Raw genomic sequence first — 144,179 nt, forward strand, 5'->3', positions numbered from 1 at the left:
GCTCAGCACTGTCAGTGCAGAGCCTGATATAGGCTCAAACTCACAAGTGACCTGAGCCAAGATCAAGAGTCAGACATTTAACTGACTGGACCACACAGGCTTCTTTTAAAAAAAGTAAGAGTTTTTTGTTTGTTTGTTTTTTGGTTTTTTTTAAGCAACAATATTGACAAGTCTTCAGCTAGACTGATATTAAAAGAGAGAAGATTCACATAAATAAAGTCATAAACAAGAGACATTACTGAGGAGAAATATTAAGAGAGATACTAAGAATCATAGGAAACTACCTATAAACAATTATACAAGTTGGATAACTTACAAATACTGGATAAATTATTAGAAGCATGCAACCTACTAAACTGAATCATGAAGAAATAGAAAAGCAGAATAGACCAATTTGAATAAGGGGATTAAATCAGTAATCAAAACCTCCTGACAAAATTCCAGTATCTGATGACTTTACTGGTGAATTCTACCAAACATTGAAGAAGAACTAATGCTAATTCTTCTCAAGCTCTTACAAAAAATTGAAAAAGACAAAATACCAAAACTAATTTTACTATGTCAGCATTACCCTGATACCAAAGCTAGACAAGTACAATACAAAAAAAGAAAATTATAATCCAAAATCCTTGATGAACATAGATACAATATATTAGCAAATGAAGTCAACATCACATTAAAAGGATAATACACACAGTCTAGTGGGATTCATCCCTACGATGCAAGGATGGTTCAACATATGCAAATCAATACATCAAGAATGAAAAATAAAAATCACATGATCATTTTAATAAAAAGAAAAACTCATTTGACAAAATTCACTTTCATGTTAAAAACTCAATAAATATAAAATCAGCTGTGTTTCTATATACTAACAATAAACTATTGGAAAAAGAAAACAATTCCATTGACTACAGCATCAGAAAGAATAAAATAATTAGGAATAAATTTAACCAAGAAGGTGAAAGATGTACTCTGTAATCTATAAAACATGAAATTGAAGACAGATAAATTGACAGGTATGCCATGTTCATGGGTTGTAAGATTTAATATTGTTAAAATGTCCATACCACCCAAAGCAATCTATGTATTCAACATAATCTGTATCAATATTTTAATGGTATCACAGAAATAGAAAAAAAAAAAAACTTGAATAGCCAAAGCATTTTCAACCAAGAAGAGTAAAGGTGGAGGCATCACACTGCATTATTTTAAAACAAATTACAAAGTTCTAGTAAACAAAAGAGTATTGGCATTAAAACAGACACAGAGATCAATAGAATAGACTTGAGAGCTCGGAAATAAACATATATATGGTCAACTAATTTTTAACAAAAATGCCAAGAACACACCATGAACATAGAACAAATTTTCAAAAAAAAATTTTGTTGGGAAAACTGGATTATCTACATACAAAAGAATGAAACTGGACCTCTACCTACATATATCTTACACAGCATATAAAAATCAACTCAAAATGGATTAAATAATTGAATGTAAAACCTGAAATCATAAAACCCCTAGAAGAAAAAAAAGAAGATAAACTCTTTGACATTCGTGTTGGCAATGATTTTTTTAAATATATCACCAAAAGCCTAGGCAACAAAAGCAAAAATAGATGGAAATATGCCAAACTAAAATGTTTCTGCTTAGTAAAGGAAACCATCAACAAAATGAAAAGGCAATATATAGAATGGGAGAAAATACTTTCAACTCACATATTTGATAAGGGGTTAATATCCAAAATATATAAGAAACTAAAAGAAAAAAACAACACCTCAATAGCAAACCAAATAAGGAAAAAAAAATAACAACAACAACAAATAATCCAATAAAATAATGGCAAAGCACTCAGATAGATATGTGTCCAAAGACATATAAATAGCCAACAAATATATGAAAAGGCACTCAGTGTCACTAATCCCCAGGAAAATGCAATTCTAAACCATAATGTGATATCACTTCACACATGTTAGGATGACTATTACCAAGAAGACAAGATTTAAAGTGCTGATGAGGACAAGGGAATACTGGTACACTGTTGGGGGAAATGTCAACTGGTATAGTCACTATGCAAAAACAGTATGAGGGTTCCTCAAGAAATTAAAAATAGAACTAGCGTATGCTCTAGCAATCCTACTTCAGTGTATATATGTAACAACAGCAAAAAAAATCACTATCTCAAAGAGACATCTGTACCCATATGATGTTTGAAGCATTATTCACAATTGCCCAGATATAGAAACAACCCAAGTTCTGTTAAAAGATGATTGGATAAAACATATATGAATATGAATATTGAAAATATATATAAATAATATATACAAATATTTTCAGCCTTAGAAACGAAGGAAATCTGGCCATTTTTAATGAAATGGATGGACCTGGAAGACATCAGATAGAAAAAGACAACTACTGTATGGTATCACTTATATGTAGAATCAAAAAAAGAAGTCGAACATATAGAAACAGAGTAGAAAGGCAGTTGCAAGTGGCTGCAGTGGGTGGAGAAAATGGGGAAAGGCTGGTAAAAGGGTACAAACTTTCATTTATAAAATGAGTAAGATCCACGGGCGCCTGGGTGGCTCAGTCGGTTAAGCGGCTGACTTCGGCTCAGGTCACGATCTTGCACTCTGTGTGTTCGAGCCCCGCGTCGGGCTCTGTGCTGACAGCTCAGAGCCTGGAGCCTGTTTCAGATTCTGTGTCTCCCTCTCTCTGACCCTCCCCCGTTCATGCTCTGTCTCTCCCTGTCTCAAAAATAAATAAACGTTAAAAAAAAAATTAAAAAAAAATGAGTAAGATCTGACAATGTAATGTACAGCATGATGACTCTAGTTGACAAAATTGCATTGTGTACTTGAAATTTTTTAAGAGAGATCTTTAAGCATTTGCATCACAAACAATATAAAATAACTATGTGAGGTGATAGATGTGTTAACTTCATTGTGTGAATCCTTTCACAATGCATATGTATCAAATAATCACATTGTATTCTTTAAATCTATTACAATTTTGTTAATTACACTTCAAAAAAACCTGTGAAAATACTTGGTAGTCTCTGCTTAATTTGCCAAAACTGTCCTAATATTGAGAAACTCAGAATTTCTCTAATTATCTTCTCCACCCACACTTTAAGCTACCGCAGAAGCTCGTCCCTCTACTTAGATTACACCCACTCTGGGCCCTAACTCATGAACATCTACTTATTTATCCTTTATAACTTAGCTCAACTGCAGCCTCATCTGGAAGCCTTCCTTGCTAAGTCTCTCCTGTACTCCAGGAATATTAAAGAGACCATTTCTTTTGGGCATTATATATATGGTGTGTGTGTGTGTGTGTGTGTGTGTGTGTGTATGTGTGTGTGTGTGTGTGCATGTGCATATGTATGTGTAGAGAGGGTATCTATAGATATAGATACACACATATTTATATATTGTACATCAAACATATTATATTATCATAATTGCTTTTCTTTTTCTTCAAATGAATTGAATATTCACCATAGATTTACAAATTTCAGCATCTAGCACAGTCTCTGAAACACACTAGCCACCCAATGAATGCTTGTAGAAAGTATTTATAATTAAACCTTTTTTTTTTTTGCCTCTTCTATGAATGGGTTCCATCAATTATTATTGCTTTCTCTTAAAATTGTAGCTCCTGTTGGCTGGAGATTTCTTTTATGCTTTAAAAAAACAAACAAAACACACTTTTATTACCTTGAACTACTGTATTTCTGAAAAATAAAGAGTTTTTCATTATTGACTCTTCTGCCTTACTCCTCATTCACTCAGACCTTGAAATAAAATATTTTTATCTTATCATTTGGCTTGAATTTCTTATCTGGAAGTCACTAGTGACTCCTTAATTGTCACATATTTTTCATTTCTCACCTTGCTAGAACTTAATGTGGTGTTTGATACTTGTTTTTTCTCTTCTTGGACTTTTTATCTTGTCTTTGAGACTTTATGCTTGCCTGGTTTTCTGATTAGTTCTCTGACTTCTGTTATTCTTCCTCTATCAGCAGTAGGATATTTCCTAGCTGGTGTCTTTGCATTTATCTCAACGTTTACAACATTTGATATCATTTAGTTTCCCTATAACATGGTGGACATAAAATCTATATATCTTTATTCCATACTTGTTGCTTACGTCTTCTTGGATACACTATTGGTATCTGATGTTCAACATTTCTGAATTAAAATGTGTCATCCTCTCCTGTATTATATATAACACCTTTCCCCATTCATATTTCAATTAATGATACTGTATTATTCTCCTTACTACAACATGGATGTGGAACACAGGAATATATTGGCAGTTCTCTCTTTCATATGCATCTGATACAATCAATTTCTCATTCTTGTAAGGTTCTCTTCTACATGTTTATTATTAATCCTTGGTTTTCTACTTCCCATTTCTGTAAGCCTTAATTTATGTCCCATTTCATTTAGCTTTTATCTATTTGTAATTTATATTATCTCCTAATTTGACATTTACAAATTCTGCTTGCTCTGAATTCACATAAGACTACTCTATAAACTTACAATGTTTTATAACCCTTCGTATTTGCTTATTAATAATCTATCTGAAATGGTCTTCACTTATACTTTACCTTTACTTTAAAGTCCTAGCTCAAAGTCCATTTTCTCCGATTCCTTCACTTAGAATTTCTCCAGCATCTATGTCCCAGCAATAGCTGTCTTTTAACTCTAACAATTGACTTATGGTAAATCACTCCTGTGCCTTTCCTTATCTTAATGCCACTGATATTTGAGACCTGTCTTGTATATCTTATTCCTATCATAGCACTAAACATAATTTTCTGACTTACTGAAGTCAAGCACTGAGTTCAGTTTCTTCTAACATCTTGCCTGACACTAAATAAACATTTCCTAAATATTTATTGAATGAATTAATTTGTCATAATCACTAGAAACTAGCTCAGAAATTTGTACAAAGTTTCTATGTTCATCAGCTTGAAATACAGAGCATTACACAATATTATACCAAACCCAACATGCTTTATATTTTGTGTGGAAAAAAAGGCATGACTGGGACTGCAATGACATTGAATTTTATATCAGATTTAATGACATTTTGAAATAACTAAGATCAACATCATAATTATTGTGAATGTTATTTTAAATTGCTATAATTTATTTGGTGCTTACTAGATGTCAGGGACTATGTTAAACGTGAAACACACATAATCTCACTTTATATCACAGAAACTATAGAAAATTAGTAAACACAATGTTTTACTCATATTTTACAGAAAAAATATCTAAAGTCACACAGTGAGTATATGCTGTGGTAGGGATTTAAATATTTCTGCTTCGAAACCTCTTAACCAATGCATGCTCTGCCTTCAGCTTCCATATTGCACTCAAATGTGTTTTTATTTTTCCTGACACAAAATAAATTGAAATGCTCTTTGTGAGTCATTCATTCAAGTGCCATCAGTTGCCCTTTTCCTGATAACAACATGATTCAGAACTTTTAATAATGATTATAATTAAGCAGTGATATCATTGCCTCTCTGTTTTATGAGACAATAATCCAATTCCTAAATGGCTAAACTAGAAGGCCAAAGGCAGAGCAGTTTATCACAGCTAGAGAATCAAATTACTGCTCAGCAAAACAGAGCCTTGATATTATTATTATATAAAGCATGTTTGAGGGTTAATAGCCCTCTCTCCAACATTTTTTTAATGTTATATTGGCAAGGTTAAAGACAAAAAGGACGGACGCTGGTTCTATTGGATATGTCTGCTAAAGGTTCTTTGAAAATTAATTTTGTGAAATAGAGCACTTGACTTGGAGTCAAAGTAAATCAAAGCTATTATTATTATTATTATTATTATTTTATTTTAGAGAGAGAGCATGTGCATGAGTGGGCGAGAGGAAGAAAGAGAGTGAATCTGGAGCAAGCTCTGTGCTTAGTGTGAAGCCTGACGTGGGGCTCGATCCCATGACCATGGGATCATGACCTGAGCTAAAATCAAGAGTAAGACGCTCAACCAAATGAGGACCCAGGCGCCCCTCAAATCTTTTTTATCTGATGTGCTTAAGTAACTTGACTTGACTGAAATTCAGTTTCCATGCTTTAAAGTAAAGGATTTCTTGTTCTAATATCTAATGACTGGATAATCCAGGAAAATAAAAATCTTTGAAATCATATGTAATGTAAAAAATGCATATATTTATGGATCAGCCTTGATTTTCCTATGTACATGAACAAGTAACATAGTGTACTATATTGATATATAGTACTTGTTAGGAAAGAACACTTTTCTACCCTAAAAAGGTACAACATAATGCCTCCCATTTTCTTACATTCCACACAGTCAACTTTAAAAGGACTTCTCCACATAGGTTTCCTTCAAAGGATCTGTCACACAGAAGCTGACTGGTATGTCATAGTTGCAAAAAGATTAAAGATTCTCACGTATTTTAATCACTGCTTTATGGATTTACATCAAAACACTTTCACTTCCATAAACATCTAACAATTTTAGAGCTGACTATAGATATTTGAAACATGGCATTAGCAAGAATGTATATACAAATGCACATATTTAAAAACTGTTCTTAAAATAGAGTCCGATGTCAGATATGTATACTCTAAATCAATAAGTAAAATACTTTGTTTAAAACATGTTAGCAATGATTTGCATGGCTATAACTAATCTACCACTTTAGGGGAAAGAACAATTATTTTTTTGTGATGCAATGAATCTGGCTTTTTGAAAAACAATGGCATGAACCACAGAGAACAAATATAGTCACCGCCATATAATAAGTTCTCCCTTTTTAGAAAGTACTACACAATATATAAGGATTATTTTGATATTTAATTTCAGTTTGAAAATTCAATTAAATAATGTTAGATGATTTGTATAGAAATAAAAATCAATTGGTTTCAGATTGATAGCTAGCTTGACAAGTGTAATATGGTTTTGATTGATTTTATCACTTGACTATTTTGCAATTGTATAGATATAACCTTAAAAAATTTATAAATTTTGTCACTAACATTTTTTTTTTTAGTTTCTCATTCACTCGTTAAAGAATAGTAAGGCAGACTTTCTTCAAGGCAGGAGGGGCCATGAGGTTTTGCAGTGGGGAAAGAGATTGGGTTCAACTCTGAAAACAATAAGGAAAGTGGAAATTTATAGTCAAAGAGCAGGATGGGGATCAGTAACTAGAAAATTACTAAAAGGAAACATCTATTTAAGAGAGGATTCTGGCTAAACTGACCTAGCCAGATTTGTGCTGAAGACAGGCCAGGGTGATTAGACATCAGCTGGGGAGCGGTGGAGAATGAGAAACCCATTAGGTAAAGAAGGTAATAGATATTGAGGATGAGGAATTCCGGCTAAAGTGACTTCACAGAATTCTTGTTAAAACTGTAAAATGCAAGATGAACACAGAAGCCCAAAAGTCGAAGTCTAGCTGAAAAAGTACTCAGAAGAGTCCTATATGAGTTTGTTCAAGGAAAGAATCTTTGTCACACAGTTTATGAAAGAAAATGGCTCCTTTTATCTCTTATGGTCAGATAAGTCTGCCATGTACCACCCGTACCCAGATATTGTGTATATCTCCCTGCATATACATCACACATTTTATAATGGCATGTAAGTCCTTTTTATGATCTAGTCCAGGAGTCAGGAAACTATGACACATGGGCAAAATTTAGCCATTGCCTGTTTTTATAAACAGTTTTATTGGAATGTATCCATGCTCATTTGGTTGTGTTTTAATCTATGGCAGCTTTCTTGATAAAGTGGCAGTGTTCAGTAGTTGTGGTAGAGTCAATATGGCCATTAAAATCTAAAATATTTATTCTCTGGCCATTTCCAAAAAAAAAAAAAAAAAAAAAAAACTACTTTCTGTTCTAGGCCAAAACTTTCATTTTAATTTAATTTTTCTTTTGTCTCCTTCATATGTCTTAAAATCCTATCAAAATGGATAACTTTTTGGAGTCTAAAAGTATGCCATTTCCATATGAATTTTAGGATTGCTTGTTCTAGTTTTGAGAAGAATGCTGGTGCAATTTTGATTGGGATTGCATTGAATGTGTAGATAGCTTGGGTAGTATTGACATTTTGACAATATTTATTCTTCCAATCCATGAGCACGGAATGTCTTTCCATTTCTTTAAATCTTCTTCAATTACCTTCATAAGCTTTCTATAGTTTTCAGCATACAGATCCTTTACATCTTTGGTTAGATTTATTCCTAGGTATTTTATGCTTCTTGGTGCAATTGTGAATGGGATCAGTTTCTTTCTTTGTCTTTCTGTTGCTTCATTGTTAGTGTATAAGAATGCAACTGATTTCTGTACATTGATTTTGTATCCTGCAACTTTGCTGAATTCATGTATCAGTTCTAGCAGACTTTTGGTGGTGTCTATCGGATTTTCCTTGTATAATATCATATCATCTGCAAAAAGGGAAAGCTTGACTTCATCTTTGCCAATTTGGATGCCTTTGATTTCCTTTTGTTGTCTGATTGCTGATGCTAGAACTTCCAGCACTATGTTAAACAACAGCGGTGAGAGTGGACATCCCTGTCGTGTTCCTGATCTCAGGGAAAAAGCTCTCAGTTTTTCCCCGTTGAGGATGATGTTAGCTGTGGGCTTTTCATAAATGGCTTTTATGATCTTTAAGTATGTTCCTTCTATCCCGACTTTCTCAAGGGTTTTTATTAAGAAAGGGTGCTGGATTTTGTCAAAGGCCTTTTCTGCATCGATTGACAGGATCATATGGTTCTTCTCTTTTCTTTTGTTAATGTGATGTATCACGTTGATTGATTTGCGAATGTTGAACCAGCCCTGCATCCCAGGAATGAATCCCACTTGATCATGGTGAATAATGCATAGGGGCACTTGTACCCCAATGTTCATAGCAGCACTCTCAACAATAGCCAAATTATGGAAAGAGCCTAAATGTCCATCAACTGATGAATGGATAAAGAAATTGTAGTTTAGGGGCGCCTGGGTGGCGCAGTCGGTTAAGCGTCCGACTTCAGCCAGGTCACAATCTCGCGGTCCGTGAGTTCGAGCCCCGCGTCAGGCTCTGGGCTGATGGCTCGGAGCCTGGAGCCTGTTTCCGATTCTGTGTCTCCCTCTCTCTCTGCCCCTCCCCCGTTCATGCTCTGTCTCTCTCTGTCCCAAAAATAAATAAAAAACGTTGAAAAAAAAATTTTAAAAAAAGAAATTGTAGTTTATGTACACAATGGAATACTATGTGGCAATGAGAAAAAATGAAATATGGCCTTTTGTAGCAACGTGGATGGAACTGGAGAGTGTAATGCTAAGTGAAATAAGCCATACAGAGAAAGACAGATACCATATGGTTTCACTCTTATGTGGATCCTGAGAAACTTAACAGGAACCCATGGGGGAGGGGAAGGAAAAAAAAAAGAGGTTAGAGTGGGAGAGAGCCAAAGTATAAGAGACTGTTAAAAACTGAGAACAAACTGAGGGTTGATGGGGGGTGGGAGGGAGGGGAGGGTGGGTGATGGGTATTGAGGAGGGCACCTTTTGGGATGAGCACTGGGTGTTGTATGGAAACCAATTTGACAATAAATTTCATATATAAAAAAAAAAATAAAAAAAATAAAAGTATGCCATTTCCTTTTCCTTTCCTGCAATTTTGCATATGCAAATACCCTTTCCCTTAATGAACCTCATATCTTAGTCAACATCAGAAACCACAGCAATTTTAAGGCCTAAATTGAGTTCCAGCCAAAATCTTATATCCCTCCATTGAAACTGAGCTCTCCTTTTCTGAACGCCTATGACATTTACTTTTGCAAATTATAACACTTGCTACATTCTGTTATGTGTTAGAATTATTTGTGCATATGTTTCACATCCCTCATAAATCCATTAGCTCTGTGAGAGTCATTGCTAGGAATTAGTAATCTAGTTATCCTCATTAGACCCTAACACACAGCACACAGAAACTTTCAGCGAGGATAGATACTTTCATGTTCATAGTGTTTCACGATTGAGGGGATTTAAGAAATGCAAGTAGATTGCATGATGGATAAAACAATAGAAGGAAAGAAAAGGGGAGATATTATGTGTGATACAGAAAACATCTGCCTATTTACTTTGTAATTTGAGTTAAATCAAAATCTCTTTCTGCTTCAATATAACTAACACTGGGTAGTGCCTTTCTGGGTGGTCAAACCATCTACCATGATCAATATTGTTTTTAAATATATCAGATTATTTTATTAATAACTTAGTGTGTTCTTATTGTCAGAATGAAGTTGAAATGTTTTCCTCTGGGAGACATTGCTATAAAAATAATTTAAGAATAAAATTATAACAACAAATTAATGGTATAATAGTGGCTAATTCTACCAGAAAGCTTAGTCTGCCAAAAAATATAGTGGACATGAAAAGATGTTTTACTCTTTGTCAAGTAAGAGAAGGAGAACACATACTATTTTTCTTTTAGGAAATGTCAGTGAAAAAGGTGCAATTCATTCAATAAGGTTGTACTTGAACAACAGAGCAGAACTCATATTATATTCAATTAACTGTCTCCAATCAGAAAGCCTAGCTGTAAGAAAATGGATGTCAGACACTTTTTTTTTTTTAATTTTTTTTTCAACGTTTTTATTTATTTTTGGGACAGAGAGAGACAGAGCATGAACGGGGGAGGGGCAGAGAGAGAGGGAGACACAGAATCGGAAACAGGCTCCAGGCTCTGAGCCATCAGCCCAGAGCCCGACGCGGGGCTCGAACTCACGGACCGCGAGATCGTGACCTGGCTGAAGTCGGACGCTTAACCGACTGCGCCACCCAGGCGCCCCCAGACACTTTTAACTAGACGTATTTTTAGAGAAGTTTTCGGTTTTCAGAAAAAAATGAGCAGAAAGAACAGAGTCCTCATATACCAAACCCCACTCCTGGCATTCCCATACAATTTCACGAATCAATAGCTTCTTGCATTACTGTGGTACACATGTTACAATTAATGATATCACTTATTAGTTCCAGGAGTTTTGTTGTTTTTGATTCTCTGGCATTTTTTACATAGACAATCATGGTCTATGCAAACAAAGACAGTTTTAATTCTCACTTACCAGTCTGTACACCCTTCCCGTCTCTTCTCTTCTCTTTTTCCTTTTCTTTCTTTCTTTCTTCCTTTTTTAATTTCAGAGAGAAGAGAGAGGCGAGCATGTGCTGGGGGAGAGAGAGAGAATCAAGAGTTAGACACTCAACTGTGCTGCTGTAGGGCCAGTTTGTTTTCTCTCCTTACTTTTTTCTTTCTTTTTAAAATTAATTAATTAATTAATTAATTTGTTTATTTATTATTTTTAATATGAAATTTATTGTCAAGTTGGTTTCCATACGACTCCCAGTGCTCATCCCAACAGATTCCCTCCTCAATGCCCATCACCCACCCTCTCCTCCCTCCCACCCTCCATCAAACCTCAGTTTATTCTCAGTTTTTAAGAGTTTCTTATGGTTTATATACACAATGGAATACTACTTGGCAACGAAAAAGAATGAAATATGGCCTTTTGTAGCAACGTGGATGAAACTGGAGAGTGTTATGCTAAGTGAAATAAGTCATACATAGAAAGACAGATACCATATTTTTCACTCTTATGTGGATCCTGAGAATCTCCTTACTTTTTTCAATGACTTGCCTGGTGTTTGCCATACAGTAAGCACTCATTTTGTTTATTTAAGTTAAACTTAAGAGGTGCAGCAAAGCCAGTATTTTTCTTTGCTTTGGTTTTAATTAGTTTCCACAGAAACTATTATATTAACACAGGTTAATACTTATTACTGTGCTTTATATAAAATAGAATAACCTCAAGGAGACAGTTTCACTTTCACTTAACAGCTTTATTACTTTTTAGTGTGGAATGGTAACACTTTTAAGATGAAAAGGATCTTATTTGACTGCAGTCTTTGCATTGCCAAATATTTTAGCAAACTCAAAGAACATCATAAGTATGTGCAAAAGTATATGTAATAAAATTGTCCTACACATTTAAGGTGGTAGTTAGCAAACTCTTGCTTTTAATAGAATTCAGACATTGTTATTTCTAGTAGAAATAGAAATTTGATAACAAACATAAACCAATGTATATTATCAAAGCTTTTACTGATAACGTCCTTCAGTCAATTTCAATAAAAATTTCAATGGCAGAACAATAGCATGAATGGGTTTACCAGTCTAATATAAATTACAATAAAGAGAAGTTACAGTACACTGTTATTCTTACGCTACTGAGTTCCATTTTTAGAGGGGCCTCCTTTCAACAGCATTATGGAGTGTGCTTTTGGGCCTTCTTGCAAATTTTCTTGCTGTAAGAAGAAAATTTATGGCAGTAAGAATGTGGAATATGCCTCCATATGCCTCCACTCTACCTCCAGGGTAGAGTTCTATTGCTAAGTGTGCTGCTCCCATATTGAGACATCAGGTATGCTGTCACCCCTGAACTTATTGGGAATTTTTCAGTTGCACATAAAGCAAAATCTGACTTCAATTAATTTACAAAAACATAAATTTACTATGAGGGTAATGGTATGTCTTATAGAACCATAAGGATAAAATCAGATCCAGATTTTCATATCCTTGTTCATCTCTATTCAGTTACCTCTCCTTTTTTCCCCCTCTCCTCCTCTTCCATCCTATTACCTTCCTTCCATCCTCTCTCCTTCTCCTCCTCTAACTCCTCCTCCATCCCCTTCATCCTCCCCAACCTCTTTCTCTCCTGACATACATTTTGCTCTTCTGTGGTAAATGTTAATACCTAGGATTAATATCACCAAATACCATCACCAACGAGAACACCAATCTCCATTTTTTGAAGTACAGGAAATAAATTGGTATTTAACAAATATTTTTGCACATCGATAGGCTAGACCTGGGTTGACAAACATTTTCTGTATAAAGCTAGATAGTAAATATTTTAGTCTTTTCAGGTTATGTTGTCACTGTTGTGACTACACAAGTCTGCCATTATAGTAAAAAAGAAAGAAAGAAAGAAGAAAAAAGAAAGAAAGAAGAAAAAAAAGAAGTCAGAGGTAATACATAAGTGAATAAGTGTGTCTGTGTTCTAATAAAATTTATATACATAAACGGGGAAGGCCTGGGTTTAACCTATAGGTCATAGTTTGTCAGTTCCTGGGGTAGGCTAAACCATCTACATTACCTTTCCTAGTGTCCTTTTGTCAACATGAATTCAGGTATTTTAGTTAATTCATCAAGGTTACTTTCTGGGTGATTATGGTTAAGGATTAGTTTGAATTGTTCAGGTACCCTTAGTCCAACAAATTTACCTGATCATATACTACTATATAAGGTCACATAACAGAATGGCCTCAAAAGTGTCTCTCAAAAGAGAAACAATAAATTGAAGTCTTATTTATAGTGCTATGGATTCCTTTTTTTTTTTTATTTTGATGTGTGGTAATGACAAAACCCTGTGATAGCTTAATTATTGCTTTAGCTGTCATGCAAGTCTCATTTTCTCTTGACTTTACTAGAAAGCAATAAAGCAACATTTGATCTGAATCAAAAGCTTTATCTAATATTAAACTTCACTTATTCTGTTCAGTTATTTCTACCTGATTCTTGCAAATAAACCTTTCTGCTTGCCCTCAGAAATTCCTGACATCCTTCTTTTCTCTCATGTTGAAAACCTATCCACCATGCTTTCTGGACTGCCAACTAAATGCTGCATCTAACCTTCAGTTTACCAGATTCATTGGTTTGTTGATTTGTTTATTGTTCTCATCTAATATCTTCTATTTCTAAGCCATTTTTAATAGCTAATTTTGTGTGTTAACTTGACTGGATCACGGAATATGCAGAAATCTGGATAAAATTTCTGAGTGTATCTGTGAGAGTACTTCCAGAAGAGGTAAATATTAAATTGTTAGACTGAATAAAGTGGATTGCTCTCCCCAGTGTAGATGGGCATCATCCAGTAGCTTAAGACCTGAATAAAAGGTGGAGGAATTGAACGTTTGCTCACTGTCTGCCTGACTACTTGAACTGGGACATCAATCTTCTGTCTTTAGCTTTGGTTCTGAGGCTTGGACCACAATCTTTGAACTATTGGCTTTGAACAATGGCTTTCTTGTGCCTTCAGTTTGCAGAGGGCAGACTGTGGGATTTCTCAACCTCTAAAATTGTGTGAACCAATATCATATAAATATATATATATATGATAAAATATACATTGTGATAGCTATAGCTATAACTATACCTATCATAAAGTCAGTGTGCCCCAAATATTGTTTGGCTCTAACATGATGTTATGAACTTGGTTCAATAATGGTTCTCTCCCTTTCTCTCTCCCTACACACACACACACACACACACACACACACACACACACACACACATATATACGTGTATATGTATACACATACAATGTATACACACATAATGATACTTACAGCTCCCATTGCCCTTTTCTGAGGGAAATCAATATATTTCCAAACCTCTATTTTGAAAGCAACCCTAGGCAGAGATTATCTACTCACCACCAAGTGAACTGGGCAACATTTTTAGGGCTAGGTTAGCACATGAGATATTCAAGACAAAATGTAAGTTTACCACAACAATCAGCTCTAAATGAAAGTTCTAAATAGGAAAATGAGAGTAGTTAGGATCAGCAGATCCTCCTTTGGAATTCGAACTAGTGATATGTCTAGAAGATCATTCAGTTATTAGTAGAAGGATATTCAAAGAAAAATTAGGTACAGAAAGAATTAATCACATGAATGTGATTTAACTAAAGTGAAGACCATGAGGCACCTGGGTGGCTCAGTTGGATAAATGTCTCACTCTTGGTTTTGGCTCAGGACATGATCTCATGGTTTGTGAGTTTATGCCCCACAACGAGTTCTGCACCAACAGCATGGAGCCTGCTTGGGGTTCTCTCTCTCACTCTTTCTGCCCCTCCCCACTCACGATCTCTCTCTGTCAAAATAAATAAACAAACATTAAAAAAAAAGAAAACCTAAAGACCTAAGAACTCCTGTTGTGATTAGGGGATCCTCATATTGCAGCCACCCAAACTGACCTCTCTTCAAAGCCATCAACTATGTTTCCATTTAGGTGAGGTCTAGATCTCTGGCCATCTGGTTCCTGTGATTTTCTAATTTCTTTTATTGACATATGCTGCCTGATAATAATCCTCTAATTAAAAACAGTCTAAATTGAATCTACTTATATCCACTTAACACAAAGAGACAAACATATAACAAAACTGGAGCAAACCATTTTAATTCATATGTAAGCAAACAGAATGCAAAGAAAAAGAAAAACAGAATGCAAATATAACATTTTCACAACAAAAAAGGTTTGGTAATTCTTATTTTATTTTCTTGCCATGTACTGATGTTTTACCATAAATAGGGAGATATTTAACAAAATTAATAATATCACATTAGAGCTACATAATGTTTGGAACACACTGCTCTGATGACACTAATCTAAGAGTGTTAATAGGAATGAACAGAACAGTGAGGATAATTAGTTGAGGATTACTGTTAATAGATACTAATTTCATTTAGATCTGTCTGTTAAATGTGGGTTATTAGGTGGGTTGTGGATGATAACAGAAAACATGGATAAGTTGGATGTTAGCAAAAAAATTATTTATGAACAAAAAAGACTGAGTTTTAATGAAAATGTAAAAAGCAGCTAATTCTGGGGGTGCCTGGGTGGCTCAGTCAGTTAAGCGTCCGACTTTGGCTCAGGTCATGATCTCACAGTTCGCGGGTTCGAACCCTGCGTCGGGCTCTGTGCTGACAGCCCAGAGCCTGGAGCCTGCTTGGAATTCTGTGTCTCCCTCTCTCTCTGCCCTCCCCCACTCATGCTCTGTCTCTCTCTGTCAAAATAAATAAACATTAAAAAAAATTAAAAAGTAGCTAATTCTGTAGAAAACTGATGTAATCCTTTTAATATATCTGGCATTCTATATGTAAAATTCACAAAGATATGTAAGAGCTTTGAATTAATTTAATTGAAGTACCAGGGTTTTATATCTTTAAAAGGCAATATCTTTGTTGTGTTGACATGAAAATAAAATTTATTCTTGAGGCACCAAAAGAAAGCATTTGTTTTATTATTAGTTTATGTTTCATTTTGAGCTCCGAGGCATAATAAATTTAATGATATTTACAAAATTTTTGTTAACCTTCAAATAGTTATTGAAGTAGTTATTCAAGAGTAGTCCATGCTGATAGGGAAGAATGCCATCTCTAGTTGCACTGATTTGATCATAGCACTGGGAAAATGGTCAGCAACATGGTCAATATCTTCCATGTGTAACTAATTAACATTTTATTTGCTAAGTTGGTATCAGTGATAAAATTATATCTATTATATCAGAATGGTGTTCACTTGTTTATTGAGTGCTCATATAGTCCTGGGATGTATCTTGTTGTGTCAATAATGATGGTAGCAAAAATAATAATAATGGTAGCTGCCTTTTAATAAATTATTCATGTGTGTCAGGCAGTGTGTTAAGCCTTCATCTACATTATCTAATGTCATGCTTATGACACTCTATACAAAGAAGTTACCAATGTTTAAAAATTTGTCAAAGAAGAAAATTTAGGTGATATAAACAAACCTTATTTAACACTTCATGAGGTGGACAGCGTCCTTCTGGAGAGCTGCAAAATGCTATGGAAGACAAGAAGCTTTTATTGGATAAAGTATAAAGAACAGGAAGAGACAAATAGAAAACATCTAATTGTCTGGGACTACATAGTCAGTCCTGTTTGGGGTGAGAAGACCCCAAATTGGCTTGGCATTTGTGGATTGCCTGACTGAAGATACTGCTTTCCTGGTCAAAGGGAGCATTTACAGAAACATAAAAGTTGTCTAACTTTCAGTTTGCTGATGCACACCCCAGCAGGAGTGCTTCCACCTTGGAGAAGTTTATTACAACAGCTCCCTCCTATTTATCACTGTCTTTACAATTCAGGAAGTTTGATCAAAAATATCAGGCTTAGCATGACTCTCCGTTAACACTGCCTCTTTGGGTATCAGTGCAATATTCAAGAGATGATGTTGCACTCTTATTCTTGAAGGTGGTTACGTTCTTCTGTTCTCTTTTCTTATTTCAGTGAGAGAGAGACCATCTGTTGGTTAGTCAATGGCTGCCCACATGTGTTTAAAACTTTGAAACAATGAAGCATATTATTAGGGAGACAGTAATAATTATTAGCAACAAAAGAATACCCACGATTTGGATCCTGAACCAGGGTCCCCATGACCCCAAACAGCTAGAATCAAATAAGTCAAAAAATGATCCCAATGAGGAGGATCGTTCTTTAAGTCACTTGGCCTGTTTATGTAATTCATGAACTGTGTCTCCACTTCTCCAGAAGTGTTTATCCAGTGAGTCTTTTCCAGAGAAATGGAGGCAGTGGAAATCCGGAAGAAGTTTGTGATAGGCAGAAAGAACTACAGTATCACCAGCATCCCAGTAAACCCATAGTAAATTGGACATTGGATTATTCTCTTTGCAATGGCCCAAGACATGTGAACAATGGCATTATCTTTCCAGGTCAGGACAAGAAAAAAGTGGGGGAAATAACCATAAAGACTTTCATGGCATAAGATTAGAAAAAAGATGGTCAGAGATAAAATGAGGAAAGACAAAGAAACAATCCTCGTGGCTTGAATGTGCTGAGAGAAAGCAGTCTACTTTGACATCAGCTATTTATCTTCCTAGTCAAATAGATTTGGAGGTCTCCATAATTTGCCAAGGACCAGATGTCAGGTTGAGCTTTTTTCAGTTGTGAAATATATAACCAAGATTCAACACCTTGCTGCTTGGTAATGTCCATTTTCCATAAACCTCACTTTTGTACAAGCATCAGAGTAAAGTAACTATAAGTGATAAAACTCTTAAAAAATTCCCATAGTTAAGGATTTGACAAGAGTTCATTATAATGGAATTGACTATAAAATTTGGTTATTTTTGTGATACGCAACATTTTAAATAATAACTGGAATTATGACTGGTAATTTCATACCAGGACATATCAGATTTTGAAGAATTTTACACAATTTCTACAACATATATGTATATTAATAACATTCATCCATATAAATATAACCTAAGAAAGCATAGCATCATTATGTAATAATGCTTCCCATGTAATTTAAGATATCAAATAAACCTCATTAGTTTTTTTTAAAAAAATTAATGTTTATTTACTTTTGAGACAGAGAGAGACAGAGCATGAATGGGGGAGGGTCAGAGAGAGGGAGACAGAGAATCTGAAGCAGGCTCCAGGCTCTGAGCTGTCAGCACAGAGCCCGACGCGGGGCTCCAACTCACAGACTGTGAGATTATGACCTGAGCCGAAGTTGGATGCTTAACTGACTGAGCCACCCAGGTGCCCCAAACCTCATTAGTTTAATATCTTACTGGATAAGAATCAAATCCTTTGGAAATTTACAGGGATTCTCTGGGAAATCTCAGTTAGTCTGAAGTTTAAAAGACCTTACTTAAAATTTGATTTGTGTAAAGTTTGTCAAAGAATATCCTTTTAAACAAAGTGACAGTTAAAGACTCTTAAGGCAAATGTAGAAAGTTACAGAGTTGTAAAAACTTAAGCTTTTTTAATATTTAGAAAACTGTGTTTTCTTACATAGTCAAAGACCTGATAAAGACAATGTGAAGCATGTAAATTATTTCGGTGAGGCATAAAGTCTTTGCTTTCTAGGAAACATTACTTAAAAGGTGAAGGAAAAATGTTGCAATTTCTTATTAAGAGAAGACTAATAATCTAAGAAACATTTGTCCTTTCAACAAAGAGAAAACCTAATTCTAACTTTGCAGCAATGTACTTTTAATATTAAAATTCACTTAAATTAATCCATTCCAATCTTAGCCAGCATTGCCATGTGTAAAATTCCTTTCACAAGATTCCTTTTCTACAATCCCTCTACAATGTTTATATCCATTCAGATGTTGCCCTAAGCACCACCTCCACTCCTCACCCCCCAGCACAACATACCTTTCTCATTCAGGATCAGTTGTTTTACTTTAGGACAAAATTACTCTATTTTTCCCTTACCAATTATACATCTCCATACCTTTTGGCTTTTTATTTTTATTTTATTTTATTTTTTTAACCAAAATGCATCCTACTTTCCTAGCATAGAGATGTTTCTTTTATTATGTATAATAGTTTTAATTATGTGTGTGTGTGTGTGTGTGTGTTTATCATTCCCAGAAAATTTCTGATGCTTCAGAATTTATATATACATGTATACGTTACATATATAGTCTGTTTAAATTGGAGAGCTGCACACAGGAAGCGGAGCTCAAATCCAAGAGTAACTTACCCACGGTGATCACTAAGGACAAGTGGGACTTGAAGAACAGTGGACTCAAAAGGTTCAGTGGGAGCCTTACCTGTGAATCTCATTATCTCAAAGGCCATTAGAACTGAGCTTTGGATCCTGTCCTCATCAGTACAAATAATTTAAAAAATAATTACAGAAGAAAATTTAGGTTATACATGAAAACTTTATTTAATACTTCATGAGTGGAATATCTACTTTCAGAGAACTGCAAAATCAAAGAAAAGTAAAAAACTTTTATGAAATAAAGAATCAAGAACAGGGGAGAGACAAATAGAAATCATCTGATTGGCTGGGGACACATAATCAACACTGTTTTGGGTTAGAAGGCCCAGAAGTGGCTTGGCCTTTGGGGATCGCCTACTGTGTATACTGCATTTCTGGTACAGCAGAACATTTACAGCAGAACATTTGTAATAAACATTACAGCTGATGTAGCACCCAGGCAGAAGTGGCCTGGCTTGGACCTAGAACATTGTTTCAACACCAGGCATCCAGTTCATCCAAAGATGAACTTTGCAAGAAGCCCTTAAAGTGGAAAGTGTTAAAGCAGGAACTCAAGCCCAGGTCTACCTATAATCACTCCAAACATTTAGCAGCTTCATAAAGACAACCTTCAGAGACATGCTGTTTTTAACATGCTTTACATTGCAAACAATTTTCATAAGAGTAAATGCATGGTTTTATAATTGTGAGTGATTTGAGTTTGGCTGTTTTATTTATAAAACTCAGATGCAAATACATTGCAACAATAGCAATAATCTAGCCAGGTAAAGTGGAGATATAAAAAACTAAAAGTTATTATTTGTCCGAGAAATTTACATTTGCCCAAAGAATGCACATTGCATTTTTTCTGTTAGAAGAGAGCACATGTCACCACATTTAATGTGCCACTTTGCTGACATCATTTTATATAATTAATTGCCACTACTTCTCTATTCTAAGCCAATTGAAGGCAAAAACTATTTCTTTAATTCTGGCATATGGACTACTTGTTAAATTAACATTTTCTCTATGCATTCATCCAAAATGAAAGATTTAATTATCTTTGCTTGTTTTTTCCCTAAATTTGTGTGTTCTTCTGCAGTAGGTGGTCTATTGGACTTAAGTTTGAATTGGAAAATGATAAATTGCTATGGAAAGTCTTTCTAATTACAAATTATATTATGTAACTCATGAGAGTAAATAAAGCATTTTCAAAATTATGAATATATTATAGGACTTGTATCTTAACACATAATTTCTAAATAATTAGTCATTCAGTAGCAGCACTAATTGATGAATTGCTATTTCAAAATTGCTACCAGAGAAGAGATTCCTTTGGCCTATTTGTTTTGTTTTTCCTTTCTGAGGGAAAAATCCCTGAGGAAAACATCTGGTGAATGTTTTAGGAGGACAAATCAGGGGCCAAACAGTGAAATGATCAAAGGGCAGTTTACAGATCTTTAATATTCTATGAAGAAAAACATAAATAAATGGTAAAAATCTTCTCCATAAAGTCTCTTCTCCTATGAAATTCTTAAATTTTAGCGTAATCAACATTCTCTCACCTATTTGCTTTTATAATGTAAAATAATATTTGTTCAACATTCCTTTACTAATACCGTATGACAATGGTGGCTTAGAGAGATCGCATTCCTGAACCATATACCAAATCATACAAAAGAGATTAAACTAGTCCAACTAATATGCATTGCACAAATTGCTGTTTTTTAAAGTCCTGAAGATTGGTAGTCCAACTATATGGCATATGGTATGTTTATACAATTTGCTTTTAAGTGTCTTTCCATTTTTCTAACATTCTGAATTCTCATTTCTTTTTTGGTTGTTTCATCTTTCCAGTCTAGCTTTCTGCACTTTTTATTCTTGAATAAATTTAGGTATAAACACAATGTTTAAACCACATCTCGTATTCTCTGTGTTGAAAATGGTGTTTTAGATTTGCTTAATATGTTTTCTGATAAAATATCTTTGTGTGAAAAAGCTGAAGGGAGAATATTCCAACAAAGATAAAACAGGTCGGACATACATTAGTTGTACAAAAATGGCAGTAGATGCTAAATTAATATGTATTATTATTATCACTGATTTTAGTATTTCACAGCATTATTTTCAATTCATTATGTAGTTTCTACTACCTACTTACATTTAAATCTAGATGTTTTCTAAAATGTATGTAATATGTAGACAATATTTGTGAGAACTGGAGATAATAGTAACAGCATTTTGAAGATGATGTATACATGCAGTTTAGTGATTTTGATATTCTACTTTTCAAAAATAAGATTTTGGGGGGTGTTATTTCTTTTAACAATTATAAAGTAAGTGCACTGACAAAGTGAGAGGCTAGAGAGACTGAAGCTGTTGTTCTTGCACAGATGAAGTGTTGTACCTCTTAGCAGCCTCAGTTGCTGAAATCAGTTGCTCATTTTCCAAAGGGTATTAGCTATGTGGATCAGATAACATCTGGGCTCTGACATTTGCTCAGGATGAAAATTGGTTCTAAATGTTAATGTAAGTGTTGACTTTGATCTTCAAGTATCACTATTCTTTCAGTCTTGGCTATATCAAATCACTCCCCTACATGTGAACATTTTCTACATGCTGGTAGAAACATCACTGAAGGAAGTACAGTGGATGGAGTACAATGTATAATGATCAAATGATCACAGGCTAGTCCAAGTAGAGGATTTATAAGTTTAGTATTCTTCTCTAAAGCAGTGGTTCTGAACCCCTTTGAAGATGTGATTACTTTGAGAATATTAAAGTTACAGAACAGCACTGCCCAATAGAAATGTAATGTGAGTCACATAATATTAAAAATTCTAGTATCCATATTAAAATTTTTTAAAAGAAAGAGGTAAAATTACATTTAATACTATAATATATAAACTTTACCTTTATATATACATATGTATAAATACATACATATGTAGATTATATGTATTTTATACATACACCTATGTATTTACATATACATATATACACAGGTATATACATAGACATAAACACTACCATTTCAAAACATAAACTAAAAATAATTTATGAGAGGGGCACCTGGGTGGCTCAGTCAGTTAAGCGTCCAACTTCGGCTCATGTCATGATCTCACGGCTTGTGGGTCTGAGCCCCTTGTGGGGCACTGTGTTGACAGTTCAGATCCTGGAGCCTGCTCCAGATTCTGTGTCTCCCTTTCTCTCTGCCCCTCCCCTGCTCACACTCTGTTTCTCTCTCTCTTTCTCTCAAAAATAAAAAAAAACATTAAAAAATTCCTTTTGGGGTGCCTGAGTGGCTCAGTCAGTTAAACGTCCAACTTTAGCTCAGGTCATGATCTCACGGTTTGTAGGTTCAAGCTCCACATCAGGCTCTGTGCTGAGAGCTCAGAGCCTGGAGCCTGCTTTGGGTTCTGTGTCTCCCTCTCTCTCTGCCCCTCCCCCACTCACATTCTGTCTTACTTTCTCTCAAAAATAAACATCAAAATTTTTTTAAAAATCTTTAAAAATAATTTATGAAATATTTTAATGTCTTCATACTAATTCTGTACACTTTGACATATATTTAACAATAAAAGTACATCTCGGTTCAGACATCACATCTTCATTGAATATATTTGATCTGTGTTCAGATTTCATAGTTTACATTTGCAAAAGTATACTCACATACACAAGTTGTTACAAAAATATTTTAGTGTTTTCTAGTAACTTGAGGAAAATAGTCATTTTCCTTTAATACTTACATCCACATTGACAAAATAGGTTAACATATTTTTAGAAAAACTGATTCAGATTTGAAGCAAATGCATATTACTTTCAAGACTACATCTGTCCAAATTAAGCAAATTCACTAATTTTTGCTTTAATGACCACAGAATTCAAAGGATCATTGCATATATCGGAAAAAAAAGTCTAAATATTTAAATATCAACAAAGTTCTGCAAATTTGTCTTATGGATTTTATAGCCAATTTATATATATAATCAATTATGATTAAAATGTTTGTATGTTGAATCAGGTAGGAAATACATAAAATCAGTATTATGGATTTGTATTATGGAAAGTTTCCATTTCAACACGTTCTTTTGTCTGCCTAACTAAGGAAAAAAATAAACTTTCTTTTTCTTAGAGATTCAATTTTATTTCATTCATGGCAGTGTGATATTGGTGAGGGAATATAAATTACAAGAGCACTTTTTTTTTTGTCTTGGATTATTGAAGCACTTCTTTCATTTTGAGAAAATCTAGAATTGAAGTTTATATTACAGTAAATATTGGAAAAACCTTTTTGTAACTCAAAGTAGTGATTATAAGAAAAGAACCATTTAAGATTATTAAATTCCTTGTCTTCTATTTTGTTCAGCAGCTCCATAAACTGACAATGTTTCATAGCATGCAGATGCTATGTGCATGAAGAATGATATCCATGACACCTATCATAGAATGTCATTAAGAAAACTGTGAACAATATTCTCAGCATGTATTCAACAGTGGAAAAAAGCAAAGGAATTATTAGTCTCTTGTTTCAAAACTCCAATATGTCCAGAGGCGCCTGGGTGACTGTTGGTTAAGTGTAGGGTTTGATTTCAGCCCAGGTCATGATTCTCCTGTTTCATGAGTTCCAGCCCCGCATTGGGCTCTGCATTGATAGTGAGGAGCCTACTTGGGATTCTCTCTCTCCCTCTTTCTCTGCATCCCACACTCTCTTTCTCATTCAAAATACATAAATAAATAAATTCCAATGAAACAGTATTTTCAGATAACATTAACTAGAACAGCATCCATGATACTAGAAACTAATTTTCATATCTGGCTGAATTCTCCACCAAACAATATAAAAATTGAAAAAATATCTATATCACAAATGGAATATCTTGGGCTAATAATTGACAATATTTCTTAGTAAATTGGAATCTTTTTGAAACAAAATGCATCCAAACAATAATTGTTGGGTTTTTTTTATGTTGCACCTCACATCTATTTAAACAATATTATTAGCAATTTTTAAAATTTTAAATCTATATTTAATAAGATTCAAAAAGCCTAGAATTCTATGGAAATTTGCCTTTTAAGTTAAGGGGAGATTTGCTACTTTTTGAAAAATAACATTTCTAGTTTTTTTCTCATAGTTCTCTTAGCAAAATTTCCGTGTCTGAAATAATTTATTTATTTTTTTTACAAACTTTCCACGTAATAATTGTTTTCTTCTTTGGGCAATATTTTTTTTTCCTTTGGGCAATAATTTAAACAATTTTTCAGCTTGCAAAATACAGCTCAGAATTTTTTTTAGGTAATTAAAAAAAATTTTTGGACATTAAATTCTGATATTATGAAACAAATTTCATTAATTTAATCTTTGACTTGAGAGAAAACTTATCAAATTCACTATATAATTGTTGAGAATGTCTCTTAGTAGACCCACTTTGTTTTCTCTATTTTGAAACAAAAGTCAGGATATTCTTTTGTTTTGTTCAACTTCAGCAAATAGCATTTTTAATTGTCATAAAATTTGTGCCTTCTTCCAGTGTCTTTTTCTTTACTGTTCTAGTCAGCATACTAGTTTCTGAAACTCCACTCAGTTCTCCATCTGTACCATGCTTTTGTTTTAATTTTTTAAAAATTTATTTTATTATTTTTAAACGTCAAAATAATTTTATGATATAGTAAAATAACATATATTTCAAATTACTTAAAAATTATAATTTACCTAGGCTTCACTGTAACTCATGCAAGATTTTAGAATATTCAAGTAAATACATTATAATAGTACATCTGAGTGGGGGAAAAAAATCATTTGAACTGAACCAAACTGTTGGCACTAGCTAATTTATGATGTTTTTATATGTAACTTTAGAAGGGTGCACTCATCCCAAGCACACAACACTAAAATGTGATACAATGGATACAGTGAAATGTAATCCTACTAAAACAAAGTTTTGCTTAAAGGAAAAAATATTTCACACTGCCTCAATGTTTAATATGTTAATTCTATTAAAATTAAATTTAAAAATTTGTTCCTCAGTCTCACTATTCATATTGCAGGTGCTCAAAAGCTATTATGTGCTGAGGGGACTATTTTCTTATATGTAGCTATAGAATCTTTTCACAGAATTATGTAATACATGTATCATGTGACGAAGATCTCTGGGATGGAGAGGTATTTAAAAAATGCAGGAAGAGACTGCAAACCTTTCTCATTATTCAGGGCCATTTTTCTATAGGTAATTATTTATGATTAATTATGCACTTTTTCTCAATACTGTTTCTTTTATAATTCATTATTTGAAATAGAAATGACCACAGAACAAAATAGGAGGGAAAGAGTGGGACTTTAAGGTCTTTAAATTTGACTAAAATTTTTTTTAATGTTTATTTAATTTGAGAGAGAGAGAGAGTGCAAGCACACACGTGAGTGGGGTAGGGGCAGATAAGGAGGGAGACACAGAATCCAAAGTAGGCTCCAAGCTCTGAGCTTTCAGACTGACACAGGGCTCCAACTCAAGAACCGTGAGATCATGACCTGAGCTGAAGCCGGACATCCAAATGACCAAGCCACCAATTGCTCCTCTAAATTTGCTTTTAAATTGAAATTTTTATTTAAAAAAAAAATCAAGATTCAAGATTTTAAAGAATACATTTTAGTGCCTTTAATATGTTGAAGTAAAATCTTTCCATACCCAATTTGTTGAGAGTTTTTGCATGTAAGATGTAAAATGTTATCAAATTCTTTTCCTGCATTTATCAAGATGATATGATTTTTATCCTTCATTATTTTAATGTGATATATCATATTTATGGATCTGCATATGTGAACCATCCTTGCATTCCAGGGTTAAAGATCACTTGACAATTGTGTATGATCCTTTTAATGTGCTATTGAGTTCGGTTTGAATTTTCTTTTCCTTAGTGTTCTTATCTTATTTTGGTATTAAGGGTCATGCTGGCCTTGTAAAATTCCCTCCTTTTCAACTTTTTGGAAGAAAGTGAATAATATGGCATTACTTTTAAAAAAAAAATATTTGATAGATTTCACCAATGAGACAACATTGTTCCTAAGTTTTAGGTTTTTCTTGGTTAAGAAAATGTTATTACAGCTTCAATCTCAATATTCATTATTTATATGTTAAGATTTCCTATTTCCTCAAGGCTTAGTCTTAATAAGTTATATGTGTGTAGGAATTCATCCATTTCTTCTAGATTGTCCAATTCATTCGTGCATAATTGTTCATAGTAGTATCATGATTCTTAGAATTTCTATGGTATCAGCTCTAATGTCTCCTCTTCCATTTATAATTTTTATTGAGTCCTCCTTTTTCCTACTCAAAATAGGACTTGAAATCCTAATGAGACAATTAGGCAATAAACAAAATGAAATGAAACAAAAAATGAAAAACCACACACAGAAAATACCCAAATCATAAAAAAAAAAGTCTAGTTAAAATGTTAACTAACAAATAAACCATTACATAGGACATCTGCAATGAATAAAATGTTATATGTCTATTATACCTCAACAAAAACTAGAAATAAAATGAAAGGAATAAATAAACTTGTCTCTGTTTGCAGGTGACATGATCATATACATAGAAAACTTAAAGACCACCAAAAAACTATTAGAAATAATGAATGGTTTTGGTAAAGTTTCAAGATACAAAAGTAACATCCAAAAGTCAGTTGTTTTTCTATATAATAACATTGAATTTTCTGAAAAAGAAATAAAGAAAACTATCATTTCAATAGCATCAAAATCAATAGAACATTTTGGAATAAATTTAACCCAACAGGTGAAAGATCTATACACTTAAAGTTTTTGAGACATTACAGAAAGAAATTGAAGAAGACAAATAAAAGAAAAGATATCCTTGGTCTTGGATTTGAACAATACTCTTAAAATGTCCATATTTCCCAAAGCCATCTAAAGATTCAGTGCAATCCTTATCAAAACCTCTATGACATTTTTCATGGAAATGGAAAAAAAAATCCTAAAATTTGTATGGAACCACAAAAGACCAGAAATAGATAGCCAAAGCAATCTTGAGAGAGAACAATAAAGCTTGAGACATCATACCTCCTAATATTAAGCTATATTACAAAGCTATAATAATCAAAATAACATGGTACTGGCATAAAAATAGACACATAATCCAGTGTAATAGAATCAAGATCCCAGAAATAAATCTAAGCATATATGGCCAATTAGTATTTGACCATGGATTTAACATTATTTGACAATGTTAATAATATTAATATTATTAAATATTTCAATAATATATGGTTATTAAAATTATTATAAAATTAGTATTATTTGACAATGTTAATAAATATTAAATGTTTCAATATTATATGGTTAATAATATTTGGTTAATTAAAATTTAAGATTAATATATCCTATATATACAGATCCTGGGCTTACAATGGTTTAACTTGCAATTTTTCAATTTTGATGGTATAAAAGCTACACATACTCAGTAGAAGTAATACTCTGAATTTTGATCTTTGCCTGAGTTAGTGATAGTATGATATTCTCTCAAGATGCTGGGCAGTGGCAGTGAGCCACAGCTTCTAATCATCCATGTAGTCACAAGCGTAAACAACCAATACACTTACAATCGTTTTTTACTGATACAATCTTTCCATTTTTAATTTTCAGCACAGCATTTAAAAAATTACATGAGATATTCAATAATATAGTATAAAATAGGCTTTGTGTTAATTTTGTCCAAATGTAAGTGTTCTGGCATGTTTAAGTAGGCCAGACTAAGGTGTGATGTTCAATAGAGTAGGTGTATGAAATGCATTTTTGACTTAGCATATTCTCAATTTATAATGGGTTTAATGGGATATAACAATGATCATAAGTTGAGGAAGATATGTATTAAGGCATAGTTTCTTAAAATACATTGAAAGACATTTTCCTTATATGAATATATATGATTTTTGGCTTAAGAGATGGCAGTTTTATCACTTTTTCAATATTTTCACTTCTTTATTCTTAAAATCTGCTACATTTTATATTTCTCAGTAAGATATTTATTATATAAAGATCTTGAATCCCTAGTTTCTACATATTATGTAGCCCATTTTATATAATATGCAACCATGTCTACATAATCATAATGCATATGTTGAGCCCTTGCCTTCTTTTGACATTTGTTTTTCTGGGTTATTGTGGGGAAGAGAGATCAATCCAGTTTATACAGTTAGCTAATATGATCATATCATGAAAGCAATAAAAACAGTGTTTAGCTTTGCTCAAAATTAGATCCTGAGCTGGGTTTAATATGAGCCATAATTTCCTTTTTAAAAACATAATCCCATCCCTCAGAGAGGGACCATTCTTACAACATGGTTTTAAGAATGTTAGTAGTAATAACCTTTAATACAGTAGACCTGTTTATCTAGGAAAGAACTTAATGAAATTGTGGCTATGGAAAAGTTTAACTGAAAAGGATTTCAGTCATAAAAACTAACAACTAAATTTAAGGAAATAAAAGACAAAAAATAGTTTGAGGATTAGGCATTACATGCAAAGTGGGAAAAAAAAATGATCTTGGTTAAACCGTGAGTTTGCCAAAGGAAAGAAGGAGCAAAGCAATGTTGTATTCCAAAAATGTGCATACAAATTCAATTATTTAGAACTAAATAGCAACTTTCTTCTATTTTATTCTTTTCAAAATTGAAGTATAATAGATATACAAGAAACTGCACATATTTAAAGTACTTTTTTAAGTTTATTTTATTTATTTTGAGAGAGAGAGAGAGAGCATGAGCAGGGTAGGGGCAGAGGGACAGAGAAAGAGACAGAGAGAGAGAGAGAGTCCTAATCAAGGTCCATACTATCAGCCCAGAGCCTGACACAGGGTTTGATTTCACAAACTGTGAGACCATGAACTGAGCCAAAATCAAGAGTCAATGCCTAACTAATTGAGCCAACCTAAAGTGGTGCCCCTAAAGTATTTAGGTGCCCATAAAGTATTTTTTTTGATGAGTTTTCACACACACACACACACACACACACACACACACAAAGCATTCACCACAAACAAGGTAACATATCATATCCATCATCTCTCAAAGTTTCCTTATAATTCCTGCTCTATTTTGTTATACTGTGGTAAGAATATTCAACATGAGATCTGCCCTTATATTTTTTAAGTGCACAATACAATATTGTTAACTATACATACAATGTTGTAAAATAGACATTTAAAACTTATTCATTTCGCATAGCTGAAACTTCATAATCTTTGAAAGTACCTCTTCCCTCTCCCCATCTCCTAGAAACTTTGATTCTCCTAACTGCTCTATAGTTCAATTATTTTAGATACAACATATGAGTAGAATTGTGCAGTAGCTGTCCTTCTTGGTTACTTCCATTAGCATAATGTTACCCAGGTTCATCTATGTTGCTGCATATGGCAATATTTCCTTTTTTTTAAGGCCAAAATAATATTTCATTGTATGTATATACCACATTTTCTTTATCCATTCATCTATTGATGGACATTTAGGTTGATTCCATACATTGGGTATTATGAATAATGGTGCAATAAACATGGGAATGCAGATATCTTTTTAAGATCCTGATTTTATCAGTTGCATCTTTATACATCAACAATGAACTATCTGAAAAACATATTAAGAAAGCAATTCTCTTTACAGTAGCATCAAAAATAATAAAATGCTTAGGAGTTAAGCTTAATCAAGAAAGTAAAACAGACTTGTACACTGAAAACTACAAAACACTGATAAATGGAATTAAAGATCATAAAATTAAATGGAAAAACATCCCATGTTTATGGGTTGGAAGACAATATTATTTAAAATTTTTTTAATATTTATTTTTTAGAGAGAGACACAGAAAGCGAAGCAGGCTCCAGGCTCTGAGCTGTCAGCACAGAGCCCAACACGGGGCTCAAAAACCCACAAACCACAAGGTCATGACCTGAGCTGAAGTCAGATGCTTAACTGACTGAGCCACCCAGGCACTATTGGAAGACAATATTAAGATGTCCGTAATACCCAAATCAACCAACAGATTGAATGCAACTCCCATCAAAATCCCAATGGCACTTTTTTATAAAATTAGGAAAAAACAATTCTAAAATTCATATGGAACCACAAAATACTTCAAGTAGTCAAAGTGATCTTCAGAAAGAAAAATAAAGCAGAAGGCATTATACTTACTGATTTAAAAATATATTACAGGGGCTTCTGGGAAGATGGCGGCATAGGAGGACGCTGGGCTCACCACATCCTGTGGATCACTTAGGTTCCAAACCACACCTGCCTAAATAACCCAGGAAATTGCCAGAAGACTAGCAGAATGGATTATCCAGAGCAAAGTGTAGACAAGAGGTCCATGGAAGAGGGTAGGAAGTGTGGAGAGGCGGTGTCCACTACACGGACTGGTGGGAAGGAGCCGGGGCAGAAGGGCAGCCCGCAGGCAAAGCAGAGCCCCCGAGTCTGGCTTACAAAAACAGAGGGGCCAGATGGAATGTGTTCGGACAGCAAGTGGGACTTAACATCTGGAAGGTTATAAGTTAACAGATCTGCTTGGAGAATGGGAGGGCTGGAGGACAACGGGAGGGAGAGTTGTTGAGCCCCAGACAACAGAGCACAGCTTGGCGGGAAACAAAAGCACTCGCCAGCGCCATCTCCCTCACCCATGCCCCAGCCAAAATCCCAAAGGGAACCAGTTCCTATCAGGGAACTTGCTTCAACTGCGCAAACTACCAACGCTGTGTTTCTTCCTCTTCAGATCCATCCCTCCAGTGGGTCTGACTCCCTCCTGGTGTTGCAGAGTCCCTCCTGAAGTGGATCTCCAAAGGAAAAGTGAGCTGACCCTGCCCCTCCCACCCCTGTGCACGTTGCTGATCCACCCCAGCTAATACACCAGATCCCCAGCACCACGAGCCTGGCAGTGTGCAAGTAGCCCAGAGGGGCCATGCCACCCCACAGTGAATCCCGCCCATAGGAGAGGGGAAGAGAGGTTACAGACCAGTCTGACTGTGGCCCCAGTGGTGGGCTGGGGCAGACATCAGGTCTGACTGCGGCCCCACCCACCACGCAAGTTATTCAAGACAGCACAGGAGAAGTGCCCTGCAGTTCTGCACCACTCCAGGGACTATCCAAAATGATGAAAGGGAGGAATTCCCCTCAAAAAAACCTCCAGGAAATAAAGACAGCTAACAAACTGATCAAAAACGATTTAAACAATATAACAGAAAGTGAATTTCAAATAATAGTCATAAAACTAATTGCTGGGCTTGAAAACAGTATAAAGGACAGCAGAGAATCTATTGCTACAGAGATCTAGGGACTAAGGAACAGCCAGGAGGAGCTAAAAAATGCTATTAATGAGCTGCAAATAAGATGGAGATGACCACAGCTTGGTCTGAAGAGGCAGAGGAGAGAATAGGTGAACTAGAGATAAAGTTATGGAAAAAGAAGAAGCTGAGAAAAAGAGATAAAAAAATCCAGGAGTATGAGGGGAAAATTAGAGAACTAAGTGATGCACTAAAGAAAAATAATTTATGCATAATTGGTATTCCAGAGGAGGAAGAGAGAGGGAAAGGTGCTGAAGGTGTACTTGAAGAAATAATAGCTGAGAACTTCTCGGATCTGGGGAAGGAAAAAGGCATTGAAATCCAAGAGGCACAGAGAACTCCCTTCAGACGTAACTTGAATCAATCTTCTCCACAGCATATCATAGTGAAACTGGCAAAATACAAGGATAAAGAGAGAATTCTGAAAGCAGGTAGGAATAAACATGCTCTAACATATAAAGGGATAAGCGATAAGACTAGTGACGGATCTCTCTACTGAAACTTGGCAGGCCAGAAAGGAATGGCAAGAAATCTCCAATGTGATGAACAGAAAGAATATGCAGCCGAAATCCTCTATACAGCAAATCTGTCATTTAGAATAGAAGGAGAGATAAAGGTCTTCCCAAACAAACAAAAACTGAAGGATTCATCACCACTAAACCAGCCCTACAAGAGATCCTAAGGGGGATCCTGTGAGACAAAGTACCAGAGACATCCCTACAAGCATGAAACCTACAGACATCACAATGACTCTACCCATATCTTTCTATAATAACACTGAACGTAAATGGACTAAATGCGCCAACCAAAGACATAGGGTATCAGAATGGATAAAAAAACAAGACCCATCTATTTGCTGTCTACAAGAGACTCATTTTAGACCTGAGGACACTTTCAGATTGAAAGTGAGGGGATGAAGAATTATTGTCATGCTAGTGGAAGTCAAAAGAAAGCTGGAGTAGCCATACTTATATCAGACAAACTAGACTTTATTAAAGGCTGTAACAAGAGATGAAGAAGGGCATTATATAATAATTACAGGGTCTATCCATCAGGAAGAGGTAACAATTATAAATGTCTATGCACCGAATACAGGAGCCCCCAAAATATAAAACAATTACTCACAAACATAAACAACCTTATTGATAAGAATGTGGTAATTGCAGGGGACGTTAACACTCCATTACAGAAACAGATAGATCATCTAGACACACGGTCAATAAAGAAACAAGGGCCCTGAATGATACAAGGACCCTGAAACAAACGAAAATGAAAATACAACAATCCAAACGCTTTGGGATGCAATGAAGGTAGTCCTGAGAGGAAAATACATTGCAATCCAGGCCTATCTCAAGAAACAAGAAAAATCCCAAATACAAAATCTAACAGCACACCTAAAAGAAATAGAAGCAGAACAGCAAAGACAGCCTAAACCCAGCAGAAGAAGAGAAATAATAAAGATCAGAGCAGAAATAAACAATATAGAATCTAAAAAAACTGTAGAGCAGATCAACGAAACCAAGAGTTGGTTTTTTGAAAAAATAAACAAAATTGACAAACCTCTAGCCAGGCTTCTCAAAAAGAAAAGGAAGATGACCCACATAGATAAAATCATGAATGAAAATGGAATTATTACAACCAATCCCTCAGTAATACAAGCAATTATCAGAGAATACTATGAAAAATTATATGCCAACAAACTGGACAACCTGGAAGAAATGGACAAATTCCTAAACACTCACACACTTCCAAAACTCAAACTGGAGGAAATAGAAAGCTTGAATGGGCACATAACCAGTGAAGAAATTGAATCAGTTATCAAAAATCTCCCAACAAATAAGAGTCCAGGACCAGATGGCTTCCCTGGGTAATTCTTACAGACATTTAAAGCAGAGATAATACCTATCCTTCTCAAGCTATTCCAAAAACTACAAAGGGAAGGAAAACTTCCAGACTCATTCTATGAAGCCAGTATTACTTTGATTCCTAAACCAGACAGAGACCCAGTAAAAAAAGAGAACTACAGGCCAATATCCCTGATGAATATGGATGCAAAAATTCTCAATATGATACCAGCAAATCAAATTCAACAGCTTATAAAAAGAATTATTCACCGTGATCAAGTGGGATTCATTCCTGGGATGCAGGGCTGGTTCAACATTTGCAAATCAATCAATGTGATACATCACATTAATAAAAGAAAAGAAAAGAACCATATGATCATGTCAATCGATGCAGAAAAGGCATTTGACAAAATTCAGCATCCTTTCTTAATAAAAACCCTCGAGAAAGTCAGGATAGAAGGAACATACTTCAACATCCTAAAAGCCATTTATGAAAAGCCCACAGCTAACATCATCCTCAATGGGGAAAACCTGAGAGCTTTCCCCCTGAGATCAGGAACACGACAGGGATGTCCACTCTCACCGCTGTTGTTTAACATAGTGTTAGAAGTGTTAGCATCAGCAATCAGACAACAAAAGGAAATCAAAGCATCAAAATTGGCAAAGATGAAGTCAAGCTTTCACTTTTTGCAGATGACATGATATTATACATGGAAAATCCGATAGACTCCACCAAAAGTCTGCTAGAACTGATACATGAATTCAGCAAAGTTGCAGGATACAAAATCAATGTACAGAAATCAGTTGCATTCTTATACACTAATAATGAAGCAACAGAAAGACAAATAAAGAAACTGATCCCATTCACAATTGCACCAAGAAGCATAAAATACCTAGGAATGAATCTAACCAAAGATGTACAAGATCTGTATGCTGAAAACTATAGAAAGCTTATGAAGGAAATTGAAGAAGATATAAAGAAATGGAAAAACATTCCATGCTCATGGGTTGGAAGAATAAATATTGTTAAAATGTCAATACTACCCAAAGCTATCTACAAATTCAATGCAATCCCAATCAAAATTGCACCAGCATTCTTCTCGAAGCTAGAACGAGTAATCCTAAAATTTGTATGGAACCACCAAAGGCCCCGAATAGCCAAAGTAATTTTGAAGAATAAAACCAAAGCAGGAGGCATCACAATCCCAGACTTTAGCCTCTACTACAAAGCTGTAATCATCAAGACAGCATGGTATTGGCACAAAAACAGACACAGAGACCAATGGAATAGAATAGAAACCCCGGAACTAGATTCACAAAAATATGGCCAACTCATCTTTGACAGAGCAGGAAAGAACATCCAATGGAAAAAAGGCAGTATTTTTAACAAATGGTGCTGGGAGAACTGGACAGCAACATGGAGAAGAATGAAACTAGACCACTTTCTTACACCATTCACAAAAATAAACTCAAAATGGATAAAGGACCTGAATGTGAGACAGGAAACCATCAAAACACTAGAGGAGAAGGCAGGAAAAGACCTCTCTGACCTCAGCCGCAGAAATTTCTTACTTGACACATCCCCAAAGGCAAGGGAATTAAAAGCAAAAATGAACTATTGGGACCTCATGAAGATAAAAAACTTCTGCACAGCAAAGGAAACAACCAACAAAACTAAAAGGCAACCAACGGAATGGGAAAAGATATTTGCAAATGACATATGGGACAAAGGGCTAGTATCTAAAATCTATGAAGAGCTCACCAAACTCCACACCCGAAAAACCAATAATCCAGTGAAGAAATGGGCAGAAAACATGAATAGACACTTCTCTAAAGAAGACATCCAGATGGCCAACAGGAACATGAAAAGATGCTCAACGTTGCTCCTCATCAGGGAAATACAAATCAAAACCACACTCAGATATCACCCCACGCCAGTCAGAGTGGCCAAAATGAACAAATCAGGAGACTATATATAGATGCTGGAGAGGATGTGGAGAAACGGGAACCCTCTTGCTCTGTTGGTGGGAATGCAAACTGGTGCAGCCACTCTGGAAAACAGTGTGGCGGTTCCTCAAAAAATTAAAAATAGACCTACCCTATGACCCAGAAGTAGCACTGCTAGGAATTTGCCCAAGGGATACAGGAGTACTGATGCATAGGGGCACTTGTACCCCAATGTTTATAGCAGCACTCTCAACAATAGCCAAATTGTGGAAAGATCCTAAATGTCCATCAACTGAGAAATGGATAAAGAAATTGTGGTTTATATACACAATGGAGTACTACATGGCAAGTAGAAAGAATGAAATATGGCCCTTTGTAGAAACGTGGATGGAACTGGAGAGTGTGATGCTAAGTGAAATAAGTCATACAGAGAAAGGCAGATACCATATGTTTTCACTCTTATGTGGATCCTGAGAAACTTAACAGAAACCCATGGGGGAAGGGAAGGAAAAAAAAAAGAGGTTAGAGTGGGAGAGAGCCAAAGCATAAGAGATTCTTAAAAACTGAGAACAAACAGAGTTGATGGGGGGTGGGCGGGAGGGAAGGCTAGGCGATGGGCATTGAAGAGGGCATCTTTTGGGATGCGCATTGAGTGTTGTATGGAAATCAATTTGACAATAAATTTCATATGTTATAAAATAAAATAAAATAAAATAAAATAAAAATGTTTTACAAAGCTATGGATATTAAAACAGTATAGTACTGACATAAAAACAGACATAGAAAACATTGTGTCTCAACTCCCTCCATTCCAATTTCCAGTTATTACTCCAGAGCATCAGGGCTAGTCTTCCAGTTCCTTTTGCTGACAAAGTGGTATGTCTCTCTGCTGCCACTGCATTTGAGTGAAGTAAAAATAGATACAGGAACTAATAGAATAGGAATAGAATAGCCAGCAATAAATGGAGATGATCAACTGATCTTCAAAAACAGTGCCAGGAATCACAATAGAGAAAGGACAGTTTTGTCAACAAATGGTGCAAGGAAAACTGTATATCCACACACAAGAGAACTGAATTGGACCCTTATCTCACACCATTCATAAAAACCAACTCAAAATAGACTTGAACATAAAACCTGAAACTATAAAACTCCTAGAAGGAATCTTGGGGGAAAGCTTCTTGATATTGGTCGTGGCCATGATTTCTTGGATACGACACCAAAAGTATAGTCATCAAAAACAAATACAGACAAGTGGGACTACATGAGACTAAAACATGTGTGCACAACAAAGAAAACAAATGACAGAATCAAAAGACAACCTATGAAGTAGGAGAAAATATTTGTAAACCATATATATAAGGCATTAATATCCAAAATATATAAATGACTCCTAAAATTCAATAGCAAAAAACAAAACAAAATAAACAATCAAATAACCCCAAATAATCTGATTTTAAATATGGGCAAGAGACTTGAACAGACATTTCTTCCAAGAATACATACAAATTGTGAACATGTATATAAAAAGATGCTCAATATCTCTAGTCACTAGGGAAATGCAAATCACGACCACAATGAGATATCAACTTAGAACTTTTAAGATGGTTATTATCAAAGAAGCAACAAGAGTCAGAGAAATGGAAATTGGCAGAGCCATTATGTAAAACAGTATGGAAATTCTTCAGAAAATTAAAAACAGAACTACCATATGATGTAGCAATGCCACTTCTGGGTATATATACAAAAGAATTAAATTCAGCACCTCCAAGAGTTATCTGCAACTTTCTTTAGAGGAGATATTATTAATAGAGATCAAGCTGTGCTCTTGAAAGAAATCTTGCCAAAACTTCCAATTATGAATATTTATACTTATTTTTCCTCAAGAAGTCACAAAATGGTTTAAGTATGGGGAACAAAAGACATTAGAAAAAACAAAATGTTTTCTGTATTATTATTTTTAAATTGAATGACACTGTAATAATCACAAGTAAAATAATTAATGTTTTAGCCTTACGAAGATGGCCAAATTATTTTCGATGTGCTTATTTTTTCTCTTTCACCCAATATTCAATTTTTCAATGCTATGGCAATGGAAATAGTAGTGCTATTCTGATCGTATATTGCTGTACTTTGTAACATGAAATGAAGGCCATATAAATATACAAAATACGTGTGCCAAGTCATTGTTTTGAAGTTCAACTTTAATACACATAACAACAATCAAACAACAAAAGTTCTGGAAAGCCAATTCTGTGTGTGTGTGTTTATGCTCCTAGCAGTGTAAGGGACATTTGGAGAATCTTTCCAAAGAATACATTTGTCATGAACACTTTCAGCCAGTAATTAACAGGAGGTTGGCCTCATGTTGCCAAAAGCCAAAATAATCTGTATAGCTTTCTCCACATGTTATACACATTTTGCCAAGACTTGTAGAAGAAAAGTTTCCACAGTGTCTGCAAAGATATGAGTATAATTTACTGAGAGAAATGGAATTAAAAAGTTGTTTTGTTAAGCAAAGTTATGAAGACACTGAGAATTTGCTGCAATTAGTACACCAACATAAGTAAGTAAGTAAGTAAGTAAATAAATAAATAAATAGCCTGACACGGACCAGTGTGGCTCAATGTGGAGCATAACATTAGCTCATTGAAGTTATTCATTAAATAGTCATTTTATAAATGCTGGTGTGGACTTCATTTAGTACTTCATTTAGTACTAGCAATGCTCAGGCAAATAAATAGTTCCTCTTCTCAAGGTATTTTCATAATTAGCAATGGTCCCCATCTTTTCTTCAGTGGGAACTAATATTCACATGTGTTAGTCCATGGTTGTGAGCATAGCCAAGTCAGCTGTAATCCAACATAATGGGGTAGGGATGTGTTATGTACTGAACTGTGTCCCTTTAAAATGCACATGCTGAAACCTTAACCCTCAAATGACTACAGTTGGAGATAAGGCCTTTAAGGAAGTAATTTAAGGTTCAATGAGGTCACAAGGGTGAAGCCCTAATCCAATAGGACTGGTATCTTTATAAAAGAAAGAGACATCAGAGTGTGTTTGCTAGCTCTACTGCTAAACAGGGGAAAAACCATGTGAGGATATAATAAAAAGGTGGTCATCTGCGAGCCAAGGAGCAAGGTCTCACCTTAAGCCAACCAGAAGAAATCAAACCTGATGGCATCATGGTGCTGGACTTTTGACCTCCATAAATGTGAGAAAAATGCATTTCTGTCATTTAAGGCATCCATTCTGTGGCATCTTGTTATGGCAGCCCTCATAAACTAATGCAGGATATTTGTATCACAGCATCGCAATAATTTACAACTTCCGTGACAATGAATATTAAGTCATCAAAGGTTACTCACTACTGGATATATGATCAGTTACATGTCATATATAATTTCATATACTAGCTACAACCTCACCTCTCTCTTTCACACTCAGATGAACATATCCGAAAAGTGAGGCAGTATTACTAAAACTGATTTTCAATCTGCTGTTTTTATTGTAAAAATTAGTTGATAGTGAAATGCATTAGTTACCTGTAACAGAAAGAACATGTCAAGGTACCTCAAATAGATTCCATCAGTGATATGCCTTAATGGCTGACAATAAATAAATAACCTTGTAGAAAGAGAACCAGACCAAAAAATCAAAGAATACATGGAGAAATATGTCAATAGATATGCTAAGCCTGCCCAAACTTATATAATAAAAAATTATAAAAAAACACCTTTTAATTATACATCTGTATTGTTTTTGTTATAGATTTTTAGACAGAAGGTCTCTCTTTTATTCATGATATACAGATAATTATATAATCAGAATTTAGTTGTTTGCAAAAGTTTTTGTTACTACAAATAATAAATGGAACCTGTCTTACAAAGTATGCAGTTAGTGGCAGATGGTGGCCCCTCGTCCATACAAGGGTTTAAAGTAAGTAAATACATATCTTTTGGTGTCCCACTCTCTTTCCTGTACTTTTTTCTGCTTTAGCTGTACTATTTCATAATTCATTAGCAAAAAAAGTAATCTTTACTTTTACAGATCCTCATTTTCCTGATCCCATGAACTTGCCATAAGTACTTCACAAGATTGTTGTGATGAGGTGATTCAGCACCTAAAACAATTTTTAGTCTAGAGCATCACTCAAAACAATAAGTTTTCTTTCTGTACTATCACAGACCTTCTTTGTTGTAGAAGTCTAGAAGCTTAATGCTCTTTTTCCTCTCCACTCTCATTCATTTAAAACTCATGCATAGTATGGTGTAAAGGACTAAATTATACCATCAGCTCTTACAAAGTGTGAGGAAGATTTTGCTTTCGAAAGACAAGACTCTTTTCTTGCCAAATCAAATATGCAGTAGCTCAGTGGGGATTTCTAACATCAGTATAATGATGGAGGAGATTGAGGAGGTAAGAAGCACGGAAGGGCTCCTTGTCTCTTTTCAACATATATTAATTGTACTTCTCAAATAGAGGGGTTAGTTGCCCTAATCCAAAAATGTGTCATATTTATATTGTATAAAGAGCACAGTAGTTGCAGCCAGTTGGCTGGCTGAATTCTCAGAATATTAACTGCTAACACTGATTAAATCAAGACAGAGCTAAACTACTACCCAACTTTGTAAATACTAAATGGGAGTATGAGAGAGGGGACCATATTAGCAACAGTGTCTGACATTTGACAAATATACGACAAAGCCTTCATGTCATCATATTTGATTTTTTATTAAAGGAACTTAATGCTATTCTTAACTTTGCACAGCTGTCTGTACACCAAGGTCTGGTCTCATTTTGGATTATTACCTTTGATTCTCCTTATTTGGGTGTATGTCAAATGCTTTATCAGTGCCCAATTCTGCACTACCTGCCCCTCTGCTGATTTCATTTTCTTTTACATCTTGCATTTTCTGGCCTCTCTGATGTCTGTTTATTTTTTGCACTGAATTTATATGTAATCATTAGCAGATAATACAGAAAATAACCCATGGTATTAGAGAACTACCAAATATAACCTATCATATTCATAGCTTTCTTTTATTTCCATTCCCCAGTAATACACACACGTGCATGCCTGTGTGCGTGCATAGGCATGTGTACACACACATGCACACAAAAATCCTATTTTTAATTGAAAGCTTTGCCATCTGGCTCATATGAAATAAAGTAGATAAGCCCATTATTCCATCTTATCACATCTATAGAAATAGTTCCAATTTAGTTTTCATTTGTGTTTTTTTGAAGAGTTAGAGAACAAAGTATCAAAACAAGGACTTTTCATTGGAGGTTAGAAGTAATTGTTTTTTAGCTTTCTTGTGGAAAACAATGCTTTCTAGGATTCTAGACCCCCACCAAAAATTCATAGAATTTCTAAACTGTATTAGTTTCCATTACACAAACTATTCTACACTCGTAAGACAATATGGTATAGGCACAAACCAATGCTACTTCATTAAATATGGGGACTAAAGACATGAAGCCATCAAAATAATTACCTTCACTGTGGATTTTACTCTCAGAGTGGAACTGACCTTAGGCAAAATGATGAAGTCTGTCTTCAGAGATGCCCTCCACACTCCAGCTCTTCTCATCAGTTCTGTTATCTGATCCCCAAAAGCAATCCCCTGGCAAAGACTCTCAGCTGGGACATCACGATGTTCCTCAGTTGATTATTTGTTGACATCTCCCTGGCTCTTCTCCAAATCAGAAGTTATCCACCCAGTGCTCAGTCATCTATCTGCTTTCTCAAGGTAAAAAGGAAAAGACAAACAAAAACAAAAAAACAACCTATGCTAAAATATTAGTGTCGACTACCCCTTCATAATATCATACATTCATTTCACATAGTGCTTATAAAAATAAATGTGACAATAGTAGACAATTGAAAAAACTTTTTTGGATGGTCACTTATTTATCCACTATTCACCAACCATCTCAAATAGGAGGTTTCCTACTCCCCCTGTGATATCAGTAGATATATAATCTCATTAGCCACAGTGGTAATATGGGGATGAATCATATCAATATGAATTGAAAAAAGAAGAGGGCTGCAGAATGGGGCATATTGGTATAGTGATCAAACACAGGGATTTTAAAATAAGTTGGATTAGAAACTGCCAGCTGGGTAAAGTATATATAATGTTGGGGAATTAATTTATTTGACTTCTTTAAGATTCAGAAAATGGGGAAAATTAAGGCATCCATGCACAGGGTGGCTTTGAGGATTAAGTGGAATGATGCATTAGAAATTCTTCAAAACATATTAACTAACAAGATAATTACCATTTTAATTATAATCACTTTAAAACAGAATTCTGGGGTAAAAAATCTCTAGAGTTCACACTCGATTGGGCAATTTAAAATGTAGTATTGTTGTAACACAATTATTAGCCTTTTTGTTTTTATGAATATCTTTGCTATCTGATCAATTATTGTTAAATTCAAGTACCCCTGAGCTAAATAAAGCCATGCAGAAAGATTCAAAGAAATACCTAATATTTGTTGGGAAAAATAAATCAATGCATTTTTCCTTAGCAGTATTTTTTTTTCTTGAAACTATGTTAGACTAGGACAGGGGAAAACAAGAAAGGGACCCAGAGAACACAGTATGGAGGGAGCCAAATTTCTGATATGGGAACAGGAAGTGGGGACACCTGTGGTGAAGTTCATGTACTACAGAGAAAACCAGCACCAAATTAATTTTGAGTATGTACCTCCTGCTGAAGCACCATCTGTGAATAACCCACCATTTCACTGTCCTTTACCATTGGAAGTCCAAAGGTTTTAGTCACACTGTGTGGAGATAAAGGCTGCTGGATAAACTTCAATCTCCAATCAAGATAGAATTAAACATATTAGGTGCAAATATCCCATTAGTTAGGGAACTAGTGTATACCCATCACTTATGTATATATTACCTAGTTTTATCTCCATAACAATACTAAGTAATAGATATTATTAACCTAATTGCACAAATGAGTAACTAAGGCTTTATTTTCTTCATTTTAAGTACTTTGCTCGATGTTACATATGTAGTGCAGGTGGAATAGACATATGTGTCTAAATGATTCCTTGATGTGCTCAGGATTAATCCTGCAGTTATTGTTTATCCTCAGAGAGGTAATGGTGACAAAAACCCTGGACATAAGAGGAGGGACAAAAAGAAAGCTTTTGAAATTCAGTAGGATAATGTTATAACTTCATATTTAAAAAAAACATCTCAGACACATGAAGACAAATATTGTGTGATCTCACTTACATGTGGAATCTAAAATAGTCAGACTCAAGCAGAAAGTAGAAAGGTGGTTGCCAAGCACACTTGGGGGTCTGGGACGGGTATAGGGTTCAAATTTCAGCTATGCAAGATGAATAAATTCTGGAGATCTAATGTATAGCATGGTGACTATAATTAACAATACCATATTGTATACTTGAAATTTGTTTAGAGGATCAATCTTTCAAAAAATGAAAGAAAATATTAAATATATGAGATAATAGATATGATAATTAGCTTGATTATGGTGATCACAACACAACATACATGAATATAAAAATATCAAGTTGTACACCTTAAATACATACAAATTTTATTAGTCAATTATACCTCAATAAGCATAATAAAGTACCCCATGCTCCAAATGGATGGATATTTTAATATGATGATATAATATGGTATTTCTAAAGTATGAAAAGACAAAGGCAAAAAAATGGGGAGAAGACTACAGCAAAGAAAAACAAAAATAAAAATGCAAGAGCTAGAAAGCACATCTGAAAAAAAAAACAAAACTAAATACTGAGATAAATTTTGATAGCAAGAAAACATCCAATTTATACTACAGAATCCCCCAAGTAATTGGTGACATCAGGTATGTCCTGAGTGATGCTGGGGTAAAGATGACAATGAAGCCAAAAGGATTTTGGTACACATTTTAAGAAAAAAAAATGCACCCCCTGTTAATGATCTCTTTTCCTACTTTGCAGAGACAACTGACTCTCCTATAGTCATTCTGGGCTTTTATTTTTTAAAATACCATACTGGGTGACTTATAAACAGCAAAAAATATATTTCTCAGATTTCTGTAGACTGGGAAGTCCCAGATCAAGGGACTTGATTGTCAGTCTGGTGAGAACTCGCTACTTGGTTCACAGATGGCTTTTTGCTTTGTCCTCACATGGGAAAATGGGTAGGGGAACCCTCTGGGTCTCTTTTATGAGGGAGCTAATTGCATTCATGAGGGCACTACCCTTATGACCTAATCACCTTCCAAGGGATGCACTTCCTAATACCATCACATTGAAGATTAAGTATCAACTTATAAATTTTAAAGGGACACAAACCTTCAGTCTATAGTATTCTCCCTCTTTATTACTGGTATACAACTAAGGAAACTATAAAATAGAGATTATTTAAATTAAGGAAATAAGGTCCATTTGAAAGTGGAGAATTAAATAATACTTTACATATTAAACATTGTGATGCTCAGGGCGCCTGGGTGGCTCAGTCGGTTAGACGTCCGACTTCAGCCCAGGTCACGATCTCGCGGTCCGTGAGTTCGAGCCCCACGTCGGGCTCTGGGCTGATGGCTCAGAGCCTGGAGCCTGCTTCTGATTCTGTGTCTCCCTCTCTCTCTGCCCCTCCCCTGTTCATGCTCTGTCTCTCTCTGTCTCAAAAATAAATAAACGTTGAAAACAAATTTTTTTTTAAATTAAAAAAAAAAAATTGTGATGCTCAGGCATATTTTCTCCCAAATCACAAATTGCTGGAGGTTGAGTGAGAGTTTGAAAGATTCTTCTCTGGGGAATATAGCTAGCTTAAGAGAAGATATATGCCAATATTGGAGTTCCTCTAACAAAACACCCCTGGGTTATTAGCCTCATCCATTTGCAAAAAACTTCAAATTAATTTTTCAGGCTTATTTATGAATATGAACTGACAGCCAACAATCACCTGAGGAAACCTCTAATAAGAGAGACAGAGACAGAGACTGTGTCTGGAGAGAACAGGGAGAAAATGAAGTTGCATTATGTAAAGATAGGTTAACACTTTCATAAAGAGTTGAACGTGCGGGGCGCCTGGGTGGCTCAGTCGGTTAAGTGGCCGACTTCGGCCCAGGTCATGATCTCACGGTCCGTGAGTTCGAGCCCCGTGTCGGGCTCTGTGCTGACAGCTCAGAGCCTGGAGCCTGTTTCAGATTCTGTGTCTCCCTCTCTCTGACCCTCCCCTGTTCATGCTTTGTCTCTCTCTGTCTCAAAAATAAATAAACGCTAAAAAAAAAAAAAAATTAAAAAAAAAAATAAAAAAAAATAAAAAAAAAGAGTTGAACGTGCATACATCTATCACATGACCCAGCCATTATCCCTGGGCATATACATAAGATAAATGAAAGCATATGGTCCTATGTAGACTAGAACATGAACTTTCACAGCAATAAATTGTGATACAGCTATACAATGGAATACTATTTAGCAAGAAAAAGGAAAGAAATATTTGTTCAAGTAACAACATGGATGAATCTATAAATAGTTGTGCTTAGTGAAATAAATCAGACAGGGGCGCCTGGGTGGCTCAGTTGATTAAGCGTCTGACTTCAGCTCAGGTCATGATCTCACAGTCCGTGGGTTTGAGCCCCATGTCGGGCCCTGTGCTGACAGCTCAGAGCCTGGAGCCTGATTCAGATTCTGTGTCTCCCTCTCTCTCTGCCCCTTCCTTGCTCATGCTCTGTCTCTCTCTGTCTCAAAAATAAAAAATAAAAACATTTTTAAAAATTAAAAAAGAAATAAATCAGAAAAAAGAGAATAAGATACTATTTACATGGCCTTCTTGAAATTAATATACAGTTAGAGAAAGTAAACCAGTGGTAGAAAGCATGGGGGTCAGGATGAGGATTACAGAACAGGATGTGAGGTAGAGATTTTAAAATGGAGCACAAGAACACTTATGAGGGTGATGGATAAGTTCTTTACCTTGATTATGATGCTGGTTTAAAGTTTGTGACAAAATTTATAAGTTGTATACTTTCAAATTCGTGCAGTATTATTTATGCTAATCCTATTTCAATAAACCTTTTAACAAGTAAGTACATGAGTTTTGTTATGACAGTCTTTTAAACACAGATTTTTAGGGGAAAAAATGCCAGATAGAAGGAAGAGGCACACTTTGGCAATAAGTTGGTGTTGTGGGCTGAACTGAGGTCCCTCAAAATCCATATGCTGAAAACTTAACACCTCTAGCTATATTTACAAATAGGGCCTTTAAAGAAGTAAATAATGTTAAATGAGGTCAGAAGGGTGAGGCACTAATTCAAAAGGACTGGTATTCTTAAAAAGAAGAGGAAGACACCAGAGGTGTGCCTGCAGAGAGGAAAGGACATGTGAAGAAACAATGAATGGCCATTTGCATGCCAAGAAGAGAGGCCTCTGGAAAAACCATACTCACCATAGTCATCTTGGACTTCCAGCCTCCAGAAGGTTAAGAAAATAAAATTTCTGTTAAGCCACCCGTTCTTTGCTATTTCTTTATAGCAACCCTAGTAGACTGATATGGTTGGTGAAAGTGTGTGAGGGGGCAATGAAGGGAAAATTTGTATCCTCCAAGACAAAAGAGAACCAAAATCTTAAGAAATAGAAACTGTCCTCAGTAAATATATTCAGAAAAGTCTTTGGATTCTGCTATCTTGACAAAAGAGGTCTTCACTGAGATTAGGTATATTATGATCCATCCTAACAAATAAATCATCTGGAAAAGGCAGTCACACTGATTCATTAACTAAAAAATGAAAATAAAAACACCCAGAACACATTAAATCAACCTCTCCTCCTCAATATAACAATTAAGCAAAAGATACTCCAAACTGAATATACTCAAGCAAGAATTCTGAGATACAAAAAACGTCCTGTATCAAACATTTAATTTTTATGAAAATAATTTTAAAGTTGGATAACAGGAAAATATGAATACTAATTGAAACCAAGAAAGAAATTGAAGAAAAATGACATAAATAAAAAATAAAGTTCAGAAAAGGAAGTAGGTTCAAATTAAAATTTAGTAAGAAGCATTGATGTGAGGCATTAAAACACTCAAGAGAATTAAAATTAGGTAAAGCAGTAAAAACAGAAAGAATGTGGTAGAAATAAAAGGCAAGAAAATAGGAAAAAAAACCCACTCATATTGTTTCATTTCCTGAAGAAAAGAACTAATATAATGCAAAGCAAAATGGGGGAAATAATCCTAAACAATTTAATGATAATCTGAGAAAACTTTCATGGGAAAAATAGAGACCTAAGTCTACATACAGAAAGGATCTACAGGGCATCTGAAAAAACTACACCAGAAAAAGGAACCCTAAGACATACACAAATAATCTATTTGACTTCAAATAAAAGGGAAAGAATTCCTTCAGATCTCCAGGCAAAGAGATCAAATAACTTACCAAAAAATAAAGAAAAATCAGACTGACCCAACTTTTCAAAATAACATATAAAGTAAAGCTACAATAAAGCAGGATTGAACAAAACAAAGCAAATACACAAAAACCTCACAGGAGAAATTATGAAATAAGTATTATTTATCCAGCCAAGCTGTCCTTTAAATATCAAAGTTATAGAAAACAATGTTTTAAATGCAAGAAAGTAGACAAGACTGCATCCATGAGCACTTCTTACAGAATTCACTAGAGAATGAGATTCACCCAATCAATTAACAATAGAGAAAAACATCAGCAAAAGGTCTGATAATAAGCATTTTAATTTGTGTAAATACAGATCAAAGGTAAGGATAAGTTAGAAGCCCAATGTCCAAATATTATGTTTTAACAAAGTAAAAAATAATGCAATAAAAATGGGAGGAGAAGAAAAAAGAAGTAGAAAAGTAGAATAATTATTGATGCTTGTAGAGAGACAATGAATGGACTTTAGAAGGTATTATCAAAACTTGACAAACCTGAATGTAAAAATGTTATAACCCACAACAAAATATATAAATGATAAACATATAAATCTTAAATATTATATTAAGATATAAGTAATTTACATTTTCTATGGATATAAAACTAACTTAAAAAAGAAAGAATACACAGTTGTTAGAGAAAGAAACATCACAAGCATGTCACATAATTATAAAATGTTATTACAGAGTAGGCATCAAACATTCAATCATATCAATAAAAGTGAATGGACTCCTTGTTAAAAGTAAACAAGTTTCAGTTTAGCATATAAAGCAAAACCCATGCTGTGCACAAGTCAAACACCTAAAACAAAGTTATGGTGAAAAGCTAAAAGAAGACATGAGTAAAAATTTGCCAGACAAAGAGAGAGGTAACAGGGAGAAACAGGGAGACTATTTCTTCCATTTTCCTTGTTGCTGTGACCTCCAGTTTAGAAACTCCTGCTTAGCCCTGCACATAGGCATGTTATAGCTAAGATGTACAAAAACTGTTTTCACCTGAAACCTACCTCACCTGAGGAGATAAGGAAGTATGCACAGAAATAACTATGCTATGTTTAAGATTTACAGGAAGGACGTGGTCAGATTCTTGAATGCAAAGATAACTGCCCGGGGACAAAAAAAATACATGACCTTCCTCAGATATCTACAGACATCAGTCACCTTTTGATTCCTACCCCTTCCTGCTTCCCTTCCCCCTCATCCTGACATAAAAGAAACAGATCTTATGCCCTAGGAGATTTTTTTTGGGGCGGGGGGCAATGATCTGTTGTCTCATCATTTCGCTGACTTTCCAAATAACATCACCTTCCTTACTCCAACATCTTGCCTCTAGACTTACTAGCCTGTTGTTAGGTGAGCAGAACAAGCTTGGACTAGCTTACAGAAATAGTAAGTACCAAGAAGTAGTGAAACTGATACTGCACATAGAACTCAAGATAAAAAAAACAATTGTGAAAAATAAGGATAGCTTTCAATGCTAAACGTCAAAGTCACAAGGAATATATAGCACTTACAAATATATACACCAATTTGCACAGCAACTTCCTTTATGAAATAGGTATTTTTAAAAATACAAAGAAATATAAATAGATATATCCTAATAATCAGAAAATTTAATATACCATTTCCAGACCAAGAAATTTTCCCTGGACAAGAAATATATAAGGAAGATAAAACTTCTAAATGACATACTCAGATTGACTTAATTGATTTTGTCGAACTGCAGAAAATAAAAATAGAAAATAGCTTCTAAGTATCCCTCAAATAGTCAAAATTTGGTCACATATTAGGCTACAGAGAAAAGATCAGATTCCATAAAGTAGAAATATTGCAAAAAACACTATGTAGTCACAAAGCAATAAAACATGCAAGTGTTAACTCCCCACCCATGCCACCACCACAAAAAAAGTCTCTTTTTCCCGGAAATTAATATTTTCCCTATCCTAGATTCATCCTAATCTCTTTTCTATGGCTTCTAGGCCTATTAATATAATCAGGTCTCAACAAGATTTATGTTAATTTGGTGGGAAAAGAGTTGCAGAGCATCACTAACAGGTACCAATAGGAAATGAGAGAACATTTCTGGTAGCAGATCTTCAGGGCGTTATACAGGAGAGAACATAGAATATAATTCTGGATAAGGGAGAAATTTTTGAAGTGAGGCACCTTCCCTTGACTCAGAAGTTAACATCCTGCAGAACATTCAGAACTGGTCCCAATATGCCACCTGCCTAGTGGCTTGGAGTAGAGAAAAGAAGTGTTGGCTTACCATAATTGTACTAGGAGCTAGAACTGATTGGGTATTAAAAAGGGAGTCGGAAAACTAAAAGACTTAGACATGCTAGAATAAATTTGTGGTGTAAGGACAGGTTATTAGGAGACAGTCCATTTACTAATTCAAAAAGGAATTTGCTAGTCAGGAAATCACTAATATCAGTGTAGGTTGTAATCTTGTATAGAAAATGGTTGGCGATAGGGGAATATTCTTTTGAGCTGGACTTTCTGATGTCCATGGAAATGATAGGCTTTTGGAAAAGCAGATGCCAAATGGCAGCATTTAAGTATAGGAAGTGAAGTGGATATGAGTACGGTAACAGATAATAACAAAATGGCCCTAATGTACAGTCATCTGAGAATACCATTAATAGGTCAGGGTATTCTGAAGGGAAAATATAGATGGGCAATCAACAGGAGCATTGCTTGAACTACATAATCAAAACATTTTCAAGAGTGATTGAAATGTAGATGTTAGAACAAATTTCAAACAAATTACTGGATAAATAATTTTGATATGCACATTAAGGAGGAAATAATTTAGCATTAATGGTGAATGAATAATATAAAACAAGGAAGAAACTAAAGAATATTATACTAACACATATCAGAGGACTATGCATTGTAGACTGTATAAAGACAGCTGAAGGTAAAAAATATATTGTTTAGGTTACATATATAGAAATATAGGGTTTTAAACTATAAGAAAGCAAGGACATGATTACATCAAAATTCTGAAAAGGGAGGCGCCTGGGTGGCTCAGTAGGTTAATCGTTGGACTTCGGCTCGGGTTATGATCTTATGGCTGATGGCTTCGAGCCCTGGCATCAGGCTCTGTGCTGACAGCTCAGAGGCTGGAACCTGCTTTGGATTCTGTATCTCCCTCTCTCTCTGTGCCCCTTCCCTGCTCACACTCTGTCTCTCCATCTCTTAAAAACAAATAAACATTAAAAATTCTTTTTAAAAAATTCTGAAAAGGGGTTTCTTTTAATGACTAAGAAGAGGATATGTCCAGGGAAAGGCCAACAAATATCTTCAAAGTTATCTATAATATTCTATTAATCTGTGGTTGTTCAAGTGTAACTTTAATATATTAAAAAATTAATTTGATATTATCAATTTAATTAATATAAAATGAATATATGTTATTAACATCATTTGGTATGTATACAGTGCACACAGGCAATAATAATTATGTATGTCAAGAGGAAAATGATAAATTAAGTTGTGCTATAGTCATACAAAAGAATATTACACAGGTTTTAAAAAGAATACTATAAATTTCATCAAGAGGCATAAATCTCAGTATTAATAAAATAAATCAAGTAAATAATTGTTTTAAAAGTGCTATTTAAGAAACTGAGGAAATATAAGTGCAATTTATAAACAAGCATAAAATTCGAAAGCCATTGGAACACAACATCTAGTTTAAGTTGGATAAAATTTTCAGATATTGGTAGTAAAAAAATTACCAATAAACTAATTTAAAAGACAACATCAAAATATTTACATCTAAAATAGCACCCAAAGGTAAGATATCTGTATTTACCCAAAGCTAAATAAACAATTTTTAAAAGATTTGTTAGTATCAGACTTTGCCAAGAAAAAATGAAAGTGCCAAAACAGGTATTTATACCCACTGATGGAAGGAACATAAATTATATTTTAGAAAGTTTGTTTGAGTGAAAATATATGGTACCTGCCTTTCTCTATATGACTTATTTCACTTAGCATTAACACTCTCTAGTTCCATCCATGTTGCTACAAAAGGCCGTATTTCATTCTTTCTCATTGCCAAATAGTATTCCATTGTATATATAAACCACATCTTCTTTATCCATTCATCAGCTGATGAACACTTAGGCTCTTTCCGTTATTTGGCTATTGTTGAAAGTGCTGCTATTCACTCTCATGTGGATCCTGAGAAACTGAACAGAAGACCTTGGGGGAGGGGAAGGGGAAAAAAAAAAAGTTACAGACAGGGAAGGAGGCAAACCATAAAAGACTCTTGAAAACTGAGAATAAACTGAGGGTTGATGGTGGGTGGGAGGGAGGGGAAAGTGGGTGATGGGCATTGAGGAGGGCACCTGTTGGGATGAGCACTAGGTGTTGTATGGAAACCAATTTGACACTACATTTCATATTAAAAAAATATATATATTAAAATAAATAAATAAATTGAAGGCATAGAAAAGAAAAGAAAAGAAAAGAAAAGAAAAGAAAAGAAAAGAAAAGATTGTTTGATTTAGTACTTTAAGTCTCCTAACCTAGAGTATATCTACAAGGATACACAGAAACTTTGACAGTGCTTGTCTTAGGGAGGAGGACATGGGTGCCTGGAGGATAATAAAGGGAGATAAGTTTTCTCTCATTACATATTCTTTTGTAACTGTTTAAATGGGTACTAATTATATGAATAGTTTCCTATAAAAGAGGAAAATATTAAAATGAAACGAATAAATGTACATATTCCTCTATTTTATGTTATTTCATGGTTGAAAATATAATGAGCATATTAAATAAACTTTTATAACATTGCTTCTCAGGATATACTTAAGCTAAATGTTTATTTAATGTTACCTTCAAAAAGTAATAAGAAAATGAGTATAGGTGCTATGCACCCACAGCAAAAATTATGAAGTTGGCCTGCAAATGATTGCAGATAAGAGTAATGCAGGAATGCTCTGTTACGGTCTAATCTGCAATGCTCACCTTCTCTGGAGTTGCAGTGACTGTATTTTAGAGGGTGAAAAATGGAGTTTCCTCTTGTGATGAGTTCTCCGAATCTAGCAGACATTTAGGAAAGTTTGTTTCTATTTTTGTTTTTCCCCCTGAGGGCCCTTTCACAATCAGCTTCTTAAATCAAGTGCATCATAGCATTTCTATTTATTTGAAAAGTACTCTATACAGTTATTTTATATATGATTTTATATACGCTTTTTAACAATCCTGAGAGGCAAACAGCTGGTAGTTGTTTTTCAGAGAGGGCAAGTTATTTGCTCAAGGCCAAGACTAAGCAGCAGATTGAAATTTATACCCAGGCCTTCTAATTTAGCCATCTTTCCACCTCATGGTCTACCTCATATCTTGTATTGTGGACTCATCCTATTAAGTTTGTTCTGCTGAACCATCCAAGGATCTTAGGCCATTTAAATGCCTTTAACTCAGTTACATTACTGTAGATAATTAATTATGAGGATATTATTTATGTGGATAATAGTATAACTCCAAAGTCTTGTTTTGAAGATAATTTTAAAAATAAAGAATTTGGGGGCACATGGGTGGCTCCAGTTGAGTGTCTGGCTCTTGATTTCAGCTCAGGTCCTGATCTTGTAGGTTTGAGAGGTAGAGCCCTGCATGGAGCTCAGTGCTGACAATGCAGACCCTGCTTGAGCTTCTTTCTCTCTTCTTCTTTCTGCCCCTCGTCCACTTGTGCTCTCTGTCTCCCTCTCTCAAAATAAATAAATGAACATTTGTTTTTAAAAAAAGTAAATTAAATTAAAACAAACTATTTTTGTCTATGTATGAAACATCATATGCAGAATTTAAATGTTAAAACAAAGGAATATATATGATATTTTGCTATTTTTCAACATTGTTCATATTTTGCTTCCATTACTTTGTGTTTTTTAAAAACGTTTATTTATTTTGAAAGAGACATGGGGAAGGGCAGAGAGAGAAGGAGGGAGAATTCTAAGCAGGCTCTATGCTGTCAGCACAGAACTGTGAGATCATGACCTGAGTCAAATCAAGAGTTGGATGCTCAATCGACTGAGCCACCCAGGCACTGCTATTTTGCTTTGTTTTAGATTGTAATGTTCCAAGGAAAAGAATCTGGCCTCCTAACCACATAAAATATGTTTAATACTAATATTTATTAACCTCCAATTTTCTCATTGAGAAATTAGCAAGAAATCAATGGAACTCAACCAGTGAAGGTAATATTTCCTCTCCTTCCAGTTAAACTAGATGGGCCTAAATGAAATATACACATTCCCTAACTTTTAGCTAACTCTTGAATTTGCAATAATTGTAAGGGTAAAATTCAGTATCATTTTCAAATCAATTATGAGATTAGGAAACGCAGATCTTACTGAACTCATTCTATATTTTGTGGTAGCCAGTTTACTGAATCTAAGAAGTAATATAATAGATACTTGATGAAGTGGAGATATCTATATTATTTTCTTGACTGAATTTGCTCTTGCACAAATCATTTCAAATCTTTAGACTAATTTCCTCAGCTACAAAAAATAGAGTTGGCTATATGCTACCTTATATCAGTTTTAGATCTAAAATTTTAAAATTCTTTCTGGAGCAATAAGTATAGTTAAAAGCACACATACACACACAGTTAGTATACACTTTGAACATAAATGAGTAATTTATTGGGTGCAAAACATTCTTTGTTTCAAACATATACATCCAAACTTTAGAAAAAGACAGCTGTTGCAATTTCCTAAATGAAATTTTAAAACATTAGTTTTAGGTCTATTTCCATATTTTCGATATACATTCAATGTTATAAGTTTCCTTCTAAACTCTGCTTTTGCTATGTCTATAAATTTTGATAGGTTATACTGTCATTTTCATTTAGTTCTAAATATTTTATTTTATTTTATTATTTTTTTTTTTAATTTTTTTTTTCAACGTTTATTTATTTTTGGGACAGAGAGAGACAGAGCATGAACGGGGGAGGGGCAGAGAGAGAGGGAGACACAGAATCGGAAACAGGCTCCAGGCTCTGAGCCATCAGCCCAGAGCCCGACGCGGGGCTCGAACTCCCGGACCGCGAGATCGTGACCTGGCTGAAGTCGGACGCTTAACCGACTGCGCCACCCAGGCGCCCTAGTTCTAAATATTTTAAAATCTCTCCTGAGAATTCTTCATTTACCCATATGGGATTTAGAAATGTGTTGCCTGGTCTGCAAATATTTTCAGAGTTTTAAACTATCTTTCTGTTACTGATTTCTAGTTTAATTCCATTGTGGTCAAAGAGTATACTTGGAATGACATCTATTCTTTTAAATATGTTAAGGTGTGTTTTATGGATCAGAAAGTGGCCTGTGTTGTGAATGTTCCATGTGAGCTTGAGAAGAATGTATATTCTGCTGTTGTTGGAAGAAGTATTTTATAAATGTCAATAAAATCCAACTTATTGATAGTGCTGTTCAGTTTCACTATATCCCTACTGATTTTTTGCTGTTGGATCTGTCAACTATTGACCAAAGGGTATTAAAGTATCCAAACCTAATGGTGGATTTGTCTCTTTTTTCTTATTATCTATCCTTTCTTGCCTCACATATTTAGACACTCTTTTGTTAAATACACACATGCTGAGGATTATTGTTTTCTTGGAGAATTGATCCCTCTATTATTATGTAATTCTCCCTCTTTATCCCATACAAAGTGAGGAGCCATCCATGATTTCCCCCAATATATTGAAAATTCCAGAATTGGGACACTTGGGTGGCTCAGTCGGTTAAGCGGCCGACTTTGGCTCAGGTCATGATCTTGCGGTCTGTGAGTTCGAGCCCCGCGTCGGGCTCTGTGCTGATAGCTCAGAGCCTGGAGCCTGTTTCAGATTCTGTGTCTCCCTCTCTGTGACCCTCCCCCGTTCATGCTCTGTCTCTCTCTGTCTCAAAAATAAATAAATAAACGTTAAAAAAAAAAAAGAAGAAAATTCCAGAATTAAAGTTCTTCCAAGAATCTCCTATGTGTTTTAGTTAGTGTTGTTAGCTCAGAGATCTTATGAAGGAATTGGATTACTGTTTCAGATCAAATTGATGTTCTTTGTCACATAATCATGTTATATAAGAGAAAAGAGAAACCAAGGGCACAAAATTCCTCAGCCAGTATAATTATAATGTAGATTAAAATTGTAATTAAAACTATTGATAACATAATTAAACAACTTTGAAAGGAAATATAAACCTCTGAAAAAACCCTCCTCACCTGTTATGTATTCACATAGTTATTGAGTAAATGTTTAGTGAAAAGCATTCTGGCATTTGCAAGTGACATAAAATAAAATAAGTCACGGCTCACATTATTAAGCATATTATATATTACTAAAATCAATATGCAACAGCAACAAGAAATATCAACACAGTATGAGAAATGGAATGATAGAAATATATGCTTCTGATTTTACACAAGAAAGTGATTGGCGACTTCTTCCTGTGGACATCAGGCTAGAATTCACAAGTGACAATAATAAAGCTTTATCATAAATGTCAAGAGGAGGACAAACATTCCAAGCAGAAAGAAAATAACGAGAAAAATAACTTTTAAAATGTTACTCATTAATAGAAACTTTCTAATCAATTCATTGGCTGAGATAATTTGTAAGTTTTCTCAAACCAATCTTATTCTTGGTTATTTTGTTGGCAAAATTTGGGATAGGTATCCTACCTAGTTCCTAAATTTATATAAACATTACAGTGATATACAATATTATCCATTTAGAGCATTTATACGTCATAGGTGTTATACATGCCATGGATTTGTTGCTTATCAATACTTTAAAATTCACTCATGGTGACTGACAACACACTTGTTAGTATAGCTCAGATCTGAAGCATATGTTTGAAAATACATATACAATAACATTGAGTAAATATTTCATGTTTGTAATTGTCAGGTTCCAGTAAAATGGCTGATTTGGATTTATTTTTGGATGAACAAAATTATTCCTTTGGTAATCCTCATAAATATTTTCTTCTGTAAAAGAAAATTATTTTTGACACCAATAAAGAGGACTGATTTTTCTCTCTCTTAAGGCAAATGGCATTTTTATCTAACACAAGTTTACTGGCAATATTCTTTGATTTATACATGCTTTATTCTAGAGGTCAGTAATTTTTTCTTTAAATATTTGAGGAATTAAGGGTATATAAACTTTGTAGAATCCACTCAATTATGCTGCTATAACACAAACAAATAAGAAGCCATAGACAATACACATATGAGAGAACTGTCTGTGTCTCAGTGAAACATTATTTACTAAAATTGGTGGCTGCCAATGGAGAGTGATGCCATCATTGTGGGGGAATAAGAGCTTTCTACCATCTTCCTTCCAAAAAATACCAATTTAGGCAACCATCCATAAATGAAAATGTCTTGAAATCCAAGGAGTCAAGAAGGGAAGTTCTGGTACACCACTGAAGCAAAACAACTTGAGACTGGATATACTGAAGATGGATAGAGGGACAGTTTTACAATGCTTGTGTAAATACTTGGTCTATGAGCAAGTATTCAATGTTGTGGATTCTATACACACACTCATCTCATGCCCAACTTTCTGTGCACAATCCTGAAGAAGGTGAGAACAAGCTTTTGCAGATGGATACTGAGCACACAGAGAATAGCCAAGACTAACTCTAAGAGATTGGGAGAAATCACACAAACTTGAGTCCTTAGCACCACAATAGCTAAAGCAGAAGTGTGGAGAATAAGTTTAGGAATTCCCTGAGCTTGCATCAATGGATTAACAAGGTTTAGGATGAAAGCATCTGAGAATAGGTAAGCAGGGCAAAAGTGCCCCCAGCATAGAACAAAAGCATAGAGCAGAAAGCTGCTTCCACAGGACAAAAGCATTCAGAATAGGTAAACAAGGCAATAGACTAATGCAGCAAGGTGAAATTGCCCAGAACTAATTAGCCAAAAAAATAAAATAAAAATAAAAAGTGTGCCTTGTTGGCCCTGAGGTAGCATGTTCTATCTGTTTTATCCCCTAGGCAAGTTAAGATAAACAGATGTGGTGCCTGGGGCCTGCCGTAAACCACCATGTGCTCAGTGCAGGGATTTTGTTTTCTATTGATCCAAACCACTAACACTACGTGTCTTCGAAACCCTCTTTCTCTCACACACTTGAGTTAATAATCACTGTTTCATTGTCTCTTTCTGCATGAACATCATGTTTGTAAGCCTTCTGATCCTAATCAATATGGAGCAAGGACCCTTACTCAGGGCTCTTGTCTCCTCCCAGACATTAGCTCTCTTGTATTCAATTTTGCATCCACTGTCTTGCTGGACAAGAGAGAACTCCAGACTCAAAGTCTGCAACACAAAGCGAGACTATCAGCATTTGACCTCATTTTGTATGATTGAAAGAAAGCATATAATCTTCAGAATTCCAACACAAGAAAGAAAAAGAGGGTGCAGCAAGTGTATCCATAACAAAGTTCTAAGATAGCCTCGGTATTTTCTAAAGGGCTGAAGGAAATATTTTTCTTCCAAAGTCAGGCAGTAAAGAATAGAGGAGGTGAATGCTTTTTAAGATGCAAAAACAGTAACACAAGGATTCAAGGGACATAAAAAATCAAGGAAACATGACATCACCAAAGGAACAAAAATAATTTTCCAGTAATTAACACCAAATAAATGGAGATCTGCAATTTGGCCAATAAAAATTTCAAAATAATAGTTTTAAAGAAGCTCAGTGAGCTACAAGAAAGCACAGAAAGACTATTCAACAAGATCACAAAAAATACACAAAAAAATGAGACAATTTAACAAAAACCATAGAAATTGACCAACAGAAATCATGGAGCTGAAAACTATCATAAATAAAAATAAAAATAAATTAGAAAGCATCAACAGAAGATGATCAAGCAGAAGAAAGAATCTGTTAAGTACAAGCAGTTCTTTTCAATTTATCAGTCAGAAAAGAACAAAATTATTCAGTTAGAGTCAGAATGAAAAAGAGTGAAGAAAACCTAAAAGAATTATGGGGTATCATTAAAAGAAATAATAGATACACTGGAGTCCCCAAAAAAGATAGATAAATAAAATATGAATGAATAAGAGGGTATTGTTGGCTTGAATGTGAAGTTGTTATTACCTTGAAATAAGCTGTTATATCTATAAGATGTTTTATATAAGCCTTATGGTAGTCACAAAGCAAAAACATACAGTATATATACAAAAGATAACAAGAAAGGGGTCATACAATACCACTACAGAAAATAATCAATTTACAAAGGAAGACAGCAGGAAAAAGGAACAAATAACAGCCAGAAAACAATAAGTGGCATAAAGTAAGTCCTTACAGATTAATAATTACTCTAAATATAAATGAATCAAATTCAAAATCAAGAGGCATAGGGTAACAGACTCAAAAACAGTCTCAACTGTATGCTGCCTATGAGGCTCACTTTACCTTTAAGAACACATATAGGACAGAGTGAGGGGTGGAAAGAGATATCCCATGCAAATGGAAACCGAAAGAGAGCAGGATAAGGTTTACTTTTATCAGCCAAACAGACTTTAAGTCAAATACTGTAACAAGAGACAAAGAAAACCAATATATGATAAAAGGATCCATTCATCAAGAAGATATACCAAATGTAAATATATATGCAACCAACACTGGAGTACTGAAATACTTAAACAAATATTAACAGATCTTGAAGGTGTTTAAACTATAGACAATAATATGAAAATTCAATCAACTACTTTCAATATTGTATAGATCATCCAGAAAGAAAATCAACAAGGAAATATTGGGCTTGAACTGTACTTTAGACCACATGGACCTAACAGACATATATTGAATATTCCATCCAACAACAGCAAATATACATTTTTTTTCTCAGAAATACATGGAACATTCTCCAAAATGGATTACATCTTAGGTCACAAAATCTGCTTCATACAAAACATCTTTTCTATCACACAGGTATGAAACTAGAAATCAAAAATAGAAGGAAAACTGGAAAATTCACTAATATATACAAATTAAATAACACACTCCTGAACAATCAATGGATCAAAGAATTCAAAACATGTCTCGAAAGAAATGAAGAGACAAACTAGAACTTATGGGTACATCAAATGCAATTCTAAGAAGTTGAGAGCACTAAATGCTTGTATAAGAAAAAAGAAAGATCTCAAATAAGCAATCTAAATTTACAACTAGAAAAAAGAGGACAAACTCAATCTGTAGTTTGCAGAAGGAATGAAATCATAAAAATCAAAGCACAAGTAAATGAAATAAGGACAAGAAAGACAATAGAAAAGATCAATGAAACTGAGAGCTGAGTTTTTTCAAAAGACAAACAAAATTGACAAACCTTAGCTAGACAAAGAAAAGAGGACTCAAGAAATAAAATAAAAAATGAAAAAGGACACTTTATATCTGATACAATAAAAATGCAAAGGGCCATAAGAGGCTGTTATGAAGTTTATGCGGCAACAAAATTGCATAACCTTGAAGAAATGCGTAGATTCCTAAAAACATACAACCAAACAAGACTGAATCATGAAAAATAGAAAATCTGAATAAAGCAATAACAAGCACATTGAATTATTATTCAAAAAATTCTTACAAAGAAAAGCCCAGGAATAGATGGCGAATTATACAAACATTTTAAAGAAGTAGCATCAATTCTTTTCAAACTTTTTCAAAATATTGAAGAGGAAGGAATATTTCCAAGTTTATTTTTCAAGGCCAGCATTCCTTGCTACTAAAGCCAAATAAGGACACTAAAAGAAAAAAGATATTATAGGTCAATATCCCCCACGAATATAGACAGAAATATCCTCAATAAAATACGAGCAAACCAAATTCAAAAGAACATTAAAAGGATCATACACCATGATCCAGTGCAATTTATCACTGGGATTCAATGATGTTTCAATATACGCATGTCAATAACTATAATACACCACAGTAACAGAATGAAGGAAAAAAAACATAAGATCACCTCAATAAATGAAGGTAAAGATTTTGGCAATATTAAACATACTTCCGTGATCTATACTCAATAAATTATTTATGGAAGGAACATACTTCAACATAATAAAGACCATATATATCAAGCCACATACTCAAAGGTGAAAGCTTTAAATTTTTCCTCTAAGATCAGGAAAAATATTGCCATCTCAATGAGATATCTGCCCTCTCACATTCATCGAAACTTTAGTCATAGTAGCTAAACCATGGAAACAACCAGTCTGCCAGTAAATGAACAAAGAAATAATGATAAATGATATAATATATTAATACATATAATGAGATACAACTAGAATATCATTCAGCCATAAAAACAATTAAAAATCCTGCCATATATAACACTATAGATGGACTATAACAGAGTTATAATAAGTAAAATAAATAAGGACAAATGTTTACATAATCTCAATTTTATGTGGCATATAAAAAAACAAACTCAGAAACAGAGAGTAAAATGATGATTGACAGGTGCTGGAGGAGGGAAGATTGTTGTAGGGGGAGTAGGGAGATGTTGGTTGAAGGGACAAACTTCCCGTCATAAAATGAATAAGTTCTGGGGACTTCATATACATCATGGTGACAACAGTTAAAAATTCTGCATTATATACTTAACAGTTGTTAAGAATGTGGATCCTAAATTATCTCATCACTAATTAAAAAAATATGAGATAATGGAAATGTAAACTAATCTTACTGTGGTAATAATTTTGCAATACTGTATATACGTATATAAAAGCATCACTTTGCAGAGCTTAAACTTTCACAATGTTATAGGTCAATTATATTTCGATAAGGTTGAAAAAAATAAGTGTCTGGCTTGACTGAAGTGCTATAGTTTGTCAATCCCTTTAATCTGCTATATGTCACCTGATGTGACACATGGTAATGGCCAATGTAGAAAAAATATCAGGCCCAGCCAGTCCTGTAGGCAAGGGAAATTATTACGAAAGTGGCTGAATTTATTTGAGAAAGATAGATAATATGTTTGAAATCTGCCCTCACACGGATGTATTTTACACTCTAACCACTGCAAAAGCTGGGACCATATTTTTTGTAATTCTAAGTGCCTGAAGTTATTGCATAAGAATACAGTATATGCTCAATATTGGTTTTACATGATGTCATTGAGAAAATACAAAATTTGGGAGCAATATTTATTGAAAATGAATGCTGTTTTTGTAATTAAATTAAGTCCACCAAAAGTTCGTAACTTTCCCTTTTGACTCATTTTATCTGAACCAGAAATTTCTACTTTGTTTATGTGACTATATATGTGTGAATAGTGAAATAAAACAAAAGGCAAAACGAAATCACATTGGCTTGAATAACAGTAGATCACATCGATTCTAAGAAATTTTAGCATCAACTTTTCTGGCAAGACTCCACTGGTGGTGTTTATTTTTCATTAAACTCTGATTCTTGACAGAACAGCTTACCAGCAGTAAAAATAAAAAATAATATAAAGTGAAATACAGAAAAAAATAACCTTGAGCCACCCTAGGTAGAATCATTGGAGTCAGAAAGATTAAAAATATGCTTTCAAATATTTTTTCTAGTACTGAATCATTATTATCTAAAAAGAATTTGAATACCATACAGAATACATAAATTTTAGATTTGGAGTGAACCTTTTTAACCCTGAGATCACTGTCAGATTAATTTGAACTTCATGAAATTTGAACCAAGATTACGGCAATAATAAAATATTTAAAGATTAAAACAAAAGGAAGAGTAAATTAATATTAACATGTGAATATTATACAGAATAAGGTGATTGTGAACATTTTCACATGGTACATCTGTGTACTTGGATGTTGATAAAAACAGATGGTGTGGTGACTTAAGACCACTAATGTAAAATATGTCATACAGAGTGTAGAAGTTAAAAGAATTCATCTGGGCCAGATCAAGATGTGACAGTAATAATGCATATATCACATTATGTCAGGAATAAGTGCCAGTTTTTTCTTTTCCAAAATAAAGTATATTTACCCACACCTTTTTTTGTGGTGAGCACCTCCCTCCAATAAAGATTTAATATGTCAGTTTCAACTTAGGCCATTTGTATTGTGCTCAACGCCTATAATGTCTGGGAGGTTTTCTCACGTGCTGTGGCAGAGATGAAGAAAAAAAAATTCAAGGAGAGAAAGGAGAAATGAGAAAGTAAAAGAAAAAAATTAAATAGAATAAAAAATGGAGATGGAAAGGAAACTCCATCCCATCCATTTTATGCCTTAGAGGCATAAAAACTAGATACAGAGGTTTATAAGAATAGTAGGAAATATCTTTGCTGAATTTGGTTGGTCATTATGTTTTCAAGATTTTATTGGCCACATTCAGATGCTATGCTAAGAGGCATAGCAATGACATCAATTAAGAATTTATACAGTTTTTCAAACCTCACAATCAGGAGACTGTTTATTCAAAAAACAAAACATGAAAACGGTCTTATGTTTGTCTAAGGTGTAATATCCATATAAAATAATCTGGATGTGATAAAAATAATGATTTGATGTAGTCCAGGAAATTATTTTCCATGGGATGAGGATGTCTGTATTTTTCTTAAACTCTGAAATCTTTTTGTCCTCATGCAGAATAGGAAGAGAAAACATGACATCCTATTGGCACTGGGGAATCTTTTGTTCCATGATGGATGTGTTCCTTCTAGGAAGAGGAGGGCACTATTGGGTCTCATTCATTAAGTTGATGTAATGGTGGCATGAACTATCATCCATAGAGATTTTCAATTGAATGTTATCCCACCAATCACTTTCTCACAGCCTAATGGAGTGTCCCTGACATCAGAGTCTGATAAATTGCCCAGTGCCAATTAAAAGAGAGACTTTCCCTGTCAGTCATTTAGCTACAATATTCTCCTTTAGTAGATTAGGTTCCATAAAAATGACAGGAATGATGAAAGTTTATTTGTAAAATTATTCACTTTAATTTTTGAAGCCATGTAGGCTTCGGGTTTCCGCACTAGATCCAATGTCAGGAAGTGCACTTATTCATGTCATTAGAAAACCATTCCAAGTCGATATTATTTTAACAGAAATACTGAAAATACTGAAGGAACAAAATTTTTACAGTAAAAATAAACTAATTGTTAAGAAAAATATACCCAGTATTGGTAACTTGTAAACACCAAAAAGTTCTGCTTTCTTAATAGATGAGTAGGCAGCATAAACTGTAAACTTGCCTTCTGCCCCATACTTTCCACACCTCCCAACTCATCCCAAGTTTTTGGGTTTTATAAAATTACTCTCTTGACTATAGAAACATTTTCTACTTTATGAAGCAAATTTTACTCATAATGCAAGGTCTCTGAACATACGTCAACCTCTGCTTTTTAAGAAGTTTGTTGTTGCCAGGCTTCTGAGTAACAGAATTTAATGTTCTATTTTTCCTATCATTAAAATCCCTTTTAGGATATTTTAGCATTCAGCACACAAAAAAAAAAAGCAATACTTTAAATTTTTTTTTTTTTCAACGTTTATTTATTTTTGGGACAGAGAGAGACAGAGCATGAACGGGGGAGGGGCAGAGAGAGAGGGAGACACAGAATGGGAAACAGGCTCCAGGCTCTGAGCCGTCAGCCCAGAGCCTGACGCGGGGCTCGAACTCACAGACCGCGAGATCGTGACCTGGCTGAAGTCGGACGCTTAACCGACTGCGCCACCCAGGCGCCCCAAAAGCAATACTTTAATGAGCTTTTATCATGGGAATTCTTTAATGAATATAACCTGTTTTTTTTTTTTTGTTTGTTTGTTTGTTTGTTTCAGACGTATCATATCACACTGGTTAAGAGCTTTGTGTCAGACTATTAGAGTTTGAATCTCATCTCCATTATTCACTAGCTACTTGAAATTGGGCAAGTGACTTAACTGTTCTATGCCTGTATGCCCTTCTAATATGAGTATTATAAGGTATAAATATAAATTAAAGTTTTCAGAAAACTGACAAGCACTATATTGGCACTTGTATGTTAGCCATTGTTATATATTGACATCAAATAAAAAATTAACATCTCTCTTGAAACAAAGTAAATCTAAATGCGGTCATTCATTTATTTAAAAAGTGCTTGGTATACCAGGCCATAGACTAGGTATTGGGGATATTTAGATGAATAAAAAAATGCAAATCCTCTTCAAGAATTTATGAACAACTAGAGAAATAGATGTATAAATCATAAATGCAATGAAGTAGGTCAATCATAAGAATATTAATAGGTACTATGGTGTAGGCTTCACTCTTTTCAAAATTTTAGATAAAAACACAGCTTTCCATAATTTATCACTTTCTGTTGATCCTGTTATCTAAGTGAGTGGTGCATTGGTCCACATTACATTACCCAAAAAGATAAGGTTCAGTCTAGGGTACTGTGCTTTCTTCTTCAGCTATTTCACACAGAACCTCATTTGAAACCTTGTTTAAGACACTTGGTTTCACTTTCGTTTTGGGAATTCATATTATTTTTCATTTTCCATTTTTCACGCCTACAAAAATATCAAATTAGCAGTATTTCGAGTTTGAGTGACTTCTGATATCTGCCCATCATAACCAATTATAAAATTACATTAAAATATATGGAAATATAAAATATATTTTCAGGAATTAGAAAGCTAGCCTAAGGCTATGATCCTGGAGTTACGGGAAATGAGAAGAGGTCCATATTCACCCTGTTTTTTGTTTATTTGTTTTTGCCTTTTAGTACTCTATAGACAGCTGTGATACCAATAGACAGAGGAGGCTAAAATGACAGTTTGGGGATGCTGAGGTGGCAGTAATAAGTAGTACAAGGTAACAAAGAGGAGAAGACTGAATAAAGACGCTTTAAAAATTTACATGAGAATTCCCTTGAGTCTTTTTACCACATGTGTATACATGCTGAGAACCAGATACCATGAGAACTAAAAAACAAACAAACAAAACAAAACAAAAAACAGCTCCTGGAAGGAGAGAGGCCTGGGAGCTGACAAAAGATCTTGAACTCACATGGTATTGGCAGAAACAGAAGTTCTAAACAAAGTAGCCAAGGTCAATAGACATTGGTGAATATATCAGGCATTTAGTCAAGACTCCTCCCCCAAAATATACTTCATGAGTGGGGTGACTTCAGATCTACCATAATGAAACCTAAAAACAAGATGACAGAATAAAGCTGATTCTTCAGAAAATTAAATGCCAACAATAAAAGACAAATTAACATTCTGAAATGGAATGAAACAAAATCATGACACTCAAAAAATAATATATATTAGATGTAATAGGGTCTAGTATATAATAAAAAGTTCCTAATTATGAGGATAAGTAGGAAAAGGTGCCTGATAACAAAGATAATAAGCAATGAACAGAAACAGATCCAGAGATGACAGAAATATTGGAATTAGACGATAAGAAATTCAAAGTAGCAGTGAAAACACAGTTTAAAAATAAAACCCAGGGGTGCCTGGGTGGCTCAGTCAGTTAAGCTTCGACTCAGTCAGACTTCGGCTCAGGTCATCATCTCACGGTCTGTGAATTCCAGCCCCACGTCAGGCTCTGTGCTGACAGCTCAGAGCCTGGAGCCTGCTTCAAATTCTGTGTCTCCCTCTCTCTCTGCCCCTCCCCAGCTCATGCTCTGTCTCTCTCTCTCCTTCAAAAATAAATAGAAATTTAAAATAAAATAAAACCCAAACATGGAAAATTTTTAAAAACAAGATAGGTGAAAAATCAGGAAATGCAAAGGGAAATCAAGCACAAATCAGGCATGCAAATGGAAAGTATGAGAACAAACCAAATAGAAAATCAAGATGTGGAAAACACAAAATTATAAATGACAAATGTAGGGATAGGATTAATAGTAATTAAACAGTAGTACTTTAAAGACTACAAAAGAAGAGATCTATGAATTTGAATGAAAAGGTAATAAAATACTAAAAACTATAAAGAAAGTATATTAAAAACTGAAAATAATGAAAGGTGATTCAGTGACTTGAGGGATGATATTTGGAGGTCTAACATAAGAGCTCATCTTTGAACTGCTATATCCATGTTAGCTTAATGGTAATGTGCTTAAATAACCTATAGGCTACTATAGGGTGTCCAGTTTTAAATATGAAAATCTAACATAAAACATACCTATGTTGCAAGTAATTTAGAAAGGGGTTTAAAGAAGTCTACCTGGTTTGGAGACAATAGAAATAACTCACGGCAGCCATAGGCTGAATAATCATTTAGGAAGATGGATCACACACTGCTAAGGGTTTCAAATATGGAATATGTCATCATATAAGAAGTTAACTCTTGATATCTCAATCTATAAATTATTAACCCTGTTCTACAACAGGGGATGATTTTACCATTACATATGAGTGCAGTCTCCTAGATGTATATGTATATATTTCTTATTTAAAAAAATCAAAAGCAACCATACTTAAATGTTTAATATTGCCTTTTTAAGCCTCATTGAATACATGGATAACTGCAGAGATCCAATGCATTTTATAATCATCTCTGATTTCTTACATTTTTAAACAAAATTTGTTTTTTGAAATATCTATCATTTTTGTCAACTATCAAATGCTATTGTTTTAAATTCCACAAACTTTAAAATTTTGTTGTCCTTTCAGATTTGTTTTGTTTAGCATATGTCCATCAGAGTAGCATTATGTTTTCTATATAGTTTTTCAAAATATATTCTCATTGTTTGATATTTGAGGACTAAATTGAAAATGTATAACTGGTATAATGCTACAGTTTTGAACATCATTAGGAAAGAAATCCAACTGGCATTTATCAAGGTCTTCCCTGTGTCAGACACTGTATTCAAGTCTTGACCTGATCCTGAGGGTCATGTTATTATTATCAACTTGCCACAAGAGAAATTTCAGGCTACAAAGTTCGAACAGAGTCAAGCAGCCAATAAGTGACAAAATAAGAATATAAATTCCAAAGATCATACTTTTACCTCTGGAACGCTTTTTCAGGAGGAAAGTGGGAAGCCAGAGGTGACTTTGCCTCAAGGTTTTACAATCAGTTACCAAAGCATGCTCTTTTTGTTGTATGAAGTTAAACCCATTGACTGGGTTCTTTTTGTCTATACCATTACCTGGGGGATTAGGGTGACTATCTTTTTTCCTCAAACTAACTTTTAGATAAATATAAACATTTTGCTGTTTTTTTTTTAGGGTATACATCTTCTCCATGATGGTTTTCAAAATCTATAAGCTCAAAATCATACAGGGCATAGAAGCATATAACACCAAAATACTTGAAAACTTAGATTTAGCTCAAGGTGATCAAGTCAGTGTTAATTTAGAATCAGCATTTAGGTCCAGAAATGTAAAGTTATTTTTCCAAATGAACAAAGAATATTTAGGTTACAGCTGAGAAAAACTATTCATAAAATTTTCTTACATATTTCCATCTTTTGTGTTCCTTTTTTTTCTTATACTATCTCACAAATCAAAAGAAATATCCAATGGTGTATTTCTTCATAAATATTCCCTACCTGTAGTGATGTCAAAATATATTGCAAAAAAATAGATTCAAAGGTCATATAAATTTTGTAAATGCTGTCTCTAACAAAATCAAATGAATTTATTTAGGGAAGATCCTAAGTCTTTAAAATGCTCATATGGATTGTGATCCTTTGAACCATACACAAAAAGCAGGTCTCCCATGTTTATTTGATAAATCACTCTTGTGGTGGTTGGTCTTTTAAACTATTGTTTCAGGCAACAAACTTTGTATTTTCTGAATGGGTCTATTGATTTTAACCTATAGGCTAAAGTCAACTTTCCTTTAGAAAAGAACTCGAAACAAGCAGAGTACTTCTCTATATCACTCATAGGAAAAATTATTTTATATACATTACTCTCATCTGCTCAACACTTTGTCATATATTATGCCTCCATTCAACATCTGAATAACAAAGACTTATTTGCTGTTAGCATATGATATGGCAAAATGTACTTCTGCCTCATCACCACCTCCTCTAAAAAAAAGTAGACATGTTCTAAAGCCAAATTAAGTAAAAAGGTATTCAATCAAACAAACAAAGCCTGAGCTGGTGGGTACAAAACACTGGCAGCTAATACCTGTGTGATACCAGCATATGGTTGAAAAAAAAGTTAAAGAGAAACAACGAGGCTTTTACTGCCACTAAGAATGGAACAAGCCCCATTAGCAGTATGAGAGTAGCAATAACAGGGCCCAGTTGGTCCTGATCACTGGTCCATTCCTACCCTTAGTCACTTTCGAGATAAACTAAAGACAGTCTTGGTATTGTAGATCATCCTCATTGTATCGACTTCCCTTGTCTGTCCAGAGAAGTGACCACAAAAAGAAGTAGCACAGGCACCCTGGCTGACTTTCTGTTTCAGTAGATGTGTGTGTTTGCTGTCTTAGTTCTAATTTCTCATTTCCCTAAATACTCATCTTTCATCCAAACTTTTTCCTTGCTGCAAAGAAAAAAGTTACTGTAATTTTATAGGAGCTGGAAATAAAGCTTCTTGGAGGTGCTTTGAAAGATAAAGCATCCGGTTGTTTCTGTATTGTGGGGGGGAAGCCGGAGGTGTTTCAGGTAACATTTGACCTCATCTTCTCTGAACGTATGTTCTGGATTGCTAATCAGACTGAGGGGTTTGAGGAGTATACTATACAGCACAGAAGGAGCTGTGGCCACTTGAAAAGGAAGACCAGCACTAAGACCTAGAAGAATTCAAAAAGAAGATTGAGAAGCAGCAGGAAGAGAAACTTCTTCAAGTTGCCTGGCAGTGCTTCTGAGGTGAGGTCTCCAGGTGTTTGAATCCTGTCTCCTCCACAAAATAACACAAACTCAGTTCCTTGTTAAAAAAGGGGTGTGGTTAGTTTGGCAGAGGAGTAGGGGGACCCGGATTTCCCACATCCCTCAACTACAGCTGTACTGAGGCCAGAACACTTAGAACATCCAGGAATAAAGTCTGCAGAGTGACAGAAAATGCTCCATGGGTGAATAGAGACAGTTTGGTGGGACAGAGGTGTGTGTTTGCAGATTGGGAGAGATAAAACTATGGGCAGTATAGTCACGGAGGGGGGGACCTCCTTCTGGGAAGAGACAAAATGGAAAGAAAGAGGCCATGCAAGTGTGGTATTGTATCTGGACAAGAGAAGAACCTCTCTGGACCATGGACTAGGGAACCAGAAATATGGAGAGACCCATTTTCTGCTTGGAAATGGCCTTGGGAGCTGAAGATCTGAGTTTTCAGGGGTGTGCGACTTCCTCCAGACCAAGCCACTGCCATGTGTGTGCACCTGGTGAGGAGGGAGCCAGCCCTGGGGATCAGTAGCAACGTTGGGGGTGCCCTGAGAGAAAACAGTCCCTTCAGTCCAGTACTGTGGGAAGAGGGTTTATTGCTGCCCCCTACCCCCCTCCAAGGACAAAAGACCCTGCAGGCACCAGCCAGAGGCCCTTTGTCAGCTGGGCAGAGTGGCACTACCCCAGAAGGTGGTCCCCGCTGTGCTGTGCAGAATCCTTTAAGACATCGGGTTTTCAATCATAGCCGAGTGAGACAGGAAACCTACAGGAGAAAACAGGCAACAATGTCTCTGACCTCAGTCGCAGCAACTTCTTACTTGACAGGTCTCCAAAGGCAAGGGAAATAAAAGCAAAAATGAACTATTGGGATCTTATCAAAATAAAGAGCTTCTCCCCAGCAAAGGAAACAATCAACAAAACTAAAAGACAACTGATGGAATGGGAGAAGATATTTGCAAATGATGTATCAGATAAAGGGTTAGTATGCAAAATCTATAGGGAAGTTATAAAACTCAACACCCAGAAGAGAAATAATCCAGTGAAGAAATGGGCAGGAGACATGAATAGACACTTTTGCAAAGAAGACATGCAGGGGGCAAGCAGACATGAAAAAATGCTCAACATTGCTCATCATCGAGGAAATATAAATTGGAACCGCACTGAGATACCACCTCACGTCGGTCAGAGTGGCTAAAATTAAAAACTCAGGAAACAACAGATTTTGGCGAGGATATGGAGAAATGGAAACCATCTTGTTGATGGGAATGCAAACAGGTGCAGCCGCTCTGGAAAACGGAGTTTCCTCAAAAAATTAAAATGATAATTACCCTACGACCCAGCAATAGCACTACTAGGAATTTATCCGAAGGATGTAGGAGTGTTGATTTGTAGGGGCACATGTACCCCAGTGTTTATAGCAGTGCTATCAAAAATAGCCAAATTATGGAAAGAGCCCAAATGTTCATCAATTGATGAATGGGTAAAGAAGATGTGCTATTTATACAATGGAATATTACTTGGCGATGAAAAAGAATGAAATTCTTCCATTTGCAACAATGTGGATGGAACTGGAAGGTACTATGTTAAATGAAATAAGTCAGTCAGAGAAAGACAGACATCATAAGATTTCACTCATAAGTGGAATTTGAGAAACTTAACAGAAGACCATAGGGAAAAGGAAGGAAAAATAATTTAGAAATAGAGGGGGAGGCAAACCATAAGAGACTCTTAAATACAGAGAGCAAACTGAGGGTTGATGGAGATTGGGGTTGAGGGTGGGGGAAAATGGGTGATGGGCACTGAGGAGGGCACTTGGGGTGAGCCGTGGGTGTTGTATGTATGTGATGAATCATGGGAATCTACTCCTGAAGCCAAGACTACACTGTATGTTAACTAACTTCACAATTTTTTTTTAAAAAGGATTGTTTCTTACTATTAAGTTTTTAGAGATGCTAATATATTGTGGACACAAATTTACTGTCAGATATATGGTTTGTAAAAATTTACTTTCAACCCAGTTTCATATACTTTCAAGGAACAGTTTTTAATTTAGATGAGACCCAGTTTATATATTTTATTATTTTATAAATACTGCTTTCTGAATGTTTAAAAAATTTTTGTGTGTATAGTGATTGATCTGCTATCTCCAAACTTGCTTACTGCCTTTAGTAGCATTTCTTCAGATTCTGTAGAATTTTCTATATAGACTTGTATGTGAACACAGGCAGTTCATATGTTTAATAAGTGCATACATGTTAAGTATTTTTCTGTCCACTTTATTAAATGATCTTCTCTATCCCTGGTAATTTATTTTACTCCAAAATTTACTTGATCTGGTATTAATACAGCACTCTATCTTTGTTTTAATTAGTGTTAGAATGGTGTTATCTTTTTATATTCATTACTTTTAACCTATTTTTCAACAATCTCACAATTTTTGCCATTTATATTGAGTGTTTTGACCTTTTACATTTAAAATAATTATTGATATTATTTGGCTTAAACTTAGCAAAATCTTGTTTTTTTAACGTTTGATGCTTCCTTCATTTCTTATTCTTTTCATTAATTATGAATGAAATCTCTTACATATTATTTTTAACTATAATATTTTTGTGATTGTTGTACAGTTTATAGTATGATATGTGACTTATCAGTCTGTTTTCATGTGAGAGTATACCACTTCATATATCATATAAGAACCATAGAGAATACTTTCACTATCTCTTTCTTTCCCTTGCCTTATTTTTATAATACATTTTACTTCTAGGTGTTATAAAAATCATATCTTTATGATTTTATTCTTTAAATAGTCAATTACTTTATAGAGACATTTATAGAAAAAAATCCTTATGCTTACCCACATGCATACTACTTTCTCTGCTTTTCAATTTGTTGTACAGGTCCAGATTTTCATCAAGCATTACTCTCCTAATGCCTGAAGGACTTCTTTTAACATTTCTTCTAGTGTACTTGCATTGCTAATTATTATTATTTTTTTGTTTTTGTTTTTCATATGTGTGAAAAGCCTTTATTTTGAGTCAAAAAGTATGTAAAATGGCTATATTATTTTAGTTTGAGAGATTTCTCATGTCAGTGTTTGTATTATCTTTGAAGAGAAGTCTGCTGTCACCATTAATTTTTTCCTAGTTTGTAATGTGTCTTCATTTCCTGGCTGTTTTTTAGATTTTCTTTTTAATAACTCATTTTAACAATTTGGTTATGAAGTAACTCGGTGGACTTTTTGTGTTTGTTATATTGGTATTTACTGAGTTTCTTGGGTTTGTCAATTAATAGTTACTGTCAAAGTTAGAAATTTTTCAACTTATTTTTTTCATATTCTTTGTCCCTCTCCTTTCTGCCTGCTATTTCTCCCTTCTCCTTTAGAGACTCCAATTACATGTACATTAATTTCTTGAAGTTTTCCCACAGCTCACTGATTGGTCTCTCATTTACTTCCGTGTTTCTTTTCTTTTCTTTTCTTTTTTTTTTTTCTTGTGTTTCATTGTGGATAGTTTGTTTTGTCGAGTCTTCAAGTTGCCTAATCTTTTTTTTTACAGTGTATAAAATTTTATTAATGTTTCAAAACCTACATTGTATTTTTTATCTCTAGAGACGTGAGTCTTTCTAAAATCTCCCATGCCTCTTTTTTAGCATAATTTTCCCTATAGTTTTTGAATATATTAAGAAGTAACAGAATCATAACTATGGTTTAATGTATTTGTCTACCAATTCATTAAGGTGTACCATTTTGTACTCTATTCAATATAATATTATTCTCAGGTCAAATTTTCCTGCTTCTTTGCATGACTGGCAGCTTTTACTAGATGCTAGAAATTGTGTATTTAACCTTGTTGTTGGATTTTATAAATTTATTATTTATTAATATTCCTATTCACATTCTTGAGTCTTATTTGGGGACACAGTTAAGATACTTGAAAACAGTTTCTTCCAACTGAGTTTCAATTTTAAGTTTTGTTAGAGGGAACTAGAGCAACTTATGGTATAAGGTAAATTTTGTTCTACTAAATAAGGTATAGTTTTCTGAAGACTCTACCCAATGTTCTGTTTTATGAAATTTTCTAGTCTGACTGGTAAATTTACACAAATTCCCAGACCCATGTAGACTTCAGAAATTATTCCCTCTGCCCTTTTTTGTAGATTCATTTACTGTCTCAGTTTGCTCACACATATGGCAATGAATACTTATTGAAATAAATATCAAAGGGAAGCTTCTGCATAACTTTGGAGCTCTCTTTTTCTGTATTTTCATTTTTTTTCTTTTTTTTTACAATTTTCTGCCCTGTGAACATTACCCATTTTGAGCCCACTCCCTGGGCTCCAAGTTTGTTCTCTACAACTTAGAGAGACTTCAGTGTTTTTCCTCATTCCTTCTTCCTATGATATAACCTGAGAGCTTTCTTTTGGAAGCAAGCTGAGGCAATTGTTGGGCTCACATTTTTTTTTTCCCTTCTCTTGGGCACTGTTTTGAGCATTTGGTTCAAATTCTAAAAAAACTTGTTTCATTTCACTTAGTTTTTGTTTTTTTAAGAGGGGGAAACTAATTTCTATTACTTTGTGTTGTCTGGAAGAGGAAGTTCTATCAATGGATATTTGATAATTGTTTTCTAGAGTTACTGTATGTATTTTGATGGGAGAAAAGGAAAAGATACAGAAACCATGCCCTAACATCCTTCTTCCCAGAATTTACTCTTACATTCCATTCGAGATGATTAGCTTTGTGTATCTGTGTAATCTATAATTTGCACACTATAAACTATTCCAAAGTGAAAGTTTGAGTTACTTTTCTCTTTTCCACAGTCATTTATAGCATGCCTAGATATTTACATATCTTCACATGAATTCCTTCCAGATTTTATCCTTACTTTCACTCTATGTCTAGTTTATAAATTCATTCCTTCCAGTAGAGAATTTGTAATCTCAAATTCTGTGCTTCAGCAAAATGCTATTTATTTAGAAAATACCAAGATCTTGGTATTGTTTTCTACACTTGCCACACTGAAAGGTACCCTTTGAGTGAATTTTCTTTGTTCATTTTTTTTTTCACTTTTTGGTGTTATTGGATTGATAAACTGTAATTTTCAATTTATCTTTCATCTTTGATTTGAATCAAGAATGCTACATAAGGCAACATGGATGGAACTGGAGAGTGTTATGCTAAGTGAAATAAGCCATACAGAGAAAGACAGATACCATATGGTTTCACTCTTATGTGGATCCTGAGAAACTTAACAGAAACCCATGGGGGAGGGGAAGGAAAAAAAAAAGAGGTTAGAGTGGAAGAGAGCCAAAGCATAAGAGACTCTTAAAAACTGAGAAGGGGCGCCTGGGTGGCGCAGTCGGTTAAGCGTCCGACTTCAGCCAGGTCACGATCTCGCGGTCCGTGAGTTCGAGCCCCGCGTCGGGCTCTGGGCTGACCGCTCAGAGCCTGGAGCCTGTTTCCGATTCTGTGTCTCCCTCTCTCTCTGCCCCTCTCCCATTCATGCTCTGTCTCTCTCTGTCCCAAAAATAAATAAATGTTGAAAAAAAAAATTAAAAAAAAAACTGAGAACAAACTGAGGGTTGATGGGGGGTGGGAGGGAGGGGAGGGTGGGTGATGGGTATTGAGGAGGACACCTTTTGGGATGAGCACTGGGTGTTGTATGGAAACCAATGTGACAATAAACTTCATATATTGAAAAAAAAAAAGAATGCTACATAAGGTTGTTTTGTAATTTTAAAAAGTAAAATCAATTAATTTTTTTCCCTACCCATCAGGGATATATCTTCTGGAGAGCAACATCAATTTTGAAGGAATAAGGTTAAAAAATAAATAAAGAAATAAATAATGATTATGACCAGTGCAAATTTCCAAAAATAGTGTACCTTTTCTAGCGTAAAGTTAATTCCATAGCTATCTCAATTTAGAAGTTTACAAGCAGATCTTTTAAATCAGATTAGTAAAGTCCTATCACAACTCAAATTGCTAAATGAGGAAAATATTTTCACTAGTGTGTCTTTGTTTTTCTGGTCTGGTGACTAAAATTAACACCACTTCATAAAATAACCTACTAGAGATTATTAAACCCATAATATGTCTTAGAGCATTTGGATAGCTAAACTAAACATAGAAATGATTTCCTATTCTTTTCATTATATAATAATATTATTGTTGTTGTTGTTATTTTTAATGTAAACAAACTAGCAATGTGATAATCTATATACAGGGCATGCACATCAAAACAATTCCAGTCATGTGCTCAATAACATTTAACAAAAGCTGTTGATACTTTATATCATACTTTGTATGCCTAATTTCCTATTTTTTTTTCAAGGACACAATCCCCTTATTTTAGTGAATCATTTTAAGTTATATAACTAAATAAATATACAACATACATATCATAACGTAAGAACTAATAAAGAACAAGGAATCTTAGTCTAAATTAATTCGATATATATATATAAACGAGTTTCTTGTTAAATCTGAAAATGTTTTCCTACTTGGGTCTATACTCCACACACAAATATGTGTACACCACACACACACACACACACACACACACACACACACACACCTTGAATAGGAAGCAAGAACTATAAGTTAAGTGTTTAGAAAGGAATATGTAAACAACAAAGTAATGATCTTTAATAATTACAGAGAATGGGAACCATTAAAAGCTACCTGCAGGGCAGTAACTGCATTAAATCACAGTCTTGGGGAATGTTTATCAATTTAGAACTCACTCAATCACTTCTCTCTAAGGTGTATATTAATTTCATTTCCCTTGATCTATAATAATCTTTCAAAAGAGAAAAAAAAACATATGAGGAAAGAACTAAAACCTAAATAATAATTTCACATCAAATGACCAAAATATCGATATCTATTCTTCAAGTAATATTGAGATAAATATATGTAATATTTATTCTTTTGGTCATTAAGTATATGCTAGACACATCCTAAGCACTTGGAATACCCCAGTTATTAAATAATTTTTTGCTTTCTTAGATGATGCAGTGTAGGAAGGAAAACAGTGAATAAACAAATAAATTACAAAGACTTTCAGATATAATAAATGCTAAAACTGGATATGAACAATTAATAACTCTAAACTAGAATTATTTACGGAAAATGTAAATTATGTAAATATTTATATACTTGTTGTGGTTCTCTGGTTGTACTCTGATTCAATACCTCTTGAAAAATTCTTGTTAATTCAAGAAATTTCAGTATAAGCTATTAAAATGCTACTACTTCAATCAAATTAAATTCAAAATAAATGTATATATATGTCCCTTTTCTCACAATATAGTTGAATACAAAAGAAAAAAAAGTATTTCAGAAAATTTCAATATTTTTCATTTTTTCTAAAGCTCCTGAAAGGATAGTTAGCTAAAATGTAACATCTTTCCAATGGAAAGGGGTCTCCTTCATGAAATGACTTGCGATTCTTTCACGATATTAACATTGATATGAGTGAGTTTATGGGGAAGTCACTGAATCAATTGTTTTGTGTTCAATATGTGAGTGAGCCTTAAGTGCTCCATTTTGTAAAATAATTCACATGTTTGGTTAGAGAGCTAGGAATATGGACTGGCTTTACTAATGATGTGAAGGCCTTGCCCCCACCCCCATCCCAGTCTATATTCCGAATTACTTTACTGAATCACTTAATTTATTTGTTTAGAACGTGGTATTAACGAGGTGAAGTAGTCACAGGATCAATACTGTTTTATTCAGTTAGGTTTGCTTAAGCAAAACAAAACAAAACAAAAAACTGGCCACAGAGTAGATCCTTATCCAGAGAATGTTCTAAGCATGCTGGAGTTAACTTCTCTTTAGGGAGACAAAATTCCTGCTACCTAGGAAAATATGACACTAGGTCATTCTCTCATTACATCAGTAGCAAACCACTGATATTTAGTTTTCCAAGTTCAGAAAGAGTTAATATTCATACCATCTTTTGAAATATGCCTACATATAATTAGTTTTCAATCCTTACTCCTTTACATTTTAGTATTTTTCTCCTATCCCATCAAGCCCATACTTAAACATGCTTGCAAATACACAAAAATCTATAGATTTTATCTTTACATAAACATTTGTTTTGTGATCTGAGTTATAGACTATCCCCTTGTGTTTTTTGTGCTATATAATTTATTTTTTCCTTTTTTATCCAGGTTTTATTACTAGTCAAATTAATTTACAGAGATATTTTCATACCATTGTCTTTGAAGTCTATGTTACTTTTTAATTAAAAAAAATCCACTTCATGTTTTAAAACAGTTTTAGGTTCACAGCAAAGTTGAGTGGAAGGTACAGAGATTTCCCATATAATCCTTGCTCCTGCACATATAGCACCTCCCCATGACCAGCATCCCTACAGGTTGGTACGTTCATTACAATTAATGAACCTACACTGGCACATCATTGTCATCCAGTCTATGATTTACATTAGGGTTTACTCTTGGTATTGTATATTCTATGGGATTAAGCTAATGTATAGTTTACATGCGTCCATCATTATAGGATCATACAGAATAATGTCACTACCCTAAAAAGCCCCTGTGCTCCCCCTATTCATTCCTCCCTTCTCACTAACCCCTGGAAACCATTTATTTTTATTATCTCCAAAGTTTTGCTTCGACATCATATAATTGAAATTATAAAGAATATAGCCTTTTCAGATTGACTTCTTTCACTTAGCATTATGCATTAAATTTTCTTCCATTATTTTCATGGCTTGATAATTCATTTATTTTTAGTATTGAATGATAGTCCATCATTGGATGTACCATAAGTTATTTATGCATTCACCTACTGAAGGACATACTGTTTGCTTCCAAGTTTGGGCAATTACGAATAAAGCTGCTATACAACCTTTTGTGTGCAAGTTTTTTGTGAACAGAAATCTTCAATTCATTTGAGTAACTACTAAGGAGCACAATGGCTGGTACACATAGTAAGAATATGTTTAGTTTTATTAAAAAAAAATTGCTAAACTGACCTCCAAATTGTGTGTATTATTTTGCATTCCTACCAGTTACAAATGAGAATTGCTGTTACTCTACATACTTGCTAGCATTTGGTGTTGTCCTTTCTCAGGTTTTGGCCATTCTGATAGGTACAGAAAGAAAGGTCAAAGTTGATTTAATTTTCATGTTTCTGATGACATAAGATGTGGAACTTCTTTTCATATGCTAATTTTCCATCTCTATATCTTCTTTGCTGAGGTGTGTGATAAGATCTTTGGTCATTGTTTGACCTGGTTGTTCATTTTCTTATTGATGAATTTATTATTTATGTATTTATTTAATGTTTATTTATTATATTTGAGAGAGAGAGAGGGTGTGAGCAGATGATGGACAGAGAGAGAGGGAGGGAGAGAGAATCGAAATCCAGGTGGGGCTCAAACTCACAAACTGTGAGATCATGACCTGAGATGAAGTCAGATGCTTAACTGACTGAGCCACCTAGGTGCCCCTCTTATTGATGAATTTAAAAAGTTCTTTGTATATTTTAGACACAACTTCCCTATAGTAAAATCAATTAAATGAGATAATGTAGGTGAAATGAGTTTATAATTTGCAAAATGTTCTTTGAATGTAAGAAAATGTACAGGGGTGCCTGGGTGGCTCAGTCGGTTAAGCGTCCGACTTCAGCTCAGGTCATGATCTCACAGTCTGTGAGTTTAAGCCCCGCGTCGGGCTCTGTGCTGACAGCTCAGAGCCTGGAGACGGTTTCAGATTCTGTGTCTCCCTCTCTCTCTGCCCCTCCCCTGCTTATGCTCTGTCTCTCTCTGTCTCAAAAATAAATTAAAACATTAAATTTTTTTTGAAAAATGTACAGAAATCTAAACACAAAATACAATTCAGAGGTGATATTCTTTATAAAAAAAAAGTTATTGATTATTGTAAAGCATGATTTGTTATAAGATTCTAGTGAATGATGATCACCTAGATTGGTTTGGGAGAATTATTTTATTTACAGAATCTAATTTGCTCCATTTTATTTTTTATTTTTTTCAACATTTTTATTTATTTTTGGGACAGAGAGAGACAGAGCATGAACAGGGGAGGGGCAGAGAGAGAGGCAGACACAGAATCGGAAACGGGCTCCAGGCTCTGAGCCATCAGCCCAGAGCCTGACGCAGGGCTCGAACTCCCGGACCGCGAGATCGTGACCTGGCTGAAGTCGGACGCTTAACGACTGCGCCACCCAGGCGCCCCCTAATTTGCTCCATTTTAAAGAGAATTCCCCTTATATAGACTGATGCAGAAACTTATCTTTTTCATGAAGTGATGGAGGAACTCACCTTTATTCTCACATGATGATTTTTCCTCATACCATCTGAATAGATCCCTAGAGGTTTTTGCCATATATTTTAAAGCTCTGTATATGAAAACACTTTTATTAGCAATGAACTTGGATTTTCTGAATAACTAAGGCAATTGATTATTTCTAAAGATCCTAGTGTACCGATTGTATATGGTGGCTTTATGTTAACGTCATCTATTTAATTAAGTCACAGTTCTAGGGTCAAAAAGTTTGGTCAATTTTCTTCCTAATATTTTAATGATCTACCCTTATATGTTGGGCCAGACTGAATTTTAAAGTGATCTAGTTCTGTCATTAACTCTGCCAAAATCACTGACTCAGCCATTCTTCATTCCAGTGCTTTTGGTCACATATTCAGTTTTAAAGTGCTTAAACTTTTCCAACTCTTAAGTTGTAGGGAAGGACTATTACTGTCTCTAGTCATAACCTAATTCCTCCTGTTCATGACAGGGTCTGTTACCTATTTTAGACCATGTCTTTTCATCTAGGCTTGTAGGTATTTCTTATTTGGGTGCTATTTCTGACACTTCTTTTTCCTTCAGGGTATGATTTTAAATGAAAGTGATGATTTTTCAAACTTGCCTGTAAGTGGTGCCTGTCATGTACATGCTTAGGGCCATCCACTTTGTGGTTCATGACATTTCTGGGGAAAATAAAAATTGTGATTTTTACAATTCTTAACTTGAACTTTCTCCCAGTGTCTTTTTAGTTGTGGCACAATATGACTGTTATAGATGGAAAATACTATGGGGGAAGGGAATTAATATTTATTGTGAATAATGTATTAGGTGTTAAATAAAGCATCGGCATACATTATCACATTTAAATCCTAAACCAGGACTCTTAGATTAATATTATTCTCTAATTTTATAGGTAAGGAAACAAAGACTTTTAACTTTCTCGTGGTAATATGGCTAAAAATTGCTGGAGCTTGTATTAATCCCAGGTTTACCTGACTCCCTTGTAACCTCTATGCTTATCTTGATCCACAGAAAATCTTACAATTATCTAATACCTTTAATTATAATTGACATACCATAAACTGAATATATTTAAAGTGCAAAGCTTGATAAGATTTATAATGTGAAGAAACCTTTGGAATCAGCAAGAAGTCAAGAAAATGAACTACTCACAATGTTTCCTCCATACCCCTTTGTAGTCCTTCCCTCCATCCCAACCCCTCAAACTCCAGATAACTTGTTTTCTATCACCATATATCATTTTTCATTTATAACAACTTCATTTAAATGAAATCAGATGATGTATACTCTGTTTAAAACATCTGACTTTCTTTACACAACATTATTCTTTTGAGATTCATCCATACTGATGTAGGTACCAATAGCTCATTTCTTTTTATTTCAGAGTAGTTTTCTATTACAAGGATACACTACAAGGATTTATTAATTAGCCTGTCTATTCATTCACAGATGTTTATTAATTCACATGTTATTTGGACACATGAGTTATTTCTGTTACTGTTATTATTGTGACTGTTACTTACAGAACTACTTTGAACATCCATGTACAACTCTGTATAAGTATCTGTTTTCATTGATGGGCAGTGATATCTAGAAATAAAACTACTAAATCTTATGACAGATAACTTAATTATTTTAGGAAACTGCAAACTATTTATTCAAAGTGGTCATATATTTGACATTTCCAGTAGTAGTATATGAGAGGTCCAGTCATTTCAAATCTTTGCCAACACTCCGTATGTTTTTTTTAATTTAGCCAGTTCAATATGTGTGTAGTGATAACTTGTGCTATTAGTTTGTATTTCTCTAATGACTGATGATGTTGAAAATCTTTTCATGTGCTTATTTCAATTCCTGTATCTTCTTTGGTAAAGTATCTCTCAAAACGTTTGCTCATTTATTTACTAGCTTGTATGTTTTCTTATTATTGAGTTTAAAGATTGTCTATAAGTTTTGCATAGAAGTATTTTTTCTTAATTGGTGGCTTGCTTTTCATTTTCTTACTAGTGTCTTTTGAAAAGTGGAAGTTTTTAATTTGGATAAAGTTCAGTTTATTGTTTAATCTATCAGTCTATCTTTATACCAATATCAAATTGTCTTCATTATTACAGCTTTATAATTAAGCTAGGAATAAAACTAGATAGTGATAGTCTTTCCTTTGTTTTTCTTTTCTGGATTTGTTTTGAAATGTGAAGAAATGATTAGGGTGAGCCTGAAGATCTAGCACAGGGAATGACTCACTTTGAGGAATGTTGTAAGAGTTAGACCTTTTTTAATCCATTTATCAAAATTGTTTAAAAGTTCAAATCAAATTGAGTTATCCTGTAATTTCAAACCTTGGAGAGGTAAAATTCCATAAAGTTCATTCATTCAGACGAAAGCACCCAGATCTAAAATTTCCCTTGGCTTCTCCAATAGTGAGATCCATTAGCTAGATCTCATTTCAATTCTCAGTCAGCTCAAGAAAACCAAATGACTCAGGTTTCTATTCAGATTCAGTGATCTCACAGCCATACCATGCCAGCCACCTATGCAAAGTTGACATTTTAAACAAACAAAAGTGTCAAAAGCTGAAGCATGTAATGGCAGACAGGTTATCTTTGAGCCAAGAGGTATTTATGCGTTTACACTGACTCTGGTTTCCAGTGTCCTGACACAGACTGTTCATTGGTCTGCCACATAAAATTAAGTGCATCTTGGTGAAGTGTGTTTAAAGGAGCCAATATGAATTTCAAAGGGTCCCAAATGAAGTACAGAGAAATTTAATTCTTAGGTATTGTGGAGAAGTACCAGATGCATAATTATTAAGTAGTTGTAATGTCTGCTCCACATGATTAAAAACAATAGAGTAATGACCCAGTTCAATACTTTGGTTTTAAGAATGTAGTCAAACCAGGGGTGTCTGGGTAGCTCAGTCAATTAAGCATCCATTAAACTCTTGGTTTTGGCTCAGGCCATGATCTCACAGTTTCATGAGTTTGAGCCCTATGTCAGGCTCTGTGCTGGCAGTGTGGGACGTGCTTGGGATTCTCTCTCTCTCCCTTTCTGTTGGCCCTTCCCTGACTCATGCTGTCTCTGTGTCTCTCAAAATATATAAATAAATAAGCCTAAAAAAAAAGGAGTATAGTCAAACTCTTGGGTACCCATTTTCTTTGTGTTGTCTATGACTAGAGCCATATGATTATACTTAATAATATGAATCATATGTTAAAACTCTTCATTTCATGTCTAACATAGTGCCCTTATTACTTTAATGAAGATTATATTATGAGTAAGTTATTCCAGTGTAGCTGAGTAGCTATTATCATTACCTGCTTTTCATAATTAGCCATAGCATAGGGTAAATGTTCTCTAACAGAATATTCCGCATACAAAAGTCTGTGTCATCTTATTTTGGGGCCATAGTAACCTGAAATAATGTTTGAAGAGAAGCAGAATTCCAGAGGAGATAATTGAAGTAAAATTTATTGAATCTCATTGTTCATTAATTTATTGTCCTCACTGTTCATTAATTTAGATTTATTTTTACCTCTAACAATACATTCAGAACTGTTTTTCTTTTAAAAATATCTATCAATATTTTCTTTAAAATGAAAGAAATGAAAGAAATGAAAATCTACACTTTTTAAAAAATGTAAATTAAGAAGCCTGTATGTATATTTTCCATTTATTACATATAATCTACATATCAATTATACTGTTATCCTTTAAATGCTGAACAAGAACCATGAAACATCATAGGGTCTTGATTTAGTCTTAAATATTCAGATTAACTGCTTTGGATATAAATCAAACTTTGCTAAAATGCCTGAAAAAAAATGCAGGCCAACTAGTGAGCATTGCATTTGACCTCTTTCTCCTCTTCCCATGGAAAAAGGAATTTATTGGTCAGGAAAAAGGATTTTATAATATTATACTAATACTGACCTTAATATTCTTTGAAATGATATGAACTCCTTGTGAGCTTTACATGAGGACTCCTATAACTCTGAAATAAAATAGGCTAATACACAGAAAGAAGTGGTGACTGCCAGCCTTTAATATTTTTTACAATTTTGTACAAATCCGGTGAATGTAGCAATATCTTGGCAAGGCCATCGATATGGCAGAGTGCCTGTGACTACTGAATACAATAATCTGTACATTGACTTTCAATTGGGAAGGCTGGTGACTCTAAGTCAAGTTTAAGAGAAAAAGGTCCTAGGTAGAAATTTATAGTACCCATTGCAACTAGGCAACAGGACAATCACAACCATATCTATTCTCACAACTTGATTATTTACAACCACAAGTGCATAATATTTATGCTGAGATATTAAGTGTTACATACAATACATATTTAGGCATATGTGTTTTTTAATGTGTTTCTAGGAAAGAAAATGGGTAAGTATATTCCCACACATATGTCACACATTGTTTTTTATATAAATCTAAGTATTCACATCTAAGATCATTTAGATTTTGCAATTTGCAGAGGGGATAAAAAACTTTGAGCAAATTATAGACTTCTCAGCTTGTTACAATGTAAGCAGTTTTTCAAAGAATATGTCTTAAACGCATCAAGGATTTCACATATAAATTTGAGACAACTGATATGCCTTATCAACCCTGGACAGTATGACAAACAGAAGTCTCACCTTTCTCTAATAAAACATTTCATTGATCTGTCATAGTTGGTGATACTAGTTATGAACCCATGACAGTAGTAATGAACAAGAATTTAGTTGACTAAATTAGGCTCACTAAAGATAAAGAATATTTTAAAAGATAATTACTTACATTAAATATATATGTAATTGAAGAAGATGCTGCTGCTTTATTTTAGAAGAAAATGGTTATTTGAAATAATCTGTTTCACCCATTTCACCTTGAATTACCAAGAATATAGTAGAACTCACTACTAAAACTAATAAAGCCCACTTGTTACTTTTTTGTGTCCCTTTATAAATTACATTGGTTTTTCCAAGACATTCTAATTATAAAATCCAGGTTTCAGTTATTCAAGTCAACTGTGAATAAATGGACCCACTTTAAGTCTGATTTTACCAGCTGTATTAATTTCAGACCATGTGTCTCCTTTCTTTGCTTTCCTCTATTGATTCGGGAAAAAGAGAAAGGTATTTGATTAGAATGGAAGTGTATACTCCGGGGCCAATTTTGATATTTCATTTGCAAGTGACTTCATGTAACGTCCTTCTCCTTTGATCTAATAATGAAAATGTGTCAGTATATTCTCATTACAGCAGCAAGGTAAAGCAGCCCAGGTCTCCTGGGGCCAAAAGGACTACACTTTGTGAATTTAAAATGGGAAAGTTATACTCCCAGTGCTTCGTAAAGACTGTGCTGCCAGACCTATTTTCTCCCTTCAGCAATTGAACCAACTGAGAATTTTTAAAAAGATGCCACACAAGTGTTCTAATACTGAGGGAGTGAGGGAGAATGAGAATACAAGCATCTATTAACGGTTTCCTTGAAATTTTCTGCTCACTGTGGAATTATGTTAACTAAAATAATTTAAAAACAAAAAATGAAATCATTGGTTGAATACACAGCTTATGGTCATTGTCACACTTGAAATAAAAATCAGGATTGTTCTTTGGTGTTAAGACTATTCTGAATAGCAAAAACTGACATGTATTTGAACAAACATTGGATATAATGCTCAAAACATTTCTCCCTAAGTTCACATAAAAATGAATTTGCATAAATATTCGCTTCTAAAAAGCTGACAAGACATAAATATATCTGGATAGAACCAAATTCAATATAGTGGGTAACTGGGTTTTGATAATCAGATGCATCTAACAGAAATGCACATGCTAAATTTATTTCAATTCTAAAATTCCAGCTTACTTTGTAATTCATGCATATATTATATATATAAGTGTGAAGGTAGTTAATATCTTTCAAGTTAGAGAAACATTTAAACTCTTTCAAAAAAGCTTAGAGATACTATCTTGTTTTAGCTTTGTCTAAAAAGAAACTCTTGAAAAAATATGCATAAGACATGTAATTAACATAGTTACATGTCTATGTTAAATAGTTTCTACATGTCTTTCCTTAGAAATATATCTTTAGCATTTAGAGATTTTAGTGCATTGAATAATGTCCCTTCAAAAGATATGTCCACGTTCTAACTCCACATACCTGTGAATGTGAACTTACTTGGATGCTGGGATAAAGTTACTCTGGATTTAGGGTGGGCCCTAAATCCAATGGTGAATGCCCTTATCAGAGAAAAGAGAAAGAGCTTGGCAACACAGAGATATGAGAACAGCCATGTGAAGACACAGGTTGAGCTTGAAGTCATACATCCAAAAGCCAAGGAACATCAAAGACTGCCAAGACCCCTAGAAGCTAGGAGTGAGGCGCTGAACAGATTTTTCCTCAAATCCTCCAGAAGCAAGTAACTCTCTGACAACTTAATTTCAGATTTCTGGCCTCCAGACTATGAGAGAATAAATTTCTGATGTCCAAAGCACCAAGTTTGTGGTAACTTACTGCTACAGCACTAGGAAACTACTAGCAGAGTGATCTAGCACTAAATTAAAGACCTCTGATCAAGATTTTAATTAGCTCTCTGTAATGTCAAACATCAAGATAATTATATATATATATATATATATATATATATATCTCCTAAATTATGCATACTTTGACTGCAGAGGTGAGGACAGAGAATGTTTCCTGAGAAAAATCAAAGATAGCATACATGTATTTCAGAAAAAGCACACATCAGGTAAGCAGGGGAAAGATAAACCAATTCTATAGGCATTTAATGTTCAGAAAGTGAGTTGATAATTCAACAGGAGGAGTTATAAATCTGCCTTTGATCCTTTAGGAAGAAAGAACTCATTTCAAAGAAGAAATTCTTAGTGCTTTCAAATAATTTTGGAATCTGCCCTTTTGACCAAATTTGTTACTTTTCATTCACCTACTTTCTCAAATTTGAGCCTAAAAACCCTTGCTTAAAACATAGATAACTGTGTTCTTCCTTAGAGATTCTCATTCAGTAGTACTGGGGAGATGTGAGTTTGCTGCATTTTTTAGTCATTTGGATAATAGTAACAATGGAGGTACTGGACAACATCATGAGGTATCTGCTTAGAAAATGTATTCCATCAAAATTAAACTTAAGATCGAACTTGTGAGAAGAAAAAGAAAAATGTGTTCCATCCTTACTCTATCATAAAATATCCCTCAACAAATCTTTTTGAAAATACAAATTCTTCAAGTCCTACTGATTTAGAATCTGCTATTTGTGAGACCTGATGTGATTATTATGACTAAACAATTTCACAAGACCCTGGCTTAGAACCAAAAATCTGACCTTGCTTGACTTTAATCCATGCATTGACATTAATATAAAAAAGTAGAGACTTAAAAATTGCAACCCCATTAAATACCATATATCACAGGATATGAGTTTTGGTAAACATAGCAACCTGACATACTGGTAACTGAAAATTCAAGTTTTGTTCACAAGTACCTTTGAGGTCAATGTTCATCCTAGAGTCTTTCTCGCATCTGCAGATTCCCTCAGCCTGCTGCTTGAACAGTTGCTAATGAATGAAGATCACCCCAGCCTGCCCCCCTGCTGTTGCTCATTTGCCCATTAGCATCTGCTTAAGCAGCAGGCTGGGGGAAGCTCTGGTGCCCAATCAATGTAGCTGATGAGGGCTGGGGTAGGGAGGCCTCTGTTGCCAACAGAGGCAGAGCATAAATCAACTCCAATCTTGGCAAAGGTTATTAATCTTAGAAAGGGTGACTTATATATCACAGTGTAGGGATGGGTAAAAGCTATCCTTGACATTTATGGGAAAGAGGATAAAGCTAAAATATTATTTGTATGCTAACTTTAGCAAATCTTTTGAACACCAATAAGTCTCAGGCTCCTTACCTAAAAAAATGACTTACAGTAAGGTTCTTTCTTGTTAAAACATTATCTAATGCTAGGTTTATGCCCAGAGATACAAAAACACATACATAGAAAAGCACTCTTTTCTGGAGTTATCTTATTATTTTTACCTAAAGCAAAAAATCACTTTATTGCCAAACTCATCAGGGAAAGACTCATTCCACTATTTCAGTCCAACTGAGATTTGTTATTTGTTATTATCATAATTTCCAATTTGGAAATTAGGTAACTTAAGTTAGACATTTATAATAAGAGAAACTGGGTGGAAACTAAAAACAAAAAATATACTCCACTCTAACTTTACCTTCATTCACAGGATTAGCTACCTTAAGTACTCTGAACAGAGGCACAGTACCTGTCCAAAAGAGAATTACATGTGGCAGTGTAGTGCGAAGACAAGGGCTGGCATCAACTAGAGTGAGGTTACGGTTGACTATTGCCAATAAAAATAAGCAAAGTGTTAATTACACAGAAAGTAAGGAATATTAAACAGTGCTACAGTGTTTGAAAGTCTTTTGCACATTGGAAAGTGTTAAGTACAAAAAGGTATGTCTGTGAATGACTCGGTAATACTATCTAGTGTAAGAGATTCCTAAATGGAACCTCGAGTAATATTCAGCCAGGCCCACCGAGGACTGAATGTCAAGTACTCTACAGATAAAAGGTACTTCATAGAAAAATCACTCTACATTTTCTGCATCTACTGTAAACCAAATGTAGTGCTTGGAATTCACTTGGGTATATTGGAGAAATAATAAACAAGATTCCTCTCTCAAGAAGTTTACAGGTTGTTAAGATGTCATCCATGTGAGAAGAATAAAATCACAACATAATAATATAGAAAAAATATGCCAAAATTTGAAAAACAACAGAGAACACTGTTGTGAATAAAATCACCTTTCAGCCCCACAATGTTCTCTAAGATGATGTATGATTTACATAATTTCTCTCTGTAACATCATAATTTGCTTCAAATATGTTGCTTCCAGAAAAAAATCCTATAATTGAAAATAAATATCTATCATTTGTAATATAGAAATGGCAATTGTACTATTAATAGCAGAGTATTATTAAAACCAATGAAATGCCTGTATAATAGTATACAGTGGATATAATTTATCTTGTCATCCACATAATAAAGTTTAAAAATTCCCAAAACAACTAGGACTTTGAGAATTACAGCATCTGGACATCAGTGCTTATACTTATCCAAATGTTCGCCATAAAATTAGTACAAATTGTCACTAACATTTTTAAGCGACTTTGGGAATCACTTCCACATATAAAATACTAAATTAAAAAAATAAATAAAAATATGTAAGTACTCTAAGCATTATTCTTTTGAATATTGCAGTTTTTTACATGAATCAAATACAATCAATCTGAGACTGAGAATAAAAGTACATCCAATAATTTGCAAAAAATCATATAGTATCCAGACATATGAAAAGACTCACCACAATACAAAAGAATAATGTTTTAAACATTCATAAATATATAAATGCATTTAAAAGAATCTTAAAAAGTTATATAACATACTAATTCAGGGAAGGGGTCTAAGTTTGAGCAAAGTCAAGGAGAATTTTTACATTTTATTAATTTAAAAATATTCTCTACATGTATTTCTTATGTACCTATAAACATAATTAAGGTGTGGAGTACTGAAACATTGTATTAAATACTCTAATCAAAATGACCGATAAGTAAATCAGAAACTGAATCTATTATGTGTAGCAAAATCAAAATAAATGTTCCATATCTGGCCTGAAACTGGACATCTACACTGAAATCTATGAAGCTGGTACTTTAACTACTTCACCACGTGATTTTTGAGGCATGTTAACATTGAGAATCTAAGATCTACCCAAGTCAGGAACAGGGTAGCTGGGTCTGAGAAGCTGAAGATCATTATCAAATCCACATGCATGTAAGCTACTACCTGTCCCATAAATTCCGTCATGGACCTAGGTGGCGCCTTTCCCTGTGCCCCTCTCCCCAGCCAATTCCCAGAATCAGCTCTTCCTGAGTTACCTGGCTCATCAAGAAAATCCTTAACTAGTCCTTACATCGGTAGCTGGCCAGGGTGGAAGATTATATCCACTATGTATAATAGGCAAAATTTGAAGGAAAAATAAAAGTGAGATTCTGGTTAGGCTAGATTTGAGAGCTAAATATAGAAGCTTGGATCTGGGACACACTTGCCTAGAACTAAGAGGCCTCAGGCTTTCCCATGAAGGTAAAGGTTATGAAAGTTTATTTTTGTTTGTTTTGGTCAGTATACTGAGTGAGGAGCTATCTACATGAGAATTAGCCAGAAAAATTTTTCCCGTTAAGCCACCTCTTCTCTATCCAGTGAGTTAAAAACCTCTGGAATACTCTTGGCCTCACCAATTTACTGGGGTCAATCATCCCTCTTCTTGACCAGTTCTAGCATCAGTTTTCTTGGGAATTCAAGGAGATCTACTTCAAACCTCTTCAAGTCTTTGAGACACAAACCTATGCTCCTATGACTTGTATCCATATAGGAGAAGAGTTTCTGTTTGCAGGCTACCCCCAATTCTCTCTGGAGTGAAATGCCTTTTCTACTTTATTTCCATTTCGGGAATTATCTCCCAATATCCTGCAGGAATATCCACATTTGTCTCTGACATAACCCCTTCCAATACAAACATCTGTTCCTTGACACCCATCCACAATTGAAACAGCTATGGAGGGATTTTCAATAGCATGTTAATCAGCTTCTGAATGATCTGTGTTACAGAAATTCAGAAACTCTGAAGGAGGGAACTTAGAAATTTTATTTTATTTACTCATTAATTTATATAATGGATGAAGGAAAATGTATGCCTGAAAGGTAGAGCTCACTGTGGCAATTGAGAGCATCATTCTTTCAAGTCAAGAATTTTAGTTAATATGGGCCTTGGGTTATGAGTTGTATTGTGTTCCTTTAAAATGTGTGTTTTGAAGTATGTAACCCCTTATATGTAAGAAACGTGACCTTATTTGGAAAAAGGGTCACTGCACATGTAATTAGTTAAGATGAGGTCATACTGGAGTAGAATGAGCCCCTAATTCAATATGACTGGTATTCTTCTAAAAGTAGAAGTTTGGACACAGATACACAGAGAAACTGCCATGTGAACATGAAAGCAGAGATCGGGGTAGTGCAGCAGGAGCCAAAGAACACTAAAGATTCCAAAAAAACCACAGAGCCAGGAGGGAGGTTTAACAGATTCTCCCTCAGAAGGAACCACTCCTGCCAGCACCTTGATCTTGGACTTCTAACCTCCAGAACTGTGAGACTAATGTTTCTGATGTTCGATACTCCCAGTTTGTGCTACTTTCTTATGAGAGTATAGTAAAATAATATGCCTTGATTTTAAGTTTAGGGATCTTGAAATAATGACAAAACAAACCTTTATTTCATGTAGTATACAGGAAAATTAGCCTAAATTACAGACTGCAAACCGTTTGTATTTTATCCAAAGCCTCAAATCATAGATTTTAAAAAGATATCTGGAGAAACATGTCCCCATTCTTCTTTTTTTAAATTTTTAAAATTTTTTTAATTTATTTTTGAAGGAGAGAGAGGCAGAGCATGAGCAGGGGAGGAGCAGAGAGAGAGGGAGACATAGAATTTGAAGCAGGCTCCAGTCTCTAAGCTGTCAGCACAGAGCCCGATGCGGGGCTCGAACTCACGAACTGTGAGATGATGACCTGAGCCAAAGTTGGATGCTTAACCGACTGAGCCACCCAGCCCCCTCTCCCATTCTTTATAGACTATAGAAGATAATGGGAAGTAGGGGGTCTGCAGCCTAAATTTTATCCCCCAAATAATTTAGCTTTCTTGACACGGTATGTTTAAACACTTAACATATCTGAATGCCTGTACGTGGGAAATATATATTTCAGTTGTATACGGATGCCACCCAATTCTATAGCCTTATGCGCTGCAATTTTACAAATTTATATAGTCTTCTTGGTACTTGAATTTATTGTCTTGGCTCTGAATGACTTAATCCAAGCATATTTCATATAAAATATCAATTAATAGCTTTCACTGAATTGTGCATTCATCTATGTCAGGATTACACTAAGGGACATCACTTAATCATCAAGCTATTGCTAAGGACATTGCCCACTCTATCATTCTGTGACAATGGTTAAAAAAGCATTATTTCTTTATACAGTTGACCTTTAAACATAAGTGTTAGAAGCATTGGCCCTCTGCACAGTCAAAAAACCATATATACCTTTTGAATTCCCCAAAACTAAACTATTAATAGCCCATTGTTGACTGGAAGCCTTACAGATAACATAGGCAGTTGATTAGTACATATTTTTTATATCTATTATATACTGTATTCTTATAACAAAGTAAGATACAGAAAAAAATGGTTTTGAAAAACAATAAGAAACAGAAAATACATGTTATGTACATTACTATAAAAAATCTAAATATAAGTGGATCCACATGGTTCAAATCCATGATGTTGAAGAGCCAACTGTAACTTCTAGTGATAAATGACAATCATACAACTGAATATGGGTTCCTTTTCAAAACCTCACTTAGAAGACACCTGGGTGGCGCAGTCAGTTAAGCGTCTGACTTCAACTCAGGTCTTGATCTCATGGTTTGTGCATTTGAGCCTTGTGTCAGGCTCTGTGCTAATGGCTCAGAGCCTGGATTCTCCTTTGGTTTCTATGTCTCCCTCTCTCTTTGCCCCTCCCCACCTGCATTCTGTCTCTCTCTCTCTCTCTCTCAAAAATAAAGAAACATTAAAAATAAATAAATAAATAAATAAATAAATAAATAAAACCTCACTTAGAAATTTAAATAACTTTTTTAATGTTATTTTATGCATTACAATACTTTTTGCATTTTACTCCTCAAACCCTTTTCATATTAATGTGAAGTATAAGTACAAATAAAACTGGTGGATGAAAGAAAAACATGACAATAATTGTATAATATAATGGAGACATATTAAAATGGCAATATTTCAAAAATATATCACTATTTTGAACAGCATTGTATCTCCTCAAATTCCACAGGTTGAAGCTTAATCCTCAATGTGACTGTATTTGGAGACAGGACCTTTAAGGAGGCTTTTAAGCTTAAATGAGGTCATAAGCATAGGACCATCTCAATCCATTTGGGGTTATTGGAACAAAAATACCATTGAGCAGGTGGCTGATAAACACCTGAAATTTATTTCTCACAGTTTTGGAGGCTGGGAAGTCAAAGATCAAGATGCTTGCATATTCAGTGTCTGGTCAGGACCTGCTTCCTATTTTTCAGATGGCTCTCTTCTCATTGTGTCCTTGGATGGCCAAAGGAAAAAAAGAAGTTCTTTCCATCTCTTTTATAAGGATGCTACCCTCATTCGTGCAGAATGCTTGAGACCTAATCACCACCTCCAAATACCATCACATTGGGGATTATATTTTAACACATAAATTTAAAAAAGAAACAAACATTAAATCTATTGCAGGCCTTAATCCAATAGGACTTGTGTCTTCAAATGGAGAGACAGCAGGAGTGCTCCTGACAGAATAAAGGCCATGTGTGAATACAGTGAGAAGGTTAGTCTGAAAGCCAGAAAGATCTCACCAGACACCAACTCTGTCAACACTGTGATCTTAGACTTCTGGCCTCCAGAACTGTGAAAAAATAAATTTGTTGTTTGAACCACCCAGTACATTATTTTGATATAGCAGCCTTAGCTGACTAATACAATCACCTAACATAGTTTAACTTTCAGTAATGATGTATAAGATAAATATAAAATAATCATGTAAAAGCAATGTTATTACATGTAAAAATTTACCAGGCATTGACTAAATGTGTTAGATCTTACAATCACACAAACAAAAGTAAAAATATAACATTACTTGAATTTTAAATTGAGAAGAAATTTTGATGATGAAAAGACAAAAGATACAGAGAAAAGATGAAAGAATACAACTTGAATATATTGCTATGTAAATTTTTCCTTTTCATACTGTTTTCTCCTACACTATCCCTTCCTATTGTTATCTTTCTCAGCTCCCTAGAATAGGAAATGTATCATGAACTAATTTTCTATTATGAATAAATTAATTTTATTTTTACTTATAATGCAACCAAGAAAGCAAAGGATTCAATGAGAAGAAGCTGAAATAGGCATTTTTACCAAGTATAAGAATAGTACACAGAAAACCAAAAGCAAATATTTTACACAAATAATTTAGTTAATAATTTTATAGGACTCATAGCTGTATACTGAACATAATAGTAAAGTGCTATAATTATATTTTTTGGAAAGCAGCCAAAGCTTAGTTTAGACCTAGAAACAGAAAAACCAAAGGTTAAAGTAGTCACTAGTATGTTTCTAGCTGAAATCTGCTAATAGTTGGTTCTTTAATAAATCATAATTACTTATTTAAAGCTACCTACAACACACTCTAAAAACATATTAGAACAATTTTGGAAAGAATTTAAATAGTATTCACAAAATCACATCAAGATGCTTTAGACATATAAGCACTAGGAAACTTCTTTTGACCATTTATTAGGACCAATGTTGTTTCTGAAATATGGATATTAGGGGTGCCTGGCTGGCTCAGTTGGTTAAGTCTCTGACTCTTGATATTGGCTCAGGTTGTGATTGAGTCCCACATTAGGCTCTCTGCTTTCAACATGAAGCCTGCTGCAGATACTCTGTCCCCTGTATCTCTCTGTCCTTCTCCTGCTTGCACTTTCTTTCTCTCTCTCTGAGAAATAAATAAACATTTAAAGAAAACTAATAATTTCTAGTACAAACATTACCAGTTACTCTGAGACACTTTTTCTATTTAGAAGAAAGTCAAGTATCACTCTCAAAACCTCATCAGCGGTAGTATTTCCTTGGAAATGATACAGTAGATCAGTAGTATGGAGCTGTCTATATTACTCTTAATGAACTCCTAGTGCTCAGTGTTTTTAGAATTAAGATGGGATGGATGGGTAGCTAACTCAGTCGGTGAAACAGAACTCAAGTCATGATATCATGATTTCAACTCAAATCATGATCTCATGGTTCATGAGTTTGAGCCCCATGTTTGCCTCTATGCAGTATAGAGCCTGCTTGAGATTCTGTCTCCCTCCCTCTCTTCCCTCCCCCACTCACTTTCTCTTTCAAAAATAAATGAACATTAAAAAAATAAAAAGAACTAAGATCATACAGGGCATGAACATGTGGACCAGAGAAAGACCAGTGATTAAGAGAGAGCTGGTCATGCCATAAGGCTAACAGTATGGAAAAGTTTCCTTCTGAGGAATGAGATTCAAAAGCCCTGTACATTTTGACAGAGTAGAGCATTAGAAAATACAGGGCATTTTAAAAAGTGGTTATAGTTTTACACCTATTTTAAAATTTTTGAGATGATTAAAAGACTGGAGTTCCTGTTTGGACTATCTATCTTTGAATAAAGCAGTACCACATGACTAAATTTTAGAAGTCATTTTTATTAATATTTTTGCTGGATGTAAGTAAAATATTATCTATACTATAAAACTAATTCAATAGATATAATTTTTACCAAAGGAATCGAAAGATAAACAAAATAATGCTAAAAGAAAACCTAATGATGTATCAGCAAGCTGGAAGATGGAGAGCAGCCAAGTTGAGCAAGGAAAAAAAAATAACAAAAATTGAGATTAGGTAAAGGGAACTCAGTGACACTCTCAAGGGTAATAACATTTGCATTATAGCGATCTCAGAAGAAGAAGAGAAAGAAAAGGAGTCACATTTTTTTTGAAGAAATACTAGCTGAAAAATTCCTTAGTATAGGGAAGGACAGATATCTATCCCAGGAGGCATTGTGTTCCTAACAGAATCAAACCAAAAGGTCCATGACAAGATGCATAATAATTAATATGGCAAAAAGTACTAAAAAAAAAAAAAAGAGAGAGAGAGAGAGAATTTTAAAAGCATCAAGAGAAAAGAAAATATTTACATAAAAGGGAAACCTCATTAGCCTATCAGCTGATTTTTCAGCAGAAATTTTTCAGGCTAGAAGAAAGTGAAATGATATATTCAAAGTAGTAAAAGGAAAAAAAAAAAAAAAACAGCTGCAACCAAGAATATTCTTTCCAGCAAGCCTATCATTCAGACTAGAAGGAGAAATCGTTTCCCAGATAAACAAACAATAAAGGAATTTACCACCAGTAAACCAGTCTTACAATAAATGTTAAAGAGAATTCTTTAAGTGGAAAAAAAAAGTCACAGTCAGGAGTAAGAAAATTCAGAAAGAAATTTCACAGTACGTACAAACATAATAAAAGTAGTATATTAATCACTTATAAAGCCAGTACAGAGGTTAAAGCACAAAAGGAGTAAAATCAATTACATGTATAAAAATCAGTCATGAGATTCACAAAATAAAAAAGGATGTAAAGTATAACATAAAAATGAAACATGGAGAAGTAAAAGTTTAGTGCTTTCAGAATGGGTTCAAACTTAAGTGACCATCAACCTAACATAGACAGCTATACGCACAGGATGTTATATATAAACCTAATGGTAACCACAAATCAAAAGCCTGTAATATAGGCAAAAATAGAGAAAATAATCCAAGCATATCACTAAAGAAATGTATCAAACCACAAGAATAGGGCAAGAGAAGAAACAGAGAACTATAAAAACAACCCTAAAATAAATAACAAAATGGCAATAACTACATACCTATCAGTAATTACTTTGAATGTAATTATTATAAATGAACTAAATGATCCAATTAGGACATAGGGTGACTGAAAGATAAAATCCAAGACCTATGTATATATGGTACCTATAAGAGACTCACTTCAACAAGAAAATATAATAATTGCACATATTTATGCACCCAACATCAGAGCATGCAAATACATAAAGCAACAATTAACACACATAAAGGAAGAAATCGATAATAATACTATAATAGTAGGAGGCAGGAATGCTCCACTTACATCAATGGATAGATCATCCAGTAAGAAAATTAACACAGAAAGAGCGGCTTTGAATGACACATTGGACCAGATGGATGTAACAGATATATTCAGAACATCCCATCCAAAACCAGAAGAATACATATTCTTTTCACGTGCACATTGAACATTCTCCAGAGAAGATCACATACTAGGCCACAAAAAAAAAAAAAGGCTCAACAAATTCAAAAAGATTGAAATCATATCATGTATCCTGTCTGATCACAACACTATGAAAATAGAAATCAACCACACACACATACACACACAAAATACTTAAAAACACAAATATGTGGAAGTTAAATAACATACTACTAAACAAGTGGGGTAGCCAAGATCAAAGAGAAAAATTAAAAACAAAAATACATGGAGACTAATAAAAATGAAAACACAATGGTCCAAAACCTTTGGAATGTAGCAAAAACTCTTCTAAGATCTTGGGAAGATTATGATAGCCCTACTTCAATAAGCAGGAAAAATCACAAATAAACAACCTAAATGAACTGGAAAAAAAAAAACAAAAAAAACAAAACCCAAAGCCAGTAGAAGAAAGGAAATAATAAACGTAAGAGCATATATAAAAGACATAGAGACTAAAAAACAAACAAACAAAAAACACATAAATCAAACCTGAATCTTGTTCTTTGAAAAGATCAACAAACTTGATAAACTTTAGCCACTCTTAAAAAAAAATACCAGAGACAGGATTCAAATAACAAAACCAGAAATTAAAAAGGAGAAATGCAACTGACACCACAGAAATACAAATGATTATAAGAGAATATTATGAAAAAATTATATGGCAACAAATTGGATAACCTAGAAGAAATGGATAAATTCCTAGAAACATATAACCTCTCAAAAATGAATCAGAAAGAAATAGAAAATTCGAATAGACTTAATACCAGAAAGGAAATTGAATCAGTAATTAAAAACTCCAAACAAACAAAAGTCTAGGACCAAATTCACAGGTAAGTTCTACCAAGCATAAAAAAAAAAGAGTTAATACTTATTCTTCTCAAACTCTTCAATAATAATAAATAAATAATTGGAAACACAGGAAGTGTTCCTTGATCAGTGATCAAGACAAATGTGTTGAACAGAACCTCAGTAAAGGAAAGGTGATGTAGGCATATCCATTCACTAAATGTAAAATGTCTCATTAAAATAAGAGTATTCTTCCTTAATAGCCAAGTTGCTTAATAGACTTTATATAAGTGAATTAAGATCATTAATACTGTAATTTAACTACTTTGTATTGTTCAAATCTAAACACTGTATCTGTCCAATTCATTCTTACAGTCACTCATTCCAATAAGTACTAAGCACAGAGCAATGTAAGAGAGATTTAACACACATATTTTGTTTATAACCTGAGTTCAGAATTGCTTCTTTAACATATTCTCACACTTAATTTTAAGCCAATTCTATCATTCCATCCACTTATAACTGGATATGTTTTCAGTTCCGCTTTATAATTCTGATTATATATACTCCTATGTTTGCCTTCACAATCTCTGGTAAATATTCTTCCTAGGACCTCCTGGTACCTTAGTGGGCAATCACTTCTACTCACCCTGTATTTCATAAGTGGTATTTCTATTGTCTGTATGCCAATCCTGCAAAAGGGGGTAGGAAAGTACATTCTCATGCTTTATTTCCCACATGATTTCAGTAAAAGTATTAATTTCTGTGAGAATAGGTGTTTATAAAGAGGGGAGAGATTTTCAAACATTAATAAAAGGAACATTTTCCAGGAGTGAAAGAATTCTTCAAAAAAATAAGCTTGTCAGATTTTGTGGAAAGAAAACATACAAAATTAGAGAGCAGAGAACAAGAGAGCATGCTATCTTTGTCTTCAGGATTAACATGACAGGTAGTAGAAATTGAAGCAATTTATCAAATCATCAATCTTATGATATGACCAGCATGGAACAAGTAGTAGAAGTCATAATTTCTACAATTTTCACCCTTCTAAGCTTGTGAATATTGGTATTAACATACAACTGAGTTTTATTATTTCATCTATAAAAATGTAAAAAAAATCAGATTAATTGTTTCAATATTCTCTAAAACAATGGTTGTATTTCCTCAATTAAAGTGTACATCACATGAAAGGTAAAGAAACTGTCCTATATGCCTACTGGAAATCAAGCTAGATCTGTCAAGGGTTGATAGGTCTACTATGAACTCAAACTCACCTAATGATAGATAAGGAAGACAGGTGTATTTGCTCTGTCTGCTACTGTCATGGCAGGATTGTTTGATAAGTTACTTTGAGTTATTATCTGTCTCTTTGAGAAAAGACAAATGGATTATGTACCATGTCAGGGTCTTGTCATTTGCATAGATATAAAGTATGGCAATTACTAATTTAAGATGTCTCAGAGCTTGAGACAGATATAATCTTTCTTTCTATAAACTTTCACATGTAATTTTGAAAGGAGACATGAATCATATCCTTCATGTGTCTGATATTTTCTTAAGTGAAATAAACTCCAAAGTTTATTTGATGCAGAGAGACTTATATCATGAATGTGATATTTTGAGGTTTAAGTAAAGTAGAGTAGTGATACATATCTTGAATTTTTAAAGACTGCAATGTGAAAATCCCCAGAATAGAATCTAGCTATATATTCCTATGAGCATCTTATCATCTAGAGCCAGCATGGATTTCAGATTTATTTTATTTCATTTCATATCTATTGTATTCTAGTCCTGAATCTAAATTAATTTTATAGAAAATTGTTAAATTGACATTCAAATTTTAAAAAGCTATCCCTTTCACATTTGGGCTTTTTCCAAAAATAATTTTATAATCATAGGATTATGTTTAAGGGGACATTTGAATTTAAAGTAGCTCATCTAGTTTAGTCACCTAGACAAATTCTTTTTTGCAATATCACTGATAGATGGTTACTCATTTTCTGCTGAAACTGCTGCTTATCGTGGCTGGCAATCTATATCACTTTTGAACAGTGCTAATATTTAAAAAATTCTAGTTAATATGTTCATCCTCTAATTGCCAAGTACTCTTTGTGGTACTATACATCGGAGCAAAGCAAAACAGTTTTATTCCTCCTACTGCATGACAGATTTTTAAACATATGCATTCATTAATAAACATACAATGAGTACATATTATGTCCCATAGGCAAAATTAGTTGAGTTCTCTACATTCAGCAGCTTATATTCTACAAGAAACAAATATGTAAGAAAATATTTTAAGCATTCAATTTATATAAACTGCCCTATGAGAACACAGTGCTCTCTCATGATTTTAGTATTTTTCTTTCTTCTCTAGGCAGGTTGCATACAAACTCTTCATCTTGCATGTCTAGGGTTAAAACACTTTTAGCATACATCCCCAATAATGTCATTTAGCTTTTATCTATATTATGTAAGCACAGTAACTTGTTACTATAAGATGAAACTTATAAATTATGCAAAGAGATATCACAAAAATAATGAAAAATAAACAGATATGGAAATTTTGATATTTTACTCCCAAACCCAAATGATCAACTTCCACAAGTAGAAAATGACATTTCTCAAACTTCCAGATACTGAATTTTTCAATTGAGTTATTTTTGCTTTCCTGTTAACAGATTTGCATGAGAGAAGTGAGAAAGAGGGCATGCTTCTGCCTTTTTCTGATGGCAAAGTTCATTGTGTCTGGTTTCTGTGGTGGTGTCCTCATAGCGACCATTATCTGATAGTGGTGATTTTGTGAGCATGCTGTTTTTCATAGAAGAAGGAGTTTTCTTGGTGTCCTGTTCCTGAAATACAACTTTTAGAGTCCTCCCCTGAAAGATTAACCTAGAGTCATTTTCCCCATCTTCCCAATAACTTCATAGCCATTTAGTATCCAATATGATATCCTTTTATGTAAAACCAGCTAGAGCAAATTTTATTTCCTATGATTTACCCTAAACAATACATTGATATGTTAATATTATTCTTCCCAAAGTTGATACATCTTTTTTTTTTTAAGATTGTTTATTTATTTTGAGAGAGCGAGGAAAAGAAAGAGCATGAGCAGGAGAAGGCCAGAGAGAGAGGAAGTGAATCACGAGCAGGCTCCATACTGTCAGCACGACACCTGACGTGAGCTGAAATTGAGAGTATGATGCTTAACCAACTGAACCACCCAGGTGCCCCTCAAAGGTGATGCATCTTAAATGTATCAAGTCATAAAACTGAAACAATTTTTAATTATTTAATTTAGCCATTATTTATAGAACACTTGCCAGGTACCTGACACTGTGGTTAGTACTAGGCATGTATCCATTGACAAAACTCAAAATTTCTGTTTTTAAATGCTAATTTTGTTTTATGTGATTTTGCATTTACAAACAAAGTTTACTAATCTACATGATTATGAAATTTTAAAGATTATTTTAAGTTGTCCACCAAATAAATAATTCTTCCAAGTATCTCACTTAGCTTCTATTGAGATTTATTCTTACTATTTACACCTATTTTGAAATACCTCTAAAATTCTAAAATTACTAATTTAAAAGATAAAGTATAACTTCCATAATAATCCAACAGTTGTTAAGGTATTCACTAATGAAATTTAAGGTTAATAAAGGTTTTTTTGGATTAGGATAAATATGATACACTATAAAACACCTCAACTACAACATTATGACTAGAAAAAGCTGGAATTCTAAAAAAAATGCATTGGAAATCTAAGATTTGTCAAAGACCTATAAAATTACCAGCTTATTTTTAATAATATTTAATATTTAATAATATTTTTTTCCTTGGTTTTATCAACTCCATATACTTTTTCAAAATGCTTTTTTCTAATTGCTTTCACATTTCATAGTGGAGTAAGATTAAAATAAAAGATTAAATGACTCATCAAAATATATTATAAAATCATAAGAATATCAAAACTTAAATTCCACATATCAGGGAAATCATATGGCATTGGTCTTTTCCTGACTGACTTATTTCACTTAGTATCATATTCTCTAGCTCCATCCATATTATTGCAATATATATATATATGTATATATATATATATGTATCTCACATATTCTGGCCAAGAGATAAATGAAATCATGGTCATTCTTATCTAAAGTACATGAATTAGTAGTGGGTTTCTGAGGAAAAATATCTTTGGTTGTCTAGTCTACAAACATTAAAATTTCAGGGTTTAATCAGTCTTCTCATCAGTTGGAGTTTGATAAAATAACTTTTCACAAATAGTCTGTGATACATAACTCCAAATATAAATCTGTTTAATTTCTCTGTTGGACAGTATTATTGTTTTCTCCATAGAAGCTTAATGTTTTAATAAGATATTTTATTGTCATGTGAACAATAAGTTCAGTTCTAGAAAGCCTTAGAATTTATAGGTGGTTTGAATTAGGAACTTAGTTATTTTATTTTTTATTTATTTTTTATTTATTTATTTTTTTCAACGTTTATTTATTTTTGGGACAGAGAGAGACAGAGCATGAACGGGGGAGGGGCAGAGAGAGAGGGAGACACAGAATCGGAAACAGGCTCCAGACTCTGAGCTGTCAGCACAGAGCCCGACTCGGGGCTCGAACCCACGGACCGCGAGATTGTGACCTGGTTGAAGTCGGACGCTTAACCGACTGCGCCACCCAGGCGCCCCAGAACTTAGTTATTTTAATTCTTACTGAGAAATAATTCTATCAACTATTTAAACTGCTTTCCTCCAGCTGTATTGATTACTTTGGTACCTAGTTAGATAACATCAGTCCTATTTCTGGTATTTGTTAGAAATGCACTAAAATATGCTTTTAAATTTCTATTTCTAATTTTCCTATTCTCTACTCAGGTAAAATAGCAGATACACATATTATTAATATTAATATTTAACTGAAAAACACCTATTAGCTAATTGCTAAAAAAATTTCCAGAAAGAACAAAATAACCTTATGTTCACATCAACAAAAGAATTATAATTCTACCAACATGGCAGTTTTCATGAGTAACAGTGTTGAAGGTCAGTATTATAAACTGGCCTGAAAATTTTGCAAATCTTGATCATAATTAAAATTAAAATTTTATAGCTAGATTGAATCCTAACTATTATTTTCACTAATAGATTTCAATGTTAGGCAGCCAAGTTTTCTGAAAATATAATACAATTACACCTGGACTCTAAAGCTCACAGATTTGAAATATTGAAGTTTGGGTGAGAAATATTATACAGGTTTTAATATTCAAATTTCAAAAGTAAATATAAAAACTGAAACATCAAAAACTGCATTTCCATTTCTCACAAATATCTAGAAATATTTGATTTTACTGCACTCATCTCCATTTCTTTTTATTGTGTATAGAAGATCCATTCTTATAAGAGAACCAAACAACTATCAACTTTGATATTCTCTTATTCTGTTTAGTAAATATTTTTTATTCAGCAAACTATAAAATTTTATTTTTTAATATTTATTTTTGAGAGGGAGAATGAGAGTGTGGAGGGTGAGGCAGAGAGAGAAGGGGACAGAGGATCTGAAATAGGCTCTGCAATGACAGCAGCAAGCCTGGGGCTCAAACTCACAAACCCTGAGATCATGACCTGAGCTGAAGTTGGATGCTCAACCAACTGAGCCACCCAGGTGCCCTGCAAAGTGTAAAATTTTAAAAATCCATACTTTATCTCCTATATCACCAATCAAAAGAGTTACATTTCTAATTGAGACCATTTCCTATAAAAAAGATTACAACTTAATTTTCTTCTTTTATTTTCTTTTGTTCTCATCACTTCTCCAAAATTACTATTATATAGTATCTACAAGAAAGTAATTAAATCATATCAATATGTCAATGGTTGTCAATGATTACTCTGATATACCAATTTGGCAATGAACACATATTAAATGTATGTTTTAGTAAAGTTTAAAGGAATATAGGAACATCACTGACCTTTTATCACAGAAAGGTACTGTACATACTGAATGCCTACAGTGAAGTTTCGGTTGACATTAAGGATCTTGAGAACTTGCTCTGGTTGTGATATGTGTTTATGGTCTCTTTAAGTCAATTTTTTCCCTTTGTAGGATGAAATGATAGGATTACTTGTCTCCTAAAGAATTAAATCAGATAAAGTCGGGGGGTGCCTGGCTGGTTCTGTTGGTAGAGCATGAGACTCTTGATCTCAGAGCTGTGAGTTCAAGCCCCATGTTGGGTGTAGAAATTAATTAAAAATAAAATATATTAAAAAAAGAATTATATCAGATAACAGTAAACATCGAAATCTCTGATGCTATAGTCTGAATATTTGTTTCCCCTGAAAAATTCTCATGTTAATACCCAATGCCCAATGTGATGGTATCAGGAAGTGGGGCCTATGGGAACTGATTAGGTCATAAGAACAGAGCCTTCATGAGTGTGTTTAAGTGTCCTTATAAAAAGGACCCTAGAAAACAGCAAAAGACAACAATCTATGAACCAAGAAGTAGGCCATTACCAGATACCAACTCTGTTTGCACTTTGATCTTGGATTTCGCTGCCTCCACAACTGTGAAAAATAAATTTTTATTGTTTATAAGTCACCAAATCTATGGTATTTGTTAAAGCAGCCCTAATGGACTAAGGCATCCTGCTATTAGCAACCGCTTAATGAATACTATTATTAGTAGTGTTTTTATTACTATTGCTGTTATTGTTTATTATTATTTTGCATTTCGTTGTCCTCTCAAGAATTTTTTAGAAAATCATCAATTATCATTAAACAAATAAAATCATCAATTATTATTAAATCATCAATTATCATTAAATAAATAAATTGTAATTCTTTCTTATCCCAAAGTGCACTATAAACATTTGCCCACATTCAGGTGGATTGAAAAACTAATGTGTGTAATTCAAAACATCTATACTCTTGACATTTGATTCATAATTCATTTTTGCAAGCACTGTTATTTTACTCTGGCCATAGCATCTTAATAACCCTTGCCTGTTTCTCCTGATGTGTGGTCAAAAGAGCTTTTTAGATCACATCAGTTTCAGCTTTCTAAGAAGCTGAGTGTCTATGACTTTAATATGACTGCCCCATAGCAATTGTGAGGACACTCAATTGTCTATTCCCTTTTCCCATAACCTCAAGATAAAAATGAATCAATCAATATTAATAACTTCTATTTGTTCTCTCTCTCTCTCTCCTTTCTCTTAGAAATTTTATTTTGGAAATTGTGTAGAGATAGTAGGTTGAGTAAAATCTCTACGTCTAACTACAAATCTCTTAAGATCATAGAAAATGTAAATGAGTTTATTAGTATGAAAAACAAGATGAGGCACCACAAGCAAACTAAAAGATGTGACAAATTTCTAGAAAGTACAATTTGATAAAATTGCACTGATAAGATCAAACTAAATCATAGCCAAGAACACACATATAACACAAAAATTCTCTAAGTGGTCTACAGAAACTTTGTCAAATGACAAAGGGAAGGTGTGGGAATAATTATCAGGTAATTTATTACAAAGCTACATTTTCAGGCATTTGGCCAATTTTTTCTTCATCTAATTCTTTTGCTGGATCAAAAACATCAATAATCAAAATTATGAACTGTGCTCTAAGAGTAAATGAACTACCAGTATGGTGGGGGAGGTTTCTAGTGAGGGTAGATATAAGGCCCTGGGAGCAAAGTAAAACTTGAGATCATCACTTCATTGTGGAACTTCAGGGGATTTTCATAGAAACCAACGCGGATGGAAATGTTATTGGTAGGAAGGAAACACACCGAAGCACCCTCTTCTGCCACATAGTCCAGACTGTTTAGTCAATTTATAGACTAAGAGTTACAAATTACAGAAAAAAAAAAACACATCTACACATGATAAAAATTTCCTAATAGTATGGAAGGTGACAAATAAATCATCAATAAGATATTTTTTAATCCGTTATATTGGCTGAAGTAGTTAAGATTAGCTTCATATGATTCTGAGGGAAATTCCCAAAACTGACATAGCAGTTTAGTTCCTGGGTATCTATTCTACAAAAATAAGAAATTGTTTCATATATTCCTTAAATGGCATGTACATGATTGTTAATTGCATTATTGCAAAATAATTAGAAAGTACACTTAAAACAGATCAAATAATGGTTAAATCATGTGTTACATTTACATGAATCTATTAACAATACTGAAGCAGATGTGGATGTACATAGATAATATTCCAAATATCATTAGGTAAATAAAAAATGTCATACATATGTATGGGACTCTTTATTAAACTTTATTAAACTCTTTTTTACATTTGCTAATTATATGTCACTGTATCCTGCATAGCTTATGATACGAATGCATTAGTAAATTAATTCCATTAAGATTTCATAGAAAATGGGGCACCAAAGTGGCTCAGTCCATTGAGCCTCCGACTCTTGGTTTTGGCTCAGGTCATGATCTCATGGTTCAAGCCCCACATGGGATTCTCTCTCTCTCTGTCTCTCTGCCCCTCCCCCAGTTGCACTGTCTCTGTTTCTCTCTCTCTGAAAAAAAAAAAAAAGATTTAAAATAAAGTAAAAAAAGGTTACAGTCTTTCAGGACTTTGGAAAGGAGGCAATACTTAATTATCTAAAAATCTAAAATTTGATTTTGATTTGTCTACTTTTTTTACATTTTTATTTTTATTTATTTATTTATTTTTTTAAATTTTACTTTTTAAAATACACATCCAAATTAGTTAGCATATATTGCAACAATGATTTCAGGAATAGATTCCTTAATGCCCCTTATCCATTTAGCCCATCTGCCCTACCACAACCCCTCCAGTATCCCTCTGTTTGTTCTCCATATTTAAGAGTCTCTTATGTTTTGTCCACCTCCCTGTTTTTATAATTTTGTTTCCCTTCCCTTATGTTTATCTGTTTTGTCTCTTAAAGTCCTCATATGAGTGAATTCATATGATATTTGTCTTTCTCTGACTAATTTCGCTTAGCATAATACCCTCCAGTTCCATCCAGAGACATATTGAGTAAGAAGTTGCTGCAGCAAAGATCAAAGAGATTGTTGCTTGCTTTCTCCTTGAGGATTTTGATGGCTTTCTGTCTTACATTTAGGTCTTTCATCCATTTTGAGTTTATTTTTGTGTATGGTGTAAGAAAGTGGTCCAGGTTCATTCTTCTGCATGTCGCTGTCCAGTTTTCCCAGCACCACTTGCTGAAGAGACTGTCTTTATTCCATTGGATACTCTTTCCTGCTTTGTCAAAGGTTAGTTGGCCATACATTTGTGGGTTCATTTCTGGGTTCTCTATTCTGTTCTATTGTCTGAGTGTCTGTTCTTGTGCCAGTACCATACTGTCTTGATGGTTACAGCTTTGTAGTATAGCTTGAAGTCTGGGATTGTGATGCCTCCTGCTTTGGTTTTCTTTTTCATGATTGCTTTGGCTATTCGGGGTCTTTTCTGGTTCCATGCAAATTTTAGGATTATTTGTTCTAGCTCTGTGAAGAATGCTGGTGTTATTTTATAGGGATTGCATTGAATATGTAGACTGCTTTGGGTAGTATTGACATTTTAACAATAATTGTTCTTCCTATCCAGGAGTATGGAATCTTTTTCCATTTTTTGTGTGTGTGTGTCTTCTTCAATTTCTTTCGTAAGTTTTCTATCATTTTAAGTGTATAGATTTTTCACCTCTTTGCTTAGATTTATTCCTAGGTATTTTATGGTTTTTGGTGCAACTGTAAATGGGATCGATTCCTTGATTTCTCTTTCCATTGTTTCATTGTTGGTGAATAGGAATGCAACCAATTTCTGTGCACTGTTTATTTTTAATTTTTTTTAATGTTTATTTTTTTGATAGAGACAGAGTGTGAGGGGCAGAGAGAGACGGAGACACAGAATCTGAAATAGGCTCCAGGCTCTGCGTTGTCAGCACAGAACCCAATGCAGGGCTTGAACCCACGAACTGCAAGATCATGACTTGAGCTGAAATCGGACACTTACCTGACTGAGCCACCCAGGTGCCCCTAAATCAGATTTTGATTTGTAATGAAGATTCTGATATATATCATTTCTGGTTTAATGTGTAATGATTTCAAAAGAGAGAAATGGTTTCTTCCCAAGCCCCTTATGAATACCTTCATTCATTTACTGTAATTAAACAAATATACTGAATTTGTTCTACTTCAGACTGTTATAGGTCTTCAGAAACAGCAATGAACAAAACAGACCTCTTATATCTTACAGTGTAGTATAGGGAGAAGTCTCCATATGAGTAATATTCCAGCCAACATTACTCTTGGCATTACCCTATTGGTCAATTTGGTAGAAGGGACTGGGATACATAGCTCATACCTCCCACCCCCAATCCCTCACAACTTACTCCCATCTCTGGGATAGAATTTTTTGGTCAGTGGGGCTCCTGGGTGGCTCAGTTTGTTGAGGACCTGACTTGGGCTCAGGTCATGATCTTGTGGTCTGTGAGTTCAAGCCCCGCATCGGGCTCAGTGCTGACAGCTCAGAGCCTGGAGCCTCCTTCAGATTCTATGTATCCTTCTCTCTCTGCCCCCACCCCCCCCTCAAGAATAAATAAATATTAAAAAATTTAAAAATAACTTTTTGGTCAGTAAATAGTAAGCATAACTTGGTTGGCCATGCCCCTTGCGTTCAATCTCCTGTCTTGGAAATTAATTCTAATTCAAGGCATGGGGGACATATAAGTAAGACCCTTTGGGGGCATGTAGGCACATCTGTTATAAAAGTAACATTCGGGGGCGCCTGGGTGGCTCAGTCAGTTACGAGTCTGACTTGGGCTCAGGCCATGATCTCACAGTTTGAGAGTTTAAGGCTGTATCAGGTTCTCTACTGACAGCACAGAGCCTGCTTCAGAACCTTTGTCACCTTTCTCTCTCTGCCCCTCCCCCACTTGTGCTCTGTCTCTATCAAAATAAATAAATAAATAAATAAATAAACCTTAAAAAATAAATAAAAGTTACATTTTGATATCCATCTGTCTTGTTACTCTTTGTACTCTTCACTTGATTCTCAGTGTAGGTGGGGAAAGAACGGGGTACTTATTGATCCTGTTGAGAAGAGTGACTATATAGTAATTTATTACATAGATAGCAACCTATAAGAACTATTTTACTTCACCTTTTACAGAAATTATTTTATTTTCAGCTTACCTTTTCACAGATTTCCATAATACAGTTTAGTTAAAATGACAGGTCAATAAACACTCAAGAGTATTTCTCCTTCATTCATTCATTCCACAAATGTATTGATCCCAGATTTTCTCCATGTATATTTTTTATTTATATATTTTCCAGAAAAATCTTCCCTTTTCATATTTCTAAACCACAATTACTGCATAAACCTCTGGGCCTGTTGCCTTCTGGACTGTCTAGCCAGTTCTATAGAACCTCATAAAAAACTAATGAAATGACTGAGAATAGAATAGGAGAAAAGATACACTGTGCATTTTCTCTTAATTTCCATGAGTGTGGAATACAGGAAAATAAACATTGTCAGCCAACTTAGTTTACTTATCTAAACAATATATTGATTTAAAAAACATGAATCAATTGTGAATAATCAGTTTAGTTGTCAGTTGAGAATAGTTAGCACTACTTATATGAGTTATGATTGACTAATATAATTTCTGTAGCAAATTGGAACATGTAGACAAAAGAATTCTCATTAGAGCATAAATAAGATGTGACAGGTTAAATCTTTATAGGAAGAAGAAATTAATTTGAACTATTTATATTGTAGATAAAACATCTGGGAAGTCAATTTATATGAAAGATTACACCAGATACCACACATATGGCACAGCAACCTATAATCGCATATTTTCAACACAAACATATATTCTATTTAGAATTAAAAACCAAAATACAAATGCAATTTGTGTGTGTGTGTGTGTGTGTGTGTGTGTTTGTGTGTGTGTGTTTTCACACAAAATAATTGTGGATTTAGGTTAGGTTACAAAAGATTTGTCTCAGAGTAAAGGCAAAAATAAAAATCTTCCTGAAAACATTCACTGGTAAATTATATTGCCTTATGTGCATAAGACTGGTGACATTGTGAATTCTAGATACAAACTTGGTAAATCAAATTTTCTCCCCAGGTTTAAAAATAGAAGAAACACTTAGATGTTTAACAGAGATTTAATAAAGGCTGAGTCAACAACCTTTATTTCTGTGAGGGTTACAGTATAAAAGTACAGGCTTTGGAGTCTAGAAGACAGGGAAATGAATCCTAGCTCTGCTCTTTACATCACATGTGATCTTGTGTTTCAGCTTCCTTATCTAAACAAAGATGCTAATGATGGTAACAATTACACATTTTATTCCTCACAATTCTATAAGAATTACAGGTGAGCATATACAATAACTAATTGTATACTATGTTATAAGGAAGCTTAATAAATCCAATAGATAATTTTTGTGGTTATCATTATTTTCCATTCCTAAGCATACTCAGGAAACAAACTCAGAATTAACATCAAATGGCAATTGTATAAATCCACCCAGTATGACCTGGCAGTGATTTTCTTGACATTATTCCCAAATGCAGGCTTAATAACTAGTGTAAATTGGTTATGCAAATTACTGTCTGATAACAACCAAGAATTTCCTACACTTTACCAGAGAGGAGCATAGGAATTTGATTAAATGAAAAATGGAGAACATAAAAAAAAAAATACAACACTAATTTCTTTTCACTTTCCTATATCACTAAATGCTATGTAAACAAAAGTGATATTTTAAAGGATGTAAAGCCATGTAAAATTGGGCAATCCTCTGTGAAGTCCATTTACTCCTTCATACCTTCTGTGGTATGACAAACACCTGGATATTTGAAAGCTGGAGTAAATGGAAAGGCATTTAATAGAGGAACATGAACTAATGGATATAATTTTGATTTGTAAGAGAGATGCTACATTTTTAGCCATAGACCCAGGGATGAATGTGCCTTACCAGAATGGCTAACTCTTGCTGGGATTTGTGTTTTCCTAGGCATGATAAACTGGTAGCAAAAATACCATCATTTTATTCTGGAAAAGCAAATTGTGTAAATATTTATTGGTAATGTCAGAGACACGCAAAAGGGAATCTTAAATATGAGGTAAGTTTTTGCAAATTGTATTTTGTTTAAAGTGGTTAGCTAATTTTCTGACTTCATCTGGAAGGCTGAAATGTATTAAAATATATACTCATATCATCTGTAATCATTTTGGGCCAAAAGCCCATTCCTAAATGTCCCCAGGCATAGCTCTTATGCCATGACCATTTGGAGAAGACTTAGTAGTTTGGGGTGCAGTGGAAGTGTTTGGTCTGTCAGGCACCTTGCTCACTCACCCAAATTACTCCAGAAACTCATGGGGTAATTTATCTCCTTGTATTCCTTAGCTTTTTCATTTCTAAAAATTTTAATGACCCACAAATGGTGGGAGCCAACAAACTGTTGAGATCATGACCTGAGCCAGAGTGGGACACTCAAGGGACTGAGACACCCAGGTGCCCCAGCTTTTTCACTTGTAAAATAAAAGAGTTAAGGACACTAGTTGAGCATCAACTCTTGATTTCTGCTCAGGTCATTATCCCAGGGGTGATCCCAGGGTTGTGGGATCGAGCCCCACTTCAACATGGAGCCTTTTTGAGGTTCTATTTGTCTCTCCCTCTCCCTTGCTTGTGTGCATGCTCTCTCTCTAAAATAAAATATAAAAAAATAAAAATTAAAAATTAAAAATGAAGGAATTGAATTACATGATCTTTAAGATCTTTTTAAATCCTGTCATTTAAGGATGAATACCAATTGCTGAGATATGTTTTAGCTCTCTAGGGAAAGTAAAAGGCACCTACCTGGTTTTTACACTGCTTCTGTAAGCGAATGCCTGTATTCATTATGTCTTCTACATTAAAATATTTAGATTAAAATATTTATTCAGGATTTATGATACACTTTACAGCTAGATATAATGTTTTCAGAATAAATGTCTAATAATTTGTGTGATGGTTTGTTTCTTCCCCCTTTTGTATACATTCTGTCACAAGAAGTAAAATTAAACCCTTAAAAGCTTTGAGGAATTATTTAGGAATAATTGAGGAATTATTAGGAATAATTAGGAACAATAATTAGGAATAATAATAATTAGGAATAATTGAGGAATTATTTAGGAATATCAATAAATATGATATTGTCAAAAAGAACCTATTATTTATAGTTAAAATTTCAATTCTTAGTACAGGCTTTTGGATTTATTTGTTGATAATTTCTTTTATTTTTTTTTTTAATTTTACTTTTTAAAGTAATCTCTGCACCCATTGCAGGGCTCAAACCCACAACCCCAAGACCAAGAGCCACACACTCCACCAAAGTGGAGTTGATAATTTATTCTTGAATTAAATCCAAAAGTGAAGAATGTAATTTATTCTAATATCTTTAATTTATGCAATTTCTTGCATTTTCAAGTTCACTTACTTAAAAAAAAACACTAGATTTTGTAAGATAGGCAGGGATTAGTATTATAATTATTTTAAAAATAAAGAAATTAAGATTCAGTTTACAGAGCTAGAAAGTGACAGAGATTAGACTTACCCCAAAGTGCTCTATGGTTAGTAATGTTATATATTAAATAAAATCTGAGAATTGGTTTCAAGAACAAGAATGAATTGATTCTCAAAAAGTCCATTTTGTGCCTGTTTAGCCCCCTTTTCTTCACTTATGAGTTTACTGCTCTTCTTCTTCTTCTTCTTTTTTTTCTCTGTAAATAGAAATTTTGGGTCAAAAGCATGATTAACTTTTAATCGAGGCAACTAAAAGAGGATGGAAACATGCAAAAAAAGGGAAGTCATTTAAATGTGTTGCAGAAACACAACATGTTAACATCTTTTCCTTCTTTTCCTTTGGGTATTTCCTACTCAGTGTCTCTGTTAGTAAGTAACTTGGACTTAAAAGGATCTAGATCATGATGAATCTTTTTTTTTTTTTCTCGCCCAAGATACATTAGTAAGTTTAAAATGACTTTATAAGCCAATATGTGGAATTACTTGTCATAATCTGATTCATAGCTTTTTTGAAATACACAAAGCTGTATTGCCTACACAGATATCTTTTAAATCAGTTTATTTTCCTGGTTATAAAACAAATGCATAGTCATTTTAGGAGAAAAAAGGAAAAAAAAATAGAAATAATTAAGAAGTCACCCATAATGCAACATAATTAAAGAGCCAGGCATACTTCTTTCTATTATTATTCTCTACAAATCACTATATAATCATCCAATACAAAAGCAAACAAACACCTGAAAGAAAGTATATAGTTTCTTGCTAAATCAAGAACATTCATTTCCATCTGGTACAAATGCCAAATTATAATTATCCATTTTTATGTTTGGGGATATACAGATTTATTTTAAAAAGTGTATCTTTGTGTTTAAATTAAATTGATTTCTATACAGATTGAGATAGAATTTTTCAAAAAGAAGTAAGAACACCATAAAATCCTAATACTAATCCATAATTTTTTTTTATAAATTACTAAGTTAAAAAAATAAATAAGTTAGTAAATTTAAACAAATCATTACACTGAATTCATTTTTAGGCAAAAATATAGGACAAAATATTACAACTGGGCAATTGTTTTGCATTAACTTAAACTGGTCAGGTAATTGAAAGAGACAGAAACCCAATATCTTCATGTTGTATAGACCTACAACTTTCATTCATCGGCCCTGGGAAAAACAAAACAATAATTAGAGTTCATAGTCACTGAAGGTGAAAGGAAGAAAACTGGAGTCACTAAGCAGAAAAGAAATAAGGTAAAAAGAAAGACCAACTGAAAGTCACCTACTGAATCGTAAGACCCTTCCAGTATTTGCTACAAAAGTCCATGATTCACAATTATAACAGAATTAGCAAATTTGAACATAATTCTTGGGAGAAAAAAGAGAAGCTCCAGAGAAATCACCTAGATACTTATATTTTGGGTTCACTTAGAAGTGAATTGCAATCTGAATGTCATCAGACTTCTCAAAAACACTTGAGAGTAATAATAAACTAGAGCAAAGGATCCAAAGCACAGAGGAAAATTATTTTTTCTAAAAGTATATTTCCCTTGCATTATATACAAAGTTACACATCAATTATGAAGAGGGAGTAAAAATATTTTCAGAACTTTAGCACCGTGACCAATTTATCTTTTATTTACTTTAGGAAAATAAAGGTAAGTTTACATTTACTTCCTAAATTACTTGAAGAGTTAATGTAATATATGCATGAACATGCAAGAAAGAGAACAACATGAAATCTAGAAACCAGGGGATTCAATCTAGGAGAACAATGACAAGAATTCTTAGCTACTTCTGTGTGCTTTGCCTAAAGAGCAATACATCTAGACTGAAGTCATGTAACAAATGTGAAAGTAAAATTTTCCCCCCAAACGATTAAAATATAACAGAGCAAATTTAAAACAATTTTCATTTTGAAATATTATTTATAAGTATGCAACAATTCTGTTTGCACTTTTGAACAATGCAGAAACAGGTACATAAAAAAACTAAACGAAAAAAACAGTGAAATTATTTTTAAATGTAGGAAATTAAAATTTTATACAAGAAAGGAAATATAATCATACTATACTACCAATCTCAGCAATGAAGTTATTTTACATAATCATAATAGGAATATTGACTAGCAAGTTAATCAAAACTGTAATGTAAATAACATTACAAGTTAAGAGCATGAGGAAATTAAGGTAAGAAATGAGAAAGAAGTTATATCCTTAACTATGAAAAGAGAATCACAAGACAAAGCGATGTGACACCTGGATTGAGCCATGGAGATTTTTTTTCAAGGATTAATAGCTGGGTTTAAATATCAATTTTTTTAAAGACCTAAAACAAAGTAATAAAAGATTTTCAGTGTTATGTGTCACTTCAACATCACAGAATCTTTTCCAGCACTATCCTGTATATGTTTCTTGGATTCTACCTGGAGACAAGATGATGGACATAGAGTGACATACAGAATTCAAAACTGGGCCAAACATTCCCTTCACCTTCTACTGAGTATTTTCTAATACTTTCCAATCATTCTTTCTGTGTTTTCACCCACAGTGGAGAAGCATTAGTTTAATGCAAAATAGACTAAAATTGCATGTTACTCTCTTTTTCATGAATTAATAGCTGTAGTATATGAATTTATATAAATGTTGTAAACGTAAATGGAATTGTTTAGGGCAAGGGACTACCTGGAGTTACAAACAAGAAAAATGTTAATAAAATGAAGAAGAAGGGGCGCCTGGGTGGCTCAGTCGGTCAAGCGTCCGACTTCAGCTCAGGTCATAATCTCGTGGTTCGTGGGTTCAAGCCCCACATCCAGCTCTGTGCTAACAGCTCAGAGTCTGGAGCCTGCTTTGGATTCTGTGTCTCTACCTCTCTCTGCCCCTCCCCTGCTCACGTTCTGTCTCTCTCCGTCTCTCAATAATAAATAAACATTAAAAAATTTTTTTAAAAATGAAGAAGGAAACTGTAATTACAAATGGAGAAATAATGAAGACTAAAAGAAACAGTGTTTGTTTGTCATGTAAAACACAGTAGGAGAGACTTGCTTTTAAAAAATCACCTTATAAAACAAGTTAACCTTATTGTAATTAATAAAATATAATTAATAAAGTGCATAAAATATACAGTTTAGATATGCATACTAAAATATTACAAACTAGTTCCTTATAATGATAGCTCTATATTTAGCAAAATTTCATTAGTCTGTATACGTGTCAGCTAAATAATTTGTATACTTAAAAGTCCCTGAGAACTCATAAACATGATCAATTGTAATGCCTGAAATGATTCTAAAAGCACTACCATATTAAAAAAACATTATAAACCTGGCCCAAAACCCAGAAAAGGAGCTCTACCCTATAATATTGTAGAGCTTCATTCTTTGAGGAGTTGGTAATCTCAAAATCCAAATTAAAAATATTGTTTATTTGAAACTAAGCATATTGAATATAGATTTCAGTTTGCAGAGATAGTGGGTTTCCCACATTAGACACAATTCCATGTGTTGCATGAATGAGGGAGAAATAAGGGTGTGAGGCAGAAAGATGTGTCAAAAATTTCTCATAAAATTTTAAAAGATTACTTTATCCTTCTGTAGGTACAGCTTAATATGCTATTTTACATTTGGATGAATTCCCAGGACTTGAGAATAACATAGTGAAGTTTAAGCATATGTGCTTCTTTAGAACAGAAAAGTAAAGGAAATCACCTAATCAAGGCTGTTTTCAATGAATCAATGCTTAACACTTCTCAAAATTGTTAGAAAGTCATTAGTAATGCATTGCTGTATAATAGGAAACTTAGAATTGAATGGATAATTTAAAGTTAAAAATAACACACTGCAGCCCAACTGAATGACTACTTGCACATTTACATTTATTAAGCATTTACTATGTGCCTATAGTAGTTATGGCACTTTGGTTAGGGCAGTGAGCAAAATCAGAACAATCTTTGACCTAATAAAAACCTCAGATACTGTAGTCTACAGTGTCTCAAGAACAGCTGCTGATGTATATAAGAACAATAATCACTGTCAAGTATTTTGAGGCTGAATCGATAAAGTCAGGACCAAGACAGGTTGCCCATTGTAAGGCAATATTAAAAAAAAAAATTAATGTTTATTTATTTATGATAGAGAAAGAGACACAGAGTGCAAGCAGGAAAGGGGCAGAGAGAGAGGGAGACAGAATCGGAAGCAGGCTCCAGGCTCTGAGCTGTCAGCACAGAGCTCGACTGAGGGCTCCAACCCACGAACCATGAGATCATGACCTGAGCTGAAGTTGGACGCCTAACCGACTGAGTCACCCAGGCGCCCCGACAAAATTTTTAAATCTCCATTTGTCCACGTTACCAAAAGTGACTGGTAGGTTAATATGAAATATTAATGACTTGTTTTATACAAATTTTAGTATTAACTAACAGATGCTTAAAGATTCTTTGGAAAATTATAAATATTCTTTGCTCCCTTATTAAGATGAGGTTTATGTAACTAATCATATTCATATTTTCTGCTTTCATTGTCATCCTAGATGATATCCTAGATGTGCAGAGCACAAAATAGTCAAAATTCTGAGAACAATTCTCTTAATACTGTTGATTTTGGCAATTACTGATATCAAATTGGATAAGGGGAACAAAAGAAAACATAATTATAGGTCAATAGAAATTACTAAGTATAATTATATATAAATGTAGTAGATAGTGAAAAAATGAACCTGAGAACTGCTTTATTTTAGATAATTTATTTTTCCAATTACAAGAAAAAGTTCTTAAATGATACCTCTAAGGCAGTAGTTCTTAAGAGGAGTTGTGTCTCCAGGGACATTTGGCATCATCTGGAGGCATTTTGGATGTTACAATAGGAGTATAAGAGGGGACACTGCTAGTGTCCAGTGGGAAGAGGACAGGGGTTCAGCTACACCCTAAAAAACACAGGATAGTTTTCTGAACAAAAAATTATATCTGGCTCAAAATGTCAATAGTGCTGAGGGGCGCCTGGAGGGCTCGTGGGTTGAGTGTCAGACTTTAGCTCCGGTCATGGACTTAACGGTTTGTGGGTTGGAGCCCCACGTCGGGCTCTGTGATGACAGCTCGGAGCCTGGAACCTGCTTTGGATTCTGTGTCTCCTTCTCTCTCTGCCTCTCCCCTACTTGCACTCTGTCTTTCTCTCTTTTTCAAAAACAAAGATTAAAAACAAATTGAAAAAAAAATGTCAATAGTGTTGAGATTAAGAAAATTTGCATTGAGGTCATGAAGTTTTAAATTGGACAAATAATTATAACTGCATATTAAATTTTTAAATAGTATCTCAACTTACTGACACAGATGACAAGTTTAACATTCTTTTATTTTCTTACACTCAATGTATAGTGATATTTTTTTTATATCTTATAATTATAATATATAATTTATTTTAAATTATAATAGTCATATCATAATGTTCCCCCACATTATTTAATCTTGGCTTTGAATTTAAATTTCTTGAAAAAAATCACCCTCAAACTTTATAAAATTTTGTAGTCATTACTGAGTTATTTAATTTGAATCTGTTTAATTAGCTAGAATTTTAAAAATAGAGTTTGGTCTTTCAAACAGTTTTAACTTCACAACAAAATTAAGTGCGAAGATAGTATTTTCCATATATTCCCTTTCCTCATACAAACAGAATCTCAACATCCCCACCAGAATGTACTTTGTACTTTGCTTACAATTGATGAACCTACATTGACACATCATTATCACTTAAAGTGCATTGTTTATATTATGATTCACTCTTGGTGTACATTCTATGGCTTTGAAGAAATGTATAATGATATGTATCCATCACTGTGGTATCATATAGAATGGCTTCACTCCCCTAAATATCCTCTGTGCTTATCCTATTCTTTTATCCTTACCCCTACCCTTGTCAACCACTTACCTTTTTATTGTCTCCAGAGATTTCCCTTCTCAAGAATGTCATATAATTGGGATCATACCCTAGTTAGCCTTTTCAGATTGGCTTCCTTCACTTAGTAAAATGTGTTTAGGTTCTTCCATGTCTTTTATGGCTTGATAGCTCATTTCTTTTTAGAACAAAATAACAATCCATTGTCTGTTGTTTATCCATTCACCTACCAAAGGACATCTTGGTTGCTTGTGAGTTTTGGCAATTATAAATGAAGCTCCTATAAACTCCTGTGTGCAGGTTTTTGTGTAGACAAGTATCCAACTCCTTTGACCACACACCATGAAGTGTGACTGATGCATCATATGGTAAGAGTATGTTTAATTTTTAAAATTTTGACTAAATTTCATAATCAAGGTTTTTTTTTTTTTTTCCCAACTCCCATGAGGACTTCAAGTATATTTTATTGGGGGATACTGATCAATAAGTTTTGTTCAAAAATATTACCATACCTCTTACTTCCACACCTTTAACTGCTTTGTAATTGCTTTGCCCTATTTGTAATTTTCCTCTGTATTCATTATGAGTATTCTTAGTCTTTCCTCTTTATTAAGCTATTAATTTTCCATCTTTTCAAGTTTTTTCCTTTTCATTTACAAATTATTTTTTAACAGTGCTGTTTTGATTTTCAATTTATTTCCTTAGCTCCTGAATATATGTTTTCATGTTATTTGGTATGCTTATGATCTGGTTTTAATGATATCAAATCAACCTATGTATTTTTAATATAGACTAAACATTATTTCTACTAGTTATTTTCTCCCACTGCAAATCTTGACTCATATACTTGGTGTTTTATATGTTCTTTGAATATACTACTACTCTTTTTAAAGTAAAGTTGCATACTTACAAAGCCATTTTAAGTATATTTGCTTATAAATCAGCAGCTGTGCACTGATTTGAGCTAGGAGGTAAATGTTACTCAAACTAGCTATTTTAAGATGAGTTTTCTTTCAAGCTTATTTTTTTTCTAATCCATCCAGGACTAATGCCTAGTATTTCTGTGCATGACTTGTCCACAGATCATACCACACGTGACAAACCACCCAAGTTTGACAGCATTTGAACTGAAATACCTACTGTTAAATGGAATGAGTCCACTGGTAAAGATTTTTTAAAATATCAATAATGCCAAATTTCTATCAAAGATCTTAAATGTTTCCTCTCAATTCCATACCTTTCTCAGTATGAGACAGTGACACACATATAATGGAATGCCATCAGCCCACAGAACACACTTTAATTAAAAATGCACAGACTATCTCTTGACTTGTTTCCAACTCTATATCAGATTGGTTTCTTTTTACCTCTGGACTATATAAAGTTTGGTGTCCACATATATCGTGGTCTGTCCACTTTTATGTAACCTGAGGGCAAATGGGTGAGGTTTCTAGAAGGATCATTGGATGGTAAGTATAGCCCTGGTTAGTTCTATCTTTTGTAGTTGGGTTTTATAATTTTCATAATAGCTTCTTCAATTTAGTTACTAGAATTGCTGTATTATGGGGCTTCTATTCATGTCATGCATCTACAGTTATTAATATTCCCCCCAATTTAATATAAAACCTTCAATCATCATTTGTATCTGAGAGCAATGTATCCAATTTCAAGTGCCTCTCCAAGTCAGATATTCTATTGATTCCAGGATCTTGAGAGAAAATATGATTCCCACTGAATTCACTTTTCTATAGATTTGAAGGTATAATGACAACTATCAGAAATTTTCTCACATTGCAACATGGTTTCTGAGAGATAGGATTGAGATCAGGAGCTGCATCAGTGTATGCTTTGATCTTCTGTTTTTCTATTTAGCCACAATATTTGATATATGCCATTTGACTAAATTATTTATTATTATTATTACTATTATTATTATTGGTTTCAGTAGAATTTAGTGATTCATCACTTACATATAATAGTGCTCATCTCAACAAGTGCCCTCCCTAATGCCCATCACCCATGTAGCCCATCCCCCCACCTACACCCCTCTGGCAACCCCAAGTTTATTCTCTGTATTTAAGAGTCTCTTATGATTTGTCTCACTCTATTTTTATCTTTTTTTTCTTTCCCTTCTCCTATGTTCATATATTTTGTTTCTTCAGTTCCACATATGAGTGAAATCATATGGTATTTATCTTTCTCTGACTGACTTATTTCACTTAGCATAATACATTCTAGTTCCATCCACACTGTTGAAATGGCAAGATTTCATTCTTTTGGATCACCAAGTAATATTCCATCTTCTTTACCCATTAAACAGTTGATGGACATTTCCATAACTTGACTATTGTTGATAGCACTGCTATAAACATTGGGGTGCATATGCCCCCTTCAAATCAGCATTTTTGTAACCTTTGGATAAATAACTAGCAGTGGAATTGCTGAGTAATAAGGTAAGAAAGTAGTCCAATTTCACTCTTTTGCATGTTGCTGTCCAGTTTTCCCAAGATGGTTTGCCTTTTTCCATTGCACTTTTTTTCCTGCTTTTTCAATGATTAATTGACTATGTGGGTGTAGGTCCATTTCTAGATTTTCTATTCCATTCCTTTGTTCTGTGTGTCTATTTTTGTGCCAGGACCATAATGTCTTGATCACTACAGCTTTGTAATATAGCTTGAAGCCCCAAATTGTGATGTCTCCAACTTTGCTTTTCTTTATCAATATTGATTTGGCTATTTTGGGTCTTTTGTGTTTCCACAAAATTTGAGGATTGTTTGTTCTGGTTCTGAAAACTGCTGTTGACATTTTGGTAGAGATTGCATTAAGTGTCTGGAGTGCTTTGGGTAGTATAGGTATTTTAACAAAATTTGTTCTTCCAGTCCAGGTGCATGGAACATTTTTCCATTTCTTTGTGACATCTTTAATTTCTTTAATGAGTGTTTTATAGTTTACAGAGTACAGGAGGTTTTTGACCTCTTTGGTTAGGTTTATTCCTAGGTATTTTATTGTTTTTGGTGCCACTGTAAATGGGATCAATTCTTTAATTTCCCTTTCTCTTGGTTTATTACTGGTATGTAGAAATGCAACAGATTTCTATACACTGGTTTTGTATCCTGCAACCTTACTGAATTCATTTATCAGTTCCAGCAGTTTCTTGGTGGAGTCTTTCAAGTTTTATGTATAGAGTATACGTCATCTGCAAATAGTGAAAGTTTTACTTCTTTGCTAATGTGGATGTCTTTTATTTTATTTATTTATTTATTTATTTATTTATTTATTTATTTATTTGTCTTATTGCTGTGGCTAGGACTTCCAGTACTGTGTTATATAACAGTGGTGAGAGTGAACATTCCTGTCTTGTTTCTGACCATATATTTTCCCAACTGAGGATGATATAAGCTGTGGGTTCTTCATATATGGCCCTTTTTATATGAGATATGTTCCCTCTAACCCTACTTTGTTGAGGTTTTTAATCATGAATGTATGTTTTACTTTGTCAAATGCTTTTTCTGCATCTGTTGAAATGATCATTTGGTTCTTATTTTTTCTTCTAAAATGTGATGCATCACATATTCAACCACTCATGCAAACCAGGAATGAATCCTTCTGATCGTGGTGAATGATTTTTTTAATGTATGTTAGATTCAGTTTGCTACTATTTTATTGAGAATTTTTGCATCCATGTTCATCAAGGATATTGATCTGTAGTTTTCTGTAGTGGAGTCTTTATCTGATTTTGATCAGGGAAATCCTGGCCTCAAAAATGAGTTTGGAAGTTTTCTTTCCACTTATAATTTTTTGGAATAGTTTGAGAAAATAGGTTGTAATTCTTCTTTAAATGTTTGGTAGAATTCACCTATGAAGACATCTGTCCCTGGACTTTTGTTTGCTGTAAATTTTCTGATTACTGATGCAATTTATTTGCTTGTTATCTGTCCATTCGAGTTTTCCATTTCTTCATATTTTAGTTTTGGTAGTTTATATGTTTCTAGGAATTTATTCATTTCTTCCAGGTTGTCCAATTTGTTAGCATATAGTTTTTCATAATATCTTCCTATAATTGTTTATATTTCTGTGGTGTTTGTTGTTTTTTCTCCTCCCTCATTTGTGCTTTTATTTATTTGGGTCTTTTCACTTTTCTTTTTGATAAGTCTGGCTAGAGGTTTATAAGTTTTATTAAATTTTTTCTTTAAACAGCTCCTGGCTTCATTGTATCTGTGTGGGTTTTTTTGTTAATTTGTTTTTCTTTTTGTTATTTTAGTTTCTATATCATTTATTTCTGCTCTAATCTTTATTTTTTCCTTCCTTCTACTGGTTCTAGGCTTCAGTTTTTGTTCCTTTTCTATCTGCTTTAGGTGTAAGGTTTGGTTGTTTATTTGAGAATTTTCTTGCTTCTTCAGTAGCCCTATATTGCTATATACTTCCATCTTACAACCTTTTTTGCTGCATTCCAGAGGTTTGGGGTCATTGTGTTTTCACTTTCATTTTTTTCCCATGTATTTGTTTCAGTTTGGTTTGATTTCCTGGTTGGCCCATTCATTGGTTAGTAGCATGTTGTTTAACCTCTATATATTTGTGGTCTTTCCAATTTTTTTCTTGTGGTTGACTTCAAGTTTCATAGCATTGTGGTCAGAAAAGATGCATGGTATGATCTCAATCTTTGTGTATTTGTTGGGGCCTGATATGTGACCCAGTATGTGATCTGTTGTGGAGAATGTCCCATGATTACTTGAAAATAATCTGTATTCTACTGTTTTGGGATGGAATGTTCTGAATATATTTGTTAAGTCTATCTGGTCCAGTGTGTCATTCAAAGCCATTGTTTGCTTATTTTCTGTTTAGATTTCCATTGTTGTAAGTGGGGTGGTAAAGTCCTCTATTGCTATGTTTTCATCAGTTAATCCTTTATATTTGTTATTAATTGTTTTATATATTTGGATGTTTCATGTTGGGTGCATAAATAATTACAATTGTTATATCTTCTTGTTGGATTATCCCTTATATGATTATACAATGGTCTTCTTTGTCTCTTGTTATAGCTTTTGTTTTAAAGTCTAGTTTGTCTGATATAAGTATTGCTGCCCCAGCTTTCTTTTGATATCCATTTGCCTGATAAATGTTTTTCCATCCCCACACTTTCAATCTGCATGTCTTTAGGTCTATAATGAGTCTCTTATAGGCAGCATATACATGGGTCCTGTGTTTTCATCCATTCTGAAAACAACTGTCTTTTAATTGGAGCATCTAGTCAATTTACATTCAAAGTCATTATTGATAGAAATGTATTTATTGCCATTTTATTATTTGGTATGTCATTGTTTCTGGACATTTTCTCTGTTCCTTTTTTTGTCTCTGTTACTTTTGGTCCCTCCTTTCCATTCAAAGAATCCCCTTTAAATATTTCTTCTAGAGTTGGTTTAGTGGTCATGAACTCCTTTAGTTTTTTGTTTGTCTGTGATACACTTTATAGCTCCTTCTATTCTGAATGACAGTCTTGCTAGATAGAGTATATTTGGTTTCAGATTTTTTTCATTCATTACTTTGAATATATTATGTCATTCCCTTCTGGCTTGCCAACTTTCTGTTGAGAAATCTCAGCTAGCCTTATGGGTCTTCCCTTATAAGTTAAGAACTTCTTTTGCCTTGCTGCTTTTAAGATTTTTTTCTTTATCACTCTCTTTTGCAAATTTAATTACAATATGTCTTGGTGCTGGCCTGCTTTTGTTGATTTTGATGGGAGTTCTCTGTACCTTCTAGATCTGAAAATCCTTTTTTTTTTTTTTTTTTTTACTTTCCCAGATTAGGAACGTTTTCTGTTATTATTTCTTGAAATAATTTTCTGTCCACCTTTTCTCTCTTCTTCTTTTTTTGGGGCTCCTATAATACGAATGTTATTATGTTTTCTGGAGTCACTGAGTTCCCTAAGTCTATTCTCGTGTCGCATAATTCTTCTTTCTTTCTTTTGTTCAGGTTCATTATTGTCCATTATTTTGTATTCTATGTCACTAATTCATTCCTCTGCTTATTCCAGCCTGCTGTTCATTGCATCAAACTTGTTTCTAATCTCAATTACTGCATTCTTCATCTCTGATTGTTTTTCAAGTCTTTTATCTCTGTGGTAAGGGTCTCATTGATATCTTCTATTCTCTTCTCAAGCCCAATGAATAACCTTATAATTATTGCTTTAAATTCTCCATCAGGCTTGTTACTTACAGCTTTGCCTTGATGTCTAGCCTTGGCTTTATCTTGTTCTTTCACTTGGGATAAATTCCTCCATCTTGGCATTTTTTCTCAGTCTTTGTCTTCTTCTGTGTGTCAGAAAAGCCAGTTATGTCTCCTGATCCTGAAAGTGATGGTCTTATGAAGAAAAGGCCACATAATGCCCAAGGCCTCATCTATCACAGAGTGTCTCAGATATGTGCTGCATGTGCTCAGTTATTGTGTTTTGGCTGCTCTATCTTTCAGACCAGTTGTCTGCAGAAGCTCTCCTTGCCTGCTTTTATCACTGTTGGGTCACTGGCTTGAATGTGGCAAATTTTAACTAGGTGTGCTCTGGTCTGCTTGTGATATGAGATCTGACACTAACTCCACCAGAACTTCTTGCAGAACTCTCTGGTCAGGAGATTAGGTATGGGGAAGGGTTTGTACTAGTCTTCTTCAGGAGGTGCCTGCTACACTGGGACTGAGGCAAACTTGACTCAGAAATGAAGTTCTCTGGGAGCTCAGGGGTGGAGTTTGATATAAGCAAGTTAGGAAGCCAGTGTCTGTGCTGAGCTGCTTCCCTTAGATGACTCTATGTTTACCCTAAGAGTGGAGAAGGGAAATGGTGGCAGCCAGCTCCTATGTTCCCAGAGAGGCATCTCCATGAATGCTGCCTCTCAGGAAAGAGCTCCTAGAATAGTGGATAATCTCTCCCTGTGTGCCCCAGACATTTATTAGATACCTGTTTCCACACTGTCTATCCCTGGTTGTTTGCTTTCTTTCTCTCCAGGAGTAGCACAGTGCCTTCCTGGCTCCATCCCACCCATGCCTGCTGACCCATAAAACCCCAGACTTTAGAGATGTGGTGTGAGCAGGGGCTTGTGCTGGTCTCCTGGGGTGGGGGGCCAGGTGTGCTGTGCTGGGACTTACACAAACTTGACTGTGAAGGGCAGTCCCACCAGAGTACATGGAGGTGGGGCTTGGTGTAAGCAAGTTAGGCAGCCAGTGTCTGCACTAAGCTCTTTACCTCAGGTGGCTCTGTGTTTATGCTGAGGGGTGATGGAGGGAAATGGCACCAGCCAGCTCCTTTCTTCCTGCAGAGGGGGTCTTTGTGAAGCTGCCCATCAGGAAAGTGCTTGGAAAACAATGAATAATCTCTCCACTGTGTGCCCCAGGTATTCTTCAGATGCTGTTTCTATGCTGTCTGTCCCCACCCAGATTCTCCCTTCTCTCCAGGAGAAGGTCAATGCCCTACAGGTTCTATCCCAGCCAACACCGCTGACCTTTAAAAACTCCAGATTTTCAGCTCCACTGGTTGCAAGAACTTACAAAATTCAGTCCTTCTCATTTTCCAAGTCAATGGCTTTGGGGAAATGTTTTCCTTATGTGTTTCCCTGTGTGCTCATCTCTCTCTCTCCTTTCTCCATGACTATGGCTTCCCCCCCCCGCCTCCATAGCACCCAGGGTCTGTTTCTCCCCTAGACCATGTCTCAGCACTTCCTACATTCTTCAATGTGGCTTCTTCTCTCCCTTTAATTGTGGAGTTTGTTCTATCAGTCTTCAGGTCTTTAGCGGTATTTAGGATGATTTGATAGTTACTTAGTTGTGTTCCTTGGGCGAGAGGAGCCTAGGATCCTCCTACTGTGTCACCATCTTGAAGAATCTAAAACTGTTTTTTTTTTTTTTTGAAAGGGGGGGGGAAAAGGAAAAAAAACATTCTGGGAAATATACTAAACACAGAATAACTACCTAATCTGAAGCTTTATTGGAATACTCAAGACTGCTGTGTTTATTTTTAAATGGTATATTTATATATATTATATATTATGATGCAACAGTTTTCACTAAATCTATTTTGAATTATAGTACATGTATGTATATGGGTATGTGTGTCTGTATGTACATATGTGTGTTAAAGCCTAACGTGCAGCAACAACTCTTACTTTATTTTACCATACAGATATTCAAAAGAGGCATATCAATACCTGTGGGAATTGGAGGCTCTGATTCCTCAACCATATTGACAAGAAATCACTAATTATATGGAAGTGAAATACTGTTCATTTTTCCCTCCCTTCCCTCCCACCCTTTCTTTTCTTTTTTTTTTTTTTCTTTTTCTTTCTCAATAGCATCCATGTTTTGAATTGCTTGGGTTTAGACTTAACACTTTTTTTTTTTTATTACACCTGTTTGGGCAGTGTATCATTTCATATTTTGCCATGTTAAATGTCATAATAATCATACTATTTGTACCACTTTTTCAATGCATCAAATTTTAGGAACTTTAACATGATACATATTAAACAAAAATAATTCTGTTATTTGGAATGAGAGGATTTTCTGAGATTAATATGACTGTAGGTAACATGATTTCTATTGTAATATGCTATACATGTATATAACTAAGACAAAAGTTGATTCTCAAATTAAAGAATGATAATACAGTACTGATGTTTTCAAAAAGGCAATAATCTAATCCCAACCAAGATAAATTATAAGACAAAAAGTAAATAAACCTGTGATCCAAATAAAGAACAGTGAAAATGCTATTTTTCTTATTATAAGTAATTTATATATAGTAAATTCATATAATGTTAGAAAAACACTGTATTTAATAGGAACAAAAAATGTCAGCTAATATGCTTAAGCATATATTTCTTTTTTTTAAATTTTGTTATTGTTGTTGTTTATTTATTTTTGAGAGAGAGAGAGAGACAGCAAGCAGGGGAGGAGCAGAGAGAGAAGGAGACACAGAATCCGAAGCAGGCTCCAGTCTCTGAGGTGTCATGACAGGAGCCCAATGCGGGACTCAAACTCACAAACCATCATCATGACCTGAGCTGAAGTCGGACACCCAACCAACTGAGCCACCCAGGCATCCCAAGCATATATTTCTTCACAAAAGAAGAAGAACAGAGGAAAATAAATTGAAACAATAAAGTTACATGTGATATTATCACTAGCTTCTTTTTCTAAGAATTAGAGAAGTTTCTAGTCATGTCTACATGAAATTCAAGTATTAGAGAGATTTTAATACAATGTAAATTTAGGATTTCAATTGAAACATGTTAGGAGATCCTTTACAATACTCTATAGAGTCATATGAACTAGCACAGGCTGAGAATCTCAGTCTTTAAAAAGAAAAGGAAAAGAAAGCAAGAGTAACATAACACTACTGAAAATGTGACATTTATGAAACCAGGTAAATAATTTAATATTATATCTAAAAAAATTAGATTACCTATATTCATAAGAGGGGCACTATTATTTATTATATGAATATGGACCTTAGGCTTTAAACATACATTTTCTCAAAATAAAATCAATTTTTTGTAAAGAAAAAGAATGAGTACAAAGGAGACCGTGAAAAGAATACATTAAATCTCAGTAGGCAAGGATCTATTAAGTGTCTTCTCTACAAAGAGCAATGTAATTGGCATATGGCAGAATATTATACTTTGAGAATCATAGACATTATTATTTATCATTGAAACTCTAAGGTATCAAAACTCAATAAAGCATAAGCAATCAAACTTCTTTGTTGGGTGACTGGATAGACTGGTGGTTGAGAAGATTAATTTTGTAAAGATGTTGAGTTAGCAGCAAACAGATTAGGTTAGGTTATACCAACAACTTGTTTCAAAGTCTTCTACAGGTCGACATTACTTCCTTTTCTTCAATTTCCATTTTAAATATATTGATTGCACAAGTTCTAATTTAGGATTTAGGAAGTTTTAAATTCCATTAGGTTGAATCCTATATAACATTACAGTTTTTGTCAGTCAAGTATCAAGTTTCACATAAGAGTTAGAAAGTAACTTATTCTAACAAATTCCATCAAGCTGTTTTGTGGGTACTGACAAGTTGATTCTAAAGTTTATAAAGAAAAGGCCTCAATTAGCCAACATAATACCGAAGAATAACACAGGATGGAGTGTATATACATATTTATTAGTATATATCTCCTCTATGCATGCATATATATCTATTTACATTTATATTATGTGTATGTACATACACATGCACACACTTATTTATGTTTATAGTTTGTAAGGTGGCACATACCAGTGTTTGAGATAAAACAATGAATAAAGCATGGCTTTAAATTTCAAGAATGCAAGTTTTCCCCATTGAATGTTATAATTGGGATACAGGAATGATGGATAACTAGCATGTTGGATTTGGTGGTACTGCTAAGTAATCTTCAGGAACTACTTAGAGTTATCTACACATCTGCCTCTTCCCCAACACACGTACATTGCCAGTGATGGAATTCAGTTTGGCCACTGAATCAAAAGAAAAGGTCTGTAGAGGTATATACTTTCCCCGCCCCACCCCCACCCCCCAATAACATTTCCTTCAGTAAAAAAACTTTGCAATATAAAGGAGGGGAAAACAAACAAACAAACAAACAAGACTTTTAGCTCTATGCTCTTCCTTCCAATATAGAACACAGGTATGTGAAGACATGACATTTGAAGCAATGCAGCAATGTGCCTAACATAGTACTCAGTATACATGAAGTCTTGAACTGCCAGCCTTACTATGAAAATGAAGCCACCAAGATAACAGGGTGGGAGAAATCATCCATAAATATATGTAGCTATATTTATTCAACATAATCAAACATTTTTAAGTTAGTTTTGTAGTTTAGTTAGCAGTGGTTAGTTGGTCAAACTCTTATTTATAATCAAAGTTACCTTACATGATTCAGAAAGACAACATTTAATTAACTGAAGGAATCATACCTGTCTACTAGTATTCAATCTGAATAAACAAAATAAAAGTAGGCCCACCCATGTGTACTGTTTTACATAATAGTATGGTGTAAAATAGAATTAGCTAATATTGATGAACCAGTTAATGAAAATGAACTAAAACAAGACTATTTATGAACCACTGGGACTAAATGGCCAGAGGTTACAGATTTAATTTACAAAAATGATGGGGAATAGTTGCATTGGGTTTATTTCTTTGGATAACTCCCTTTTCCTTTCTCTCTCTCTTTCTCCCAGTATCTCTCTCTTTCTATTTTCCTAACTGGCCACCCCTTGCAATATTAGCATAGTAGCAATTGGAGTATCATCTCACTATGCAATTGTAATGTGACCCACTGATTTGCAAATAAACATCCCTTGCTAATTTGTAACAGCTCTCAGAATAGCATGAGTAAGATTTAAGTCTCCTTTACTAAACAGTATCTGTAATCAGTATTTGTTTATAGCTTAATCTTTATATATTGCCCACATGTCCCTATTAAGCATATTTTGTTTTAAAACCAAAACAGACAGAAAATACTAATCTGGCCATGTTTATAATTTTAATTCTGTAATATAGGACCTAAATGGTGATTTACAAGTCATTTCCATATTTTAACCTTTTTGAATAGCCATACTCACAAATGGGATTTACAATATTAGGCATGCTTGACAACAGAAGGCCTTGATGCCAAGTAAGAATCTGTTTTCCAAACAGATGCCAAAACATTGTAGTTCCACATATATTCCTAATTGCCCAGCAGCCTTTCTAAATGACTTGTTCTAATTCCTTTGCAGACTATACTTCCACATTTTAAGAAATTTATTTAATAGCTATAAATGTCTCTCAAACTTTCCATTTTTCAAGCATGAAATTCATATAGAGATTATTTTGTGTAGTTCTGAGAGCATGACCTTGTCATTCACCATATCCTGAAAACCAATGTGTTCACTTTCTGATCCCTGCTAATCTGTCACTGGGTAATGTTGAAATAAAGAAACAGCCAACACTGGTGAAAGCATTAAGGTGATCATTTTTGAATAATCTATGTCTCTTCTCAGCTTGTTAATCATGGAATAAACACAATTATTTCTAAGTATAAAGACTTTTGTTGCTGTATATAGGCAGCATCTTCCAAGGAATCACATAGATACTTTAAACAATAAGAGGCACAGAAAGGCAACAGAAATTGCCAGGAACGCTTTGTTTCCTCTAAAACATAGATCAACATGGAAAGGAACAAAGTTTTGGTTACATCTTGGTGTGTGATTTGGGGGCAAGAACCAGTGGATTAATTTTCTAAATCTAGAATGTTCTTAAAAATGTACATATTTTTATATTTTAAAAATCTAAATATGAAAAACATAAAATTCCGTACTTTATACAAGGTTAAGAGACAGCAACAACTGCTGTGCTAAGTATTGATATGTAAGGAATCTATACATGTGAAATCTATACCAATATACATTATGTAATCTAATTTAAGAACGTAATTATCCACTATTCAATTTTGGTGGACTCTAATTTATCTGTTGTTTTATTAGTCTGTGTTATTGGGGTCATATTGAGGTATTTAAGAAACCACTTCCAAATACAAAAGTTGTGAATATTTGTTCCCATGCTTTTTTCTAAGAGATTTATAGCTTAAGTTTTAAATTTAGCATTTGCTCAATTTTGAATTTTTTTTTTGCATATGCTGTTTGATAAAGGTCTACACTTCATGCTTTTGCAAACATATATCCAGTTTTCCCAGCACTGCTTTTTGAACAGACTCTTCTCATTAACTGACTTGGCACCATTGTGAAAATTCAATTTAGCATAGATTTAAGAGTTTATTTGTGGGTATTCCATTTTATTCTATTGGTCAATATGTGTATCTAATCATCAGCAAGGAGCGTAATGACACTGTCAAAATCAAAAACATTAGTAAAGCTAAATAAACACTCAGAATTAGAAAACACTAATTTTGTAATTTGATGGCTCTGTCAACCACTTATCTGCTGCATAAAAGTAAACCAGAAAGTACTACAAAACTACAGCTGCTATAATTTGTTAATGAATACACAATCTAAAACTCTGTAAACTGACATCAAGAATGTAAAAGAGGGTGAGTGAATGGACAGAGCTGTTATATTCTTAACTACAGACGGACTGCAATTACTGATACACCGTCTATGAAAAAAACATTCTGTATTACTTATTATCAGAAATGTAAACAATAGTATCTCTGATCTGCAAACGTGGTTTGGCTTTTTGTGCTTTTCTTTTTTCATACGAGAGAAATATAAATCCCTGTCATAGTAACAAGTGTTAACTTGGGGTCTCTGTTACCAGTAGTTGAGCACAAGTTGCACCTGATACAAAGTTATTAGAACAGTTAATTAAGTGTTGTTTCTATTAAGTTGGAAAAGACTGAAGATAAGCCACTAGGAAGGTTAAGGATATTAATTTATTCAACCATACTAAAAACTTAATATAGGCTTAAGTAAATTATTTACTATATAGCAGTGAAAAGACAGATGTGTGGTATGTGTCACTGTAGAGTTTATGCCCTCGCTGATGTGAGGAACAAAGGCAAAAGAAAAAAAAATTCCTTACAACTTACAGCCCATTGACAAGTCCTTGAGACAGGCAGAGTGACCTTCCTCTGGGAAGTCAACTGCCTTGCTGTTAATACTTTGCTAAGGGCAAAAGCAATCTTATCTTAATGTTAACCCAACTTCCAGGATCCTGTAAGTCTCCTTTAACATATAAAAATTCCTTTGGAAACTTCCTTTATGTCTGACCTACAAGATATATATTAGCAATCATCCTCCAAGCATATGGCCCATTGATATACACCTGAAGGGTCTTATGACTAAGGTTTTATTAGATAGTAATAAATGACCTTTTCCTAAAAATAGCTAGTCCCCTCAAGGTCCTAGAAACCTTGCTTCCAAAATTCCTTAGAGACTTATGCTATCCCTAACCACCTCCCAACTTGAAAGTTTATCATCAGTCATCCCTCATGACCCCAGTGCACTTCTCTCTGCCCATGTATCCTGTTCTTGTGATGACGGAACATAAGGCAGCTGAGGGCAAAGTACAAGCTAACAGTATCCCCCTCCCCCCCCCCTCCCTCTGCCCCCCCCCCCCTCAGGTGGGATATGTGTAACATTTCTCAGGTACTTCTGGCTGCCCAGGAACAAAGGAAAGGAAAGAAAACAAATGGTTAACTGATAGAGATCCCAGTCATGCAGGACATAAGTCTCCCAACAGTTTACAAATATCTTAGTAAATTATAAGAAAAAGGCAATCTAATTAATAGCTTAATTTCCAGAAACCTACAGGCTCAGTTTCCTGGAGCCCCAATATCACCTCCCCCACAGCGATGTGGGGAAGAAAGACAAGAAGGAAATGGCAGGTAAAAATGAAATTTCCTTATAACCTGCAGTCCATTGACAAATACTTCAGTTAAATAGCGTAGAACATTTCTGAGGAACCCCCTACTGTCCTAATGTTAATGGCTTACTAGAGGAAAAACAACCTTAGCTTGACAATAACAAGGCCTCAAGTATATAAGGAGTCCTCTTTATTATATCAAAGTCCTTCTGGAGGCCTCTCATTTGTCTTTTCCTCCCCAACTCCAGAGTATATAACCAGTCACTCTTCAACAACCCCAATACAGTTCTTTCTGCCCATGGGTCCTAGCCCTGTACTTTAATATAATCACTTTTTTGCACCAAAGTCCTCTTCAAGAATTCTTCCTTGGCTATTAGCTCCAAACCCCACTGCCACTCCAAAACCCCATCACCTACGCTTTAATAAAACCACATTTCTGCACCGAAGATGTCTTAAGAATTCTTTCTTGACCATTTATTCTAAACCCCAACATTTCCATATCACTAGCCACTAGCTATATTTTAATACCCTTTCACCTAAGAAGGTAGTGCTCAAAGTTCTAAACCAGCATCATTTCATAAATGAAGAGCTTATAGGCTGTGTATTTTCAAATTTGCTTTTTCTTTTTCCTCAGGGTTTTCATTTTCGTATTTGTATTTCTTTGTTTTAACCCCAAATGTCTGCTTTCTCTTTGCATTCCCTCACTGACAAGTATAAGAAAAGATTATACTCAATTTCTATTTTTTTCTGTCAATCTAGAATAATTCATCTATAACTGAGATCAGAATGGATTTCCAAATGTGATTTTTAAGTATTTTTAATGGAAGTATGGTTGACATACATTATTATAGTAGTACATTAGATTTTTAAGTATTCTTCATTGTCATGTTATTGAATACATCTCCAGCATATGGCACTGTTGACTACTCCTTCCTGGAAGGACTCTCCTTTTTTGACATTTGTAATGGGTATTCTATTTGGGGATTCCTCCACACACTTGAAGTGCTCAATATTTATAGGTTCATTTTCCTTAATGTCAGTGTCCCTTGGGCTCCAACTCAGGATCTTTGCCTTCTTCAATGCATTTATTCTTCCTAAAGAATGACATCTATGTGTATGGCTTTGTTGGGGAGGAAGACCTTCCTCTGTCCTATGGTCCTTCTAGTTGAATTTAGAGTCAAATGGATAAGAAGCAGATTAACTGGAGAAAATATGGGAAATACACATAAACATGAAATTCCAAAGACAATAAACTTGAAGCTGTGAGCCTGAGGGCACAAAGGGGAGTAAACTCATTAGCAAGAAGGTTGAAAGGGATCTTTGGAGGAAAAGGAGGTTGCTCTATCATGCAGATCAGTTCCTTTGGTAATGGGGGTCTTGGTTAATACTCTTCACTTTGCAGGATCTCTTTTCCAATGTAAATTTAGGCAGTTTTATGGAGGAGGCACAGAGCTTTTCCAGCATCCATTGTTTTTATTACCCTTGTTTTTTTTTTTTAATTAAAGTTCTTTTTTTAAGTTTATTTTTAGAGAGAGAGAGAGTGAGAGAGTGAGAGAGTGAGCATGTGCACATGCACTGGCAAGCGTGAGTGGGAGAGAGGCTGAGAGAGATGTGGAGAGAGTGAATCCTAAGTAGACTCCCCACCCTCAGCATGGAGCCAGATGGGAGGCTAGAACCCAGGAGCCTTGAGATCATGACCTAAACTGAAACCAAGTGTTGGAGGCTTAACTGACTGAGCCACCCAGGAACTCCACTGCTTTTATTACTGGAGGCATCTTTATTTTTGGGGCATCTCATCCTGTACCCCTTCAGTGTCAAGGACCACTTAGTCTTAATGTTTTTAAAAATTAGTAACCTCTAGCCCAAACCTTAATTTTGAAGATCCCTTTATTTAATCTGGCTTACTGTTATTGTTATTTCAAGCTAATGGGATTCCAGAAAAAAAGTTAGATCATTTTGCTTTATTATTCTTACTCTATTGAAATCAATTTAATGTAAGTATATTCATTTAGTGTAAGTATATTTCATTCACACAAACATTTTTTTTGAATCACTAATGAACACATGTAACGTACAAATCAAAGAGAACATGTTAGTGTTTGCAGAATTCTACACTGCACTGAAAACTGGTTTCTCTGTCAAACCTACGTAGCAACAAGAATCAAGAAAAAAAGGTGATTTATGCAGCTGTTACAGTAGTGCTTCAATCACATTTATTTCTCATTTTACAGAAATTCACATGTGGATGACGTTGAAATTTACATACTGAACTGTCAATGTTTCCATAGTTTTCCACATTATGAGTATGTAATACAAATTGAAGACCTTTCCAAAAATGTAATTACTTTTTCTGCCACATGATAAATGAAATAAAAAATATTGTTTTACAAACTTCACATGGCAATTCAAACAGTAATTTAAAACCACCTTATCATTGCTTTACTTCTTAACTTGTTGGGAAAATAAGTAAAGTTATGCACCATAAAATGGCCAAGGGGACTAACATAAGCTCCAGTTCCTAGTTTAGAGCCTCCTCTTTCAGATTCTTCTTCCTGCCCTGCTTGCTGTGGATGCCAAATTACTACTAATGCAGAACGCGGAAGTAACAGAGGATAAATTGTCCCCCATGCTTGTGCTAGGGGCTCAGATCTCTGGAGAAGGATCTTCTCTGAGCCCGCCAGTGCAAAATAAAATTGCTCCACTAAGATCTCCGAGTGCCGCTTGGTTTTTCCGCCAGCGATCCAGCCTGGTTCCATAACAAACTTAGCAATTTTTTTACACATTCTATTGGAAATTAAATATGATGCAGGAAGATTTCTATTATTAAACAACATTAAATGTTATATATCAAGTTTAAGATACATTATGGGATATTTCTTAATTTAAATACATGATTTTGAATAAAATATGAAAAAACATACATTATAATAATTACTTTCTGAAAATCACATTTCCCATTGCTAAAATAAATACTGGTAAATCAAAATTTTATTAGAATTAAATTGATAAGTTTTTAATTAAATCACAGTTTAAATATCATTGATCAGTATTCAATCTAGTAGTTGTCTGGAATTTTGCAATGTATTTTATTTTATTTTATTTTATTTTATTTTATTTTATTTTATTTATTTTATTTTATGATTTATTTTAATATGAAATTTATTATCAAATTGGTTTCCATACAACACCCAGTGCTCATCCCAACAGGTGCCCTCCTCAATGCCCATCATCCACTTTCCTCTCCCCCCCCCCCCCCCATCAACCTTCAGTTTATTCTCAGTTTTTAAGAGTCTCTTATGGTTTGGCTTTCTCCCTCTCTAACTTTTTATTTTTTTTCATTCCCCTCCCCCATGGTCTTCTGTTAAGTTTCTCAGGATCCACATAAGAATGAAAACATATGGTATCATGAAGAGATGCTCAACGTCACTCTTCATCAGGGAAATACAAATCGAAACCAAACTGAGATACCACCTCACGCCAGTTAGAGTGGCTAAAATGAACCAATCAGGAGGCTATAGGTACTGGAGAGGGTGTGGAGAAACGGGAACCCTCTTGCACTGTTGGTGGGAATGCAAACTGGTGCAGCTGCTCTGGAAAACAGTGTGGAGGTTCCTCAAAAAATTAAAAATAGATCTACCCTATGACCCAGCAATAGCACTGCGAGGAATTTACCCAAGGGATACAGGAGTGCTGATGCATAGGGCACTTGTACCCCAATGTTTATAGCAACACTTTTATTTTTTTATTTTATTTTATTTTTTTATTTATTTTTGGGACAGAGAGAGACAGAGCATGAACGGGGGAGGGGCAGAGAGAGAGGGAGACACAGAATCGGAAACAGGCTCCAGGCTCTGAGCCATCAGCCCAGAGCCCGACGCGGGGCTCGAACTCACGGACCGCGAGATCGTGACCTGGCTGAAGTCGGACGCTTAACCGACTGCGCCACCCAGGCGCCCCTATAGCAACACTTTTAACAATAGCCAAATTATGCAATGCTTTTTAAAAACTATCCCTTCCACCCCGCTGTGAGGCTATGGTGTTCAGCATAAAATTAATATTGTGTATTTGGCGCTGCTGGATTGATCATTTGTATACTTGTTTTAAAACCTGTGCTCAAATGCTCTCTCTCAAACTCCATTTAACCACAGACTTTGCAATGTTAGTATTCACCCCTTTCCCTTGACATCTAATCTAGTCTTTATTGGCTCTGATGCTAGGCAAGCACTTTTAGTTTGCACAGATGGTAATTACCTGGATTTATGGTACGAGTTTTGTGTATTGAAAAATCTAAAAATGAAGGGAAACAGTTGCAACAGCCTGAGGGTCAGGCTTTTGGGAAAGGAAGAATACAAAATCCAAAGCAGTTTTAACAACACACCTTGTCTGCTAGTTTGGTCCAGCAGTAGATACATGTTTTTCCCTATTCTAGTGTATAATTTGGTAATTCAGCTACTCTGAGATCTTTCATGATGCTTGCCACGGACTCCAAATTGTGCTTTACATAAGCATTCTGGATATTTTCCTCTCTATGGTTGACATTTATCAATTGCTCCCACTACCAATTATTGACTCATTCTTATTTCCCATTTAAACCACTATGAAAGAATAATTCATTCATTTAGTTTTTTATTATCCATTTCAAAAGACTCATAGGTAGTTTTCTCATTCCAGGGTACCTGATAGTCCCTTGGGCACTCTAAAGAGACCCCAATCCAGTTCCAGTCATCTATGACCAAATGAGTTCTAGTGTTTTCATTTTTCAGAAGGCAGTGTAGGGTAGTGCTTCCTAAATGAATGTATGTGCATCCAGCTTCCTTGGTACTCATCTTTTTTGGAGACTCCTTTCAGTAACATGACTTTGAAAGTGCTTCAAACTCAAAGACAACTAATACAGTGTGCTGCTCCTGTGGGCAGTCTCAACTCTGTCTGCCCTGACCTTTGAAGTGAAATACAATTATTTCTCACCATTCCACACAGTTAATGGCATTTGTATCACATGTAAGGAAGCATATTTAACCGGTAATGAGTTGCAATTTAAAAGAGTTAAGATGTATTTAAAATTTAGGACCTCTATTACACAAAAGCTGAATCATTCTGCAAAACATCTAGGGAAATAAGATTTGTATTCTCTGAAATGAATAAGAATTTCAAGGCAAAATTTCTTTTAAAAGATACCTCAGTGCTACAGCAAAACAAGAAGAATACTAAGCTTATAAGAAAGGAATTTGATATTTTCAATGAAATGTGGGGTTTACATTCTCAAAGGAAAAGGTAAGAAGCAAATTCTAGGTATAATCTAAATCATCAATAGAGATTTATATTTATTTTTGTTTAGGGGAGAATATTGACCACCATTATTAGAGCAAAGATATTTACTGAAGATTTCAGAAAACAAAACAGAATAAGTAAAATTTGAAGTAAGGTCTTAAATGCTAGAACAGGTATTTTTAAGTTGGTCCTATCTAGAGCAGAGCCCAGGGAGGGAGAAGAAAATTTCAACTTCATGATGAGTGCTTAACTTAAAACTACCTTTTTTCTTCCTCTTTCTCTCTCTTTCAGAATATCAGGCAGAATGACCTATCAGGCAGTGCAGACAAGTAGTTAAGGGTTTGAACTTAGCATCAGAAAGACTTAGAGTTTTATTCTGAAGATTCCTTATTGTTAAATAACTTCATTGAATCTAATTTTTCTTATCTGCAAATTTAGGATAATGCTACTCAAACATGTGGGTGCTCTAACAGTACCAAGCAGAGGGTACAGCACATAATACATGCCCATGAGTTGATATCTATTGCCATAGTATCTTGAAAATAATATGAAACTGGAAATTAGAATTTAGGGTTCTGGAACCTACTTTGCAAAAACTGCCACTCTGTAATAGCCACTTTGGGTTTCACTATCCTCATCTGAATAATGTGAGCTAGATGGACTCTGAATCTCTGAATATCTTCTTGGATGGATGTTTTATATGTCTTTAGGAAAAATTATAAAAGTACATGATGCTTCTAAATTATAGCCATATTTAAATTTACATAAAAAGATGAAAAATGTATGCTTCTTTATCACAATCAAGCCTGAAAAACAACCCTATTATTTGACATAGGCCCATATCACTATCTACAAATAAGATGGCAAAACATGCAAGGTCACAATCACAAAATTTGAACATTACTGCAATCCATGACTGAAGACCTTGCTACCATCTTGCCTATCTTGTCCATAGTTTTAGGTCAAAAACAAAAATTCTTTGCACACTGTAGTTGTTAAATTAGATCTGCAGAATAAGATACTGAAAAATTCATTAATTCTTAGACCAGATTTAAGCCACATTGTGGATAGCATGACTTTTGTGGACCTGTTGGAATCCAAACCATATTTCATACTACTGCTCCTTTGATGAAATGTATTTCCATTTTCAAACAACTAACATGTTAAACACATTACTTACTCCTAAATGTAGCACAGGGCATTACTAATTAAGGGAATAAAAACTCATTGTTTTGGTAAGTAGTGGTATTTTAACATCTAAGAATAAAGTTTACTCCTAATTGAGTACTCAAATAAAAGTGGTAGAAAAAAATGCCATTTTCATTTTGAATGATATTTAATTATACAGTTTTGTGAATATGCCACTATGGACAAATAAAAAATAAAATTCGCATTTTAAAATGATGATTTATTTAATGGAGAACAAACTTTGTTAAAATTGTGTTGAATTGTAGTCACACATTGAAATGCAAATCTTAACAATAACATTGAGAAAAGACAAATAGTATTTCTTAAATATCATGCCATAACTATGTAAAACTTAATTGAATCCAGTAAAAATTAAGTCCATAAAAACATTTATAATAGAATAATCTGAGTATTTTACATAGTTGTAATAATGAAAACAAATGATTCATACTTGACTGGTATATATCTTAAAGATTTTATGAAAATCAGAAAAGCAGAAAAGTAATGCTTCTCTTATTCCAAGTTAAAAGTCTCAGCCTGCAATATGCAATTCTGGACACTGGGGAGGTGGTATCACATGATTCAGTTACACCTGGGCACTGACTAATCTTTCTCCCTTTGGTTTCTTAGTTTGGGAAAATCAAACAAGTAAATTCAAAAAATAAAACAAAACAGAGGGACATCTGGAAATATTTCCTTAAGCAGTGGCATGTAATTTCTTATTTATTTTATTATATTTTATCATTTTATTTTTTTAATCCAAGTTAGTTGTAGGTGTAGTTAGTAGTGTAGTTAGTAGTTAGTAGTTAGGTGTAAAAAGGATTTCAGGAATAGAATTTAGTGATTCATCACTTATATATATTATCCAGTGCTTATCCCAACAAGTGTCCTCCTTAATGCCCTTCACCCATTTAGCTCATCCCCCTACCCAACACCCCTCAAGCAACCCTCAGTTTGTTCTCTGCATTCAACAGTCTCTTATTGTTGGGACGCCTGTGTGGCTCAGTTGGTTAAGCATCTGACTTCAGCTCAGATCATGATCTCGTGGTCTGTGAGTTTGAGCCCCACGTCAGGCTCAGTGCTGACAGCTTGGAGCCTGGAGCCCACTTCAGAATCTGTGTCCCCCCTCTCTGTCTGTCCCTCCCCTGCTTATGTTCTGTCTTGCTCTGTCTTACTCTGTCTCTCAAAAATAAATAGATGTTAAAAATTAAAAAAAAAAAGAGTCTCTTATTGTTTATCTCACTGTTTTTATTTTATTTTTGCTTCCCTTCCCCCATGTTCATCTGTTTTGTTTCTTAAATTCCACATATGAGTGAAATTATGTGGTATTTGTCATTCTTTGACTTATTTCTCTTAGCATAATATACTCTCATTCCATCGACGTTGTTGCAAATGGCAAGATTTCATTCTTTGGATTGCTGTGTAATATTCTATGGCATATATGTACCACATCTTCTTTATCCATTCATCAGTAGATGGACATTTGGGCTCTTTTCCATAATTTGGCTATTGTCGACAGAACTGCTATAAACATTGGGGTGTATGTGCCCTCTTGAATCAGCATTTTTACATCCTTTGGATAAATACCTAGTAGTGCAATTGCTGGGTCATAGGGTAGTTTTACTTTTAATTTTTCGAGGAACCTCCTTACTGTTTTCTAGAATGGCTGCATCAGTTTGTATTCACACCAGCAGTGCAAAAGGGTTCCACTTTCTCTGCATCCTTCCCAACATCTGTTGTGTTCTGAGTTGTTAATTTTAGGCATTCTGCCTGGTGTGATGTGGTTTTGACTTGTATTTTTCTGATGATAAGAAATGTTGAGCTTCTTTTCTGACATGGAAAAATGTCTATTCATGTCTTCTGCCCATTTCTTAACTGGATTATTTGTTTTTTTGGGTGTTGAGTTTGAGAAGTTCTTTACAGATTTTGGATACTGACCCTTTATCTGATATGTCATTTGCAAATATTTTCTCCCATTCTGTCGGTTGTTTTTAGTTTTGCTGATTGTTTGCTTGGCTGTGCAGTAGCTTTTTATGTTGATGAGGTCCCAACAGTTCACTTTTGCTTTTGTTTCCCTTGCCTCAGGAGACATGTCAAGTAAGAAGTTGCTGTGGTCGATTTCAAAGAGGTTGGTGCCTGTTTTCCCCTCTATGATTTTGATGGCTTCCTGTCTTACAATTTAGGTCTTTCTCCCATTTTGGGTTTATTTTTGTGTACAATGTAAGAATGTGGTCCTGGTTCATTTTTCCACATGTTCACTGTCCAGTTTTCCCAACATCATTTGCTGAAGAGACTACCTTTTTTCCATTGGATATTCTTTTTTGCTCTGTCAAAGATTAGTTAGCCATATGTTTGTGGGTCCATTTCTTGGTTCTCTATTCTATTCTATTGATCTATGTTTTGCTTTTGTGTCAGTACCATAACTTTTTTTGTTAAAAAAATAATTTAACGTTTATTGTTTAAAAATAATATAATTTTTTTGGAAAGAGAGAGAGCGAGCGCAAGTGGGGGAGGGGCAGAGAAAGAGGGAGTCACAGGAGCAGGTTCCAGGCTCCAAGCTGTCAGTACAGACCCAGACGCAGGACTTGAACTCACAAACTGTGAGGTCATGACCTGAGCTGAAGTCAGACGCTCAACCCACTGAGCCATCCAGGCACTCCCAGTACCATACCATTTTGATGATTATAGCTTGTAAAACAGCTTGAAGTCCAGAATAGTGATGCCTTTAGCTTTGGTTTTCTTTTTCAACATTACTTTGGCTATTTGGGGTCTTTTCTGGTTCCATACAAACTTGAGAATAGTTTGCTCTAGCTCTATAAAGAATGCTGGTGTTGTTTTGATAGGGATTGCATTGAATAGATTGCTTTGGATAGTAAAGACATTTTAACTATATTTGTTTTTCCAATCCATGAGCATGGAATGGTTTTCCATTTCCCTGTGTCTTCTTCAATTTCTTTCATAAACTTTCCATAGTTTTCTGTGTATAGAAATTTTGCGTCTTTGGTTAGGTTTATTCCTAGGTATTTAATGGTGTTTGGTGCAGTTGTAAATGGAATTGATTCCTTAATTTCTCTTTCTCTGCTGCTTCATTATTTGTGTATAGAGACGCAACTGATTTCTGTACATTGATTTTATATCCTGCCACTTTGCTGAATTCATGTATCAGTTCTTGCAGTTTTTTTTTTTTTTTTGTGAAGTCTTTTGGGTTTTCCATGTACAGTATCATGTCATCTGCAAAGAGTGAAAGTTTAACGTCCTACTTGCCGATTTTGATGCCTTTTCTTTCTTTTTTTTTTTCTGACTGCTAAGGCCAGGACTTCCAACATCATGTTGAATAATGGTGGTGAGAGTGAACATCCCTGTCATGTTCCTGACTTTAAGGGGAAAGCTCTCAGTTTTCCCCCATTGAGAATGATATTAGCTCAGAATGATATTAGATCTTTATGATCTTGAGGTATTTTCCTTCAATCCCTAACTTCTTGAGAGTTTTTATTAAGAAAGGATGTTGTATTATGTCAAAAGCTTTTTCTGCATGTGTAATTTCTTAACATAAGTTCTAACAGAATGTTCATGTAAGCTGAAAAAAATAGGTAAGGGCACACAGTATAAATGTATGATCTTACCTGTTTTGACTGTGACAAAAACAGAATCATAATCCTTAAGTAGTCATCTGAAAAAAAAAAACTGCATAGTATGACACTACTTTCCACCTTGGTTCTATGAACTCCCATGTCATTGCCTAAAGCCTGAAAAAATAAAAGAATTACAGCAGACTTTTTGCAAATCCAGCTGCCATAATATTTTCTATCTTTGTACAGATGCATCTTTGCAATGTGCTTGTACTATTTCAATTAAGAGGTAGAATCTATTTTTCTACCCCGCAAATCTAAACTGTTTGTGTACTTGTTTTGCTTTGATTAAAAGGATATGGCAAATGTGACACTGTGCAATGTCCATGAGGTATTGCAACTTTTGCTCTACTCATCTTGATGTTCTAAAATTGAAAAAATAAGCAACTCAGGCTAACTTCTATACAATGAGAGATCTTACACAGAGAGGGTATCAGCCTACAGTCAACACAATTGATTCACAAGTAAGTGAGGTAATCTTGTATCATCAGGTCATATTACTAAGGACTTGTGAGTGACCAGAGTTGATATCAGCAGAAGAATGGTTCAGCTGATCTTAGTCCAAAACATCAACCAATGGTGTCATGAGCAAAGAAATAATTGCCGTTAAAACAAAAGTCCCTGTGTTTTCAGGTGGTTTGCTATGCAGCCAGAAATGCCTGAAAGTTGAGGGTTGTGTGTGTGTGTGTGTGTGTGTGTATGCAAAAATGCACATGCATGCATCCCCTTATGCATGCACATAAGATCAATCATATGAAGATCAATCTGAAGATCAATCATATGCATTGGGAAAACTAAGCAGAAGTTTACAAATTTACCAAAAAAAAAAAAATTGTCATCATGATTTGCCTCCAGCATATGTTTTTCCAATAGCAGCATTTTAACAATTGCATTTATTTTTACAATTCCATACTGTATAGCATAATATAATGAAGTGGGTCTTAATACTACACCATGCTATTAAGATATATTTGAAATAAATTATTTTGAACCTCATTTACAAAGAACATACTAAATTTTCCCACAATATTATGCCAAATACCTTCCTCTTTCTTTGTTTCAATACATGAAAGTCAAAACCTTTCGGTAAAGTGATGCATTATTTCTGAAGGCGATTATCAATTGAACGAGTAAATAAATAATTCAAAAGATAAGCATGAGATGTGTATTTAATATGGCCACCATGTGAATAAATACTTTTTCCAAAGATAATTTAAAAATACTCTATAAAGGCAAACAGACGTATTAAAGAAAAAAACACAAAATGATCTTTACCAAACATATTTTAGTTGGAGGTCACCACTATGACAAAACTCAGTATGCAAGTCAATGCCAGTGACAGAATAAGGTTGAATGCATGAAGCCAAAACAAAACAGAAGAGATTAGGAAGGCAGATATATTCATTTTTTTTGTTCTAGAGCTTGATTATTTTTTCCGTGTTTGGAGTTCTGATCTTAATAAGATCTGTGTTGCCTTCAGCTCAGGATAAAAACAGAGACATTGCAGTGTAAGTTATCACCATTCACCTTGGAAAAGTCAGAAACTCTATTAGGGTGCTGTTAATTTAGCAGATATATGGTGAGCTCAGTCACTAGTGAAAAGTGAGAAATACACCTGGGGTTTGCTGAAGAGTTTTCTAAGAAAATTCACTACCCAGTTAATGACATATGTTATCCAATATAATATGTCCCTCTTGTCATCATCAATTAGCTTTTTGAGTAAGTTGGGTATTAAATAGAGCCTGGTATCAAGAACAAAATATTGAAGGAAAAATCATTCACTAGTCATTACTGGGCTTAATTATAAGTATCTTTGTTAGACTACAGAACCCTCAGGTATTTTCCTACTGTAGGAAGAGATATAACTATTTGATAGAATTTTATACTATTTAATATTAAATTATATTAATATCATTAAACATCTTGAAAATGATTAAAATTATACTAATACAACTATTGTCATTATTCCTACTACTAACACTTAGCAAGGGTTCCTAAAGTATACCTATGGAATGATTACTATTATTCTTATTAAATGGAAGAAAAAACAGAGTCTCGGTAAGTTTAAATCACTACCAACTTCACCTAGGTTGGTGAAAGATCTACACATGATAACAAAAATAGTGAATTCAAGTCACTTATGTTTAATTATTTCATGAAACTAACTTCTCAATATTCTCTGAATTCAGTGGTTTTTGTAGACCATTATCGAAATATGCCTATAAAAAATATATAAATCTATTCTACCAGTTCAGTAATCAGAACAAAGTAATCTCCTCATATAAATGGGATGTGAGATTTGACAGAATACAAAATATTTAAAAAGAATTGAAACAGTAAGGATTCCTGGGTGGCTCAGTCAGTTAGTGTGTGACTCTTGATTTCAGCTCAGG

Source organism: Lynx canadensis, chromosome D4 (genome assembly GCF_007474595.2).
Source record: "Lynx canadensis isolate LIC74 chromosome D4, mLynCan4.pri.v2, whole genome shotgun sequence".
Classification (NCBI taxonomy): Eukaryota; Metazoa; Chordata; class Mammalia; order Carnivora; family Felidae; genus Lynx; species Lynx canadensis.